The sequence below is a fragment of the Sebastes fasciatus genome, chromosome 13, assembly GCF_043250625.1.
Source record: "Sebastes fasciatus isolate fSebFas1 chromosome 13, fSebFas1.pri, whole genome shotgun sequence".
In the NCBI taxonomy this organism is placed as follows: Eukaryota; Metazoa; Chordata; class Actinopteri; order Perciformes; family Sebastidae; genus Sebastes; species Sebastes fasciatus.
The window spans coordinates 7012742-7115383 of record NC_133807.1 but is presented as its reverse complement, the minus strand read 5'-3'; the positions used below and the strand labels follow the sequence as shown (position 1 = coordinate 7115383).

The window sequence follows — 102642 nt, the reverse complement described above, 5'->3', positions numbered from 1 at the left end:
CTCACGTCTTATTAAGAGGAGTCAAGCTCCCTCTGGCTCTCCTGTAGCTCACACCATGATTTTCTTGACATCTCAGTAAGTCATTAACAATCCGACCAGATATAACTTATTCCTCCACACTCACTCTCTGTTTCCCTCACAACAACTGAACACACAATCGGCACAACTTCACATCTCTCCTTATTGCTGCATTAGTACACCGGACCACGATCAAAACGGTGACGATATGAAGGAGGATGGGGGATGGTGACGTTGATAATTAAGATGATGAAGGGCAGGTGCAGGTCGTGCGCTGGACCTTCACAGCTTAGGTGCAAACACAGCTGGTTGCTAGGTAACGGTGTCCACCAGGGGGTCCTTGTAAGGCCTGGAGCTGGGGTGAGACAAGGGGTCGACACAACTCTACCTTCAAACCCCACAGCACGCTAAAAATAGGCCATGCGTGTGTGTGTGTGTGTGTGTGTGTGTGTGTGTGTGTGTGTGTGTAGAAAGCATTGTGGAGAACAGACAAAAACAGAGATAGATGGAATAAGTGACAACGAGTGTACGGACAAGGATGGATGAGAAGATTTGGGTAACGTGATACAAGCCAATGGGTGAAGGAGGTCTGACGCATTAGCCGAGCGGTGCGTAAGGCTGCTGTAATACGAGCTTCTCTCCGCCCGTCTTCTCTGAGAAAGCTTCATCCCCTTCTGCCTTACTTACCTCATGCACACTCACACCCCATCTCCTTTTATAAAAATACCCAAGGACAATCCTCACTATTAATAGGAAGTGTTGTCAACTGGCTCTGGAGAAATGAGACCTTCTGTTCAGCTAACTATTTTTGCGGTCCTTTGTAGCCATGACCCCTTACACACAATTACATTCATTTTCCAGACAAAGACAAATATCTCTTTTCAATTAAATCATAAATGTGTCAAAACAAATCAAGAACTAACTTTAAAAAAGTTTTTCTTAGCCTACTTTTATGAACAAAAATGCAGATTTATTCTCACATTAAAATATTAAATCTACTCACACCTTTTATTTTCCTAGAAGTTTTTTTGTTTTCTCCGCTGGGTGCCCATCATAGGCTCCTATACTGTTCCAGAGCAGCAGTGATGGACTCAGTGTTATATTATTTACTTGGCTCCTCTTTCAGCACTGGGCTCTTTTGGTTCCAGCTCTGGAGCAGTAATCGAGCTCCGCACATACTGCGGGTGATTTATGGGCCCCGGGGTCACCGTCATGTAGCCCTGCCCTCGGCGATACCCCGACCGCCACAATCTGACCGCATCTACAGTAATCTGCATCCAGTGTTTTTGAGTCAATGCATTCACACTGTGACACAAGTGAGATCTTACTATGGTTGTTAGCTACATGCAAGTAGTGTGCTTAAAAAACTGAGGCTAAAGCTAACAGGTCCCAGGCAAAGAATTAGCATCCTCACCAGTTGAGGATCCGCGTTCAAGACATGGAAATAAAGAAACAGTGTTGTTCTTGTATTGCAGTATAAAGCCTAGTATGAAAAGTATGATAAAGAAATTATACAAACGTAACCCTGCTTAGCTACTTAGCATACATACTTGGACAAGCGAAACAGGTTAGCTTAGACATGCTAACAGTAGCAGCTTACATTAGAGCAGACAATAAAACAGTTTATTCAATTATATTCTCTCTCTTGTGTTTTTGGTTGTTGAGAGAATAAAAAAGTTACCAACCTCCAAACTTTTAATATACGGAGTATTTCTCTTACTACAGCCCCATAAACACAGTGGGGTCAATCCAAAGACAGACCTGCTGTGTCTAGTTTTAGTTGCTAAGCTATTATTCAACCCATTATCACTCCAAAGCATGTAATAGACCCGCCTGTCCACCAGAGGACAGAGTGTCAGTGTCACGTTTCGCCTCGCAGAGACGTGAATATTACACGCCAGGCAACAAAGCCACTGACTTAGGTTTAGGCAACAAAACCAATTAGTTAGGTTAAGGGAAAAGTCAGGGATGGTCTTAAAATAAGTACGTAAACTAAATAAAACATACGGAAACAAAGTAACGCCAGTACGGGAAACGTGACAAACGTCACATCTCGAACACATGCCCACCATAAGTGGTCTTTCTTACTTTATATACTACGTAACTAGCTCTGAAGTTAGACTTCCGTCCCTACACTTTGTCACGTGACAACCGTGACTACGAAACACTGCACCTTCGTGCTATGAGACGCTTTGCTGTGAGACTGGGCTGTATTATTGGAGAATCACTGTTCGAGGGAGGGGTTTAGTGAGCGGTCACTTTGATCTTCAATAGAGTGTTGCAGGAATGAGTCCTAAAACCCGGAAATTAGTAAGCTTTTTAGCACTTCTTTAAGGGGTTTTTAGTCAGATGCCTGAAATAAGGTCTGTGGTTAACACTAGGGATGCACCGATACCACTTTTTTTCAGAACGAGTACAAGTGCAAGTACTTACATTTGGGTACTCGCCGATACCGAGTACCGATACGAGTACCGATACGAGTACTTCTCTGGGCCAAAAGACCCTCATTAACAGCCAGCTGGAGGGTGTCGGCGACCCACACGGCAGGCTGGGGAGTCCCGCATTCAACGACATAAGATACATCAATAAATACCCCACCTGTGAATTTTTTATGTGTCTTAAAAAAGGCGGTTGCTAACAAGGGGCTAAATGAGACTACTAAACGCAATCACAGCAAACACTAGTCCGCCTTTGACTTAGTGGTGGTGATGTGAAGTCATGTGACCGTGGTGTACTTTGTTTATAGCCAAAAATCATTTGTGGAGATTATCTTGCTGAACAAAACGTGTAATTATCATAAACGTTTGTTTGCCACAGAGTTTATTTTCTGCAATAATCCAAACCCCCAATGGAAAAATCCCATTGGCTTTTTAAGGAGGGAACCAGGGCGATGCTAACTTCCAAGCTGGCCTACAAAAATATGTCATCCCTGCACAGCTCAAAACATCATTACACCTGTGTGTGTGTGTGTGTGTGTGTGTGTGTGTGTGTGTTCTTTGGCTTGTGTAATTGTTATTGGAAAAAATTATACCTCTTTATCAATAATTACTCGACTTCTCGACAGGGACGATTAACGTATCCTCCTATTGATGATTACCGTTATGGTGTGTGTGAGAGAGTGTGTGTGTGTATACTCCAGGAATAGGGTGGTTTGGGACAGCACTTACAGCTTAGCACCATTCCAGCTAAACACCTGTCACACACACACACATTTGCTTGTGCACTCGTGCTTGGATGCCCGCACACACGCACATACACACTTGTCTGTAACATACCATACACTCTGTCTGTCTGTCTCACACTCACACTTGAACATACTGTGACATGCTCAGAAATGTTGACACTTGTGTCTGCAAGGTCACATTTCTATATTCTCTCACACGGCTGCTTGTTTTCCTGATTACAGCCTGCATCCACCGCCAGCAGCTTCTGTTCTAACATTTTGAGGGGTTGTGTGTGCCACGTTTTGTCAAACGAGACATCGGTTGATGAAAGCCACCAATCAAATGCAATTGAACCTGCAGCTGGAGCATCTCTCAGACCTCCTCATCGTCTGTTTCCATTCTATAAACTGCCAAACAAAGACTCTGTCACAGCTGGTCAATAAAAACAGACTCCCTCTCTCAACTTCTTCATAGTGGACTCCCTCCATCTTGATCAACACTCATCCATCATCCTGTCACCGCCGCCGTTTCTCCGACCCATGTGCACCCAGTCATTCCCAGCCTGCCCGCGCTCCGGCCCGTATATGGCGGGGCCATCCGGCAGGGGAGCCACAGGGGTTAAATATACTCTGACGCTCCGAGAATGCCAAACTCCTCCAGCTAACCTGCCAGAGAGAGATGCACCGCGGAGCAGAGGGGGGTCGAACACACACAGTGGGCACATGTGCTGATTGTCTCATTAGCATAAGCATTTTTTGCAACGATTCCTATTTAAACAAAGTTCCATCTATGAGGTGCATTCAGGAACGCTAAAACTCTTCATCCATTGCGGCAGGACAACACTCAGACATATGAACACACAGTATGAAATAACAGAGATACTTTGATTTGAAACGTAATAAACCGATCAGATAAATCCAAGTAAAAGCTAATATATACACCAATCACACAGTAAAGCTGCCTTCACATGATAAGAGGTTTGCTCTTCCCCCACTGCATGGTAAGGCACAGACACTTGCAGAAGTAGCAGGTAAAATATTGTCTCCCCAAAAAGAGCTCAAGGAACGCCATTCACTGTTTCTAGGCAACAACAACAGTTGTAGCTGTTCTCATTGGTTACGCTTTGAAAGGTCAGCGACAACCAAGGTCAAAGTTGAAATAATTTGTACTTTGAGCGCACTGCTTGTATGCTCATGATTTGGAGCGGTGCGTCACGCCAAGGGTAGTGCCTCCACCTAGTCGGGTGGCACAGCTCTCCCCAGAGGAAAACAATGGCACAGCCAGCGCAGAGCGATTTTACCGTTGATCATGCGTAGATGGCTTAAGAGGTGCAGATGCGATATAAAATTTGAGACAAATTAAAAAAATGGGTTCCCTATTTCTTACTTATTTTTTTCTTTTTGCAACATAAGGTCAAAGTGATATTTTGAAGCTCTCTCCATACTGCCAGGAAAAACATTTGGTGAATAATGCTGATACCTTTATTTTATAATTTGAAGGTCTAAAAGTTGTAAAGTTAAAACATATTAAGTCTAAAAATAGTGGATACAGGAATTTTAGTTGCAGTATGTAAATTTGCTAAACCTTCAAATTGTCAGAAAAAGGAAATGACCTCAATGTCCAATTAAAATAAGACTCTGTAAGTGTGAACAGCATCTTTATATATATATATATTTATTTATTTTTAAAAAAGGTGCCAGTACCTTAATTCAGCAGTTGCTTGACATGATCATCACGTGTCTTGGATCTATTTATATTTATACATATATCTTGGTAATATATCCCTCTTCAAATGTATATATGTATGCATTTCATTACATACATAAGGCCTACATATGACGTACATTTCCACAGTTTGTACATAAATGTATATTTGATTAATAAAAACAGTTTATGTAGCCATTCATACCAATCAAATTGTACACAAATCTAATATTGCATATATGCTACAATAAAACCAACTTAAATATCATATCTATCTGTTGGCCTACAGATTAAATTGGATAATGAGAAGGAAAAACAAAGGCATTTTCAGTGTTGTTTTCTGAGCATTAAGCTATGCGTTTACACAGTGACGCGATTACGCAGGTGTTTAGGGGTGCGCACCTAGACCAGGAGGTGGCGGTACGCAATACAAAGTATAATCAGAAGTGCTGGTACTCAGTACACAGAGTACTGCCTCATATCAGGCACTGGGACTGAAGAAGTTAAAGACAATTTAAGTAATGACAGCATTAATGCCCGTTATGAAACACAAACCTGATAAATAATTAATCTTTAATCTAATTTAAATTGGTTATAATTTGAAATTGCAGCCAGACAAGTTTCCACACTTCCACAGGTTATAAATCAAAGAGATTTAAATGTGTAATACAAGCAGTGCTCTAGCTGCTACCGATGCTTTATTGATGTCATAAGTCTTGTAAGAGTCTGGACAGGCCTCTGTAAACACAACATGTTGGCTCTGCTTCACTGCACAGACCAAACAGATGTTCTGAGAAGGAAGTGGCTCTTTATCAGTTTCTACTGTCTCCTTGGACCAGAGAGGAGAAAGAGGGGGGGGGCTCCATCAGCCTGAGATGTGGTGACATAACAGAGCAACTCGAGAGTCTGGAGTGTGTCCTCACTTTATGTTCTCAGGGACACACTTACTTAAGAGGAGCGCCAGGCTTTGGTTTACTGGCAGAGACACTTTTCGGGGCACGTGGCAGCAAAGTGATGAAGTGGGTGCAGAAGAGGGCAAGAATCATGAGCTGGTGAAACGGAGAACAGATTTCAGCAAAGAGATTGTTGGGATGGCAGCAGATGGGAGTACGTTCACACTAGAACTGTCATGATATCAGATTTTCACTACACAATTACTGTGGCCAAAAGAATTCATGATAATGATATTATCGTCATATCTATAGAAAATTTGAAAAAAACAAATAATAATGCTATCAGTGAAATTCATCTTGAACTTCATTTATTGTGAGGTTTGTCTCTTTACTGGCAAATGATAAATATTGAGCCAGAGAGAGAGTCTGTAACCATAACTGTACAAAAGCGTGATTTAAGAGGCGCTGGATTGTTTACATGATATTATCATATCTGTATTATTAACTTGATGTCAATATTTTATTAAATATCATGGTTATCGTCAATACTGGTAGGTTATATCATGACACCCCTAAGTCACAAATATGAATTGAGATAAAAAGAGCAGTTTCACATTTTCAATTCAGGTTTGCAATGAGAAAAAGAGTGTGAGTAACTTGAACACACACTATACACTCAGATAACTCCAGCACTATTGTTTTGCCCCAAACAATAATTTTCATACTAATTAAATCACCTTTTATTTTAGAAATAATATCAGCATTAGTGAATAATGCAAATGGAGGATATATAATGGGTGAAATCATGACTGCTGTACCACACTGACTACATTTACATGCAAATAAAAACAGATTACTGCTGCATAATTGCTGCAAAATTAATCAAATATTAATCGCAATCCCGATTTTGGCTTTGCACAATTAAATGAACATGATCGACTGCGATATTGACGTTTAAAATGCTCCGCATAGAAAACTCTGCTGCATAAATCAAGCACTTCCTAGACTAACAGCTAGAGATGCACCGTCAGTCAGCAGCCGATTGAAGCCGGCCCGTTTTCAACAGATTCATATATCTGTTTTTTTGCCGGTCACACACATGTGCAGCCTCCACATGATGGTTTTACGTTGGCACACTGCGGCACAGTCAGTAACGTCTCACACACGCACACACAGTGTGAGTGAAGATGACATAGAGCTGCAAATTTGTCATAACTGTAAGTCCAAAATAAGCCGTGGAGGAACAACCTTAAAACATTTAGAACAACTAACTTAATCAGAAACTTATCATTTTGTAATTCATTCCCATGATGCTGCTCAGAGTTATCACAGTGACCGGCTCGTCTGCCGACAGCACGAAGCTAAAGGGCTGTAGAGAGGTAAAGGTGTTTATATGCGTTGCATTAGTCTTATTAATCTAAAACTCCGGCATGTTTTCAGTAACATAGACTGTATACAAGAAGTGGACGTAGTCACCGTGACCTCACCCATTGGTTTGTGAACTGCTGTTTTGAAGCCTCAAGTTCGGGTTTTTGGCTGTCGCCATCTTGGCTTTTTGCAACCAGAAGTGACACGAGAGGGTGGAGCTAAGTACAACCGAACTCTGAATAAGACCTTTTAGGCGACTAAAATGTTTCAATTAACTTTCATGAACTGAAAACACACTGTGAAAGGGTTAAAGATGTAAGACGAAAACACGGACAACTCTCAGACCGAACAACGCCGTGGTAGCGACCTGTCAATCACAAGTTAGCCACGCCCTAAAGCATCCCCTGCTTTCAGGTCCATTTGACTCTAAATGGGACCATAATTTACTAAATGAACATCATGCTGTATTGAAGAAGACTTGAAACTAGAGATTGAGACCATAAACTCATGTCTACAATGTTTACTGAGGTAATAAATCAAGTGAGAAGTAGGCTCATTTTCTCATAGACTTCTATACAATCAGACTTCTTTCTGCAACCAGAGGAGTCCCCCCCTGCTGGCTATTAGAAAGAATGCAGGTTTAAGGCACTTCAGCATTGGCTTCACTTTTCAGACCCGCAGGTTTCCCACTGGTCAGTAATCACTTTTCAACATGCTTCACACTTCACGCTTTGTTTGATACCACTAAGGAGAGTGGTATCAATCTTCTCATCTAACTCTCTCTAGACATATTTTCCAAAATCTCAAACTATTCCTTATTCCTAATTAATTGTGTTGATCTTAATCCTTTAAAAAGGAAACTGTTTTCTGTTCACACGGTGAAACAGGAGAATAATGTGGTTACTGCCGTGCATGTAAACGCTCTGCTCACTCATCCCCACCTTGATGTAACCTTCAAACCTCAGCGTAGCGTCTAGGGGGGTCCTCGCCTGCAGGGTGTCACATTCTCAAACCTCCCTGAAAGAACACCGAAATTCTGTCATTGTGTCATAACAGCCTGCCCACATGCCCACGGCACTATTTATACCAGAGGAGCACAACTGCTGCTCTAGGTACAGTTACAGTGGGGCACTTCAAACCCCAGCTGCCCTGCCTCAGCTAATAATACAATGCAGTACCGACACACACACACACACACACAAACCCAGCACTGCTTGCTCTGCTGCTACTTTTGGCCCTCATCATCCCGCTTCCTGTATCCATCACAGTGATGAGCAGCCACAGGCAGGCAGTCCTGACGTGCCCGCCTCCCACACCGAGCCGCCTGCCAACAAGCTCTCACACACACGCTGGTTACATCACGACTGAGCCTGTCCCTGTCCCCGTCCCAGCTCCAAATCATTATGCACATAATCATTTCAGGGGGGAAGGACAATGTGGAAGTCCTCTGTCAAAACTAAACAAACAAACAAACAAACAAACCCGGCAAGAAGAAAATTAAGTGACGATCATGAAGCTGAAGCTTTTGCACTTTTTATGACCCCACCACAGGTCCTCCAGCCTCCCAAGAAACAATTTTGAAAACATAATTTGACTTGAAATAATAACACACCATGTGTACGTGACTACATACTAATTATGTGCCTCCAAAAACCAACTGCCAATGATTTAGGTGTATCCTCTTAAAAAGGAGGGGAAAACTTATGCAAACAAGTATTTTATATTTGTAATTAATTTAGAGCACTTTATAGCAATCCGTTTTCATTTTGACATTAAATGGTCTTTTGGCATTTTTTCCCTGTTGAAAGTATTTTTTTTTGCCACATTAAATCAACTTTGTAATAGGGCTCTGTATTATTGGCAAGAATCTGGCGATAAGATACGTATCATGATAGAAGGGTAACGATTCAATATATTGCGATATATTGCGATACTGTAAGCAAGGAGATATATTGCAATTTTTTCAAATGTAATTTCAGGAAAACTGTCATAGTATAGAGAACAAACCAGAAATACACCATTTTAGAATAGGCAAAAATAACACATTTATACTGCCTGCAAAAAACTGCATGTTTTTCACCCCAAAACTGCATGTGATTATCATAAAGTGGGCATGTCTGTAAAGGGGAGACTTGTGGGTACCCATAGAACCCATTTCATTCACATATCTTGAGGTCAGAGGTCAAGGGACCCCTGTGATTATCACCATGCCAGTTTTTCCTCACCAAAATTTTGCGTGACTTAAGAGCGTTATTTAACTTCCTTTACAACAAGCTAGTATGACATGTTGATAACAGTGGATTCCTTAGGTTTTTCTAGTCTAGTCTGATGCCAGTATCTTCACTCTAGCTTTAAAACTGAGTACGCTACTACCTCCGAAAGATCGAATAGCGGCCGGGCCCAACAGATTTTTAAGAGGTTAATTGGAGAATCAACACAGTATCGCACAACATTATATGGCGATACTCCTGTGTATAGATATTTTCCTACACCCCTACTTTGTAATACAATAAAAACATGAAAACTTCCAAGGTGGGGGGCGGCGGGGGGGGGGGGGGGGGGGGGGGGTTGAATACTTTTTATAGGAACCATAATGTTTTTGTGTACTTTATTGTTTCATGTCTGCATTGAGCAGGTACATGTGTACAAGAGATTAGTAAATTAACAGAATAATACTGCACTTTGACTGCAACTTGCATTAACAGAGTCAATACGTATATTGTATACGACTAGGTAGGTGGATGCTGATTCAAAGAGCAGCATTACAAATTTAAAGAGACCAAAAAATACTGAAAGGAGCATTTCATTTCTTATTGTGATTATGGCATGTATTTGTTGTAGAAGCTTAAAATTTGACACCTATGGCCATGACAGATACACTAAAGACCAAAGAAAACAAATGTACTTAACAAATTGCAAACAGACTGAACAGACTACAGAGAGCACTGAGGGGTCGACAGCAGAGGACGTCCTGTTTTAGGACGTCTGTGTCCTCTCTCTCATGTCTCATGATATCCCAGGACCTAAATATCCTTAAGTCAACAATCACAACAGGAAACATGACAAAATGTCAACGTGCTGTGAGCGATGGCACCTTGAAAACACCAACTTACAGGTAGAACTACCCGCTTAAGCCAAGCAAAGATAATTCTTTTAATAATGACAGGATAATGTCAGTCCAATAAAACACCTGGATAAGTACATTAATGTTAAGGTTAGGGAATTCAAAATATTTTTATTTATATCTTTGCGTCCTTTTGAATTAAAGTCTCATTACAAACAGCTCAAATTACTTGACGTGCATGATACACCCCTTTCCAAGTAATGATCCCAAACTGGTGTTTCAAGAATTGCCTTTTCACCGTGCAAGAGCGCTGATACACGTGTGTGTGTGTGTGTGTGTGTGTGTGTGTGTGTGTGTGTGTGTGCGTGTGTGTGCGTGTGTGTGTGTGTGTGTGTGTGTGCCTCTGCATGGATGGCTCAGCATTAACACTGCTGTGTTTTATTAGCATTAGAGCACAGTGCTTAGCATGAGCCGCAGTAACCTGATCCCAAAGGGAGATTGAGCTAAATGTCAGTGAGCCACCTTGAGCTTTGCACTGCCGCAGCCGGCCCACAACAGCACCACCACGGGTCAGAGAGGAAACACACAGCGGAGACGCTTGAACAGACGCTTGCCCGGAAGGAGACAGATGCAAATGTTGGGGCAAGATAGAGGAAAGAAACAACAGAGAGAAAGAGGAGCTGAACCTGCAGAGAGTGAAGAGGAGGAATGTGAAAAGACTAGTGATGAAGAATGATACTGGTGCAATGACTGGTCACTTTCACAACGTTCCATTGTTGTTTTATGGTGTTCAGAGTTCACTAATATACAATACTGACTGGTGTTAAAACAAAGATAAACTAGAGACCATCTTGGGATGAGAGACAGAGAGATTGGTGTAAGAGCACCAGTAGAAAATAGTTGAGCTTCTGGCGACGGCGCACCAGGATAAAGAAAAAAAAAGACACAAATCCTGAGTGTCAGTGCACCAGTAGAAAACAGCATAGTCACTCTTACAAAATGTGCAAAATCACACCCACACACAATGAGCGACTGGCGACGGCGCACCAGCATAAAGAAAATAAAGAGACAAATCTTTAGTCTCAGCGCATCAGTAGAAAACAGCTTGTTCACTCTTACAAAATACGCAAAATCGTACCCACACACAATGAGCTTGAACTTACTTTATTTGTAGATGAAGTCCATGTCCTTCTTAGATGTGTTCCTCAGTTTCAGTCTCTCCTTTTCAATGGAAATATGAGCCAAGGACAAAAGCCTGTTTTGTTCCATCTTGTTACGTTTTTAACACTGGAAAGGTCCTCTCCACAGATGTGGTGGGAAAAGGCTCAGAAGTTCTGTGGCCACAGGTGGAGTCTCCTGCAGATCATCGTCTGTCAAAAAAGTAAAAAAGTAAGTGGCTGTACTGACATCACTCCTTGGACTATTTGTGAACAGTATAATCCCACCAATTCAGACTTTAATCTAATCAGATCAAATAATTTTGCCAATCTGGACAGGCTCCTCTCAAGGCTGGGCAATGTGGAGAAAATCAAATATAACGATATACACCGATCAGCCATACTGTAACATTAGGTCAGCATGGGCACCCTGACCGGTCTGAGTCTACGCAGCCCCATACGCAACAAACTGCAATGTGTGTTCTGACACCTTTCTATCGGAACCAGCATTAACTTTTTCAGCAATTAGAGCTCCAGTAGTTCTTCTATTGGATCAGACAACACGGGCCAGCCTTCGCTCCCCACGTGCATCAATGAACCTCGGGTCTGACCCTGTCGCCGGTTCACCGGTTTTCCTTCCTTGGACCACTTTTGGTAGGTCTTGACCACTGCAGACCGGGAACATCCCACAAGAGCTGCAGTTCTGGAGATGCTCTGACCCAGTCGTCTAGCCATCACTATTTGGCCTTTGTCAAAGTCGCTCACGTCCTTACGCTCGCCCATTTTTTCTGCTTCCAACACAAAGTTCAAAGTTCAAAATGTTCACTTGCTGACTAATATATTCCACCCACTGCCAAGATGTCATTGTAACGAGATAATCAATGTTATTCACTTCACCTCTCAGTAGTCTTAATGTCATGGCTGATCGCTGTATTTGACCAAATACCTCAATATCGATATTGCAACAATATTGTAGAGTTGACTATTGGTGTTTATTTTTTCTTTTAAATGTGTTTATTGGCTTTCAGTTTTGACATTTTGTGTTTTACAAACAAAAGAGTACAAAAGGACAAAAATTGGCAAAAGATTAAAAACCCACACAATGAGAAATAAATAGAATTAAATTAAATTTAAAAAAGGGGGGGTTCAAGTTGCTTAAGAATTCAACATGAAATTTCATTGATGCGGTGTATCCAAAAATAATGACAATGACTGTAGGTTTGCAAATTACATATGAGCATAGCTTAGATTCAGCAGAGTCCAGGAAGGGATGCTACATTTTCTCAAATTTGTTGGCAGAGCCACGAAGCATAAACCTGAGTTTCTCTAGTTTTATGTGCTGTATGACATCTCTCAACCATAGGATGCAACTGGGAGGTTGTGGTATTTTCCAGTTTAGGAGAACCAGCGTGTGCGCTAAGAATAATACAAAGGTCACAATCTTATGATTAGCTCCTCTAAGAGGACTATCCTCTGACTATTGGTGCTTTTACAAAATATTTACACAAAGGAATTTTTGATAAATAATCATCAGTAATGTGGATATAATGACTAAGTGGGTAAAAGCAAATAATAGAACAGCTAGAATAGTCTGGTAAGTTCAGAAAATTACATCACTTTGCTGTAATGCAGCATTTAAATCCAGGAAAAGACAACTGTAATGCCATACTACGATATCCAAAATGTAAGAAAATATCTAGTCTCATATTGCGATATTGATATATTGTTATACTGCCCAGCCCTATTTGTGATCATCAAATTAGCTGACATCTTGGCAATCCTGATATCTTGCAGTCAGCTAAGCCAAGGAAATCAAGTACACAAGGTGTCTCTGACATGCAAAGAGCATAGGCCGAAGTTAGGACTGCACAAGTAATCGAATATTAATCGCAATCACGATTTTGGCTTCCCACAATTAAATGAAGATGATCGACTGGGATATTAACGTTTAAAATGCGTGTTCCACTCATAGACAACTCAGCTGCACATCAAACAAGCACTAAGGGGAGACAGTCAGCTGCAGCTGGGCTCTCAGTGCCTGTCGGAGGGCTCTTTCAGGGTCACTATAGTCCGCGCTGCAGTAAGTTACTGATCTCCGTTTCAGCAGCACTTTATGAAATGGACTATTTTGTGCTTAGTTTTAACATTGTAAAACTGAAATTTACATCCAGGAACAATGCAATAGTGTCCCCTCTTTTGTTTTCTTCTGTCCTATGTCTCTTCAGTCTCCGTCTTTCACGGTCTCTACCATTGTATCTCTGTAACTGACCTAAGCCAACCATTCTCGTGACGTCATAAGCTAGAGTACTGCAACATTGCGGCTCTCTTGCCATGAAAGATGAAACTGATCTTCTTTTTTCTTTTAAGGGACTGTTTGTAACTTCTTACACGTATAAATCATTCCGGGTCGGTGTCCCATGCGCGCTTGTATGTGGCTACGCTGTTCAGACTCAGACTCCAACACAAACTACACGGAAGCACAAAAACAAAAGTTATATCTAGTGAAGCCCGTCTTGCAAAACAGTGTTGGCCGCGGTCGGAGGACGCGGGGGAGACCGTAGCTTCGGTCTCCAGGACCGGAGTCTCTGATGTACTCTGCTCTTCTGCTCCTCTGCCTGCTTGCCTTCACTCACACACCGCGCTCGTTCTTGCTCTTTCGCTGCACTCTCACTTGAAAGCGTGCACACTACACTCTGCAGAAGAGTTAGTAGCTCTGAGAATATCTAGTGAATGTACAGTGGACGTTTGTGCAGAAATAAATGCTGCAGCTCCTCCAGACCAACAGAGGTTTTCCATGTCTTGTGAAGTGACGGGGCTCCGCAGCGAGAAACGTTATCGTCTCCGACCAAAACTCCGGTGTCTCCCCTGTTCCCTTCGGCCGCGGTCTGGAGGCTGAGGCAGGAAAAGCCAACACTAGGATCAGCATTGATTCATGGAGAAACCTTCGTCTGGTCAGCTAACATTACTGCCAAGCAGGTGAAATATACGTAGAGTGATATTGTGGTTTTAGCTGAGGCGTCGCCTCACTGTTTCGAGCGATGCACAAGCGCAAGCCCGACGCTGACTTCACAGCCACAGGTGTCGCTGTTAACAAGCATTTCTGATTCCTACAAACAGTCCCTTTAAATGCTGACATTTGTCATGTTTGTTATATAATTGTTCATTAGAGTGGAAATCCCTTTAGTAAAGCAGCGTAACTCATTTACACTTGAAAGCGACCACCAGTAAAGTGTCTGCCTAAAAAGTGCCATGCAAAAGTCAAATAGAACTGTGTCTATTCTATTGTCATATTCTACCAAAATGGCCTTTGTTGAACAATAAAATATTACAAATATAATAAGCGTTTTCAGTCCAAAATGGTGGCAGCGGCTGTTGTCAAAAACACCAGAGTTTCGTCTCTTTGCTTCTCTACTCTTTGGTTAGCGGTAGGTTTTGGTAGGGGAAACAGTACTCTACACAACATCTGCAAACACAGTAAAGGAGCCTAAATGTGTGGATAACTTGTCATCTTTTTCATAACATATGCAACAGCTCAACATCATTTCCATGACTGGCAGGGCTAACTACTGAAAGGCTAGCTCTGGCTTGGCAAGCTAACAACAGACCATATGGATGTTTACCTCTGCTTTGTGACCGCTGATGTGGATCCTCCGCCTCTTGAACTTCCTGGAGGAAAGGTAGGCCTGTTATTAAGAGTGGTAGAATACAGTAGCATATTATAGCCTACTATTCTGACTAGTTTTACTGGAGTAATCCTGGGACAGATTATAAATAATGAACATTTTGAACAAAAAATATAATTCTTAAAATTATGAATATGACGAAATGATCAATAAATAGGGCTACAGCTATCATGTAATCTCAACATTTCTTTTTAGCTTTGGTGAGGCACTGCCAACCCTGACCCCACATCACTGTGTTCCTCCTACAGGACCACATTTTGCCATGATGGCACACATACAGAGTCAAAAGGTGGAAAGAATACCAGCGTCGCTGTCCTGGCTGGTATTCAGGCTGAGACCATAATCAGAGCTAAAAGAGAGTCTTACATCCTGCAGGTGGACAGAAACACCACTCCAAGTGAATGAAAATGTTGCTCCGTAAGTACATATCAATTGAACAGGCGATAATATCTCAATGTTTTATTCACAGATTGTTTCTGCTGCCTCCAATGGCTAAGAAGAAGTATTCAGGTCTTTAACTTAAGTAAAAGTACCAAATCAACAATGTAAAAACACTCAGTTAGTAAGTAAAAGTCCTGCATTCAAAAGCCTTAAGTACAAGTACAGAATGATTATCAGAAACAATGACTTTAAGTATCCAAAGTGAAAGTGTTGTTTCTGCATACAAATGCCCCCTTATTCAAATGATTATATATGACATTATTAGATTGTTAATACTAATGTAGCTTAACATTTAAGTAGTGTTTTACTGGTGGAGTGTCAAATAGTTTAGTCCAGTGGTTTCTAACCTGGGGGTCAGGCCCCTCCAAAGGGTTTCAATATAAATCTGAGGGGTCATGAGATGATTAACGGGAAAGGAAAGAGGGAAAAAAAACAATGCATTTTATACTATAAGTTTATCATATGTTGTTTTTTTTATATAAATTCTTCATTTGTAAAGCAACTAGTAACTACAGTAACACAAACACTCAAGTGAAGTACCTCAAACTTACTTGAGTAAATGCACTTTCTAAGTTTTTTTAGAAAAATATAAATGCATTGAGGAATATTGCGTCAACACATAAATAAGACTAGTTTAATTAAGTTTGCTTCAGCAAAAGTGATAGTGCCCTTTCAAAACCTTTCATTTCTTAACATTTCTTTTATTCACTTGTTGAGTCGACGGTCCACGTGTCCACAAACATGTGCACACACCTACACCAAATAGTATCCTGTCTCATCAGTGTCCCCTACCTCTCATTCAGAAAGCCGCTGTGTTGCCCCTGACCATGCATGTTCTCTAATGCACATCTTATTTCCAGCTTGCCGGGCGGTAGACCCCTCTGCAGTTGTTGCCCTCTCCCACCTCCCCCCTGCCTATTCTTTACCACAGGGCCATCCCTGCCCACCTATTTGTGACGTTCTCAGCCAATGAGGGGCGAGTTCATGGTGAGCAAGCACCAATGAGGCCACTTTTTCATCTGTATAAAACTTTTCAGGACAGTTTGCCGGGTTGCACTTTCTGTCAGTCCAGGGCTCCGAGAGGAGAGCACCAGCCCAGAGCGAGCGAGAGAGAGAGAGAGAGGGTAGAGAGAGAGCAAGTGTGAACGCAGGGGGGTTGCCAGCTTTTAATCCCAATCCCACACTTCAGGAAAGTGGTGGGTGAACATTTTGAGCTTCACTACTTTTAACTTTCAGTGTCAGGCCGCTCAGACTTGATGTGAATGTTTCTGTGTTTTCTATCCCCTTTTGTTCCCGAAGCCGCTCCGTTTCAGCGAGGATGGAGAACTCGCACATGAAAGAGTCGCCGGACGTTATGTCCTACTTTGGCGTCAATGAAGAAACCGGCCTCTCGCCTGAGCAGTTCAAGAAGAACTTGGAGAAGTATGGCTACAACGGTGAGGGAGAGAGAGAGAGATGGATGTCTGGAGGAAACAGTTGGATGGAGCATTGGAGGGTGTGATGAAAGAGTAGTAATGAGTGAAGTGATGGATGGAGGAACACACATGTATCATTGGATTTAGCTCGGAAGAGAGAGTGGAAGAACACAGTGTACCTGAAAGGTCTAGGAAGATAAAATGGCACAAACACTGAAGGGGAGAAGAAAGAGAAGGAGGAGACGTAGTGGGATGACTGATAGATGAACTGGTGCTGTGTGTTTTTGATGATGGTGTGATTACGGGGAAACAAAGGGGGGGTTGATGTTTGTGCAGCAGGTGCATCAGAGTTTCAGGTTTCTGACAATCGCTACTGGCTTTAGTTTTGATTGAAGATTCTTTATCTATTAGTGCATTAGAGCGTGACAGCTCATTTAACTCAAGGTCAACTTAACCACTTTTTTCCAACTGCGTCTCATACAGTAGCCTCCCTCAGTGGGATGGAGTCTATCCGCTGAGGAAGGCCGTGAAATGCAGCCGAACGCCCTTGAAAGGGTGCATAAATTGACCTTGAGTTGAGATGTTTTTCGTTAAACTGTGCAAAATTAGTCTCCATCCTGGCATTTGAGAAAACACCTGCATCCTATAGGACATTTAAACTCGTCATAGCAGGAGACACACAGTTAATTAATATCATTAACGACCTCTCTGTTGCATTTAAGTGTCTCTGGAACTTGTGGTGCCTTCAAATGAAACTTGTGAGCTCATGTTTACAACACGGGAAGTCGTGTACACAATATTTTTGGCATTCAAATGGTTAAGTCGTGAGAACACCGCTGCTAAGCAACAACAATATTAACGTTATTGTCGGCGTCTAGAAGCCACAGAGGCTAACAATTTAGCAAGCTAGAAAGTGTGTAACATAATGCAAGAAATGCAAAGGCATAGTGTCAGAGGAAAAAGATGAGGCCGTTGCGAATATCAACATTTTCCTCAGACATATTATAATATTGCGAAGAAAAACAATATACAACAACAATATATTAACTTATTATGTGCCGAAAAAATAACTTCCAAGGCCTCCGCCATTTCTGACAACGTCAACAAACATGTCACAACTCGTGAACTCAGAGCTTTCAGAAACTTTCCACTCACAAGGTCGTGAATACCACAAGAGTTCATATGGACTCTTCTCGTCAACACGGTGAACACGACCCCATTTGAAGGCACCATTAGACACCTGAAGTAAATGGAACATCGTTAATGTTATTAATTACACCTGTGTTATCATGTCTGCAGTTGAAAAGGCCTATTTATAACAAAAACAAGACTAGACGAGACTACTTTTACCGTCTTATTGTTGCATTAAATCATACTCAGCAGGTTGCAGTGACTGTATTTGTTGTGGAGGATCTCAGCTGACAAATGGAGGTTGACAGAGTAACGGCAAACTAGAATAACAGAGTAATTAAGGTCACTGTGAAGGTCAATTAGTAAAGTCACTCTAATTGTGTCATAAACTGTCGGAGGGACAAAGAGGCCTGAACAAACCAGCTGCTACTTAGCATTAATTAATCATTTATATTAGCCCTATCAATAGTTTATTATAAATGTCGGGGGTGGAATAGATTATAGTTTCTGTCATCATTCCTAAATATGTCAAAACGGTTTTGTCCTCAGCGACATTTCCCGCCTCAAACATTAAAAAACAATGCAGTATATATGGCGTGCAGCTATGTCTATAGAATGGTGTCTCATTAATATTGTTTTGTCTCTCTTCGCCCACAGAGCTGCCAGCGGAGGAGGGTGAGTCCACTTCAAAGCTTCAAACACCTGCTTTTCAATTATTCATGTTTGAATGACACGTCAGAGTGCATCTTTTAACTTTGTGCCACCCGGACGCACCTGTTCCTCTCACTTCCTGTGTTGACAAGTCACACAGTCGTTCATCTAACTAACACCTGTCATTGATCCACCAGTGTTCCGCTGGCTCAGAGATAGTTATTAGTGTGACCTAAACTACTAATAATATGTCGATCCAAGGCCATTCAGTTTAGTTTGGCTTGGGAGGTGTTGCATATTGTTGTGATTTTAAACCCAAACTATTAGAATCAGTTTATAATCCATTATAATTGCTGTTATAATGCATTATAATGTGATTATAAGTTACTCTAAGTGATCACTGTTTGCTTTAAGGAAAAAATATGATTAAATCTATGCAATAACAACACAAAGCTCAATTTTCACTTTACTTAAAGCAAACAATGATCACTTCCAGTAATTTATAATCAGATTATAATGCATTATAACAGCAATTATAATGGATTATAACAGTAATTATAATGCATTATAAAAAGATTATAATGTATAACAAGTATGGGAATTATAATGCTCTATGATCCTTGCAAAAATTCTAAAGTATTATGATACTTGACCTAATAAGTCATTATAAAATGCTTTATAATGTGTTAAGATTATTGTTATAAAGCATTATACTGTGCTATAAGCAGATTTTAATAGAAAGTGTTACCAAAAATGTCTTTATATGAGGTTGCTGAAACAAAATGAATCATCATTTCAAATCAAATATATCATATCACCAAATATTTATCCATCACAGTCAATGCTGCTCCTACTTAACCCTTGTTGGTGGAACTGTCTTGCATGCAAAAGCTAAGTTATTGAGATTATATTGACATTCCATAACATTCATACAAATATATAACATATACAGCAAGGACATACAATACTGACCACACACTTGAATACTGTATGTGACTTAATGTTAACGTGTTTTTTAACAGGAAAGACAATCTGGGAGTTGGTGATGGAACAGTTTGAGGACCTGTTGGTCAGAATCTTACTGCTGGCCGCCTGCATCTCTTTTGTGAGTTTGCTCACGTTTCCTTTTACATGATACAGTGCATTTGTGTTTACATGATGGTATACAGTACGTACATGCAGGGAGCCTGAAAAGATATGTTTGTTCCAATTTGGATAAAAGTGCTACACATTAGATTATTTTACTTACATTTGGTGCCTAAAGAGTCCCAGTAACTGAGTCCAAACGATAGATGGAACAAATGTCTTTCATGAGTATGAGTATAAGTATGAGTAAGAGTATGAGTATAGTATAAGTGTTTGGCAAAAAGAAAAAATAGAGTATATTTTCTTAAACCTCTCAAGTTAAAGTTCAGACATGTTGCTGATCAGTTTGTAACAGTTGTTTCTTTCATAGAATTATGTTATTTCTATACTGTATCTCAGTATTTCCCCCTTAAACTGTTGCCTAATTTTCCAACCTGCCACAAAATGTGATATATGTATTAGATTATATTATTATATAGAAGATTATTGGTATGAAATTGAAGCCTGAGAACCCCCAAATTTTTTTACCATTTGATATTTCAGCACAATTTACACCCATCAAATCTCTGCATTAGCACGTTGAAGCTGACCAATCAGAAGGTGGTATCAATCATTAAAGCACTCTCATGACCTTGCTCCCACCCGTCCATAACAAGTTCCCCCAATCAAATGGTTCAGGTTGAGGTTATATTAAAGTTAATGATTGGCTTAGTCTGAAATTAGGGGACTATACCGATCCTGCCAGAGCTGCTTGAGAGGCGACAAAGTCACATATTAGCTGCTCAAAGTCGAGGCCTTGCATCTAAACGTGGCTTGATGATGACGGAGCCCCTCACGAACAGAACTGAAAGTAGACGGAATAAAAGGGAAAAAGATTGGCGATTACAAAAGTGCACATTCAGGCCGAATAAAGAACCCGAAGGTGATGTGAGAAGTGCTGCATCTTCTCTGACCCCTCGCCTGTTTGCTTTGTGATTACACACACGCTCACACACTTGGGCCAGCGTGTACATCGCTGAGTTATTAAATTACATTTGGCCCCATGTCCTCACTCTCATTTACACAAGGAATCCCTCTCTCTCCCTCCTCCCCTCTCCAAAACACTTTTGTGGAAGAGAGTATGCTGGACACATTGTCTTAATCCTCCATCTCTGCCCTCTGGCCTCCCCGCACAGCTGTCACTATGGCCTTAGAAGGACTGACGGCTGTGTGTGTGTGTGTGTGTGTGTGTGTGTGTGTGTGAGAGTGTGTGAAACAGAGAGAGGAAGATAAAGAGAAAGAGAGAGTGTGTGTGTGTGCGCAAATGCATATCAGGAGCTTTATTTTAAGAAAGTCTCAAGCCAGGATGAGAAACTGTATCCTTAGACAAAGGTCAGGGATGGAAGGAACGAGGGATGGCTCGCAGCAGCAGGAGAGAGTGAGAGGCAGAGAGGAGGTGAGGGAGGGGGGGAGAGATTCTAGGATTGGGTTGCACAATGGCATTGTTTGTTACAATGACAGACGAGAGCAATAGTTACAGAGTCGTATACGGTTTCTAAAAGAGAGAACACTAAATGCTGCAAGTACACAGTCATCCTATTCATACACACAGGAATGTCGTGCCGCTGCCGCAGCGTGCTGACAGCCTCTGACGCTCAGCCCGGAGATCGATTGTGTCTTTTGAAGAGAGGCAGGGTGAAGACAGACAGGAGAGAGCGTGAGCAGTAGAGGCTATTTTTGGGAAAAGGGTGAGAAAAGATGAGAGATGAAAAGCAGGCGAATAAAAAAAACACAGCAGATTACTGTATGATGAGGAGGAGGAGCAATAAGTTGAGTGCTATGAGAGAAGGATGGGGTTAGCTCTGTGCTCCGCTGGCCTGCAGCTAATCTGTGTCAATGTCAACACGCAGGCTTTCCGAAACAGACTCCCACTCCGGCTCACCAGGGTGCGCAACACGTGTTAGGCTATAGGGTTGGAAAAGAGTCACATGTAGAGGGAAGACACATAGGATGACACAAGAGAGACATTTGATCCAGTGATGGTTAATAACTGTCATAAATAGCTACCCGCTGTGACTTTATTATGTTGAATGCTGACCAGAGGTAAAAGATAATACTGTCACCCTGAGCAACAGGTGCACAAGAATCTTAACAGTAAACAGTAAAGACACTCGTCCAACCAAGCAGAGTATCAGGAACAGTAAGAATGTATTACTTTAACTCATAATGAAAGAGTTTGTATCGTTATACTGCTTAACCTCCTCAACCCTAACAGATCCACTAGTTGACCCGTCATTTAAAGGGGACATATCATGCTCATTTTCAGGTTTATACTTTTATTCTGGATTTCTACTAGAACATGTTTACATGCTTTAATGTTCACATAATTTATTATCTGAATATACCTATATTCACCCTCTGTCTGAGCACCCGATTAAACTGTTATCAGGCCATTAAATAGGCGTTATCGGTCACCATAAGCACCATAGATGTGGGTCAGAAGGGGCTTACTACGTTGTAAAAGTGAAAGCGAAAGTTAAAAGCAATACGTTCTTACACTCTCTAAACACTTACTGTAGTGAAGTTCAGCGAAAAAGTGTTTTATGTTTCATCCATCTTCCCCGATCTCCACCTTATATGGAGTTTCATGCTGTCTATACTACAGCGCCTGACTTCTGCTTCTGCTCCTGTCATAATTACTCAAGTCGCTAGAGGTCGCTGTCATGTTCGTTCATACCTTTTTTCAGTGATCTTCCATGTGAATAGATGATAAAACCGAATAATGGCTGTAGTAGGCCCCTATTTACCCACATCTATGGTGCTTATAGCCACTGATAACACCTATTTATGATTTCAACACTTCATCATTTAGCTTGAAGAAGTGTTGGGACATGTAGGTGTATATTTGATGTGGTCCCAGTGTGTGTAAAAAGTTATTCTTTAATGACCTTTTATAAAGTGACATTGCCAATAGAGCAACAGAAGTTTAACCACCAAAAATGTTGATAATTGATTCATCATTTCAGTCACTTACTAAGTAAAAATGCTAAACATTTGCTGCCATGTGCATCTCAAATGTGAAGTTTTGCTGCTTTTGTATGATTGTAAATTTCATATTTTTGGATTTTGGACCGTTGGTTGAACACAACAAGCTATTTAAAGACATCATCTTAAACTCTGAGAACATGTGATGGGAATTTTGTCACTATTTTCTGTAATTGATTGATCATAAAGAAATATTTGACAGCTTAACTGATCATGAATTGTTGGTTGGAGGAGTAACAAAGGTAAAAATTTGAATTTAAGGGATAAAGTCTGAGACGAGAAGTGTCTCTCTGTCATCACACATCACGGAAACGCTGTTAAGTCATAAAGTAAAATACATTTTGTACTTTCTCTCTCCATCTCTCAGGTGCTAGCTTTGTTCGAGGAAGGTGAGGAGACTGTCACTGCCTTTGTCGAGCCCTTAGTCATCCTCCTCATCCTCATTGCAAATGCTATCGTTGGAGTGTGGCAGGTCAGCGAACACACACACACACACACACACACACACACACACACACACACACACACACACACACACACACACATGCAGAGGAACAATCACAAGGACACATACCTGCCCCTGAACGCTCAAACGTCTTTTACACACACCTAAATAGACTCTTATACTTAGCAACAGTCACACACAATAAATCACACATGACGGACGGCCTGTTCAGGTCGCAGCCCGTGTCCTTTACAGCGAGCACACGAGAGCTCCGAGTCTGAGGGCGTCCAGAATGAGAGGCATGACGTCAGCCGAAGGTGAAAAGGCCAAAGGTTAAGCCAAAGGGGGGGCGAGTGGAAGGGAGGAGGGGGGAGATGGCGGACAGGGACCCTTGAAGGCTCAAACTGACGTCTGCTTTGTTACAATCCACAGTAAAAATACAGAGGGACGATCGGGTTACCAACAGGCCTTAGGGAGTGTGTTTGTGTGTGTGCATGGTGGGGGGGGGGGGTTCACATGAATCCTGCGGCAGTCATTTGGAAACTATGCACAAGGATTCACACATGGCGGGTACGGGGGAGAGCGGAGAGAGGGAGGGCGGTTGGCATAAATTGGGCTTTACACTTTGAGGCGGTGGAGGGCAGCCTTGGAAGAAACCACAGACTGAATCGAATGTCAACCTGTTGTTCAGCAGACAGACACCTCACACTGCAAACACACGTGGTGGTCGTGACTCAAGAGTTGTTAAATGTCAAACAATTACAACTTTTTACGCCTCCAGGCATTACTTTTTCGGGAATCTGTCCCCCATTCTTGCGAACACGATATCTCAGGAACAACTGGAGGGAATTTCTTCAAATTTGGCACTCAAAGATGAACTGATTAGATTTTGGTGTGTCAAATATCAAAAGGTCATTGTGACCTTACGTCCGTCCCATTCTCGTGATATCTCTTGAAGGCCTTGAGCAAATTTCTTCAAATTTGGCACAAACGTCCACTTGGACTCGAGGATGAACTGATCAGATTTTGGTGGTCAAAGGTCACTGTGACCTCACCAACCAACTGTTTTTGACATAACTCAAGAATTCATTGGCTGATTCTGACAATTTTACACAAATGTCTAACAGGATAAAATGATGAAGTGACGACATTTTGGACAGACATGGATGTAAACTGCAACTTGACTGGTTGGCATACAACAGCGAGGCGGTGATTCTAGTTTAACTATAATTTAGCATCACAAGTGATGAATATCTCTTGATGTATTACTGTACTCCTGTTCTTTGAGCTGTATATACAGATTGAATTTATTTCTATTTCGTTTCTATACTACTTGAATTGTTAATTGTTTTGACATGTTTATGAGCCGATTGGATGGCTAGCCACACCTGGCATAATAGACAATAATATATGGTTGTGGTTTTAAACATTTTTAAACATGTTGAATTGGCAAACATCCAACTGGGATCAAGATGTATTCAAGTCAATGTGTGGTTTGGAGTTACTCTGTTCATGAAAGGCCCTGAAAGTCTCAGTCAGCTTCTTACAATGACCAATGGGGTCCGATCTAAACATAACATGTTCTGCTCGTGGTTATTTCACTTGGGAGGTTTCTGTATTTAATTGCTTTTCTCGCTGGTGTCCAATAGGCTGGGCTCAGTGGGGAAAAGGTGATGTCACATATTTCCATGCACCAATCCGGATTTAGCAACATTTGATCTAATCAAGATTCAAAATCTAATCATACATTTATTTGTTGAGTTGTTTCCTCATGTTTGGAGCTGCAAAAATGAATGATGTTGATTAGTCCCTTAGTGATTAGTCACCTCTGAAATGTATCGCTAACTATTTTATTAAATCGATTTGAGTCATTTTCTTTTCCCCCTAACTTTAATGTTGATTGTTGCCTCTTAAGGCATTAATATTTAATGTTAAAGAGAAATATTAAGGACCAAGAAATAATTTAAAACCAAGTTTTCAAGGGCTTTTAATAGATAAAGTAGTCAAATAAAAGCCTCAATGATATCTCTCTCTCTCTTTCTCTCGCTCTCTCTGTCTGTCTGCACGCAAAACCAAGAAATTTGTTTACAGTATTTTCCTTCAAATGTTATGCAGACTGTAGCAGATGCTATCACTTTTTAATATGACCTTAAAGAGAGCCGACAAAATGACAGGAAAACCTAAAATCCAATACAATCAAATGCAACAATATGACAAAAACGACCTCACACATTACCAACTCGACTCATTTTTAACAGTTAAGTCAACACCGTGGATAGTCTTGACACAAATGCATTGCTGGAAAGGTGTTACAGGTATATTGCATGGGGTTATATTATTTGGAACCACCATGAGAGGCAGATAGAGTAAATACATTTGACTTGTACAATCAAATACAGAGTTTTTCAGGTGTGTGACTCCTTAACTTATATTTCATATTTACTTATAGGGGCACAATACTAGTGTATGGAGTTTGACACTGTACAAGAAGGATTGACAAACCGGCGGAGTTTGGCATGAAATGACCGTATATTTATGTTTTGTTTCAGGAGCGCAATGCAGAGAGTGCCATTGAGGCTCTGAAGGAGTACGAGCCTGAGATGGGGAAAGTTTACCGGTCGGACAGGAAGAGCGTGCAGAGGATCAAGGCCAGGCAGATTGTTCCTGGTGATGTGGTGGAGGTTTCCGGTAAGATTCCCAATACTGGAGGGCTTTTCTTTTCACAGCTTTACCTGCTGCGTGGACTCAAAGTCCATAAGAACCAACGTAATTTGGCAGCAGCAGCAGTGATCTTCAGGGTCACGGGAAATCCTGTAAGTTCAGTGTTCAGTGTTCTGTAGTCACACAGGGTTAATGGTCAAGACCAACTTCCTGAAACTAACCCCTCAGAATAGGACTTGTTGGATTTTTCGAATGGATAATTTTTTAAAATGTAGTGTACCCTTGCTAATTATACCCCCGCGACAACGTGTCGGGGGTATATAGCGCTCCGCGTGTCCTTCCGTCTGTCCGTCCGTTTGCGTGTCACACCTTCGTGTCTGCAGCAGAACTCGAAAAACTATTTGACTTAGGAACTTCAAATTTGGTATGATGGTTGACAGTGTGTTCCAGTTGTGCCTTTTGGGGGTTAGAAGTTGAGCTAAAAACAACCTACATTGTGCTCAATAGACTAATTCCATTGGTTCCAAAAGGGCAAAAACCTTTGGCCCTACTTTAGTAGGGGTCAAGCAGTGAGCCATGCTCACTTTTGCCTTGTTTCTCAAGATCACCCACCCTGCCTTTAAACAAATTAATGATAAAGTCTTCAGCACTGAAAAAAAACAAAAGATTGCTTCGGCTTATATGTGAAAATCCAAAAGTTGTATAGTGGATATTAACTACTAAGAATATACTGTAATAGTATTCAGAACACACTTTAACTATGTAGCACGTACTGATAATTAAGCCAAAGCTCATCTCCGTGGCTTATTGAGGACTTCTCGACCTTGGATCTTGGACAGCAAGTGTTTCAGTCCAGAATACAGTAATAATGTTCAACTCCAAACTTGAGACGGAAACATTTCAAACAGATGACTTTTGTACTAAAAACTCCTGATTTCACCTAAAGAAGGAATGAAGCTTCTCTGCTCATGCGCTATACTCCAAAGGAGTCACATGTGTGTGTGTGTGTGTGTGTGTGTGTGTGTGTGTGTGTGTGTGTGTGTGTGTGTGTGTGTGTGTGTGTGTGTGAGTACATGTCTTCTGATGTCCTTGAGAATGAACATGGGCCCTTTTAAGGCAGTCACAGAAAAAAGGGGGTGGAGGGGAACTCAAGGAACTTGCTGCGGGAAGAAAAAAAAAACAAGCTTGAGTATAAATACACTTAATATCGACGGCCGGACTCGCTCCTCTGTCTCTCCCCTCTCCCTCTGTTTGCTGTACACCTGTTCTTTTCATTTCATGATCTCCCCAAGGTCTCCCTCTCCCTCTGTCTCTGAATGTGGTATCACTTTTCAACAACAACACCATCCATCCAGAGTGCTATCCAGTCAATCAACCCTTTCCCCCCCTCCTCCCTCCACCCTGCAGTCGGACTGATATGAAGCTGTTTGGACTGTAATCCTGCAACAAAAGCTGCTAAACAATCATTTACAGTAAAATAGTCTGATGAACTTTGTTTTTGCATTTCTCTGTACTGTTTGTGTGTTTGTGTGGACATTAGTTGGTGACAAAGTGCCAGCTGACATCAGGCTCGTCTCCATCAAATCTACAACCCTGCGCGTGGACCAGTCCATTCTCACTGGTAGGTGTTACGGGACAGACAGACAGACAGACAGACATGATGTCTTTCTGATGTCTGCTGCCTCACCTAACCACCCTCCACCCAAAATGTGTGTCTCCTAATAGGTGAGTCTGTCAGTGTGATCAAACACACTGACGCCGTCCCAGACCCCCGAGCCGTCAACCAGGACAAGAAGAACATGCTGTTCTCTGTGAGTCAGTTTCTCTGAGTCCTGCTCTCTTTCCTCATCGCTTGACCCTTCCCTTTCCACCTTTATGTTACATGCTAAATAAAGTTCCCGCCGTATTGTTTGTTTCGTAATGCAATTTTCACTTTTTCTAAATGATGACCCCCCTGCCCAATATAAGTACACCCATACATGCTCCACTTGAGCATTATGGAGAACAGTAACCAGCTAGCAGCTCTGTGAGGCTAACATGGCTGTAGCCAAAACACCACTATGCTTTAAGCTAAAAGCTAAGGTCAACATGCTAACATTCTCACAATGACAATGCTACAATGCTGATGTTTAGCAGTTATACCAAAGAACATATATTGCTAAGAAGTGAAAGTCAATTATACATTCCATTGCAACGCCAGCGCCCGGCAGCAGAGCTACGCCTCCGCCATTTTGGACTGTAATCGAGTCGACTACCATAATGACGCCAGTAAAACTTCCGCTTACAAAGTGCCGTACAAAAGTAAAACAAACTACTATTATAACTATTTACTTACTTACTTACTTATTTATTTAGAAACTTTTCTGACCGGCTGCTTCCAAGAGGAGAATAAAGTGAGCGATGGACATAAATGGAAGTTAGAAAAATCCAGCACACAGAGAGAGCAAACTCAATCTTTTTCACATCAAGGACCTACAAAATCGATGTACAATAGACCACAGACCATGGCTCGTTCATCTTTAAATTCTGTTTATGTCATGCTACTAGCACTACTAGCTACTGGCCGATAGCCGGTTGTTTGGGAACAGAGATGTTAATACATCCACCACGGTACAGGCTTACAGCGTACAGCCCATGGGTGGATTAGAAGATATGAAAGTGATGAATTACAGCCAATATATCCATTATACAGCTAGCAGGAAGCTGGCAGAACTCGATATGTCATATGAGCGTGCAGGATGGTGCAGTCCCGTGGGTCTGATGCACGTTCATTATGCCGAGGAAAATAACTCTGGATTCAAATCAAACTTTCGACCTGATGATGGTGCTGGAGGAAAAGACAGAGGATTACCAAATTTATTACAATTCATCTTAGAGGGGACGTGAATTTCTGAACCATATTTCATGGATTCACCTAATATTTGTGGAGACATTTCACTACAAAACACAAATGTCAACCTCATAGTGGCGCTAAATGAAAAGTCAGGCGATCACCAACTCCAGTAGGATTCATCCTCTGGGGAACACGAATTTGTGTAAAAAAAAAACTGTCATGGCAATCCATCCAATAGTTGCGGAGATATTTCAGTCTCTTTGGTCCAGATTGACCAGCTGACTTTCTAATGGTTTTCTTTGCTTCTGTTCAGGGCACCAACATCGCTTCTGGAAAAGCCACTGGTATTGCTATTGCAACCGGTGTCTCCACTGAGATCGGTAAGATTCGTGACCAGATGGCTGCCACTGAGCAGGAGAGGACCCCTCTGCAGCAGAAACTGGACGAGTTTGGAGAGCAGCTCTCCAAGGTGTGAGAGGCAGATAGATGAATCTGAAACTGTGTCACCACAGTGACGGCTTTTATCTATTTATACATTTGTTTATATAAAACAAAGCTACAACCAATGTCTCACACATCCCTCTGTCCTCCAGGTCATATCCCTCATCTGTGTGGCTGTGTGGATGATCAACATTGGCCATTTCAATGACCCCGTCCACGGAGGCTCCTGGATCCGCGGTGCTGTCTACTATTTCAAGATTGCTGTGGCTCTGGCTGTGGCTGCCATCCCTGAAGGTAAACCCCTGGGATTAACTTCCACTTTGTTGTCCAAGAAGATTATCGTGTCTTAGATTCATCTTGTGTAGCCCATCTAATATGACGCTCTATTAAAGATCAAATAAGGGCCACTGGCTTATGATTGATACAATATTATACAGTACCACGCAGCTTATTAAGGGGGAACTCCATCAATTTTGCTTATCTTAGTCTGCTTACAGGTCTTGGGGAGTACTACTGATACAGCAATAGTATCACAATATTTTGCGTGGCAATATTGTATCGATACACGGACGTCAAGTATCGATCTTTCATTATATAAACTATTAACCTCTTAACACTTCGACGGCCCGCCGGAGGGCCCGGCCGCTACCCTGTCTTGCAGGCTCAGTTTTCCAAAGTTAGGCTAAATTTTGGCGAGGAAAAACTGGCATGGCCATTTTCAAAGGGGTCCCTTGACCTCTGACCTCAAGATGAAAACTGTATCTTATTAGTTAGATTATAATCGCAATAAGATCGTATCGTGACTTAAGTATCGAGATAATATCATATCATGTGGCCTCTGGTGATTCCCACCCCTACTACTGCATATGTAAAAGCATACAGTATGTAAAAATATTTTTAAAAAAGTTGCATTAAAGCCTTTTGTGGCTCCAGAGGGAGCAGCGCAAAATCTGGTTAAATTGCCTCAAGTTATGTCACTTGAGTCAGCGTTGGTTGGGTCTGAAGACTACATGTTTGAAAATGAAAAAAAAATCTGGAGGTGTGGAGTTAGAAAGAAGTACTAGCCGCTACTAGCACAACACACCCGAATCTCCGACTGAACTGCATTGTGGGTAATGTAGGCACCAGGTCTTGACAAGGAAGAAGAATACATGGAATAAATAAGACAATATCTTTGTTTCTGCTGCATGGATTTTGATCTTTTTTTCCGACAATGTTGTAGTAGCACAATCAGCGGAGTATTCTTGGACACCTTCACTCTTTTTTGGGGGGGGGTTTGGTGGCAGGTGAAGGCAGGCAGAACAGCCCAGACATCTTTTCTCTTCTGGATTTCCTTCCAAAGCTTCCACAGTGCTCTCAGGACAGCTGGGAGATGTACTTCCATGTGTCCTGGTCTGGCCTGGGATCTCTGCCCACCCAGTCTGCCTTTTCTGATAAACTCATAAAGGAACTTCAGCAGGTGGCTGAAGCAGCTTATCTGGCTCCTATTAACTTGGAGAAACAGCTGTTTGTCACAGACAGGAAGCCAAATAATCTTTTTTTCCTTGAACTGATTCTTGTGGTCACTACCAACCTCCAACAATAGATGACAGTTGGAATAGTTACTCAGCTCTAACTGGTTTACCCACAGGGATCAGGACCCTAAAAACCGTCAAACTCCAACACTTGGAACAGAAACTTTTTCGCTGCCTGATTAAATATTGTGGGACAGAAACAGTCTGAGATCTGGAGGTGCTCACATTCCTCCCTGTCACACCATCACAGTCAGCTGCAAACTGTACCAATGGTCATCACACAGACCACAGTCTGATGATGCCAAAAGGACAACATCATCTGCAAACACAGATGCCACGATAATGTCACTAAACTGGACTCTCTCCAGACCTTCTCCACAACGTTGTCAGAGTTTCTTTCGCCAAGAATCAGCGGCAGCAGCCCCCTCCCACAGGAATACCTTAGTTTGGGTGTGCTCCAGCTGATGTGTGAAGGGCTGTCTAGGGACGACCACTGTTGTCAGCCTGCCCAGTGGCAGGGGTTTGAACAGACATGTCAGATCATTTTCACCTGGTTCTTTGTAGGGCTGCCCCCTCTTAGTCGACTAATCTGTTGTTTTGGTTTTATTTGACTAAGATTTCTTTAGTCGATTAGTCGTTTTTTATGCTTTTTCATGCTGATTTGACTTATTTCCAAGAAACTTATGAGCAAATCTCGGGTTAACACAGGATTTAAAGTGGTGCTTTTGTGTGATTCTCTGCTGAGAAACTCGGTTTTACAGATTGTGTAAGAGTGTCTGTCGACTAAGGCCCTGACACAAGAAGCCGACAGTCGGCCGCTGGACAGTTTTGGGCCGTCGGTGAGCGTCTGTCGCCCTAGTTTTTGTGGTGTGTCCCGCACCGTTGGCTCTAGCCGGCCCGTGTTGGAGGTTTTTCGGCCGATTCAGCATGTTACTGGTGGAGCTCATCAGTGAGAGAAATCACTCTGACTGGCTGTTCAGCTTCAGCGAATCAGTGACCAAGAAGAGATACAGAAGTAAGGAAAGCAAGCCAACAAGTAAAGTCAAGAGGACGCACACAGGAGGCTCTTCTAGTCTTTCATCTTCATCTCATCTGATCATTCCAACAGACGGATATTTTCACAACCACATGGCCATCTGGAATGAAGCTAAGTGGTGAGTGAGAGTGGTGTGAAAATGGTCGGCAAACGCAGCTTCGTTTCATGTACGTATCATAACAACAGCTTGTATATCCTCCGTCCTCGGTCTTCCAGTTTCCCTTTTTGAATAATGAATACTGACTACCGCTACCTGCTGGTGTAGAGAGTTATTTCCTCTCACGTACGTGCTAACTGGCCATCAACTTTAGTCTTTGCGGTGTGTTCAAATGCAACTTGTCGGCCAAGACAAAGGCGACGTGAGGCGACGTGAGGCGACGTGAGGCGACGCAACAGTCGGCCTTCATCGCCGCTAGTTCTTTGATGTTGGCTTGGTGTGTCTGGGCCTTTCTTTGGTCGAGGACAGCCCTAGTTCTTTGGCTCGAGAAGTTCCTCTTAATGTTTTGTCCACCTTCCAGCAATGACTGTTAGTTTATTTCCTTGCCCAACCTCTGTGCTTTGTCCATCGCAGGTCTGCCCGCCGTCATCACCACCTGCCTGGCTCTGGGAACACGCCGCATGGCCAAGAAGAACGCCATCGTCAGAAGCCTGCCCTCTGTGGAGACCCTGGGCTGCACCTCAGTCATCTGCTCCGACAAGACCGGCACCCTCACCACCAACCAGATGTGTGTAACTAAGGTAGGTTCACACTCACAGATTTGAGGTCACACAAATATACTTAACATGAATTTTCAATGCAGAAAGGTGACTGAAAATGAGAGCATATTTAATGCAGATGTATTTTATTTTGTCATCTTTCCTTGCAGATGTTCATCATTGATAGAGTCGATGGTGACAACGTTTCCCTCGGTCAGTTTGACATCTCAGGCTCAAAGTACACCCCCGAGGGCGAAGTGTAAGTGTCAAAAGAGTCAAAATGCACAACACATTTTTGACTAAATATTTATTTTTTATTCTAAATATATTTGTCTTTTTCTACTAGTACAAAGAATGGCTCGCTTATGAAGTGCAGCCAGTATGACGGACTGGTTGAGCTGGCTACCATCTGCGCTCTGTGCAACGACTCTTCTCTGGACTACAACGAGGTCTGCAGAGCATTCAGGAGAATCTTGTGTGCATGACATTGATGCTTAAATGTGACACGCTGCCAACGTCAAATGTACGTTTGTCCTTTCTTATTTCTCCACCATGCAGTCCAAGGGTATTTATGAGAAAGTGGGTGAGGCCACTGAAACAGCGCTGTCCTGTTTGGTGGAGAAGATGAACGTGTTCAACACCGAAGTGCGTGGCCTGTCCAAGGTGGAGAGGGCAAACGCTTGCTGTTCTGTAAGTCCACAAAAGATTCCATACAGTATATAGCGTGTTATCCAGTGGGCAACCTCTGGGTCTGAGAAGTGAAGCCAATGCTGAAGTGCCTTAAACTTGCATTCTTTCTAATCACCAGCAGGGGGCCACTCCTCTGGTTGCTAAAAGAAGTCTGATTGTATAGAAGTCTATGAGAAAATGAGCCTACTTCTCATTTATTACCTCAGTAAACATTGTAAACATGAGTTTATGGTCTCAATCGCTAGTTTCAAGTCTTCTTCAATACAGCATGATGTTCATTTAGTAAATTATGCTCCCATTTAGAGTCAAATAGACCATAAAGCAGGGTATGCTTTAGGGCGTGGCTACTTTGTGATTGACAGGTCGCTAACACGGCATTCTCCGGTCTAAGTGTTGTCCGTGTTTTCGTCTTACAACTTTAACCCTTTCACAGTGTGTTTTCAGATCATGAAAGTTAATTACAACCTTTTTGGTCGCCTAAAAATGTTTCATTAAGCGTTCGATTGTACTTAACTCCACCCTCTCGTGTCACTTCTGGTTGCAAAAAAAAAATGTCGACGGCCAAAATGCTAAACTCAAGGCTTTGAAGCGGGAGTCCACAAACCAATGGGTGACATCACGTTGACTACATCCACTTCTTATATACAATCTATGGTGTTATCCTGTATACAAAGACATTTTAGTGTAACACAGTGGACAGGTCCATTTATGTCCTGATGAAAGTTACCTAAGCTTTTACGGTCGCTAAAGCCCAGAGAATTATCACAAGTTCGCTATATCAACTTAGAAGGTGATAATATGTCAATATCCACTGCCCCCTAGTGGTAAACAAATCAGTTATTGCAGGTTCAATCAGTGGAAAAAATATCACAAACATACCCAGTGGCTTAATAGATGTGCTAGGCTCAACCTTGATTTTTGATCCTTTTTCCTCCGGCTCACCTTCTTTTCTTTAATTTTCCAACAGGTGATCAAGCAGCTGATGAAGAAGGAGTTCACCCTGGAGTTCTCCAGAGACAGGAAGTCCATGTCAGTTTACTGCTCTCCTGCCAAGTCCGCCAAAGCCCCTGTGGGAAACAAGATGTTTGTCAAAGTGAGCGTGTGACACAAGACATACTACACACAAGACACATACTACTGATTATTCACACAAAAGTATGTTGAACGGTAGTACACCTGTTGAGTATGTAGGGCGTAGTATGGGGATATCGGACGGAGACATTTTCTTATAAAAGCCTCAAAACAGAAATTATGACATCATAATAAAACAGAAATGGGAGTTCAAGTCAATCAAGTCATATAGATTATACATACCATATGTTGATAATGATGTTGTACGTCAACAGGGTGCTCCAGAAGGCGTCATTGACCGCTGCTCGTACGTTCGTGTGGGCACCTCCCGCGTTCCTCTGACTGGCCCGGTCAAAGACCACCTCCTGTCAGTCATCAAGGAGTGGGGCACCGGGCGTGACACCCTCCGCTGTCTGGCGCTGGCCACCTGCGACACACCTATGAGGAAGGAGGAGATGAACCTGGAGGACTCCACCAAGTTCGCAGACTATGAGGTGGGTGCAGAAAGGAAAGATATTACAGATATGATATTTTACAAACTTACAGTGGAATGTTGCAGTAGTTTACTTTCTTGCTCCAAAGGACACTAAACCCTTTTGCTTTCCTCTTTTCTCCAGACTGACTTGACCTTCGTGGGCTGCGTGGGCATGCTCGACCCTCCCCGTAAGGAAGTCATGGGCTCCATCGAGCTGTGCCGGGCTGCTGGCATCCGTGTCATCATGATCACTGGTCAGTACGCGTATCATACTCAGTAATCTCATCGTATAAGAAAACAAGCAACAGAAACGATAGAACCTTCATTTTCTGTCCTCCCAGGTGACAACAAAGGTACAGCTGTGGCCATCTGCCGTCGTATCGGCATCTTCACCGAGGATGAGGACGTCACTAACAAAGCCTTCACCGGTCGTGAGTTTGACGACCTCGCTCTGTACGATCAGAAGATCGCCGTTCGAAAGGCTTGCTGCTTCGCCAGAGTGGAACCGTCCCACAAGTCCAAGATCGTTGAGTTCCTGCAAGGCTTTGATGAGATTACGGCCATGGTGAGGAGAAGAAAAGAGCGTATACATATTACGTTGTTGTGTTTCTTGATACAAATACAATAACTTATCTCCCTCTACTCTTCGTCAAGACCGGTGACGGAGTGAACGATGCCCCCGCCTTGAAGAAGGCGGAGATTGGCATCGCCATGGGCTCTGGCACTGCCGTTGCCAAGTCTGCCTCTGAGATGGTCCTGGCTGACGACAACTTCTCCTCCATCGTGTCCGCCGTCGAGGAGGGTAGAGCCATTTACAACAACATGAAGCAGTTCATCCGCTACCTCATCTCCTCCAACGTAGGCGAGGTCGTCTGGTGAGTACACACTGGAGGTGAGGCATGAGAACTATTACAAGAGAGGCCAGAAAACTAATAAAATCCTTTGCTCTACCTCCTCTCTCCTACACTCAGTATCTTCCTGACCGCCGCCCTGGGTCTGCCCGAGGCTCTGATCCCCGTCCAGCTGCTCTGGGTCAACCTGGTGACTGACGGTCTGCCCGCCACGGCACTGGGCTTCAACCCCCCTGACCTGGACATCATGGGCAAAAGACCCCGCTCCCCCAAAGAGCCCCTCATCTCTGGCTGGCTCTTCTTCAGATACATGGCCATCGGAGGTACAACACATCATGTCCTCACTCGCTCTCTCTTACGGTCTCATCCAATGAAGCATTTTGATTTGATTATTGCTGACACAGCAGATAAATCCCTCGTCCCCTGGTGAATGTATTGTTTCAATTTCCTTTATTTTGTCTAAAATGGCCATTTAAGGTCATTTAAAAGAAGACTTTCACAGCTTTGTGAGAATTTTCATCTAAATGATGTTGTTGCTATGGTAAACATCTGTCCTCTGGGTATCATGAACCAAATTAACATTGATTTCTTAAACACAATCATCAAAAACTCTCCGGCAGCCGTTATATGAGTACCATCCACATATTCGTTCAATATTTTAGATTTAAACTTAAATAGTTTCTGTCTGTGGATGAAAGCCTCCAGACGTCTTTATTTATTAAACGGTAACATCTCCTCCAGGTTATGTTGGTGCTGCAACAGTCGCAGCTGCTGCCTGGTGGTTCCTGTACTGTGATGAAGGCCCAGGGGTTACCTTCTACCAGCTGGTGAGTATTTAACACTCTATTATTTGTGTACTTGTCCTACAAATGATGCATCTGTGGTGCCTGATCATACAATGGACTCCTGAGAAGGATCTCAGCTTCTCAGAGGCCGTGCCAGACTTTAGTAAGATTTTATGTCTCTCTATCTTCTCTGTCAGTCTCACTTCATGCAGTGCAGCGAGGACAACGAGGACTTTGATGGGATCCACTGCGAGGTGTTTGAGGCCGCTCCCCCGATGACCATGGCTCTGTCCGTGTTGGTCACCATCGAGATGTGCAACGCTCTGAACAGGTCTGACTACACTGTGATCTCAGACTTCCAGCTAAGCACTTACCTCGACACAGTTATTGAACAACAACAGACAATATTCTGCCTAGTGGTGTAAGTAGCTACATTAAAGGAACAGTGTGTAGCATTTAGGGGGATCTATTGTGCAAAAATGGAATATAATATTAATAAATATGTTTTCATTAGTGTATAATCACCTGAAAAAAGGAATCGCTGTGTTTTCGTTAGCTTAGAATGAGACGTTTATATCGACATAGGGAGTGGGTCCTCTTCATGGAGCCGTCCGCCATGTTTCTACAGTTGCGCCGAACGGTCAAACCAAACACTGGCTCTAGAGAGAGCCTTTCACGTTTTTGCGACAGCCACCGTAGTTCTCGGAGATGTCGCCAAATCCTACATGCTGCACCTTTAACTCAAGTACTGGACCTAAGAACAAATTTAAAGTATTCCACTTCAGTTCAGTAGCGCCAATTTTCTGTAGAATGAGTACTTTTACTTTTGATACTTTCAGTAAAATCAGCTCATACTACTCTTGTAACTTTTATTTAAGTAGTGGGTTTAAATGCAAAACTTTCACTTCTAATGGAATACTTTAAAATTGCTGAATTGGTACTTCTACTTAAAGGGACAGTGTGTAGGATTTGGCGATATCTAGCGGTGTGGTTGCAGATTGCAACCAACTGAGTACCCCTCCGCTCACTCCTCCCTTTCCAAGACTGAAGTAACGTGAACCGGCGAGTGCAAAAACGTTTGCCTCGCTCAGAGGCCATCTTTACCATAATACCACTACTTTAGGAGCAACGGAAGTCAGACGGCTGCTGGCGGTACCACAGTTTTACACTCTGTAGCTCACATTACCACAGTTTCACAAGCGCGTCGGAGAACTACGTTGGCCTTCAGGTAACGTAAAAACATGATAGGCTCTCTCTAGAGCCAGTGTTTGGTTTGAGCAACATGGCGGACTCTGTGAAGAGGACCCGTTCCCTATGTAGATATGAAGGGCTCATTCTAAGCTAACGAAAACACAATTCTTAGTTTCAGGTGATTACACACTAGTGAAAACATAGCTTTGAATATTATATTCCATTTCTGCTCATAGATTCCGCCAAAATGTTACACACTGTTCCTTTAAGTACTTCTTCCACCACTGAGTAAACTACTTCAAATGTGCTCCCCATCGGACAGTAAAATGCTTCTTCCACCTTAACACAGCTGTAATAGTAATCCAATAATACAACATATATTAACATTACTCTCATGGGGGGCATTTTTCTCTATTGAGTATGATATTGCAACTATGATTAAGACAGCAACACAATATGTTGAGGTCATCCTCCTTCAATATTCACCGTATCAATGCATCAGAGTTCACATGCTTATTCTTCACATCCTCGACACACAGACACTCTTTCACATGCTCTCACACATTTTCAGTCTGCATTAACGTACCCCTCCGCCTCCCCCATCCAACCCCACCTTCCTCCTCCTCCTCCTCCCTCCCCCCCAGCTTGTCTGAGAACCAGTCCCTGGTGCGCATGCCCCCCTGGAGCAACGGCTGGCTGGTGGGCGCCATGAGCCTCTCCATGTCCCTTCACTTCATGATCATCTACGTCGACCCCCTGCCCGTGAGTCTGGCCTCCTGCACTACAGCCCTCTTCTTCTTCTTCTTCTTCTTCTTCTTCTCCAAAACAAACATCCATCTCCCTCTACTCCTCCCTCACACACACTGCCTCTCCAACCTCCATGTTGTCATTGCTTAAACACACCGCTCAGCTGCCCAGATTACTAACAGAGGTGGCATTTAAGGTGGCATACAATGAAACCAGCTGCTCAGCTTTGTGGGGCGAAGGTGAAGAAGCAATCACATACAAGACATTTATACTGATTCTTCTTCTTTTTCTTTTTTTTTTATTCACAGACATATATATGCATTCATAGATAATATGCAGCTTGTTTCTTACTGGAAGTTGTGCATGTAGTTTGGCAGCTTTAACGCAGCGTCGCTCTCGTCCACAGATGATCTTCAAGCTCACTCACTTGAACGTGGAGCAGTGGCTGATGGTGCTGAAGCTCTCCTTCCCAGTCATCCTCATCGACGAGGTTCTTAAGTTTGTGGCTCGCACATATCTGGAGGGTAAGCTAAACACGTGACCTCTCTACAACACGTTTATTTTATTTGGTATCTGTACGATGTTTATAGTAGACAGACTGTATTAAATTCACATACTGTACAAAAAACAGATGTGATTATGTGTTTACAGGTGAGGTTTCTAATCTCTGCACCGTGTATACACATTTTGAAGGGGATTTGGATATGACTTATGGTGGTCATATTATTATTATGTGCAAGGTTTAAATAGTTTTGAAATTTCCAATTAGTTTATATTTTATTGTAGTAGTTTTTTACTTTTTGATTTAATTTTAGTTTTAGTTAGTTTTCAGAGTATAATTTAATTTAGTTTGTCAGAAAGGTTTACTTTTTGTTAGGGCCAGCTATAATGTCACGAAGTATGTAGCTATACAGTATATACTTACAAAATACATGGTTGGAGAACTGTGTAGGAATGGCCATAATGTTTAATGTTTAATGTTTAATGTCTGCGCTACTTTAGTGTCCGATGTGACCCAATTGCAGCACAGCGCCGTCTCCTTGAAGGTCAAGTCCGTTCAGTTTCTCTGGTTCAATATTCACGAGAGCTGATGTAAATTCATACGGTCTCCTTTTTTCGGTAGTGATAAATTATAGATAAAAAACTAAAACTGATGTATTATTATTTTTTTAACAAGGCAATATCGTCTCAGTTTAGTTTTTTACTTAAATTATATAGTTTTTATTAAGTTTCAGTTTACTAACAATATTTTTAACAGCTTATTTTCATTTTAGTTTCAGTTTTAGTTTACTATAATAACCCTGGTATGCAGCCTCAACACATTTTGGGTAAAACTGGAATAAATGATAAACAGGATCCCAGACCTACTTTTAAAATATGTGTTTACATTTTAAGAACACCTGACTTCATCCTCCTCCTTTAACATTTCAACTATGAACTATGAATGTCTAATTTTTATTGATTTGTAAGGAATATATGATTCATTAATGGAATGTTATGACATAATTTACCTCCCAATTAAATGTATTTTAATGTATTTGTTATTTTAACCTCTTTTCTTATTCCTGACACACAATCTCCCAGCTTCTTTCCTCTAATCTCTGTTTACTCTGATGACATTCACCTAACGTTCCTCTCCTTGGATGCTCTTTGTCACCATTTCCTCTCTGACAATCCAGTCTAAACCTATCCCCCCCTCCTCCACACCCCTGTAACAACACAAGGTATTCCCCTGACTCACACTAAAGGTTTAAGAACTCTGCATCGTGCACATATTGTATGTTTTGTTGATCTTTTTCTCTGCCTTGCAAATCTCTCTGGACTAATGCTTTTGGATCCCGTGCATCTGTCATGAGCTGCCTGTAGAAATCTGATAAATGGTCTCAGCATCATCGACATTTGCTGACAGTAGCTTGTAGATCACATGAAAGTAGAAATAGTAACATTAGCACACTTTGACTGCATTTAATGCGATCAAACTAATATTGTGCATTTTGCTAATAAGGTCAAAATGTAGCTTAGTTAATTTTGGATTATTTCTCAAAACCGTGTATGCTCAGTTGCTCTTGTTATTGTGAAAAAGTAGCTTTCTAATAATATAATCTAATATTTGACTTTGCTCATATACAAATTTTGTTTATTTTCTGATGATCTGATGTGACACTGTTAAACGATGGGGAACTTTTCTATTAAGTTTAACACGGAATTTATATTTAGATTATTTATCTTTATTTTATTTATATCATACTATATTTTAGCTAATGTGCAGTCTTTTCCCCACGATGTGACACTGGTGATAGGCTCAAATACGGACAAAAAAATACTATATAAAGATATGATTTTTTTGGAAATGTGCTAGTTAGAGAATACATCCATGCTGAGAACAGGTGGATAGATACGTTAATGTATGTATTGGATGCAAACAAAATGTAAAAAAGACAATTTGCTGTCTTACGGGTGTTGCATCAGACTATTGTAGTCAAGACATGAGTGGTGCAGGGATATAGAAGTATTAGAAGTAGAAGTATAGAAGTATTTTTGTAGGCTAACCAGAAATATATAATGGGATTTTTCCATTGGGTTTTGGATTATTGCAGAAAATCAGCTCTGTGGCGAACAAAAATGTATGATACTTAGACGTCTCATTTAGCCGCTTGTTAGCAACCACATTTTTTAAGACACATAAAAGCTTCAAAATTTCCGAGTGGGATATTTACTGATGTATTTTATATCGAAGAACAAAATGTTAAAAATCTCTTCAGCTTGTGTTAACCACAGACCTTCGGTACGTTTCAATACCCATACTACCATACTATTTTAGTATGCCAGAAAAAGATTTAGTATGTCCCAATACATAGTATGTCGGATGCAGTATGCCAAAAGTACCAGGATGTCCTTCTACATCCGGTCGCATTTTGCAGTATGCAAGCAAGCATGCTTTTCTGGATATTCTGAACCCCAATCCTCAAATTTCAAGATGCAATATTACAAAGAAGTAGTATGTCCCAATTGTATGCATAGTGCATGCAACAGTGCATACTTTGTAAGGGCAGCTGCAGTATGTACTAAAAGTAAAAAGAAAAACTGTGCGATTTATAACATAGCCATCATTTCAGGCATCTGACTGAAAACCCATCTTTGTAGAAACTAAACAAATGAAATATTGCCTGTTAATTAGTGAGTTTTAGAGGTGCTGGAAGGTGGATTTTGTTACTTTTGACAGGCTAGCTGTTTGTTTGTGCTAAGCTGAGTTTGCTGGATGCAAAACAATGGACTCTTCACTCAATGCATTTAACTGATCAACCTCAGCACACCGCCTTTACCTCGCAACTGACAAGCTTGTGTTTTCCTCTGCAGGGAAAGTCTAGAGGAAAAGTGCGTCAGAGAGCGTCTGAAGCAGAGGCAGAGAGAGAGAAAGCTGAGACACAGGATGGAGAGGAAAGGGCTGAGCGCTCTCACTGCCAACAGTCACTTGACGTGATCAAAACATCTAGTGACATGAATACAAAAGAAAACACATAAGCCATCTGAAAAATACACCAAAAGAAAGCTGCAAAATATTTGTTTCTGTGTATGTACTGAAGTTAATATATAGGTGAGAGTTATTAAAACTATTCTGCGTTGATTCTATTCTTAAAGAATAAAGATATGTATTAAAGAAAATGTGAGACTTGGATATCAGTGTTGTTTTTCAGTTTGTTTTTGTGTATAATGCTGATAATATATATGTTTAGCACTATTTCCTGACATTAATCAGGTTCTGTTATGCAACAGGAATAATAATGTGGTCAATAGTGACTGAAAACCAAAATCATCCACAGGCTGTGTTGCATCAACATATAAACAAACACATTTATGAATGCAGTTTGGTTTCTGACAGTTGTTGCACACGTGAGATGGCTATAGCTATTATTACAATTAAGTAACTATAAAAAATGATGTATAATTTCATACTAATACTTATTGAAAAAATTTTATTATCTGTAGGAGTTAACTCTTTACATTATTCAGGGGTTTTCAACCTTTTATGGCCTGTGGTAAAGTTGGTAGAGCTGAGATTGCAGTGGCTGTATTTTATATTAAAATTGAAAGATCATGCATGTATTTCCAAATAGATTAAATGGAAATGATCAAATTATACAGTATATTAAATCCTATTTTATTAAATGATATAGTGTAGAGAAATATATTATTATGCATATCAGTCTTATAAATTTCCTGTGACCCCTTTTGCATATCAAGCAACTCTGCATGGAGTTCTGAGCCCAGCGTTGAGAAACTATCATAGTATTGGATTATGAACTCAAAGATTACAGAAAAGATTGTGACAGCATATCTTTACTTTTCAATATGTATTAACACAGAACAAACTGACAAGATGTTACACATTCATATTTCTTCATACATTTTCACCAAGCTTCTGTTGGGGCTTTTATTTTGAAAAAAACAAGCCTCCCCCTGAGCTTCCTGTTAAAATACAGTTACTCTATGGGGCATTTATTTTGAAATAAAAGCCTCATCCCGAGCTTGCTGTTAAGATACAGTTACTCTATGGGACATTTATTTTGAAATAAAAGCCTCATCCCGAGCTTGCTGTTAAGATACAGTTACTCTATGGGACATTTATTTTGAAAAACAAGCCTCATTCTGAGCTTGCTGTTAATATACAGTTACTCTACAGGGCATTTATTTTGAAAAACAAGCCTCATTCTGAGCTTTGTTAAATACAGTTACTCTATGGGGCATTTATTTTGAAAAACAAGCCTCATCCCGAGCTTGCTGTTAAGATACAGTTACTCTACAGGGCATTTATTTTGAAAAACAAGCCTCATCCCGAGCTTGCTGTTAAGATACAGTTACTCTACAGGGCATTTATTTTGAAAAACAAGCCTCATTCTGAGCTTTGTTAAATACAGTTACTCTATGGGGCATTTATTTTGAAAAACAAGCCTCATCCCGAGCTTGCTGTTAAGATACAGTTACTCTACAGGGCATTTATTTTGAAAAACAAGCCTCATTCTGAGCTTTGTTAAATACAGTTACTCTATGGGGCATTTATTTTGAAAAACAAACCTCATTCTGAGCTTTGTTAAATACAGTAACTGTATTTCACAGTTATATATTAGCTTGAAGTCTAAAAGCGAATACGGTCGTAGTAAGAACAGGAATAGTTAACAATGCTAAGCTAGCATAAAAATAAACATTAATGTATATAATAAAAATCACCTCTGAAATGCAGTTAATTTAGGAGAGTTTCTACTTTGTATCACCATTCTTCATTATTGCACTGTGATCCGTTACATTTAGAGGTCCTCCTTCACAAAGAAGATGCAAAAAAAATGTTTGCATATGAGAATGATTGCGTAGTTTAGCACATCGATGATACTGATACAGCGAAGAATCAAGTGTTGGAATGTTGAGTGTTTTGCTGGAGTCATGTCAGTTCAATACATTTACATGTGTATTAGTACAGGAATAAACATGTTACTGAATGTAAGAAAAAGGGAATGTGAATTTTTTTTTTAGTGTCCTAAAAGCATTCATGGTTCATCAAAATATCACTTTGGTCGTAAGCAACGGTTTCAGTCACCGACACCGAATCATCTCTTTAGGTCTCTTTAGGAATATCCATCCAATACAGTGCTAGCAGCACCAGCTGCGATAATCCCAGTGGTCACGACAGTATTTCATGTGGTTAGTTGGTCCTTACTGATCCCTGTTGAGATGTTTTATCTTCTGTGCTCTTTGGTTCCTATGTGACTATAACTCACGAGGCGTCTGCAGGCGAGGAACCACCTTCACTGACTCCCTCCTCCAGGATCTCCCGGACTTGTTCAAGACTCTCAGCCTGCCGAATTAACTCCAGCTTCACCTGAAGGGGAGAGAGGGGTCGGTAAAATGTCAATTTCTCATTGACATATATATGCAACTGTATGAGTTTCTGCAAGTGCAAGAATAGGTTTTACCAACTTTCTTTTTTTTTTTTAACCATCACTCCTCCCCTCGAGCTAACTTCAACCACTGTGCGTAGCTTCTTACCTGCAGCGACTGGGAGAGCTGGACAAAGTCCATCTGGACAGTCTGGCTGGTGTCGACCTGGGAGCGCAGACTGATCACTTGGCTACGCAGCTCCAGCCACTGTTGTTGCAGGGCCGCCTGACAGCCACAGAGAACAAAACATGAAGTGTCGGATTTGAAAATGTATTACTTTGGCAACTCCTAGTGGTGGTATCAACGAAAGTCACTGTAGCAAACAACAATGCATGGCACTATTTGTGCTATTCACAATGTAAACTTAAAGAGGACCTATTGTGCTTTTTTCCCCTTTCCTTTAGTGTGTTTTATAGATTTTTTTAAAAGGTCTGCAAAGTTACAAAGCCCAAAGTCCACGCCAAAGGGAGTTACTCTCCCCCACAGAAACACTGCTCCTGAACTGCCTGAAACACCTCGCTTGAAGTCCCGCCTTTTCTTCTGTAACGTGGTGATGTCACCAAGTAACACACACAGGATGGGCTCAAACAGAGCGTTTCAGACAGAGGGTGAAAAGAGGTGCTGCAGCACAGCCGGTATGAGAAAAATAAAATGTTTTTTGAAGATTAAAGCATGTAAACATGTTCTAGTAAAAACACAAACTACAAAAATGCACCTGAAAATGAGCATAATGGGTCCTCTTTAAGAATTCCAGAAATGTTTGGTCTCATGTCAGTATTATGAATATATGGCCCACCACTGTTAATCAGGATTAGCATATGTGAGAATGAGAGCAGCCCACTACCGACAGGATTCATCCCCAGTACAAATAAACAACCCTACAGACTTCACTGAGGCACACAGACAGCAGTTAACTGTGCAAGCCATCAGCAGTAACACTGAGTTTATCAAGTTGGATTTACTTTATCAGTACTGAGGGCCTTGTTGGTGCTCTGCACGTGAGACAGCGCCACCCGCAGGGCTTCCAGTTCAGTGCGGCAGGCCAGCAGTTCAGCCTGCATCTGGTCCTTCTGAGCCTGGATCCTCTCCGTCTCCGTCTTCAGACTGGACAGCTGCACTGCACACACAGACAAGACTCATACTGTAACTATTAAGGTGAGACTCCCAAGGGTAAAAAACATTTTGCTTTCAATATGTATTCTTTCAGACTGGTGGAAAGAAAACATCCAACATACACATTTATGTGTTATTTTACTACTTTGTCTAATTGCGTCTGCAGATTTCTCCTAAATTCACCCAAAGATAGCATTAGATAAAGCCTCATTTACAGATTCAAACATAACATTTCACAAAACTTGTAATAGAAAAAAAATTAATAATAATGTAAGTAATCAACTGGGGAGGTTTCATGGTGATATCTGTTAGTTAAAATTGTTTATACTAATCACCTTTAGTGTCTTCAAAATGTATGGAATTTATAATACAGTACATATCTTTAAATGCTGTTTTCTCAAAATGAGTTTTTTCTCAGACTCTGAGCCAGAAATCTCCACTTCAGTAGCACTTACACACACCAAACTTTCCAGTTTCATTCCTATATCTATATTCTGAAGGTTTCTACAGAAGGGTTTAACCATATATCATTCATAACCTGATTTATATAACATTTTATCACTAAAAACATGATACAAATTGATTATTTATGGCTGCTGGCAGTATTTTCTGATTTATGAAGTGAAAGAGAGATAACCAAAATCCCCTCTGTAAAAACCTTTCACTCTTATATGCACTAGTGGATTGTAACTAAGTACATTTACTCAAGTACTGTACTTCAATACAATTTTGAGGAACTTGTACTTTAACTGAGTATTTCCATTTTATGCTACTTTATACTTCTACTTCACTACATTTCAGAGGCAAATATTTTACTCTGTACCTCACTACATTTTTATAACAGCTTTAGTTACTAGTTACTTTGCAGATTCAGATTAATACCCAACAATATATCAACTCTATATATTTGTATTACTGTTAGAGTAATGAAAATTAGCTCCACCTTTACCAGCTGCAACATTAAAGTGATGTACACATCAATGCAACACTGATTATAATCCAGTGATATAATATAAGTGATGTGATATGGTTCTGAATTGAGCCACTGTGCAAAATGAGTACTTTTACTTGCTGATACTTTTGTACTTTTACTTGAGTAAGACAAGAATTTTGAACATGGCTTTATCCAAAGTTCAGATTTCTGTTCTGGAAATTCATGCAATTTAATAAGACAATGCCTCATTTGTCTATTTAAACATACATTTCCATTTTCATGGTGATATCTATTAGTTACCCTTTTGACCCTATTCACCTGTAGTGTTCAGGTGTTCCAGCTTAATACAAGTTGACTAATTTTCTTAGTTTGACCATCAGTTCTATCGGTTATGATAACACTGCACTCACCAAGTGAACAAGTGAAATAAATCTGAATGAAATGTAACCCTACACCAATCACAAGACCTACTAATTGGTTTACCAGACTAATATAAACGCACGAGTTGTTCACTCACCTTCTAAAACTTCTGATGACAGTAGCAGTAGCCAGTGGGAGCAGACAGGAAGGGAGAATAAAACACGGTTCAGTGTCGAGACAGTCAGTTATGCAAACGTGCCCTAAATAATAATAATAATAATATAAAGCACAGACCGTTCTCCTCTGTCCGGGTGTCCAGCTGCTCCCTCAGGTTGACAATCTCGATGCGAAGACGCTCCTCACAGTGCGCCCCCTGCAGGTTAGAGGTCAGAGGTCAGCGCACACACACAGAGACACAATATGCAGGTGACACACATACAGTAACTGCCTGCTATATGAGGCTGTACCATTACCATTCATAAGAGTTGTCAAAGCACAAACACTATCTGTACTGCAAGACTCTTCAAATTAAAGGAACCAAAGAAACATTTTAAACTACCAACAGATGTCAAAATACTTCCAGAGCTGGGGCATTGACAACTTGGTTACAAGACTGAACCTCCACACTTGAAAATCAGAAATGAAGAAAAGCAGAGACTAACTGAAGGGAAGTCACAAGTTTCGCACAGGTTTCTGTTCCCTTTACAAAACTATGTGAAACTACAGATCATATTATTCTCATTAAACTGGATGTGAATAATGTCAAATACATTATTTTACTAATTGTGCTACGATCCATGGTTATAGGAGTTTTTAGAAAATGGATTTTAAGTGAGTTTTCTAAGGCTGTCCTCAACCAGAGAAATTCTTCTTCGACCAAAGGCCCTGGAACACCAAGCCGACGGACAGCCGTCGGACGGTTTGGGGCCGTCGGTGAGAGTCTGTCTGCCTTGTTTTTGCGGCCGATTCAGCATGTTGAATCGGCGGTGGCGACCGGCGGTGAGAGAAATTCCTCTGATTGGCTGTTCCGCTTAAGCGGTGTGTTCAAGTGCAACTTTTTGGCCAAGACAAAGGCGACGTGAGACGACTTAACGGGCGGCCTACGTCGCCGGTAGTTCTTTGGTGTCGGCTTGGTGTGTCCCCATCTTAACACTCGTACGATTTTGTCGACTAATAAATTAGTCACTTAAATCGACAGATCTGTAAAACTGAGTTTCTCCACAAAGAATCACACAAAAGCACCACTTTAAATCTTGAGTTTCTTAGAAATAAATCACTCAGCATGAAAAAAGCATAAAAAAACGACTAATCGAATAAAGAAATCTTAGTCGACTGAGACCAAAATCGACTAAAGGGGGCAGGCTTAGAGCACAGATACTGTAAATGAAAACCTAGGGCAGCAGTGGTACCTGCAGTGTTGCTGGGAATGATGAGTCTGGTTCCTCGTCCTCAACCTCCTCTCCTTTCAGTCTGGACAGCTCACAGCACACCTTCCTCTGGGAAAACGATAACTCTGCCTGGACACACAAATGCAGATTTGAACATCTACACCTACTGAATAATGTGTTAATAAACCTTACCTTACCTTATGGGTAATTATACAGCTAGGAATCAAGTGACTACTGTTGGTTCAATCACTGTGTGATGGATGAGTGAGCCATCGTGCACCTGGGTTACGCATTTATGGCAAAAACACAACTTAAGAGCCGTCTCTTCATTTCTGTTCTTTGCGTCATTTTTGATCAGGATGGTTAAATGTCTCATCATAATCTTCATCGTTATCATCATCACTCACCAGCCGACTCTGGACGGCATTCTGTGATTGGCTAAAAGATTTCTGCAAATCCTGGAGGAGGGCCTCTGAAGTGTGGACCTGACATTGGAGCATTGACACCTGAACACACACACAAACAAACACATTAACATGTGTATAAGTCTGCACAAATCATATCCACTCTGTGTGTGTGTGTGTGTGTGTGTGTGTGTGTGTGTGTGTGTGTGTGTGTGTGTGTGTAACTGGCTCACTCTACACACACACTGCTGTATAGAGAGGTGAAGTCCCACCCCTTCCGGTGGACCCCATGGGACGTTTTTTTCAGAAAAAAATATGAATGGAAGTCAACGGCGACAGATTGATTGCGTTTGAATTGCACCATGAATCACAATTGTCAATTTAAAAGATAATTTTGCGAGTCAAGAAATTCTCAGTATGTCCTAGTATCATTTAGTTTTGTGTGAAACCGCTCAGTGTCTCGCAGTGTATACGTCACCAACACTAGCTAGCTAGCTAACTTAGCTATGACCACGCACAGATGACACGTTATCTTACCTGATGTGTTTTATCCAGCGACTCCTGGTCTTTTTAAAGCAAAACGAGCGAGACCCGTTGCTGGTCTGAGTACATCCCAGTACCAAACACACAGGCATCGTAACTTCTGAGAGAGAGACGTCACTTGCGCGACTTTTGAGTGTGTCGTCTTTCTAATTTCATATTTTCCCAGTCTGATACTTCAACAGTTTTACAACAAACTGAGACTTTCTTGACTTGCAAAATTATGTTTTAAATTGACAAACATCATATGTGTGATTCATGGCGCAATTCAAACGGAATCCAAAAAATATCTGTCTCTCACCGTTGACTACCGTTCATATTTTTTCCAAAATAAGGTCCCATGGTGTCCACCGGAAGGGGCGGGTGGGACTTCGCCTCTCTATAGCCACACTCAGAGTAGAGCTCCTCACCTGTTTGTGTGTATGGTTGGTCTGTGTGTCCAGTTCTCTCTCCAGGTCCTCCTTCTCAGCCTGCAGCCGACTCAGCTCCCCTCGCAGCTCTGATACCTGTCCAACACACGACAAAGACATTAGTCCCTGGAGAAGCTTTTGGTCAGACAGATAACGGACAGATTGGAGTGTAAGTATACTTTTATCTATTGCTAGACAACGGCATGAATGTTCTTTAAAACCTGACCTTTGACCTTAAATCTGTACCTGAGCATTGAGTGCATCCCAGTCGCCGTGCGTGACCAGCCGGTGTCCGGCCGGCGGCAGGTAGATGGCTTCGGGCACCAACGTTCCCGTGGAGACCAGAGAGTCGGTGTCTTCCTGAGCGTGGAGTTTTCTGGGCAGAGAGGGCGTGTCTAAGGAGAAGGACGACAACGAGGCCGAGTCGCAGTGCCGCAGCGAAAAATACGCTTCTGTCGAAAGCGGCGCACCTTCTCCCTCCGCCGCCGCCTCGAGCTCTGATAACTGATTTTGCCTCCTTTCCATCGACGCCGCGGCCTCTGCCTCCGTCAGGCTGTTGTTGATCGATGTCGGGGATTCATTACTGGAGACTTCTGCGTCCATCCTGCCTTTCCTTCCACTGATCTAACAGGTAGAGGGAAAACAAATGCTGGGATTAAGTCCAGAACATTTGGAAACTATTTGGGAGAAAAGACAGAGTTGAACACTGACCACGTTGTGTGAGCTGGCTCTCCTCCACTCCACAGGCTGAGACTGAAGGACAGATATCCTGGCCTCATACTGCTCTGCTGTCTCTGTCAACACAACACCATCATGAAGTAATGATTTAATCCTCCAAGTCAGATGAACAACATCCAGTTTAACTCAAAGGTTGAGCTCACAATACATGTAAGTGTTTGTGTGTCATCTCCTGACCTTTGACCTTATTGAATATCTCAACGGCATACCAACATTTTAGTCAGCTCATTCTGAGCTTTGTATCAAGTATTTAATTAATACTGTTGATTAAAAGTCAACTGGCCTTGATTAGAAACTACACAAACAGGAAACACAAATGAAAACCAAAAAAACTTAGAGTTTAGTTCCCTTAAAAATAAATAGTACACAATAGTTTTTTTATCATTAAAACATATCCAATGGAGATGCAAAATTATTTAAGCTCTGATTTCTTTCTTCTTACAAAAGGATCACACAAAACATACTTTATTAAATTAGACATTGTGCACACAAGGAATGTCACAAACACGCCGTACTTATCACATGAAGGCACAGACAAACACACACTGACCTCTGAGAGCCTCCTGCAGCGACTGGATCTCTTGATCACATTGTTTTTGCAGCTCTGCCAGTTCCTCCTGTTTGCTCAGCTCACAGATCGTCGCCACGCCCTGCCAGTGTTCGGCCTGAGCTCGGTACTCGGCTAGCTGGGCCTGCAGGCTCGCCTCTGCGGATTATAAACAGGTTGCTGTGTTTAACCTTTGCTGTATCAGACCTGCAAATACCTCACTGTAAGATAAGAAGAAAGCTCACCTGATGCAAACTTTGCAGGACGCAGCTCTAAATTCTTTGCATCGTTTAGTTTTGTAAAACTACAAAGTCTGTTTATATCGTCTTTGTTAGGTGTGCTAATAGTAGGTTGACAGAGCTGTCTGAAAGATGCATACAAATCCTTTAAATATATACATGTCAGACAGTCATGTAATAATGATGGGTGTGTGTATTTTGATGAGCAGGGAGGAAACCATGAATGACCCACCTGACAACAGTCTTTGTTGTCTGAGTGTATGACAGGGAACAATAAGGGGAATAAACCCCATCTATGAATTATTCAAATGAGTAAATTGGTAAATAAACTAAAGGCAAAATCCCACAGACTAAAAAATTTTAATAATTACAACCACTTTTTTTCTTAAAATATGTTTTGTCTCTTCTTCTGACCTCAGTAGAACACAACATGTAGAAAAGTAGTGTTAAACCCCGTGTTTGCCACAAACTAGACTCACACATTTTATGAAGGTGAGAAAATACTGAAATGACCATAAAGCATTGTCATGTCACCAAATAAGAAAACAATTCACGTTAATATCTACACACATTTCTTTTGTCATACAGTTTGACTTCCTAATGTACTACTTCATGCTTAGGTATGGCGTCAGTGTGGTTGCCAACCTTTTAACTTCAGGGACCCCTTTCCTATCATTGAATAAACTAGCGACCTTTGACTAAGTGACATATTTTATATTATATTCAATGCATAACAATAACAGTACAGAACAACTGATAAACTGTAACCCAAATAGTGAACGCAATAACTGCAGGAAGTTTGTGTAAAACGACGAGTTGGATGAATTTTGAGCAGATTATTTGAATATTGAGATGAGATTTCCTGTTATTTTTAGGAACTTTTGAATACAATTCTGTCTGTATTATGAACTTCTTTGAATTTTTGACAATTATACATACTTAATAGGCTTCTTTTTTTGACAAAGTCAGTGTTTGGTCATCGTTCTTTTAGCGCTTTGGTTGTTTGGACTGCGTATTTTTCTAATACAGGACGAGACTGTTTAGCAGAGAAGGGAGGCTTTTTGTCTTCACCGTGCCCTTATTCTGTTTATATCTTAAATAATAATCAAAACTTTAAAAATAATTTAATTTAGTTTTCTTCACAGAAATTAATGAACTGCTGAGATATAGGCCAACTGTATGTTTAAAAAAAAAAAAATTGTCTTACACCTCTTAAAATCAAGAAGTCCTCACAACCCCCATGAAGCTTTGGTGACCCCTAATGGGAATCAGGACCCCCAGGTTGGCAACCAGTGAGTTAGACCAGATTAACGAACTGTTATAAAGTCCAATAACAGAAATCTAAATAGATGTATTAGGATCTGGGAGGGTCGAGCTGTGTGAACAGCAATATAATAAACAGTTATAGAGCTTATTGTATTTAATCATGTTTTACAGGTGGTGGTCTCTGAGATCCCAAACAGGAGTAATGTGTCTTCTTCTGTGTGGCATCAGTTCAAAATCAGGTTTAAAAGTTATTCTCTTAATATTAGTTCATGTCATGAAGTATCAAGATGATATGATGACATTCAGTATGTTTTCTGAGCTGTCAGGGACCTGGATCTCCAAACACAATATTAAGTTTTATCAGGCTAACTGTTGCTGTCATTATTATGTAAAGAGTTCATCACACACACATATTGTTGCTAACACAGCTGAGGATCTGTCTCCTGAAGTTGGACAACTTTACAGCAACACTTGTTGCTCCAGTTTAATCAAGTTGTTCAACATGTATCATGACAGGAGACCTACAGCTGCTCCTTAAGCCTCCTGCAACAGGATTTAAGTCTCAGAAAGCAGCATATCTAGACATGAATGTGTTGTAACTAACACCAACTCATGGCTGTGATAATAGTGAATACAAGCCGTGAAACAGAGCTCTCTCATTGAGTTATATTGAGCTTTTACAGGAGCTGTACAGCAGCAAGTGAAGCTAACTAAGTGTTAGCTAGCGAGCAGCTAGCAGCTAGCACCGTTCATTCCTATGGTGTTCAGCGATGCTAACAGGCTAACAGGCTAACAGACCAGAGCTGCTTCACATTCAACAGGTTTCACTCTCAGTAGAAGACCAGCAACAACAAGTCACCTCACAACCAGTGCCGTTACAAGTACAGCAGGGTAAAGCTGAACGTTGTTATTACCTGTGTCTTCAGTGTCGGAGCTCATCCTCTCGTCAGAGATGAAGAGAAACAGAAACAGGTCTATGAGGAGTCAGAGAGTCATGTTGTAGCAGCAGCAGAGCTCTGGTGATGTGGAAACGATCCGCTCAGTGTCAACTTCAGGAAACTCCTTTCCCCGGTCTGAGCGGGTCTCAGCCTGCGGAAATCACGTCAACCTCCTTCCTCTTCTCTGAGCCTTTCCCTGTTTGCTCGGACTGTTCCCTTACTGACTGGTTTTTGGTTAAATAGCAAGAGAAAGCAGCCACATGTGTGTGTTTGTTGTAACTGAACCACACCCTGGACATGAAGTGCCATCATGTCCACTGTTTGGTGACCACTGGAGGTCACTGAACCACATGTTGAACCACATTCTTGACTGTCTATTACAAAAAATTACACCAAATACTGTCATACTCATTAAAAAAAATTTGTATGATAATAATTATATTTATTATATAATATATGATATTTTTTATATATCACCTTTTGGAAGTTACCTGAAGTCTGGAAAATCATTCTTAAAAAAAAGTGAATGTATTGATAAGTAATGTAATAATAACAATGATAATAATAATAATAATAATAATAATAATAATAATAATAATAATAATAATAAATGACACCAAATACTGTAACATTATTTATTTGTTGAAGTAAGTCTTCATTAAAAAAAATTTGTATGATCATAATTGCATTTATTGTATAATATATGATATTTTTTTATATATCACCCTTTGGAAGTTACCTGAAGTCTGGAAAATCATTTTCAAAACAAAATGTGAATGTATTGATAAGTAATATAATGATAATAATAATAATAATAATAATAATAATAATAAATGACACCAAATACCGTAACTTTATTTATTTGTTGAAGTAAGTCTTCATTAAATTTTGATGTTTTTTTTACAAAAAAAATTTGTTGATAATAATAATAATTATATTTATTATATAGTATATGATATTTATTTCATCTCAGACAGACCACAAGATGGACAGAACAGAAGTGAACGACTCTGTTTAAGTAAGTAAGCAGCACATTAAAGGAACAGTTTGTCATTTTGGGAAATATATATTAGTTTGGGAGACACTAACAGCAGACCAAGAGAAGGATCCACATTCCTGACTTATTTCTGATGTCACAGGGCAGAACTCTTCCTGGAGCCCCTGAGAGTGGACGTCAACCGAACCACACAAAACCAGCAGCATCAAACAGCCAGTCTGATGTGAGGAAGCTCCTGCACCACAGCAGTCCACTCAACACACTGAACCGCCTTCAGCTCCACACTTTACACACTGGACTGATCTCATGTTCAATTCAGTCAAATAAAAACAAAAACTCAGACATGTAAAATGATCCTGTGTTCTGTCTCATACTGATGTTGGTTAACATGAATCTTCTTCAATAGTAAATCAGTTTAAGGTCACATTCATTGTCTAGTAGCTGAAACAACTTTGTCACCAAGAGCCTGTTTCAACAAGCTGCTATATGCAAGTATATATACTGTATATATTTATAACACATATAATTCCTCCTCCATCACACACACAATGGTGGAATAAGTATTCTGATCCTTTAAAAAAGTACTAATATGACACTGAAAATACTCAATTACAACAAGAAGTCCTGCATTCAAACCCTTACTTAAGCAAAGGTATCTAAGTATTTCAGCAAAATGTACTTAAAGTAAAAGTACTCATTCAGCAGTAAAATGTTCCCTGTCAGTGTTTTACTATTATATCTGATGTTTCTGGATTAATATTACTGCTGCACTAATGTGTATGTTGCATTCTACTGCTGTAGATGTTTAACTTCGTGCTAATCGTAACTCTTTTATACGTATACTGTTGGGTAGTTTAATTTACAGCAATGCATCATGGTCTATAAGATCAGAATATTTGTAGTATCGCTGTCAGAAACACACATCTCTAAAATTCTACTTTCCATGGTGTCAGAAAAAAAGCCTGTTTTCAGCTTTGTGACGATGCATTTTACAGCTGATCAAAGAGGCTTTTTAAAGATTTTATTTAGCTCAAGAAGTAGGAGGATTTTTTTCAACACATAAGAAACACTTCTGGAGATACGTAGAAACTGTAATCTGTGAAGTAACGAAAGCTGTCAGATAAATGTAGTGGAGTAAAAAGTGCAATATTTCCCTCTGGGATGAAGTGGACTAGAAGTATACATGTATAGTAGCATTGAAGGGAAATACTCAAGTAAAGTACCTTGGAATTGTACTTAAATATAGTACTTGAGTAAATGTACTTAGTTACATTCCACCACTGTACACACATGGACATACAATGAAGTCAGAGAAAAATGTTGGCTGGATGAAAAACTGAGAAAAACAAACTTCTAAAATGCAAAACTAGAGTTACCAACCTGAGAGTCAATGAATTTAGAAGAACAAAGAAATTATCAAATGCGCAGCTGGAAAGGTGAAATGCATCATTCTGAACATTTGTGTAATTTCTGAACTGCAGAACGTCATCTGAACAAAAGAGCTTCCAACAGTTTATTGAACACTGTTTTTTTTATTGAAGTCATTAGTAATTAAAACATGGTCACAATGTAGAACAAGAAAATAGAAAAAAGTTGATTTCATGTTTGATCGCTGGATATTTACGTCATTACAAGAATTGTGCGGATAATTGAATATTCTACATATTAGCCCAACATAGACATTCATGATGTGAGGTGGATTAATGCCAAAACTGTAACTTCATGATACCAAGCAGCTAGAGTACTGTATAAAAAGCTGGTGAAAGTCTTCAGAAACACTAACTCGTACAAAGAGACTCATGTAAACAAGTGCTAGACGCCGTTTAACCAAAATACTATTTCTTTCATAAAGGAATATTATAAATAGTTTGTTTAAATATCTTAAAGTGGTATAATAAGCCTGAATTCCTTTGACTGGAGCGGAGGCACAAAAAGCATGGACATTATAGAAATGCTCACAACAAATAAGTGATCAGTAACAAACCCTAGTTATCTGCAGGTAGTGTGGTTTTAAAGTGTTTACAGAGGTAACATCATCAAATAAGTAAACAGGTGTTACAGTATCCAAAGCACCATGTCTTGGATGGGTTTCTACGAGTGCACCGTGTGCTTATAATTTACATCCGCACACTTCAACGGGATCCGGCATCGAGTGGTCAGAGTGAAACCTCGGCAAAGCTTTCATTTCATTTGGTCCAGCGTCAGTGTGTGGGGACGCCGAGTCGTTGTGTACATCTCTGTCCTTCTCTACAAGTTCATGTCGTGATCACTGACGCTCTGGCGAAGGTATTCTTCATACAGCTTTTTCTAGAGGGAAAAAATAGACGGTTCAACACCCCCCTCTACTGCCTGGATCATTTCAGTCACACACTCACACACACACATGCAGTACCTTTTTTGACTTGACCACCTCCTGAACGTACTCCAGCTTCTCCTGCAGCTGCCTCTTCTGTTTGCCTGAAAGAGTTGGTTGAGTCCTGCAAAACGATTGAAGGGAATCTGATGAGATTTGTTGTTAACATACAAGATGAAGTTGAGAAAAATGTGACAGTTTCTTTTAATCCTTTGTCAAGAGCAGGGCTGCAAATCACATAAAGCTACTTAATAGATTGTCTTCTTGATTCTACAAAAAGGAAATAAAAGTGTCACAGCCGCAGTAAAATACTATAGACAAGAAAAACATAGAAAACATACAGTAAAAATGTAGTGTGTGTACAAAACTGTACTACAGGGCTGCAACGAACAATTATTTTGATCATTAATTAATCTGAAAACTATTTTTGTGATTAATCAAAAACACATTTGATCTATAAAATGTCAGGACAATGGTTCAAAATGCTTCATCATGACTTCCTGAAAACCAGGGTGATGTCATCAAATTGATTGTTTTGTGTGACTAACTCCAAAAATTAAGATTTATTATAACATAAAAAAGCAGCAAATCCTTACAATTGATAAAGAATTACGTAAAATTAATTAATTAATTATCAAAATGGTTGGCAATTTTTTTGTGTCCACTGGAGAAAGCAAATAAACTGAAATAAAATGTATTTAAAAAAAAGTAAAATCTCAGTGGGAAATTAAGACCAATTGTTTATTTGTTGTTAATATTTAGTTTTCAAAAATAAAATAGTATTGTATGATTGATTATTCTAGATGTTTGCTTTATTTAGATTTTTATAGTTTTTTCTTTTGCTAGTTATTTGTTTAGTTTAATTTTTTTCTTGTTTAGTATATTTAGTTTTTGCATAAATTTGTATTTTTGTTTTATTTGTGAGTTGGGTAAAACTGTAGGCACCCGCAGTTATATATGTAGGTAGGCAGGTATAGGACCAGCATGCACCTGGGTAGGCCTTTGTTTTTTTTTACCAGAGCAAGAGAGGCAGCGACAACCATGATTTCTCTGTTCTTCATTCGCTTGCTTGTTTCTTTTTGATATATAAATCATAAGAAACACAGAAACTTTGCGGGACAATGGACTCTTTTGCCTGCGTATGCCACATACCCATATTGTGTCAGTGTCACTTTGATTTAAGTTTGATTTAGATTTTTCTGACAAATGGCCAATACAGTTTACCTAAAATAAAAACTATTACAATGAATGAAAATGGGGAGTTTACAGTCAGTAACAGTGTAGCAGCAGATGACGGTGCTGAGATGTTGTTGTCCTACCTGAAGGAGAAGCGTGCGATGAGGAGCAGGAGGAAGGAGAGGACGACCATTCCTCCACAGCTGTAAAGCTGCTCCTCCACAGAGAGCGACTCAAATACTTTCACTACGGGAGTCTGTGGATCACAAGAGCAGCTACAATCACACTTGACTGAGCAACAACTACAACACAACAGGGAATGGTGCACTCGCTTGAACGCTTACCAGGTAGAGTGAGAGCGTCTCTGTGCCCTCGCGGCCCAGAGCCGCCTCCAGCAGCGGCTGTGACATAACGCCCAGCACCATTAAGACCATCAGAGCCATAGGGACGGTGAAGCCCAGCAGAGTCAGGCAGCAGCTCTTAAAGCGCGCCCGGCGGTTTGTAATGCTGGTCTGCCTGTGAGAGCAGAGGGTCGAGGTTATTCTCTGAACGCAACGGACTGATGCTGCTGTGTGTGTCCCATTAAGCTGAAATATCTGCACAGGACGACGCTGACAGTTGGGATGAAGAGGAGTCAATGAAACTAATTTGTCTAATCTTCACAGGTCTTTAGACCGCTCTGGAAATGCAGACCACGATGGGCTGAAGGTATGTTGTCAAAACAGACTCATAAGTATTCACAAACAAATGTAACATTACCGCCATTGTAACTGCATTACCGTCATCTACTGGAGAGCACTGGCTCTTCCCTACACCTGTGAATTTTGTGTGAGACACAACGGCGGTAAAACAGTCTCAAAAGGATACACAGGAATAATTTTTAAAATGCTAAATTGATGATTTGCAAATGAATATAAAGATTGTGAATGGTATTAAGCCATGCAGATGGGGATGTTTTAATAAAAATATGACAATGTATTTGTACAACTGTTGTGTTTATTAACAAATTATGATATACGAGTTGTAAATTGGAGGCACAGATTCAGACAGAGATTTACGGATACAAATCACGCTGCATTTGTTTGTGCATTGTGTTTTACGAGCTACATGGCATTTGTTTGTGAATACTTGTGAGACTGTTTTGACACCATAGAAGGAACCTTTTAGTTCCTTGAAAAATAGTCCCGGGACTAAAATTACCAGGAAACTTCTTGGTAGAAACGCGGTTTATATTTCATTCTGTAGCACAAAGTGTTTGTTGTGAGCTACCTGTCGTTAATGAGCGTATCAGCGATGGCCTCGCTGATGATCTCGCAGTCCTTCTCCAGGGAGTTGAGTGTATTCTGGACGGTTTGGTTGATGGTTTTTTCTACGGTGCGACACACCTCCTCAATCTGGTTGACACAGCGACTCGGCTGAGAACAGGAACAAAGACGACAAATTACAATGTGCACCCGTAAGCACGTTTATATTACAATCTTTATATGCAAAGAACAAGTTGAGGGAGCAGAAACATGAGCCTATAAAGTGTTCAATGAAAGTGCGACCCTTAACCTTATTTGGATTAGGAACGTAGATGGTGGGCATGTCAAAACCACATTTGTTGAGTCCCGGTCGCTTGCAGAGCTCCTGGACGATCTGCATCATCACTCTCTGAGACAGACAGGCACAAAAAGACACAGAAATAAGAGAGTAGTGAGTAGAGAGATCTCTTTTTGAGATTGTAGAGACAATATCTAGTAATTAAGTTAAAAAGGACTATAATTTATGGAAAGTGAATGACCATTTACTTGTGTGTTCTGTACTCACACATACTTTAAAACCTGCACTGGTAAAGACACTTGACAGCAGCTTTAAACTACCCACACACTTTAACATGAAGAGGACATGTTGTATTTTAGGTTATCATTCGTCCTGGAGGGGCCTCAGTCTGACAACATCAAAGCATGTTTTTAAATGATTATACATGTGGAAACTCCTTCTTTAACTTCTATAAAGTTGTTCATATTAGGTGAGTGGATCATGTATTTTTATTCAGCTGAATGAAGAACGGAGACGGTGCTTTTAAATGGAGCTGTTGCTGTGCGTACCTGTCTGTCCGACTCTCCCCCGGCCTCGTCAGCCTTGCTCAGGTAAAAATGCAGTCGGTCCCCGTGTTTCTCATTCAGGTTCTCCACGATGTTTAGGGTGCGCTTGCACAGTGCCTGACCCATGGGGTCAAAGAAGACCAGAATCAGGTCACAGAGATCACCTGAGAGTGACAGTGGGAAGGAGTGTTATTTACCACAACAGATTGTTACACAATGCCTATTGCTTCATATGCTCTTATTGTATTAAAAATGCATGGTAATGGAAGTATGAGTGAACATTTCTGAGTGATCTTCTTAAAATGTTCCTGGAGAATGTTGTAATATTTTAAGTGCTTCTTATTTAGATGCAGAATTTTGTATCATGTCACAGTTTCATCATACTTTGACAATAGGATTCCTCTGAAAGATGATTATAAAACTGTCAACAGCTTTGAGGCGATCAAAGTTAGCTCACAAAGGAAATACTGAGAGGAGTAGTTAACCTGGAAAAAGCTCACTAATGACAGAAATAACCACGGCCTGGTGCTTTATGAGGCCAGTATTTCACATTAACTGGAGACATCACAGATTCAACTAATGTTGCTCCTCTTATCTTGTATTATTTTTACAATACCATTTAAAATAACTCAGTGTCACAACACCAGCTGCCACAAAAGGCCTTAGGGGACCCTTGATAACTACAGTACATCAACAGACAAGGTCAGTTAGCGGCAACTCACCCAGCCACATGAGAACCTCGTCCACGTCAAAGGGATACTTCATATCGCCATCCACCAACCCTGGAGAATCCACGAATGTAACCAGGCTGAACCGTTTCTGTCGGGACGTGCAGATCTCTGTGCTCAAGTACTCCGAAACGCCTAGAAATCAATTCAAGAACATCAGAGTTCAGATCACATCGATGCTGATCACTTAACATTAAAACAAGACATCAGGCTGAAGCCACACATTAAAGAAGTTCCTCTATTTGGCTTCAACAAAACAGTTCAATAACTTGAATGCTTGTTTGAGCAACACGTCATAAACATCCCCGTGTATCTTCCACAAGACTAGTGACTGTGGTGCTCACGACTGTGTCAGTGTTTTCAAAAGGACAAGAAGTGTGAGGGTGCTGCCAAACTGATCGATCCGTGTTGTTGCTGCATCCTAAACAAACTACGTCCAAGTCATTGTCAAATGGACGAACCGCAAAACAGCAAATTTCTCCATCAAAATGCTGTGAATTAGGGAAAGTATCAGTGTGGCAGCAGCCAGAGGGGAGACAAAGTGCATCATTGTGGTGACTCTTTAGAGTAGAACAGAGAGGGATTGTGATTTGAGCCGAAATCTCACCTTTGAACTCTTGCAGAGGCTTGAAGTGTGGATATAGATGAAGGGTGGCGTTTCCCTAGAGAAATACAGAACCAGATCAGTTAGAGATAGTTTGTGAACCCGGTATCAGGATCTCCAGAAGAACTGATAACACTAGAGAGGAACTAATTCACGTTAATGTAACTAGTGCAGTGCCAGTTCAAACCATGCCTGTTTAGAATGGGATGAATTCTTGGCCTGTGGTATTGCGGTTTGCAGCTTTCTTGAGAACCGCTCATACAAACAACTTCACACTCTACACTGCGTTAACTCGGGTCCTGAGCAATACACCTGCCATGACATAGTTGCATCACACACCCAAAACGTGGCTACTCGCGGTCAGAAACACCAGTGAAATTCACTCTGGTTAGATTCTGCTTTGGCTATCTGCTCGTGTTGACTCCAGGGAAATGAAGAAGAGTTTGCATGATATATCCAGGATCCAGCAGCAAAAGTGAACTGCAGTAATGAGCCCCGATCTGCCCACTGTGGACGACATGCTTGTCTCAGTCTCTCGGTCGCTTGTTTATTCAAAGTTTATCAATATTGAACATGTCACATGTTCAAATGGTACCAAATTCGAAAAGGCACTCCCTTAGGTCCCCAGCAATACACTCGCCAAGTGTAAAGTAGATCGGATGAACGGTTCTCAAGATATGCGAATAACACACAGACAAACAGACACAGATTCCACGCTTTATAGTTAGATCAAGTCATTACCATGATGAATGACTTAAACGTCAATAAAACTGTCAATGCTGAGGAATACAATTTTGAATTCTTACTACTGCCTGGATTAAATACAAACCTATCTTACAATAAATGGCCCCTTATTGTTTTTGTACTGTTGCACTCACTGTGAGAGATTCTCTCTTGCGCCCACTTGTAACAAAGCTGAAGCCTTGGGTCTCTATCGCCACTCCAGTGCGCTGGATGTGCTCTTCAACATACCTGACAACAAAAAACAAACAAAGAATAACAAAAGGAACGAGTCACAAACAATTTAGTGATGCACTGTTGGAGAAATATTTGTTTCCAAGTCAGTTTTGTCCTTGGTCCAAACTAAATCAATTAATATTATTTTGCAAAATCAATAGACTATTGCATATTGGCTGACACAAGGATCACAGTAAAATCTTAGCTGCACTCATGCGTTATGGATTGCATTTAAACGTCTAATAAATTGCATACAAAACTGTGCCAAGGAGGGATGTAACAGGAAGCAACAGACACAAATTAAGCTGGACAGGCTTAGACTAGACTAGGTGTTCATGGCAGACCTGTATCTTTTCAACATGTGATTTTCTGTTTAGATTTCCTTGTGTTTCATTGTGTTGCATATCGCTTTGTTTGCTCAGCATTGAGTAGTTTGATCTTGGGTGGACAGACCTGCTCATTGTAAGGTATACGGGGACATACTTTTGTAAAACATATTTACCAGTTGATGAAGGAGCTTTTCCCAGCAGAGTGGTTGCCCATCAGCATCACAGTGATCTTTTTTCTGGGTGCCAGCAACTTCACACCGAGCGACTCGGCTACTGAGATCAACCCTGGACAAAAACATTATCTAAAAATCAAGGCTGTATCTATCAAGTAAAACTGGAGCCATCTTAGTGGGTCGTGTCTAGAAGGTACCCCCCCCCCCCCCCTCCCAAGTTAAGAAACTCTCGCGAGAGAGGGTTAGGCATCGACCTTGAATGGTTAAGATTGGGTTGTGGGGCAGCAAGTCTCGCGAGAGTTTTCTTCAACTTGGGGGTTACCTTCAAGACACGACCATCATTGAATGAATGAATGAATGAATGAATGAAAGACTTTATTTTGAACATAAAAATGAACAAAAACAGATACAAATAAGAACAAACAAAAAAAGAGTAATAGTGTCCGAAAAGGAGTAGGTAGAAGTAAAACTTATTTCCCTACCCCTTTCTCACTTCTCCTCTAATAACTCATATGTCATAGAATGATAATATAATATATAAACTATCTCAGATTTATTTACATTCCAAATTAATTATATGAACAGCATCCCAAGTTTATTTACAACCCAAACCAACCCTTATCACAACTCTTCCTCAACCAATTGTGCTGTGGTTGCACCTGTAGGACTCAGCAGGACTACTGCTTGAGTCAGCAGGAGCTGATGAAGAGCCACAAACATTTCAGTAGGAGTATTTTTGTATTAATAAAAGCATAGATGACATTTTTTTAAAAAAAGGATTGTACTTCATTTATTTTTGGGGAACCAGAGTTTCAGGCTGTCTCTTGTTAACTGAGACACAACTCAGTATACTTTGAGCCAGAATACATTGCTAACATTGACTAGGAAACGTTAGCTGACTCATCAATAATTAGCAGCTGAGCATGGCTAATAAAACATTAGCATTAAGAGCTAACGCAACGTCAGCTAAACCACAGTCTGTGGTTTACTGCAGCTAACGGTCAGTTAGCATCATGGACATGAGAACAACCCGTATCTTCAGTTAGCTAGCTAGCTAACCCCCGGCCAGTGAAACGCTTGCTATCTTCACTTCAGTGTGTTCAGTGCCGGTTAGAGTCAGCTTCAGTGCGGGTGCTAGAGTCAGTATCTCACCGCTGTCCGGCTCCATGTACAGCTGGTGACAGTCCCGCAGGATGCGCTCATCACAGGACACTCCGCCGGACAGAGAGTCTGCGTTAGCGGCACTTCGGCTCTTCACTTTCCCAGACATTGTAAAGACGGTGGTGATATCAAACTCCTGTAGAGACTTGTTGAAGTCAACGACTCTCTGAACGAGCTACGAACAAAAGCCGGTTCGCCTTGTTTGAATCGCCCCGGTCCGCTGAAGGTGGAGACGTAACGCTGCCTCGGCCACGTCGTCAGCTTAGAGCGGCTTTTTGACGCACAGGCTTGTGGGTAATGTAGTGAATTAATGTAGCGTCATACATGTACTTGAAACCTGAAACTGCCACTTAAACCTGCAGTAGGCAGAATATTTTTGGCATCATTGGGCAAAAAATCCATAATAACCTTTCAGCCTATTGTAATTCAAGTGTTCTGGGAGAAAACTAGACTTCTGCACCTCCTCATGGTTCTGTTTTCAGGCTTTAGAAAATCTAGCCCGTGACGGGAAACTTTGACCAATCACAGGTCATTTCATTGACAGAGCGTTTCTATTGGCTGTGCTCCAGTAACAATCCCTATCACAAAGTGGGAGATGGGATGAAAGGATGAAAATGTTCTTCAATTTGGAAAAAGGCAAACAAGTTAGACACTTGATATAAAGATTCCTTCCCTGTTCAAATGTCATACATAAATGTCAAGACTGTCTGCTGCACTAATGCAATTACGTCTGAAGTAAATTTATAGGCAGCCGTATAACTACTGGAAATTAAATCAATGTTACTGTTAGGCTGTGCTTACTACCGAGTCTGGCTTGGAAACAAAACAAATCATTGCTGACACCATGCATATGATATAATTTAAATATTTTCTCAACTTTAAAACACTCTTTTGCACTCCTTTGCCTGTCTTACTGAGTTGTCTACATGTGGAATATATAACTGCAGTAATAAGGCAGTATAGCTTGTGTGGTTCAAGGCCACTCAGGAAAACATTACACTGAATTTAGTAAATGATTACAGCGTGACCGCCCATTATACAGAAGTAGCCTAGAGAGAGTGTTTGGGCCTGCATCCAGCTGGTGAAAAGAGCCATCCCAGTGCACACACAGCACACAACTTAACAGTATAAGATCATTTACAATGAACAAATATTTGTCCAAATGAAATATACATTTTCCATAGTTTTTATTTGCCTATGAAAAGTTTTCCTTTTCATAATGGAAAAAGAAACACATCAGACATTGATGTAGATCTCTTAAGATCAAACAAAAAACAAATAATTGCATTTTTTATTGGTTGTAGCACTTCATAGTGAGTAAGGTTACTGCTCCTAATGCGACCACGTAGGCTGAGACACACAGACAGCTGATGTTACGTGTACTGTAAGACAACAAATACAGTTTCTATTATTAGAGCAGTTGGAGAATGACAAGAAAGGGGGGAGAGAGAGGGGATGACATGAAGTAAAGGTCCGCTGCCAGGGACTCCGCCTAAAATGGGGTGAATGCCCTACCGGGTGAGCTAGAGGTCGCCCCAAGAATTCATACTGATTAACACTTTCAAGTGAGTCAAATGAATGACGAAAAACACTTCAGACACTTTGGTGTCAGTTACTTTCAGTGGAAGTTTAGTAAGTAGACACCTCTGTGTTCATTTTCACATTATAGCATGTGCAGACAATCCAGTCAGCAAAGTCTTATGTTTAACATTGGTCATAAATAAAACTTATTAAAGGAACAGTGTGTAGCATTTTGGGGATCTATTAGCAGAAATGGAATATAATATAAATACTCTGTTTTCATTAGTGTATAATCATCTGAAACTAAGAATCGTTGTGTTTTCATTAGAATGAGCCGTTTAGATCTACATAGGGAGTGGGTCCTCTTCACCGAGTCCGCCATGTTTCTACAGTAGCCCAGAATGGACAAACCAAACACTGGCTCTAGAGAGAGCCTTTCCTATTTTTACATTACCTAAAGGCCACCGTAGTTCTCCGACACGTTTGTGAAACTGTGGTTATCATTCAAACTGGCAACCTGCCAGTCACAAAATCCTCCAACCGTTGCCTTCAAAAGCTCTGATTGATTTGATTTTTTTCTGCCTTATCTGATTTTGGCTTGTGGTACCACCAGCTGCCATCTGACTTTCGTTTCTCCTAAAGTAATGTTATTATGGTAAGGATGGCCTCTGAACGAGGCAAACGCAGTTACCATGGTTTTGCACTCTGCGGCTCACGGCACCGCAGTCTTGGAAAGGGAGAAGTGAGTGGAGGGGTACTCAGTTGGTTGCAATGTGCAACCACACCACTAGATCCTGCCATATCCTAGATACCGTACCTTTAATTTTTTTATTATTTGATTACTCATCCTACCATTTATGTATTTATTGTTTGTCTTGTAATAACCACAAGCCAAAATCATATTAGGCAGAAAAAATAAAATCAATCAGAACTTTTGAAGGCAAAGGTTAGAGGATTTTGTGACTGGCAGGTTGCCAATTTGAATAATACCACTGGGGATATCTGGATGGGAAATACTCTCTCTTCCTGCAACAACAAATTATATTGATGCTCCAACTGTAAATGCTTCAGTGGAGCTGGCTTTTAGTGAGGTTTGGACAGTAGAACCTCACCACACACAGCTGCTGGTATCATACCTTAATACAATTGAATATTATGTTATGCAGCTAAATGTTAGCAGTGGATGAGAGCAAATAACAAGGGCTTATAGGATTTGTGGCGCCTCCTAGAACTGTTGTGGACATACAGTTTAATACAGTAAGAGGTTCCTTCACAGCCACATTCATCTTCATTTCCCAAAAGTGCCTAGTTGGCACCCTCACTAGTTTTATAGCATAAAGAATATTCATCACATCTTATGAAATCTGTCAGTTCAGCCAGAAGACAAACAATGTTTTATTGCAAAGACTTGTTGTTGTCTGCCTTTTGGTGACAGATGCGTCCACGTGTTAAGTGTTTGTATGAATCCTAACAGAGATACGGGCCATTTAATGCGTAATTCTCAATCCCTGCCCCATGGCGAAGCACACCCCCAACAGTGAGATGACACATACTGATGTGAGTTTTTGTAAAAAGGCAGGCTGTTGAGTGTGAGATGGCCTTTGCTTCCACCGTCTGTTACCACTTGAAAACATGTTTGTCCTCTAGCTTCAGCCTGTCTGTGCTCAGCTTCAGTGCACTGCTGAGCTGGGCTGCAGAACATCTTCATCTCCTATTCATATCTAAAAGATCAAAGTTACACTTTTTCATTTTGATTATCACACTTAAATTAATGTAGTATGTGTTATGTTCAGCAGCTCATTGTGTTTGTTCTTACATGAGCACGCTGAGTTAATGTGATCCTTGTTAACATTGAATAAATTTGCATAATTAGTGCCAACAGAAATAATACACTGTGCCACTCAGCAGCGTCTTGCATTTTACAGTCTCGTGTTTATCTTCTTCCAAACGGCGAGCTTTAACCTGCTAGTTTCATTCATTTCATACATCCTGCTATATTAATCCAAAACCACAGTCACACATCATATAGTGGGCTTCACATAAGTGTCAAACTGATGAGATGCATATTAGGCTTTGACTATTACAACTGTGATTATTATGCTTGTATGTAAGGTTAGGTGTCATGCATCCTAAACAACAAGGCTCTTCATGTTTCCTTCATCGTCATGTCACAGTCCGTCGTCCTTGGTTACCAGTGAGCTTTCCTCTCTTTGGCAACCAGCTCCAGGAAATGGGAATGATTCGCATAGAGCGGGACGGACGAGTCAACATCTACCCACTGGACTTGTCCTGCGTCATCGCCAGCTTGCAGCGGCAGCCCGCTCACACTGTTGCCTACGGTAACAACAAACATAATGTCATTGCCCTACAAAAAGCATGTTTGTTCTGTTGTACCCAGGGAGAAAATGTATCAAGAGGTATAACAAGTTTTTTTTTAAAAATGGTTTGCAAATTGCTGGAGCTGTTGTAGCATAAATGAAATACTGGATTTTTAAAGTGCACAATTTTGAATAGTGACAATTAAAGGGTGGGTCCATTATTTATTTATTTTTTGAGGTTTTTATATTATTCTGTAGCTCCCCAGTGGAGTTCCTTATGTATTTAAATTTTTGTCAAAGTATGCATGTTTTAGTGTCAAAATGCTATTTTCCCAAGCCCTTCTAAAAACGTTTTCCCACATGACCTGATGTAGGTTTCTACATGATGACGCAGCTACATTTACAGTATATATGCCTCCTTATAGTCAGTGTATTAACGTACTTAGATGGCGGTCGGCATGCTCCCAGTTTGGAGAAGCAGATGGGAGTACTGGGACGGAAGCTAAACAATGTACTGCTGTGTACGCCGCGGTAGTTCAGATCAGAAAGTCACACAATAACACAAACAAACTACCTGATCGAGGCCGCGGTAGACCAGCAAATCCCCTGTTCTGAGAGGGAAAATTACTGTTTTTGTGAATGGAGTCTGGTGGCTTTGAAGACTGTTCAATAACGGCTTCAGTTCGGCAAAGTAAAGCGGTGAAAATATTCTAAATACAGCGTACATTTAAACTGATATTGATTTCTTTTAGGTGGCTAAAATACGTTTTCTGCTGCTCCCGTCCACAGCCGCTTTTCCTCACCGTCAGACAGCCCTTTCCAACGGGGAACTGAATCTATTATATTTCTCTCTTCAAAGCCTCCAGACTACATTCACAAAAACAGTCATTTTGCCCCGCAGAACGTTGAGTATACATACAACCCCACTTCAAAAAATCAAAACTAACCCTTTCAGTTATTTCCAAACTTAGCACAGCTAACTTCGACTCAGCTACCGCTAGCGTTCATATTATTCATAACCTTACTGATTAGCTTACTTTGGTAACCTACATCACTGCTTGTTGCAATGGCTGAGTGGACGTTTCCATTTGAAAAAAAATATATAGATATATATATATATATATTGATACCTGAGTCATCATGGAAGTTGACAGCGACTGTTTCCATCCAAGCATTGTCAGTGTTTCTAGGATCATCCACATAGCCTTTATAGACCTGAAGGAGAAAAAAAAGGTATTCTAGTTTTCCTCATTGCTGACTAAAACATGGCAGTAAACAAGTGAGCAGGTGTCAATTGCGGACCTGAAACCCTGGTGATTTGAAGAGCTTGGTGATGCGTTCACTGATTTTTGCTCTCTCTGTTGGCGGGATCGCCAACGAGTTCAACGCTTCCTCCGAGAACTCCCGCTGCAGCGTGAGAGAGACCTGCTCGCCTGCATCTACCATCCCCTACGAAACAAGCAAGCAAGTTACAGGACTGTGACATCTACACACCCGAAACCACTCAAACACCGTCCATGTCTCGGCTGTGAATTTATTTTTGATTGAAAAAAGAAATGTAAAAGCCACCAACCCCAGGAACGGCCCACTCCCCACAGTCTTTCCTCTTGATGGAAACAAACTGCAGGATAGGGCGCTTGGAGACAGAGTGAGAGATCTTTGTTCCTTTGGCATCTACTTTCCATCTGCCAGACAATGACAATACATCTGGCCATTAGGTATTTACACTAAGAAAACTGCAAAGTGCACAAAGTTCATTGTTCTTGTTCTTGTTCTTGTTGGCAACTGAGCATCTTTTCAATATGACAGAAAACTGTTCTGGTCCGTTGATATCATGTTTAGAATAACCTTAAATTGCCTGGTGGTAATCAGTTATTGACTGAGTTTTCCCTGTTTGAATCACACTTTATGGAACTAAATTGAGTAATGAACTATGGTTAGCAAGTATCTGTAGAATACTGATGCGTAAAGTAAAGAAAAGTTTACCTGGTGACAATGGGATCTGCTGCATGATTGGGTCCCCATCGTCCCAGCAAACCTCTACCAGTCACTCCTGTGCGTCCGTGAGGATTTCTACATGAGGAAAAAATTAATTTGCAAATGCATTTATAAGAAGATAAGAAAAATAATAACGATTTTACAAACACAAAACTCTTCAGTAAAGAGCACATAGGGCATTGTAGACCTTCCAATTAAAGACTTTACTTTTTAAAACAAGCGTACCTGTAGCACCTACCAACAACACAGGAGTTACCAACACCGAAGCAAAGCAATCTACTGCTGAGGACGGGACGACAGAAAAACATATTTAACCACCTAAAATAAAGGCTCACCTAAAAAAAAGGATATCTGTTTAAGTGTATGCTATATTTAAAATATTTTCCGAAGGCAAACTGAACTGAAAGTGAAATGTATCTATACTGTTTTTGTCATCTGAGCCTGCTGACTTTGGAGTGAGCATAGATAAGTTTCAGTCTGAATTCTGTCTAACAGCAAGGTAAAGCGGTGAAAATATTCTAAATATAGCGTACACTTCAACAGTTATCGATATTTTTTAGGTGGGCCTTTCTTTTAGGTGTCTAAAATACATTTTCCTGCTGTACCCATCCACAGCAGTACATTGCTTTGCTTTAATGCGGTGACTCCTGTTTCTCCAAACTGGGGGCGTGCCGACCATCATCTACTGTAATAATACACTCACTATGGATAAGTGCTTCATACAACCCCACTTCAAAACGCCCAAACTATTCCTTTAACATTTAATGAAATGACTCCCTATAATGTGAAAGGGTTGCTAATACTACCGAGAATCATCATCCCGACAGCAGCTCTGTGCAGCTGCTGCATTAAATATAAAAGTAACATTATGAAAGTGTTTGCTAACACATAACCACCAGAAATAGATATACAAAGTCGTGTTACTGCGACTTTCTGTTGGATTTGACTCTCCAACCGTCAAGGCTCGAAAATTACTCAATGTAGATGTGAACTTCCTGTTTTTTTTTTAGCAAAACCAAAAGAAAACTTTCTCTTGGTATTTGATAACTTACAGAGGCTTTCCCTTTTCCATTTTGTAGCTGCCATCAAAGCTTGTCCTGTCCACACCACCATCCACAGTGTTGAAATTTAGAGAGAAGGAGCTGCTAAACAAGCAAAACGTCAAAAAAAAAAGTCATCAAAACTGGCATGAATAAACTCCACAATTCATTCATTCATACACTAATGCCCACCACATTAAGTCCATCTAAATATACTTGATGAACTTTAAATTCAGTATGTGTTGCTCACCCAATATCAGGATCCGCCCAGACTGGCTTCTTTGTTACTGCAGGGTCGGTGTAGCTGACTGGACTATACTGTGGCCAGTTCTGACTCCAGCCCACCTTGTCATCGGGCACGACGAAGCGCTTGATTTTGGACCCTGGATACTGGGGGCACCTGGACTTGACATGAGGCGCTGCTGAGGGTGGCATTGTCCGGAGGTTACAGCAACTGGTACCGAAGGGTCTGATGGTTTGGCTGGTCCTGATGAAGTGAGATGATGAGCAGGAGATGGCCGGCCTGCAGGGGACGAAATATGAGACAATGGATATCCAGTAAGTAAAGTCTCAAGAGCTCTGCCTTCCCTGCTGCAGCGTAGTCCTGGACACCACCCCGCCCACATGCACTCTTTGACCGTCTGGCTCTTCAGCAAATTAATGTGGAAACACCTCCTCATCAAGTGATGAGAGCATAAATCTTCTGACATAAACTGTTAATTCACTAGGAAACCAAAACACTACAGCAGTGGTATCATATCATGACAACAGGATGAGAGCTACTATTATAGTGTATTACACATCTGTTGCCTAAAGTAATGATGGTTTAGTTTAGCTATTATTTGTTGAATTAGTTTGACATAACATTTTAAAAATGACATTAAATAGAAATAAAACTTGCACATAATGTGGTGCAGTTAATGTGATGCACATTGATATAAAAACAGTTAGCTAATGGTTCTCTACTGTAATATTGATTTATCTCATATCGCCTTACAGAGGTGAAGGACTTTGACAGAAATAGCTACTGCAGCACATGACTGTGTCTTCTTTCCATTACAGTATTAGCTGAAAGCAGAAACTAATGTAAAATACTCTCAGCTTGTAGTTAAATGTGTATAAGTAACGTTACCTGAGTCCCGGTGAGCACACGGTGTACGGGAGTCCGCAGAGAGTGAGCGCTAGACGTATCCGTCCGATCCAGTCCCGCCGCAGGAGGAAATGTACCATTCCTTGAGACAGATCGATCAATAGTCACAAATCAGGAACCACAACATGCCATGCAGCGCCCAGCAACCAGGAAGTGCTCCGCCCGACACGGTGACGTCAGCGAGGGGGCGTGGTTACGGCAGTCGCACTCGTTTCCATGGTGATAAGATTCAAGTATTTATGTCTCTAAATAAACAAATAAAAGAATTAAAAGAAATAAAGGTAAAAAAATATATATGGAATGAAACTGCTGCCCTATATTTTATATCTACTTAGGAAAGACTTAGAAAAAAACACATAATTTTTGTTGCACCTTTTTCTGTGCTTCTGCTTTATATTTAATTTAAAAACTAATAAATTCCTCTGTAAATGAAGGTAAATTATGAACAATCAGTGGTCAATTCAAAGTTGTGACTCTTTGTCAAGAAAAGCGATAATAGGATAAACAATATGGATTTGTTTATGTGATTTGACAATGTATACCATGTTTAACAGTTGTTATACAAACGTATTGAATTTGTTGAAACTTTAGACATATCATATGGCAACAAATGCCCATCTCATCAATATCTATTTCTGCTGCAATGCTAATTGTGACTTAGAATTGTGACTAATATATATATATATATATACACTATAATACACTCTAATAATAAATACATGTATATATATGTATATATATATATATGATAATACTGTGTACGTATTTTGGAGCCTTACATTTTAGACATGAAATGTCATATTATATTATATCATGTTATATTAATTTATGAGAAAACCCATAGAAATAGAATATATTATACTCATTTATGTATTTTATATATATATATATATATATGTATATATATTATAATGACTATAGTTATTGTCTAAAATATAAGGCTCCAAAATACATGTACAGTATTATAATTTACTGTGAACTTGTATCCTGTTGTTTATAATGTTAATGGTGATATACAGTGAAGTTCTTCTACATGTAAACATAAAGTACTCTAACATAACGTTAGTGGGTTGTATACAGGGGGTGTTAACCACAAAAACAATCGGTAACATGAGTATTTGATCATAAATTACATTATTCTTGTCACAACAGGCAGCATGCAACAGATCTCGGCACGCCCACTCGTGGCTGCTGCTGCATGTTTATTTTGCAGGGTGCGCTTGTTTCGCTGTAGCAGCGGAACCGAACAGGAAAGGCAAGTTTATTTATATAGCACATTTCATACACATAGGCAATTCAAAGTGCTTTATATATGTATATAAAAAGCAAGATAAAAGAGCACAAAGTGAATATGATAAAAACGAATAAAAGAATATAAAAGTTAAAAGAAAAAACAAATTAAAAGGATACTAAAAGGCCCTATAGCCAACTTGACGCGACTCCGCCCACACGAGTCACCCCTTGTGAGCACATCTAACACACCCTGTATTAACCGTAGTTTGGCACGCGCATTTACGCTCGGTGCCGGACACAAATCCGGGCTCGCGCACGAAAATCCATTTACACTCCGGTAGTAGAGCGACAGAGAGAGAGCGAGAGAGAGAGAGGGCCCTGATATCTGAGCATCGAGTCGCTTCACTCCGTCTATCAAACAATCCGCTCGGTTAAAGCCCCGCAGACTGACCGTGTTACACCGAGCAGAGAGCGGCGGTGGTCTCCACGGTAACACACTCTGACGTTAGAGAGGAAGAATGGCGGATTCATGCAGCACCGCAGCGGTCGGGGCCGCGGGCTCACACGGCGCTGCTGCTGCTGCCGGGGCCGGGGCGGCGGCGACGGGCTCCACGGTGGCGCAGGACGGAGCTCCTCCAGCTGTACCGGGGACCAAGGTCCCGTCCGAGTCCGTGAAGGGCCAGATTTTTGACGTGGGCCCCCGCTACACCAACCTGTCCTACATCGGAGAAGGGGCGTACGGGATGGTCTGGTGAGTCTCTGCTGGGCCACCGTAGTGTCTCTATATATAACGAGCTAGAAAACATAAGCTGTTTCTTAGCAACAACTGTTATCCTGCTAACCCTAGCTGTTGTATTCAACAGTTTAATGAGAGTCTGGTGTTGTTGTGTGTGTGTTAGAAACTGCTGCCCGACATTGTTGTACGTGGAGGCAGCTTCATGTTGTGGTTAGCGGGTTAGCTGACTAGCTACAGGCGTGGCTATGAGCTTTACAGGAAACTAGATTGGGAGTGATTGCGCAGGACGTTGTTTGCTATCCGAATGAGAAATCTTTTTTGCAGACTGCATTTGACCGCAGTTAGTTATCGCCATTTCACACGTCCGGCATCAGTCTCACATGAATCTCTTGTTCTGATTGCTAAACATTGAGCCCTGCAGTAAAAGCTGCTGCTGCTGCATTCGAGGATGCAGAGTGCCAGTTTATAGCGAGGCCTTTTCCTCGTGTTATCGCTGTGTGTGATCTCTACAGCCTTGTGTGGACATGTTAAGCAACCCCTTGTTGCACTTGACATCACTGCCTGCCAAGTCATCGCAGTCGAAGGCTGAACTGTGAACAGGATCAGATGTGACAGCACTCTGCGTGTCAGTGCAAAGTGGATGGTGGTGGTAGCATAAGAGCTGGGCCCCACACACACACACATCCATTTCACTGTCATTTATCTATCAGAAAGTGTGTCAGCAGCACAGTGTTATTTTGTCAGTGTCATCCCGGGGCATGTGATTCCACTGCTGCAGCATTTGGGTGTTTGTAAACATTGTCATCACCCACTGGTTGATACAGTGAAAGAAAACCCAATTATAGTTTATTAATCCTATGATTTACACCCAATTCAAAACTGTATGTTCATCTTATCCAGATGTTTCATTACAGATGTGACTTTTTAACCAATGTGTACATTCATTATCAGAGTATTTCAGCCATGGGAAGAAGGTGCACAGGCGTGTGAACTCGCCCAGTTAATGCAGTGTGTTGTGCAATAAGAAAACACTTTTACCAATAGGGAAGATGTGATGTAACTGGTTTTCCTGTTGAGGCTGTGTGTAAAAACCTAGCTTTTTTTCCTCACAAAGGGACAGTGAATTCAAGGGTCCCAGCTGCTCTCAGCCTCCATCTACTCTACACCTACACCACACCGACACTGCACCTACACTCACACACCTACAGCACTTCACAACATATCACAGCAAAAAAAAGACGTGTCACGTGTGCATCTTGGCTGTGGAGAAAGTCTGCAACGCCCTGTTAGCCCTCAGTATTAGCCCGGTTTCTGATAACGTCATTGTGTGTCAATTGTACAGTCAGTGTGTAATATGAGACCTGTTTTGTGCCTCTTTCCACATCCTCCCTATCCAGCTCTGCAATGGACAACGTGAATAGCTCGCGCGTAGCCATCAAGAAAATCAGCCCATTCGAGCACCAGACGTACTGCCAGCGCACACTGAGGGAAATCAAGATCCTGCTGCGTTTCCACCATGAGAATATCATCGGCATCAACGACATTCTCAGGGCACGGCAACTTGACAACATGAGGGATGTGTATCCTTTAATGCTTTACAGCAAGGGGCTCACTGCATTTGTTCCATCCTTAGATCTGGCAGTTAAAAGGGTTACTTTTTTTTTTTTTAAGTGTAGCACTCTAAAGGTGTTAAGTTAAACATCTGGTCACATTCAAAAACCTGTAACAAACCAGTGTACAGTGACTTTTGAAGAGTAACTTTATTGCAACAGGCTTTGCTTTTTCATTTTAAGTGTGTGGGAGAATGAGAAGTCTGCTGTGACTACGGCAAACAAACAAACAAACAAGGAGGAAATAATCCAGCTTTCAGTCACTATGCTATGCTTAGTGAAGAGCTTCAAGATCGGTTTGACCAACAGTTCAGAGGAACAGTTAATAAGGAGGAAACTATGTTGCTCGTTGCCTTTAGGGCTGGACAAGCTAAATTTTTGGCTACATATAAATAATAATAAAATTGTTTTGAGCTGCTGGGTGTTACTGATAATTCTTTTTAAATTACAGTTAGTACTTGGAGATTTGTTTAATAGCATTGTCTAATAAATGTTGGAACCTAAGTTAATGTAAAAAGACATTTAAAGTAAAAATAATGTTACCATATTCTGCAGTTAAAAATATAACACATACTCTGTGATGTCTAGGCACAAATGCTTAAATTAACTCTCCGAACATTTCAGTTTTACCCAGTCAAGCTGTTTATCTAACACCATCTAAAACTGATCATTTAAAGAGGACCTACTATGCTTATTTTCAGGTGTGTACTTGTATTTCGGGTTTCAGCTCTAACATGTTTACACACTTTAATCTTCAAAAAACATTTTATTTTTCTCATACCGGCTGTGCTGCAACACCTCTTTTCACGCCCTGTTTGAGGTTCAGCCAACCCCACCCCACCCCCCTTCCCAAAAACCCCAGTCTGCTCGGATTGGTCAGCTGTCCCTCTCAGTTGTCATTGGTTAACGGAACCAAACTCTTCAGACTCCGCTCTAACTAGCTTTGTTTGAGGGCGTGTGTCAAACTAGCTGCTAGGCAGGTTTTATAGAAAATGTGTTACTTGGTGACATCACCATGTTACGGAAGAAAAGGCGGGACTTAAAGCAAGGCGTTTCAGGCAGTTCAGGAGCAGTGTTTCTGTAGGGGAGAGTAACTCCCTTTGGCGTGGACTTTGGGCTTTGGAACTTGACAGACCTTTTACATGCACAAAAAACTATATAACGCATTTAAGGAAAAGGGGAAAAAGCACAAAAACATATCATAACCTCTTTGAGTATTTTGACTAGTTTTGATTTAACATGTCTGCTGTTGTCGTTTACCCACATTATCCATGTCAGTCCTTTCAGACAGCCTGAGCGACAGCAGTGACTTGCAGAGCAGCTAGCAGTGGACTGTAGGTACGGCCGGTCAGTGAGTTGCTGCTGCTGCTGCTCTGGCAGTTTCTCTGTGAAAAGCTGCTTTGTCCACTTAAAACAACCCAAAGGAAATGTGTGACGTCCTTGTATATTTTTGGGTCTGATTTTCTTGTTTGATCTCTTTAGTTGCTCCACTCTGTTGTATTGTGTTGTTGCTGACTTGTGATGAATCTAGATTGGGGAGATGTAACCAAATCCAGGGACGGCACCAACACCACTTTTACAAGGCAACATTTAGTCTGTTTTAATGGAACACCGGTGCGGTTCGTTTGGGTAGTTGTGAGCGCAGTAATTGTACTCTGGTGCGGTGTAAAAACAACCGGTCTGAGACCGCTGGCGAGAGGTGGTCTCGGACTGTTTCGAAGCGAACCGTGCGGTTCGATTGCAGTGAGAACATAATCTGACCCAATTTCAGGAAGTGAACCAAAACGTAGGGGATTACGGGCTGCCTGCACGGCATTAGGTTAGTGTCTTCTGCTCGCTTGTTGATTTACATGTTTACATTTTCCACCGCCAAATTTCTCACCAATAAGAGACTTCAACGAGTACATCTCCAGCCCTGCTCCGTTTTCTAATTGGCTCTAAACACAAAGTACAACTGAGGCTGATGGGAATGTCATTAGTTTTGCAGGTATTTGGTCAAAGTATTGGACGGATTGATGGCCTAATAGTGATGCTAGATGAAAGGGCAGGATCACCAAAGTTATCACTATTCATCCTCTGAGATCCATAAATGTCGGCACCATATTTTGTGCCAATCCGTCTAATAGTTATTGAGATATTTCAGCGCATTGACTGACATCGCCATTCCTAGTGCTACGTCACAAGCTTAGCTAAAAACATACGCTCTAATAGTATCGCAAAGCACATTTCTCACTTATTTGTGCAGACGTTTTTAGATTTCTAGGGCCCTTGTGACTGTGTGTGTCAGATGTGTTCATGATAGAATATCTCTCAACATATTTTAGCTGCTAGTTGCTGTGTCACAGTTGTTAGATGTTGTACATGTGGGTTTTGAGGAACAAAATTATTGCGCCTATTTGACCAACCTGACTCCAAAAGTCTCCCTACAGGATATAAGCAAATATAATATGAATTATGGTTCAACAAGTCTTGGTCTGATTTTATTCATAAACCTACGTTGCTGAATAATTTAGGACCCTAATGTTTCTCCCGGTGTCAGTGGATACAGTCAGCCCTGTCGTTCTCCTTGACCCGTGCGTCCTTCCAGCTACATTGTGCAGACTCTGATGGAGACGGACCTGTACAAGCTGCTGAAGAGCCAGAGGCTGAGCAACGACCACGTCTGCTATTTCCTCTACCAGATCCTGCGAGGCCTCAAGTACATCCACTCAGCCAACGTGTTGCACCGTGACCTCAAGCCCTCCAACCTGCTCATCAACACCACCTGCGACCTCAAGGTCAGCTCACACACAGACACACACACACACCATCATCACCGGTAACATCTAGGCTACTGTATCTATTTTGTCATTTTACCCTGTAGCAGATAAAAAGACACATTTTTGGTGTTCGGCGTGTTATTTTAGGTTATGGTGTATTTTACACATGCACCTACAGGAAACCTACATATGCATGTTTTGCACAGTATATCTAGTTATGTGAAAAACCTGCATTTATATGTTGAAACTTTAGTCTAGGTGTTAAACATTCCCTGCTGTTATTCAAAGTCAATACATGGTAACTGGTACACTTAACTTCATTTCTGGGTGACAAAGAGGATACTTATGTAATCTCACACGGTGAATTTAAGACAAATGCGTATTTTTAGTTCGCTACAAAATGTTTTACACAGGAACCATTATGTTTGTTTAAACATTGGTACCAGTTGCAAGTTCCAGCGCTCAACAAGATCACAAAAGAATTTCAGGAATGTTGGATATGGGCGATGGATTGACCCGAGCCCTTCCTTGTTCGCCACGGCCCTTCACTATGCAGGAAACGGTTGAATTCCAAAATATAAACACTGAATCAAATTTGGTATTTGCAGATACTTCCTATTAAGTGATTCACCGTCAGATTGTGACATCATAAACATTTCTCTGAAGGCATTTTCCTTTTCCTGGTTTTGGTCTTAAGTGTGTCTGTTTCTTATTTTAGCAGCCAAGTAGCCAAACGTGATATAATTCTGAGTGTATTAGTGAGGATCCAAACAATCTACCTTAATAACATTTATTGTCCAGTTAGGTGTCAGTTCCTTAGAATAAAAAGAGCAAAGGCGTCTCTCTAAACACATTTTCCATACTATCAATACAGCTGCAGGATGTTTAATGTGTAAGGGGCGTTGCCCCTGCAACCCTATAGTGTTGTTACTACTTTCTCCACAGTGAGAAATACTCATATTTCCAGACTCAATAACTTGTAACATGTAGTGAATCAATTTTGGATGAAAGATAAAGAATAATTTAAATCCCCTGCTTTTTTCTTTCTTTTTCTTTTTTTTATCATGCTAGTTATTGTTACCTTAAGAAAAATAGATTAATATGTACATATAATATCAAATAGTAACTGTAAATTGAAAAACAAAATATGAATGAACAAGGAGGAGAAAGATAATAATAATAAATAAATAAAATACATTTAAATTAAAAAAATCTAAACATTATAATACATTTACGAATGTACATACAATTATTAGTAGTATTAATAATATAATAAATAAATACAAATGAATGAATTAAATAAATTCACACACCAGATTCCCAACACCTACTCATATCCCTGTGGTCCCGCCCCCACATTAATTCACCCGCACAGGATGGATACAGAGTACATACTGTGTGTTTTAAGGCACATTTACAAATCAGTAAATAAAACAGAATATAAAAATGAATACATAACATCCACTGCTTTCTATATTTGAGAAAATGTACATATAGAACATTAAAATACTCGGTACGGGCGCCTGGCTAGCTCAGTCGGTAGAGCGGGCGCCCATGTATGGCCAAGGCTCAGTCCTGGCGGCGGTGGACCCGGGTTCGAATCCGGCCTGTGGACCTTTCCGCATGTCATCTCTCTCTCTCTCCCGCCCCCCCTTTCCAAGACTCTATCCACTGTCCTATCAATAAAACGCTTAAAAAATGCCCCCAAAATAATAATTAAAAAAAAATTAAAAAATAAACGGTACTGCTTTCTGCCCAGTCAAGTCATTTGGGTTGCCAAAAAATGCATTCTGGGAAATGTGGGAAACCGCAAATTGAAATCAAAGTGCACAGCATACAAGTTAAAAGAGAGGCTGTTTTAAGCACAAGCTACTATAAACACATTGATATGAGCCAACAGGGTTCTCTGAAGCTGTACAACACGGCAAAGAGCACAGAGTAGTACTTGTGAACTCTCAGCAGCCGACCATCAATCCCTGGATTAGTTGATCATGTGGGAGGAGTGAAGAACAAAAGCAGCACATGTTGCAGCTGCTTTCTGATACATTCCTCACCATCAAAATAAACCCTGATGATTACTGCAGCTATACGTTACATCTGTGACTCTGTACCACTGATTTAACATTGTACCACATACAGTATATTAAATGTGTATACCCATTTAATATGTGTAATGTAATACTAAAGTTGATTTCAAATAGTTGATCTACACAGCAAGTTTCAACACTTTGATGTGTGTATAATGCTAAGAGGACACCACAATCAGTGGAAAGGTACACAACACCAAGGCATTTGTGATGATAAATAATACAAATTATTAAATTAATAATAATAAATTAAATCAAAATAATAAATAAATACATTAAAATAAATGAATTGAGATAAGAAAATATAAATGAATAAATTTAAATCAAATTTAAATAATACATTATAATTATATAAGTAAATTAAAAGAGAAAAAATATATATAAATTTAAATCAAAATAAATAAATAAAAAAACATTTGACCATAAAGACATTGTTAAATTTTGATGTACACAGCTAACAAAGGTGAATACATTTTAAAAATGATCAAATTCCTCCCTTTCTCTGTGCATTGTGTATAGTATCACTCTACTTGAAAACTACCTGGCCCGTACATTTCCTGCAATTTGGCATTTTAATTAAACAGAAACATCATTTATATGATGTCAAAATGGGGCTTTGAAGTAAAGCAGGAGAACTAAAGTTTGACAGAAGCATAAAAATGTGAGCTGGTAGAGTAGTAACTGAAGTGACTCCTCTAGTTTAAAACATGTACAGCCTTACCCATTCTCTGGGGCTTGACTTGCATAAATAAGATGTTTCTGACCTCTGACCCTTTGTGTCATCCTCAGATCTGTGACTTTGGCCTGGCACGGATAGCCGACCCCGAGCACGACCACACAGGTTTCCTGACCGAGTATGTGGCTACACGTTGGTACAGGGCTCCAGAAATCATGCTCAACTCAAAGGTAAGTGTGTGTTCGCGTGAGTAACTGATTCTGTATTAGGCTGGATAGCCTCTTAGTTTGTTGACTTCTATATGTGCGTGTTTGTGTCTCAGGGCTACTCCAAGTCCATTGACATCTGGTCAGTGGGCTGCATCCTGGCTGAGATGTTGTCCAACAGGCCTATCTTCCCTGGGAAACACTACTTGGACCAGCTCAACCACATACTGGGTGAGTTTTCACTCTTCTGCCAAATGACAACACTATGAAGCTATTTGAAGCACCTAGTACGTTCATCAGCATGACCACCTGATTTTCTTTGTTTGCTTTAAATTACAACCAGTTCAAACAGCATGTACATAAAACCTTTTCAGTATTCTTCACTCAAGTATCTCTGCTTTTTGAAGTAGTTTCAAGTAACTAGAGTGAGATGTGATTGAGCTGATAATGGGGCGCGCAATACGTGTTTTGATGGTATTTAAGCAGGTTTTTCACCACACTAACAGCCACATCTGCACCATAGGCCGTCAGTTTTGTAGCCATTGGGGATGTCACGAGAACTGATACTTCAGTACCAAGTCAATGCCAAAATTCAGAAAATGTTTCGGTACTCGTTTTTCCGGGCTCAAGACTAACATTGTCCCGTCGTCCTGGGACAATAGAAAATTTCCCTCCGATAATGCTACATTGTGAAGAACAACAATCCATGTTGAAATCTGCAGTAGGAGAGCTAGTAAACGTTAGCTGTTGGCAACCGGTGGCCAGCACAGTCCTGCTTGGCTAAATAACAGAGTTAACAACTAACGTTAACAGAGATTACATTATGATGCGTTCAAGCTCTATTCAGTAAAAAGGGGCATTGGGTGAAGGTAAGTTCTAACATTATCATGACGTGTTCATATATCATTTTGTAAAATTTAGTTTTTGGTGAGAAACTTGAGGCGGATCATCAGGGATTAATAATAAATTGCTAAAACCAGTATGCAAACAATAATAAAGTCTATGTTGAAGTACATGGATGTATTGTTTTGTGTCTTAACGTGGTATCAAATTGATATCGAGAATTGTAGAATTTCACCGGTATTGGTATCGACTACTACATTACTAGTATCGTGACATCCCTAGTAGCCATATTGACACATGTCCCTCACTCTCCTCTGTGTGCAGGCGTCCTCGGCTCTCCGTCTCAAGATGATCTGAACTGCATTATCAACATGAAGGCGAGGAACTACCTGCAGTCCCTGCCTCATAAACCCAGGATCCCCTGGGAGACTCTCTACAAGGCGGACTCTAAAGGTATGGCCACGCACCGCATTACTCATTTGTAAGCCTGGAATGTAAATAAGACGTATATAAAGCAGCTCTGTACAGCTCATAGTTGGCAGCAGATGCCGCTGTGTAGTCCCTCTGACAGACATACTGGTGGCTGTGAAATGAACTAACAGCTCAGAGGACTGTGCTGCTTCTTTTATAACTGTTGAGATGAACCAGTGAGACGAGATGGAGCAACAAAGTGGATTTCTATCAGTGACCATCAAATGTACAAGTTATGGTCTCCTGTGACTGACACTGAAAAGTGACGTTCTACCTCATATAATCTTGAAGAATAATATTTATATAACAGGCTTTTAATGTGTGATGTCCTTTTGTCAGATGATCTGTGCAAAGCTGTTATAAGGGCTTTATTTGTTTGTTTACATTCACAATAAGCATGAAGGAACTAGTAAAGTTTAGAGAATTGCAAAATTGTCATAACATTAATATATGTAATGTTATATATGCTTAATGTACCTCTAACTTTACTTATTTTTCATTCACTGTATAGCTGGATATTTAAAAGAAAATCAGACATTTTAATATAAAAAAAAGCAGATAATTATGCAAATATTCTTAATGTCAAAATGTTTATTGGACTAACACTAAAACAAAGACATTAAAAGTATTTGCATAATTATCTACATTTTTTGTATATTAAAATGTATGATTTCTTTATTTTTTAATATCCAGCTATACAGTGAATACAGTTAAAGAAAGAAACTGAACTAACTGATGAATCTCACACAGCTCTGGACCTGCTGGGCCGCATGTTGACCTTTAACCCCGTGAAGCGCATCAGCGTCGAGGACGCGCTGGCTCATCCTTACCTGGAGCAGTACTACGATCCCACAGATGAGGTACGCACAGATGGAGCCGTCGTTTCAGGCCGATTTATTAATTTATTCCACTCTCTAAAGCAATCAGGGAAATGCCCAGTTGTAAGAGGTGCAAACGGACATAATAATGACGTAAAGCCCAGTGAAGGAATGTGAATTAAGCTTTTCTAAAGGCTAAAGATTCAAAGCCTTTTCGGTTTATCAATATTAAAACTGTACTGTACGCTACAGAGGAATTTGCATAAACATGGTGAAAAAAAACCATTGCCTCCAGTCAGCCAAGTTTTTGAGATTTGCGCAAAAGGTTGGAGGCAGAAGGGCTCATTCACTCAAACATGTTTGTCATTGTTTTTCAACCAGGAGCCAAGATTTAATTGTGAGCCAGTTTTTCTGCTTTGTGCTGGGAAGCCTCTTAGCCGTGTGTGGAATGCAATTAGTATTAAGTTTGCGCCCTGGTTCGGCTCAAGAGAGGTGAAAGAATGTAATCGTATCCCCGTTGTACGTCAGCGTGGACTGAATCACCGTACTGTAGCTGTAGAAATCAAAGCGGTGGTTTCCCTCACTGGTTTTTCCAGTTTTTAAACATAGCTGTTAAATCGCTTTGTGACAATTGCAGCTTCCATTGAAGTGCATTTAAAACTGTGTTTTCTGTTTTTATAATGATTATTGTGTCCTGATTTCAAACATTTTACTGCACTCTTCGGACTGCATAAACCTCTCCAGCTTTCCCCACTTGGCAGCAGAAGTCTTAAAGCCGAACTTTTATATAAGCCGCTGCTGCCTCTTATAAGTTTAATAACTGTGTGCAGCACGTTGCAACGACGCTAGAGACGAAACTTTTTTATTTTTAAAGCTAGATTAATTGAAGGAAAAGCCTTTAGTTTGTACAATGTGTGTGTTTGTGTTTGTGTTTGTGTGTAGCCGGTAGCAGAGGAGCCCTTCACTTTCTCCATGGAGCTGGACGACCTTCCCAAGGAAAAGCTGAAGGAACTGATCTACGAGGAAACTGCTCGTTTCCAGGAAACCTACCAGGGATCCTGAGACACACAGGTACGTGAAAAAAAGGCCAGTTACCTCGCACCCATACACACACACACGGTCACAGAAACACAAGGTATTGCCGGCATAGGTCGCAAAATGAGTACATGAAATATATATTTTAGAAGATATTCATACCCAGATATACCTCTGCTCCTTCGCATGATGATGCAGCTACAGATCAAGCTAGTTTTGTTGGTGTTCATCTGAATATTAACAGGCTAAATAATGCCTTTCTTGCCATTGCTTGGCCCGTTTCTGCATCATAATGTATTTTGGGAGATGATTGGTGGCGTATACAAGCACGAGTTGCAGTGCACTGCTAGAGCTCTGGATAGACTTTGTAGTGATTTGAGACCACTAGATGTCAGTGGAGCAAATGACATTCATGCATTGATTCAAACACACCCAAACCTCAACTGTTCAATGTCACACAGTTAAACGATAGGCTCCTGGAGTCAGGAGAAACAGGGAACTATGGTGTCTCTTTATTATACTCATGTGAAGGGCGATTAAGGTTGCACAGCAGGTTCATGAATAATGTTTTATTAGGAGCGGTTACTAGTCACAGGCGTTTTATTATGAAGACAGAGTGATATTATCCGGTAAACAGTCTTAATGTCCCAGCTGCTACCAGCATGCACAATATTCAACTATGTTTTATATCCAGTGAGGGAAAAGTGTGACTTTAAACACAAACACAAAACATGTCAAGGAGCAGCTACATGTGATCATAAATTCATGGCTCTCTGGACCGTCAGTCCAGTTGGTGTTTGTCAACAGGATGTCAGAAGCCTGTGAATGCATTTCCATGTAATTTAATGGGCAGATTAGATTTTTTTTTTGACATAACTATGAAACAAATTGACATTTTACATCAAATATAATGTAATGTTTGCAGGACCTTCTCAAAAACGTCAACATGGAAGTAAAAGGAAAATTTAGGACAAATTGGGGTCTTAAATTTGACCATTATTCCCGTCCGCCGTGATGACATTTTATTTTTGAGAAGAGGACCGCACTCACGACACAATGCAAAGGTGCAGGAAGTGTTTATTTAATCACATTGGTCACCATCTCACTCACCACGTTACAGCTATTTATTTGGAGGTTGAAACAAAGATGTAAGTTTAATTTAGTACCTTTTTTAAAGGGATAGTTTGGATTATTTGAAGTGGTGTTGTATGAGTACAACAGTAAATGACGGTCGGCACGCCCCCAGTTTGGAGAAGCAGACAGGAGTTACAGCACGGGAGCAAAGCAATGTGCTGCTGTGGACGGGGACGGCAGCGAAATTTATTTTAACCGCCTAAAAGAAAGGCTCACCTTAAAAAATCAATATCAGTTTAAGTGTACGCTATATTTAGAATATTTTCACAGATATATCTTGCCGTCAGACAGCCCTTTCTATTGGAGAACTGAAGCCGTTGTATCCATCTATGCTCTCGCCAAAGTCACCAGACTCTATTGGAAAAAAACTGTTATTTTACCTCGCAGAACACAGGAGTTGCTAGTTTACCACCGCCTTGATCGGTTAGTTTGTTTGTGTTATGGTGTGACTTTGGTGAATCTGAACTAACCAAAGCGTAGTGTACACTTAAACTGATATATATTTTTTTTTTAGGTGAGCCTTTCTTTTAGGTGCTAAAATATGTTTTGCTGCCGATCCCGTCCACAGCAGTACATTGATTTGCTTCCGTGCGGTAACTCCTGCCTGCTTCTCCAAACTGGGGGAGTGCCGACCATAATCTACTGTAGTAATACACCGACTATGGATAAATAATTCATACCAAAACACTCAAACTATCCCTTTAACTATCTCTTGTTCATGACCATTAGATTTAGCAAAGATACTTCATGGTACACATTTCTTTTGCAAGTCTTCAATGCAATATGTGACTGTAATGGACATTTTAGGTCGCTCATCTTAGTTCTGCTTAACGTACCAAATCGTGGGTGCGTGAGTCTGCACCTATAAGAAGTAATGGAAGTTAGACTGAGACTTAATATGCATTAATTCAAAGTGGGCCTAAGTGCATTTCTTTTTCTTTTCATTTTTTTTTAGCCCGAAAGAGTGGCAAAGCCACGCAGAGGCTCGGAACAAGAAGACCCCAAAACGACATGCTAAAACAAAAAGAAAAATGCATCTTCAAGAAACCAACAAAAAGAGAAAACAAGAAATGAACATTTAACTGCTTATCTTTCCATTTCTACTGCAAGAGAGCTAAGTTTATCTTTGATTTCTGTGGTTGGGTGGGGTGGTAGGGTCTGTCGTACTCATACTGTTTCAGTTTTGTCCATGTTGGACTCTTCCCTCCTCTCTCCTCACATTTTTGATTTCCCGTTAAAAGTCCCGCCTCATCCTGTCCCATCTCCAGTAACTCACTGTCCCCCCATCCTGTCCCCGATCGAACCCTGTTTCTCCTCTCCTGCACCTGTTGCTGATCTATCTGAGCTCTCTCTCTGTCGCTCCCTCTCATATAAACTACCGTATTAACCAACCACCATAACTCTCTTGTCTTGCTCCATGTAAATTTACAACCTGGAAAAAAAATCGAGGGCTAAAAGAACGGGGATGCTAATCGGGTGTATGTATATACAAAAAATATAAAAGCTTCTTTTTTTTCTTTTTAAGTGTGCTCGTCGCAGTTTTTGTTCGTACACCGTTGTTCGAGTGTTTTCGGATCAGTTCAGAGTCGTATCTATGTTTTTGGGGTTTATATTTGCATTTACACTTGATTTTGAGACAAACATTCAATGTTTTTACAGGCATGTTGGCAGGTTTCTAGATTTCTTTGTTGTCGCTCTTCTTTTCTTAAAAAACAAAAAAAAACAACTGTGTATGATGTTCATATGAATGCATGCATTCCTGAAATTAACCAAAGTGGCAGAGAGATGCAGGAAACTTGGCTTGGGGAGCGACTAAGGAATACCTATTGTAGTTTTTGAATCGTACCTTAAACACATCTTATTGACCTATAACTCGTACCAAGGGCAGACAAACTTAACTAGTTTGTGGAAAAGTTGGTTATATTCAGGAGGCGCTACATGATTGGAACAAGAATAGAAATTAAACAGCATAAAATATAGTTTCTATAATTGCGTGTTCATTCAGATGATAACCACGCCTCATTTTCCAGAACATGCACAGTCCCCTGTGCCACGTCTGATGATCAGGAACTACCTGACTTAAGTTTTCTTTTCCAAAATATCAGAATACTGACGTGAGACGCTGGTATAACGTTACTGTACTGTATCAACGACGTCCCTACAACAAACATCTAATAGCTGATTCAGTGTCAGTATTCTATTCCTATATTAAATTACATTTATTTTACAAATACAAAGCAGCTGAGTGGTGAAAATCACTGAAGCCTTCTGTCGTTCCTCAGCTCCTCAGGATCCTAAATTTCCCTGAATCCTCCATTTCCAGAGCAACGTCTGGGGACACGCACAGTTTTCTGGAAAATGGGGCCTGGTTGACGTCAGCCTTTCCATCTCACCGTGCTGTTTTATTGTACTGCGTACCTTATCTGATACCGTTTGACCCAGGACGACTGTATGGGGTCAAACGTGTACGCAGGCTGGGGCCTAACGCTGAATTCCCACCAGAATAACGGCAAAGCGCGTCCTGTGGCAAGCTGCCATGCGGCCGTTTGATCCTGCGGTGAAGTGCGGCCGTACAAAAGTTTAACTTTTAGCAGTGAAGGGCAACCAGAGAGTACCCGTAGCCAATCAGTAAACAGATCCTCTGACATGTTGGCCTAGAATTTCGTCCCGCCTGAAACATGAATACACTTCCCCGGCCGCAGAAAAATGTAATTATTGCGGGTGAGCTGCACTTCGCCGTTGCCTGGTGTGAATTCGGCGTAACTGAAATCTAAACAAATTCCTGTATTCAAAGTGGCCATACTTGAATGCGGTCTAGAGAAGGGCACTTTAGCTCTGGGCTCATTGATGTGTGTTGAATGTAAATGGCCTGAATTTCTGGAGTCTGTCACCGCAGCTTTAAGCGTTCGCCAGTTGTGAACTTTTTTTACAAAAGAACGGCGCCTCTTTTACGACTACTGAGAAAACTGTTCACGCAGCGTTCACGTCATATAGGATGGACGGATGGAAAGATGTCGAAGCTTTCAGAAAAAGCCGTAACTACGACTTTGACTAATAGTCAAACCCAGGAATGTCAGAGTGCTGTACAGTTATTCCTGCTCAGTGCACAGCCAAGCGACCATCCTCACTTCGTGGTTGTACAGTGTATAAACCCTCTGCCTGTTTTCTTTTTTGCGCTCCTGTTCCCTCGCCCCCTTCTTCGCCTGTGTGTGTGTGTGTTTTCCTGGATGTTTATTCTTCAATGTGGGTGATTTTAACGCTATTCTCAGATCATGTTTCTCTGAGTGTGTGTGTGTGTGTGTGTGTGTGCATGTGTATTAAGTTCATTGTTCCTGTCGGTGGCTGCTGCTCCCTCCTCTCTTTGTTCTGGATGTGACTGTACTAACGGCTGATTGGTGGAGCACCACCACCTCAGTCTGCACTAATTTCTGCCTGTTGCACTGGGACCAGTAGAGAAGCCCCCCTCCCCTCCTCCAAAATGGACCAACACATGCACTGGATCCTCTCTTTATCTATCTCTCTCTCAGGGCAGGCCTGTGACGCTAGTAGACTCGCCGGCCTCGCCCTCTCGCAGCAAAAATCATTGATTCGTTTTTTTTAACGGGCTCGCGTCTGTTTTTCTCAGAAGCCATAGCCATCACTCGGGGATCGGTGTGAGGCTTTTTGGTGCATGTGGTGATACTCATCCTTTTGTTCAACCTCCCCGACTCTCACCACGCTTTACTCAAAGGGCTGCCTCCCCCCTTCCTCCTCCTCCTCTTCCTCCCTGTTCTGTCTGCTTCTCCACAGTGGGATTGGTGAAGACCCTCTTAACTCATATCACTGACTTTGCTGCCACTTTCCCTCCTCCTCCAGAGAATCATTGCCCCAGTCACATGGATGGTCATACATGCAGGAAACTCGCATAACTCAATCAGCACGCCTGCACTTTGTCTTTCCAGCCACGCTCTTTCTCTCTTCTCTGAGGTTGTTTTTGTCTCGTTATCAGCTTTAAGTTTCGCTTGCTGCTGCTGTGTGTGTTAAAGCTCATGGACCGTCTGCAGTGATTTAAGTGTTTGTGTATCTGCTCATCAGTAACATAAAGCCAAGACTCTTTTTGTCCTGTGTGTGTGTGTGTTTTGGGCCCTCTCCCTGCAGTTACCTGTGCTTTTTACAGCTTTACTTTCTCCTTTTTGATCAACACAAAAGCAGATATTTTGTCTGTATTTCATATGTATATTTGGTCACCAGTCAACCAGGCCCTGCTTGCGTTTTTTTCTTCTCTCCAACCGACCTGCCACCAGACCAAACATCTCACTGGGTAACCATGGGAACGAACCAAGAGGACCACATTTTTTGCAAATCCTCCTGACACACTCACACACACACTTCCTCTCTCTTTCTGAGGAGTGCATCTGTGTGTTTGTGAAAAGTTGCACTTAAACACACCATATACATTCACACAGTATCGACGAGTCTAAAGGCCTGTCCGTCGCGAGGCCTGTTTCCGGATATTGTTGTTTTTAAATGGCTGTTCTTATTATTGCTATTGTTGTTATATTGGTGAGTTGTTGTATTTTCTTTTTTCTTTTTTTTTTTTTTTACATAAAAAGGGAGTTAAAGTTGTATCATTTTTTTTAATAATTGGGATGTTTTTATTTGTATTTTTTTCTTCCTTATTTCTCTTATGGGCGTGATTATTATTATTGGCAGTGTTTTCAATCTTTCTGAAACCTTTTTTTCTCTGATTTTTTCCCCTTTCAGATCTTATAAGGAATTATTTTAAAAGAAGATATACGTAGATTGTCAAAGAGATGCGAGTTATTGAGGGTTATAGTCTGTATATTCTATGGGTATTATGAATTAAACGATTAACAAAGAAACAGAATTATATACATATAATTAAATAAAATTTCCTGATACTGTTAAAGATGTTTGTGAATGCTTTTTTTTGTTTGTTTTGTGGTCTTTTTTTTTTTCCTTCTGTGGTATATTCAGCCCCTTTTACAATCTGTCATTGAACTCCAGAGGCAGGTTTCACAAAGGACGACTTTGACTATGGCTTAGATCTAATATAGTCCAACTTCAGGTATGACAAAACAACCACACAGTGTCACAAAACCACCACAAGGTGACACAAAACAACTAAAGAGAGAGGTCGTTTTGCTCCACAAACAAATGCAAAACAACGAGATGCAAAACGACAGACACGTGTCTAAATGTGAGTCTTGACATGTTTTTTGCCGCATTCAAAAGTTTCTAAACCCACTCCTCCAGCACCCAACTTAAAAAGTTGAACTTTTACAAAGAACTTTTACAGGGAAAGAAAATCAGCAAAGAGTGTAACAATAGAACAGATATCCAGTAAAGATCTCAGCACAGTGCAGATGTGTAGCACAGCTGTAGCTGTAGATGCTGTTGCTCCTTAAAGGGATAGTTCAGATGTTTTGGAGTGGGGTTGTATGAGGTACTTATCCATAGTCCGTGTATTACCTACAGTATGACGGTCGGCATGCCCCCAGTTTGGACAGGTATACAGTCTATGTTTCAAACAGGGAACTGAAGCCGTTATCTATGCTTTCACGAAAGCAACCAGACTCTATTGGAACACGGGGGTTGCTGGTCTACAGCTGCCTCGATCGGTTAGTTTGTTTGTGCTATTGGGTGACTTCGGTGAACACAAAGTAACTTAAATCATGCGAGGTAAAATAACAGTTTTTTTCAATGGAGTCTGGTGGCTTTGACAGCTTCCGTTCCCCATCGGAAATAGCTGTCTAACGGCAAGGTAAAGCGGAGAAAATATTCTAAACATAGCGTACACTTAAACTGATATTGATTTTTTTTTTGAGGTGTCAAAAATATGTTTTGCTGCCGGACCCGTCCACAGCAGTACATTGCTTTGCTTCTGTGCGGAAACTCCTGTCTGCTTCTCCAAACTGGGGGCGTACCGACCGTCATCTACTTTAGGTATCACACTGACTATGGATAAGTACCTCACTTCATACAACCCCACTTCAAAACACACAGACTATCCCTTTAATGTGGCTCAAATTAACACATCGGGCAGCTTGGTTTTACAAATGAAAACGACTGACGATGTCCTCACGTCCACCGTTACCGTTGTTCAGCAGGTGTCTCTGATTGTTACCATGGAAATGCTGTTCAGCAGGTGTTACCATGGAAACATGGCTCTTAGTTCTGAGCTGGGGTAGGCTGTCTAACTTTTTAGGCTTAAAATAAGTCTGTCTTTATTTTTGTGATACTGTATATGTTGCATCAGACTCATGTCAGAGCAGAACTAAAGACTGACCTCTAACACCACAGACCAGTCTGACATATGTCTGTGTAGTAAACTTTAAGCCTGAGAGTCGTGGGAATGGACATAATTATGTGGCGTCTCACCATGACAGCCAACTTGCTCTTCAAGCTGTGCAGCTTTCCCACCTTCCTATATAACATGTCTGAGCATGGCTTCCCCTTCCAACCATGACATTCCCACGTTCTTTGGCAATGATTGGAATGACGGCACCAACGTCTGCTTAAACCCCTATCTAATAAAACAGCAGGAAAACAGAAACGAAGGCAAACATGATCTGTCCGTCAAAATGAACAGGATTTGACTCATATATATATATATATACATATATATTCTGTGTCAAAAGGAGACGCCTGCAAAAGTGAGAAAATGCTGGAAAGTCACATTGCACTTTCACTGTGAACATTTCAGAGTGGGCCCGGCCTGTCGCACCATTGTTTGTCCAGCTTTACCATTGAACCTGAACAATACAGCCCTTCACTCTGCTGACTTTGTACTGTATGTATAGCGAGCATGATGCATGCCTCCACACATGTGTTTTCATATTTCTGGTTAGAGTTTAGTTTACATAACTCTGCGCACCACATCCCTTTTGTCAAATATACACACCTTTAATAGAAACCTGCTCCACTCCCAGTGAGGCCTTTTGTTTTGCACAAATTCAAATCAACTCATTAAATCTGGAGAGGTTAATAGATGCCATCAACTGCTTATTTATCATGTCATGATAAAGATCACCAATCTCTCACACCAAGCAGAATAAAACAAGTCCTATAGGTATGTATATGTGTTGGCAGAGGTGCCCATGTGTGACACACATAAAGCCACCAATAGCTGAACAAAAGCAGTGTAAAGAGAGTGAAATAGTGTTGCCACAGGCAGGGGAGCGTTCAGAGCGGAGAGGTGAGCTCTTGGTTAAGAGCTGGTGCTTCATTAACTCATTTTGACGGCTTCGAAGGTTTCAAGATTGAGCAAGAAGGAGACTTTCTTTGGTCCTACCAGTCTGTCCAGTTTTGTCTTATCTTCTAAGAAAGACAGAGAGCAGGTTGTTTCCAGTGAAGCTTTTGGATCTGTTCAAACAAAAGGGGTATTGTTGTAGACCTTAATTATCTTTTGCTGAAGGACACTCTGTTTTGTTTGATCTCTGTTTGCTGGAGGATTACCTCTATATGTGAGATCGTGCAGAGACTCAGTCAGGAGCTCAGTGGATGTATTTGCGGGGAAGAATGAGCAGTTTTCTGTACTTCCTCTTCCCGGTGCTGGGTGGATACACCCTCACCTCGGTGTACCTGCTGAAGAACCCCCACATTCTCCACAGGAAGAAACGCACGGCTTTTTACAGCACGCACATCTCACACAGAGGAGGTAAGAGGATGACAGTTAGGTGCAGTCCAAACAAACTGACTGGAAAGTGGCTAAGGAGATAGATGGAGGGATGTGTTTTTGTTTCTGCATTTTATAGGCTGATTTTATTCACCTGTTGCACCCTGTAGGTTAAATAATCTACACAAAAGCTCCCCTATAGTCTGTGTCTTTGCACAAATGTTTGATGAGGAGGTGAGGTTGAAAAATAATTCAATCAAAACTAACTTTACAATCAAATCTAATTTTATTTTAAGGCGTATTGTTCTCAATATTGTCATTAAGCAAACTGCAGCAAATAGCAAAGAAATTAAGATAAATCCACAAACTCTACACTAACTTCATCATGTGCTGCAACGATTTTTTTTTTTAACACTAGGCAACTCAGTTGTTTATTTATTTATTTTTAATTTAATTCATTATTTATTTTTAAGTTTATTTATTTTAAAAGATTTTATTTTAATTATTATTTATTTGTATGTTTATTCATTTATTTTTAATAATTATTTTTTATTATCATTTAATTTTTTTTATTTTTTTTATTTTTTTGTTTCGGTTGTCTTATCAGATGTTTTACTATTCACGGTGTCCTCCTCACCTACAGTATAGACAGCAATGCAATATTCTGAGAAAGGGGTTAGCTGCAAAGTGTGCTTTTATTCTGTATTTTTGGGGCTGGTGTACTTCTCTGCTAACTCCTCTGTTTGTCTCCAGGATGTGGAGAGAGGATAGAGGGCACCATGGAGGCGTTCACAAAGTGAGTACCAAACTCAAGAGTTGAGCTGCTGCTGCTCTCAGAAAACTGACTTTTCAGAAAGCCACCATCCAATTTACTCTGATTCCATCTTTTCTCTCTAATAAGGCAGAAACTGGGTGATTATCCAGCCTCATAAAATGTCTTACAGTATATACAATAAAAGAGGGATCAGGTCAGGGAATTTACATTTGGCATCTTTCCACTTACGAGCCTTGGATGCTGTCTAATAAACTGAGAGTGTAGGTTTAACAACATATTATATGGAAATTCATCTACAAAAATATACTTTTACTGCTAAAATGTGAATCCTAGTATTGCAGATATTCGGATCTGCTGTCTGTTTTATCTGTATATTGTTATCTGCCTAGGGACTAAGGATGGAAATTAGCATTCTTGCTAACTCCTGCATGTTAATGTTATACTGATGTTCATTAACATGCTCTGTCCCTATCAAATAAATCAATAAATCAAATGAAATCTCAAAGATGCTGGATGTCAGGGCTGCCTAAAGATGCATTCAATGATGTACCGTACAAAATGAGTGCTGTATTAATTGTTTATGATTGTTTTAGATATTTTAGTTTCCTGTACGTGTCGCATTTTAAGAGATGCATGTCTCAGAGTTAAGAGAGCTGGAAGAACAGACGTGAACAAAAGTTCTCTCACTTTAAAAGTAACAAATGTATTCTCATTGTTTCCCCTCCACCTGTACCTCTTATCTCCAGTGCGGTGGAGCAGGGCACCCAGATGCTGGAGATGGACTGTCACATGACGCGTGACGGACATGTGGTGGTGTCACATGACTTGAATCTGCTGAGGCAGACGGGCCTCAACGTCAACACCTCCGAGCTCGATCTAAAGGTGGGCGGACAGGATCCTACAGGTTAGGAGAAAGGTCAAAAGGTCATGCTGAGACAGAAGCTCCAGCCAAACAGGAACAGGAAGGGGTTCGTTGCACAAAACAAGAGGATGAGATTCTCATTCTAGGCTGAAACGTGTCAAATAAATATGTTTCAAGTTAGTCATCTGCTCTAGTTTAACTGCAATGTGCGAAATAGCTGCATGCAAAGCCAAATACTCACTTTAAACTTACCCACGATGCCTTGGAGTCACGTCAGCAGGATTTCTAAACCAGCGAGTTACTGCACGAGGTAAAAACTGGAACTGCATCTTTTACTTCAGTGTGTGTCATTAAAGCTGCTGCGAGCTACAGGCCCCTGAACTGATGTTATAAACACACGTCTGTCATGTGTTGAACTGATTAAAACACACAAAAACCTGTTACAGACCGCCATTAACCCAAGTCAACAATAATAACGGACGCAGAGGGTTGTGTGTGCTGAAGAGAGACACATTTAAATCATTTACATTCACAGTAATCTGCATAAAGGTTATGCTGTTTATGTATGTTCCTCTGATAAGAGTAAATGTTCACTTAAGTATTGGATTACCTTCAAGTGGATGTTTGACTTTGCATCCAGCAAGATGGATGTACATTTTTTCATGGTAATCACAAGCAATATCATAATAATATAACTTGTATGTCACCATACATCTGCTTACATCAACTCTTTCAGGATTTGCCTCTGTATAAAGAGAGACTGGAGGTGACATTTTATACAGGTGAGTTCCTCCCCTCATTCTCTAATTCTCAATCATTAACAAAAAGACATTCAGTGAAGAAGTAGGTCAGCAGGCGTGTGTGTGCTTGAAAGATTGTGTGTGTGAAACTTAGCTTTCGCCCCCTCCCTCTTCCTCCAGGTCGCTGCAGCAGCGGTGCAGACAGGAAGTTCGCCCTGCTGGAGGACGTGTTCAGGAAGTTCCCTGAGATGCCTGTCAGCGTTGAAATCAAAGAGAACAACAAGGCGCTGATAGGAAAGGTACATTACACCTAAACAACATACACCTACAATTTACCAGAGGGCCGGCTCTAGTCCTTTTGATGCCCTAGGTGAAATTCAGATTTGGAGGCCCCCCCAAATTTTTATTTGCATAAATAACTGTATTTATTATGATATAAATAAACAATTGATCCCTGATATTGTTGGCTTAATAGTGTTCAGTCAGTCACTTTTATTAACAAATAAGTGCGACCAGGCAGATGAAAAAGTGTGAGAAAGAGAGTTACAGGGGTGAAAAGTGTATTTCTTTTTTTATTAATTTATTTGTTCATTTGTTACGACAATGCAGAATATGGGGAAGGTGCTCACCGGCATTTAAAAAATATATATATTATTTTAGGTGGCGCCCCAGGTGACCGCTTATATGGCCTATATCTTAAGCAGGCCCTGCCAATGATATTAAACAGTCTCCAAAATATGACACAGTGTTCATGCTTTTACGATGCTTAGCAGCTATCCAGTCATCATCATCCCTGATGATGACATTTAAAGAGGACCTATCATACTCATTTTCAGGTGCATACTTTATTGTATTTGGGGTTTCTACTAGAACATGTTTACCTGCTTTAATGTTCAAAAAACACTTTACTTTTCTCATACCGGTTGTGCTGTAACACCTCTTTTCACCCTATGTCTGAAATGACCCCTCCCCCCTTTTTTTGTTGAAGAGCCCAGTCTGCTCTGATTGACAGGCCCACTCTGTTGTGATTGGTCAACCGAACCAAACTCTTGGACTCCGCTCCAGCTCCGCTCTAACTAGCTTTGTTTGAGGGCGTGTCAAACTAGCCGCTAGGCAGGTATTATGCACCTGTGTTACTTGGTGACATCACCACGTTATGGAGGAAAACACTAACTCCCTTAGGCGTGGACTTTGGGCTTTGTAACTTTGCAGACCTTTTACATGCACAATAAACGGTATAACACAAAAGAGAAAAAAAGCACAAAAGCTTAATAGGTCCTCTTTAAATTACAGCCATTGTTTGTCTTTACCTGCACTTTTGCCTATTTTCATGAGCAATGTGCCTACACCTTAGACTTCATGTTGCCTTAAAACTCCAACATATAAAAGTTGTCTCGTTTGAAGTCAGTACATCCTGCCAATGAGCTTTTTTTTTTTTACTTAAAAATGTAGGCTGATACACCTTCATATCTCATTATCCCTTCACCACTTTCACATCTTATCTCTGACCATGTCATGTCTGTGTTTAGGTGTCTGACTTGGTTAGAAGCTACAACAGGGAGGAGATCACCAACTGGGCCTCTGTTGACTCTGGGATCATGAAGGAGTGCCGCAGAACGGTACATACACCACTTGGGGGAGACAAAGCTACTTGTGCAGCATTTTACTATCAATATCACATGTTTGCCTCTTATAATATTGTGATTGCTTGATTTAAAGAGTCTCTGCATCAGTTTTGACACCCAGCCTGTCTCTCTGTTTCCTCGCAGAACGCCTCCATGCCGTACAGTTTCTCCATGAACCGAGGTGTGCTGCTTCTGCTTCTCTTCTACACCGGCCTGCTGCCCTTTGTGCCACTGGGAGAAAGTTTACTGCAGTTCTACCTGCCGCGCGTCATGAACAGGTGTGGCTGTAGGAGTGTGTGTCTCTGCATGTCGAGTCCATGTGTGTGTTCATGCTTGTGTTATTACACAGCAGCTTTCTCACTCTCAGCTTGTCAGACTTGTCTTTCTGTCTATGCCCTGTGTTTTGTATATATCTTACAGCTGCATGCCACATGTCAATCTGAGTTTGTTAGAGACTTTGTCTGCAGGCCATCCTATGCATTCATCTGTTTCTTCTTCTCTATTTTTTTTTAGATAAATGTGTCACTGTACATAAAGTATAAGCTAAATCTATTGTTTCTTTCTGTTTGTGCTGAAGGACGTTCAGTCCTAAGATAGACATCCTGAAGAAAACGTGGGTCGTCTCTTTGTTGGAAAAGTGAGTGAAGTTTCCGCTGCAGTCTTTCTCACAACTGACTTTGTTTTGGTGTAGAAATCTAAAATGGTCATGAGGGAGTCATTACCAAACATGTCAGAGTAAAAAAACTTAAAGCACTACTGAGAACATTGCACTCACAGTACACGGGGTGATGTTTTTATGCAGAATTACAACATTTAGGGCTACAATAATGCAGTTTGTGTAGCAGCAAATTATGTTTTACTGCTGTTTGTGTAAAAACGGAATTATTCACATATTCATTTGTGCTGTCATTGCAGAGTAACAATGAGGAAGAGTCTTTTTAAACACCTCGCAGCTCGTGGAATTCAGGTATGAAACCACATACGTAAACGCACAGTTTACTATGTTTAACCATATGTTTGAACCGTAAAAATATAAAGAGTGTAGATAAGAATAGGAAACACAATTAGTAGAAAAGTAATTAAAAATCCTCCACAAGAGTGTCTTTACAGTGATACCCAATTTATGTAATTCCAAGACTGTTTATGGTCCCCAGTATGCAGAAGTATTCAAACACACCATTTTAGAATAGTTGAAAATAACACATTTACACTGTAAAATTGAAGATTAAAGATTTAATCATGGTGGATCCATCAGAAAAGATGGTTTTAATCCATGTTACACTTCAGTATTTCAGTCGAGACGAACAGTAACAGCCACACAGCCAGTCTGAGTGATTCGGATGCATCACCTCTGTCCTGATGTGAGTAATCTCTGCTCTCTGGGATGAGGTCACCCCCATCCTCAGGCCACGAGAGGTCACTGAGTTTGAGCATGAAAACAATAGAAGTCACATGCCGTAGAGCCTTGTCAGCTGCTGAGGGCCTCAACGCATTTGAACGCTGAGGTAAAGACTAAGAAAAGCTCTTCCCCTCATCATCCACATAAAAACAGAGTGATGAGATTTCCTCCAGAAGAGCGCCACGTTCCAAAAACATGGGCTTGTGTCAATATTAGAAAGGGGAATCACGGGGAAACTCTTAATACCCACGAATTAGTAATATGTAATACATTACTAGACAATCGTCTGCGATACATCATGATATATGCGTAATATATAAGCCTAAAATATGTATATTTTTCTCTAATAACAAGGAATCAGTCATATATTAATGGACAATGTGTAAAATAAATGCATCAATCCACCGTATATGTTAGTATAGGCATATTTCGAACACTGAAGAATATCACAATGCTCAATTATTTCTTCGCAAATCAATTATTTGTTTACACTGCAGTCTGAACAAGTGCTCCTTGATGCTGTGAGGTCTCACTTTATGCTGATATCTGCTTTATTTTGACACATCTGAGACAACAGTCCAAATTTAGGACAACAGGGTTTGTGTTTTATTGATGGTCAAGTCACATACTGCAGCTCAAAACTGCAGAAAGGATGACAGAGAAACAGGACACTGTCTGATCGGCTTTACTCCCTGTTCGTTTGAGAAGGTGTTAAAACTTTTAGTATATTTTTTCAGCTGTTTGGTCTCCAGGACCCCGAACAGATCATCACGTTTGACTGATATATATCTGTAATTACAGGTGCATTTGTTCGTGTGCAATAAAGATGAAGACATAAAGGCTGCATTTGAAGTCGGGGCCACAGGCGTGATGAGTGACTACCCGGCTCTTCTGTCAAGCTACCTCTGCAGAAACAGAAGTCAGGATTGACCCCACACACACACACCCTGAACACATCATGACATCAATTAATAGCTCAGAAAAAGCAGCTTTCTGATGAATGAGGATTGTGTAAAGAGAAGAAAAGACAAATACAAGGAAATACAAGAAGTGTGAGACCCATTTCTTCCACCGTGACAAGATTAGTCAAGGAGTTGTTGGTCTATTAAACACCACGCAGTGTAAACAAAACTATTATTCAGCACTTTAAGCTCAATCCTTTATTTGCTGTTGATAGAATTATCTGTGGTCGGGTCATTTTCACGGCCTCCACCCACAGTCTGTCTGACACAGACCGGCGTTTAAAGGTTCTCTATTTGATATCCAGAGCATTAATATAGCATCAAACAACTACTTGCTATGTAAAGGTATAGAGGAGTAATGTCTACCTGAGCAGAGAATGAAGTCGCCCTCCCGCTGTGAGTGTTGTAATCAGAGCTTCTCTGTGCTTTGTTGACATCGCCGGGCCGGCCAAGGTGCTTGTAGTGCATGTGAGCGTGCCCCACTGGCTAGCTCACGGCCGTGCTCTGCTCTGCTCTGCGCTGCGCTCATACTTCATCCAGAGCGGAAGCTTAGCGACCACCCTCTGGTTCCCCACCAGTAGCTCTGTCAGCACTGTTGCCGTTGTTTTCCCATTTAGCACCGTTAGCTGCATGTTGAGAGCTGTGCAGAGGCAATATAAATGCTCTGAATTTCGAAATTTAGCACCTTTAAAGGTCCAGTGTGTAACATTTAAGGGGATCAATTAGCAGAAATAGAAAATAGTATTAATAAATATGCTTTCATTAGTGTATAACCACCTGGAAATAAGAATCGTTGTGTTTTCATTAGCTTAGAATGAGCGCTTCATATCTACATAGGGAGCGGGTCCTCTTCACGGAGTCCACCATGTTGCTCCACCATGTTTCTACAGTAGCCCAGAACAGACAAACCAAACTGTGGCTCTAGATTGAGACTTTTGCATTTTCACGTTACCTGAAGGCCACTGGAGTTCTCCAACATGTTTGTGAAACTGCAGTAACGAGAGCCGCAGAGTGCAAAACCGTGGTACCGTCAGCCACCGTCTGACTTCCATTGCTCCTAAAGTAGTGTTTTTATGGTAAGGATGGCCTCTGAGTGAGGCGAACGGCGTTACCACGGTTTTGCACTCAGCGGCTCACGTTACCGCAGTCTTGTAAAAGGAGGAGTGAGTAGAGGGTTACTCAGTTGGTTGCAATTTGCAACCATGACACTAGATGTCGCCAAATCCTACACACTGCACCTTTTTTCCCCCTTTATTAGCACACTAGGACATAGTACAAAAAGTTGACAAGACATAGGACAGACATATGTGTAACAAAATGATGTGAAAATAGACAATCATTATGTTTATGTTTATGCTAGTGGGAAAACTATAGGCATTGTGTATTAGGATGTGTTTCTGTGTGTGTGTGTGTGTGTGTGTGTGTGTGTGAAAGTGTGAAAGTGTGAAAGTGTGAAAGTGTGAAAATGTGTTGTGTATTCATATATGTGTAAGTGTGACCAGAGGAATGTGCAGGTATGTGTGTGGACTGAAGGAGTAGAGAGGTGAAAAAAACATTTGAAAAAAGAAGACAAAGTGGAGAAAAGGAAAATACATAAATATATATGTGCACATATACACTATAATATAATAAAAATGGAAACTTGGCTTAGTGGAGGGCCAGCATTGTCCACCACCCTTTTTCCTTTTCCTTGTATTTAGTTTTCTTATCTTTATCTTATCAGGCCTTGGGCCGCCTCCAGACCTTTAGGAGGGAGCTGGTACATTACCTAGCTTCTCACACTGGGCTAACTCCACACCCTCTGGGATGGAGTACAGTATGTGTTGGAGTTGGTTTACTAAGAAATAATAAAGGAAGTTTGGGTTTCTGTAGAGTTAAATTTGATCCACGTGTATTGTTATTCCAATAATATTTGGTGATGGTGGAGTGATGATAACGGTGGGTTGAACTGGAATCGTTGATAATAAATCATTTATTTTTAGAGTGTTGTCATTTTAACATAGCTTTTCTGCCCATAACCGATATTGGCATTATGTGTTGGAGATCATCATTTATTGTTTTAAGCAGTGGGGTAGACAAGTAGACATTGGGGACAGCCTGAGATGTGATGTGATCAGTTGCATTGTGGGATAGGTGGGCTGTAGTGGATTTGGTCGAGTTCATAGAATAATTAGAAATTTCTGTGATTCTCCATATAACCAAATTTCACAAATGTGGCAAATAGAAATTTATCTCATCAAAAGTGTTTTCTGCATCAAGGAACACTGTGGTGGTTTCTGTTTGCTGGAGAGATGGATCATGTATTAAACTGAACAGTCTGCATGTATTACTGGATGAGCAATTTAATAAAAAACATTTGATCTGAGTGGATTATTGAAGGAATCACCTTTCTAGTCTGTGACCCAAACATTTACTTAGGCTTCTTCTATTGTTGTCTCTGTGTTTGTGAGTGAAATGAGACGGTGGCTGGCTGGTGGAGTCGGGTCTTTGTTGGGTTTTAAAAGAAGGGAGATTTTGGTGGCATTCATGTTTGTTGGTAGTCCGGAGTTTTGTTTTATTTCCGTTGTCCGTTGGTGAAAAAGTGGTGCTAGGATGGTGCAGAAGTGTTTGTAGCTGGAGTGAATATTTAACCAGCTGGACCACGTCACCTGAGATCCCATTTCTCATGATAAGAGAACGTGACTTTGTTTTGACTGTGTCTGATGTTATTTTCTGACATCATTTGATTGATTTGAATAAGCTCTGGACTTTAGAATTAAATGATCTGGAATAATTCACTTATGCTTTTATATTCTTTTTTGTGGTATTAAGATGAAAAGAACACAAACGTGCTGGAAATGAAAAGAATAGGTACAGTTATTGGTACTACAGATATATCCATCTAGGAGAGCACAGTGTCATTAATAGTATCTAGGCTGTGTTGTGCATCTGTGTTTAATACTGGCACTCATCTACTATAAAGGCACATATAAACGGAGGGTTTACATGGGCAGTTAGCCTCACCTGTGTGTTTGCTTTCCCAGGCTACGGTCAAAGTCCGGCCACACCGCTGTGATAATAATCAACCAGTCTGTTGGTGAAACAAAGGCTGCATTTTTCTGACCTGCTTGGCCGTGCTTTGCAGTGTGACAAGTGAGTTAATGGAATATAAGTGGATCAGTGCAGACTGAGGTCTTTAGTACAGTAGATTCAAAGAGCAAAGTGACCCAGCTGAGAAATAAGGCTCTTATGATCTCAACCGGTCGAGGCAGATTGCCACCAACCCAGAGCCGGGTTCTACCCAAGGTTTCTACCCGTTAAAGGGGATCTCTTGTTGGGTCTCTAAATTATAGAGTACAGTCTAGACCGGCTCTATATGAAAAGCATCTTGAGATAACTTCTGTTATGATTAGATGCTATATAAAAATAAATTGAATAG

At 40.9% G+C, this 102642-nt stretch overlaps 6 protein-coding genes across 9 annotated transcripts; 3 read left to right on the top strand and 3 right to left on the bottom strand.

Moving 5' to 3' along the window:
- Nucleotides 1-16554: 16554 nt before the first annotated feature.
- On the top strand, nt 16555-41911 carry atp2a1 (ATPase sarcoplasmic/endoplasmic reticulum Ca2+ transporting 1). Of its 2 annotated transcripts, XM_074655198.1 has the most exons (26): nt 16555-16688; nt 16792-16928; nt 18696-18713; nt 19712-19794; nt 23167-23271; nt 25794-25932; nt 27446-27526; nt 27631-27716; nt 29052-29207; nt 29332-29473; nt 32301-32467; nt 32596-32684; nt 32772-32874; nt 32984-33115; nt 34083-34208; nt 34462-34680; nt 34804-34915; nt 35003-35226; nt 35316-35536; nt 35633-35835; nt 36254-36339; nt 36495-36628; nt 38133-38250; nt 38642-38759; nt 39915-39959; nt 41593-41911. In XM_074655198.1, the coding sequence occupies exons 2-25, from the start codon at nt 16811-16813 to the stop codon at nt 39917-39919; spliced, it is 2985 nt and encodes a 994-aa protein (XP_074511299.1). In that variant the 5' UTR covers nt 16555-16688; nt 16792-16810; the 3' UTR covers nt 39920-39959; nt 41593-41911. The 2 variants fall into 2 exon arrangements, with proteins under 2 accessions (XP_074511299.1, XP_074511298.1); XM_074655197.1 differs by lacking the exon at nt 39915-39959.
- Nucleotides 41912-42557: 646 nt separating this feature from the next.
- Nucleotides 42558-53059, bottom strand: rabep2 (rabaptin, RAB GTPase binding effector protein 2). The gene is made up of 12 exons (XM_074655210.1): nt 53020-53059; nt 50604-50759; nt 50027-50109; nt 49562-49939; nt 49316-49411; nt 48369-48467; nt 47983-48090; nt 46868-46946; nt 46731-46742; nt 45129-45283; nt 44275-44391; nt 42558-44107 (listed from the first exon to the last, which is right to left on the bottom strand). Exons 1-12 carry the CDS (start codon nt 53042-53044, stop codon nt 44003-44005), a joined length of 1413 nt encoding a protein of 470 aa, XP_074511311.1. The 5' UTR covers nt 53045-53059; the 3' UTR covers nt 42558-44002.
- A 2493-nt stretch (nt 53060-55552) lies between these two features.
- On the bottom strand, nt 55553-63858 carry LOC141780071 (uncharacterized). The gene is made up of 12 exons (XM_074655145.1): nt 63600-63858; nt 62448-62559; nt 61867-61960; nt 60992-61046; nt 60379-60519; nt 59660-59820; nt 59124-59222; nt 58839-58984; nt 57914-58085; nt 57713-57825; nt 56433-56517; nt 55553-56347 (listed from the first exon to the last, which is right to left on the bottom strand). The coding sequence occupies exons 1-12, from the start codon at nt 63715-63717 to the stop codon at nt 56288-56290; spliced, it is 1356 nt and encodes a 451-aa protein (XP_074511246.1). The 5' UTR covers nt 63718-63858; the 3' UTR covers nt 55553-56287.
- Nucleotides 63859-66482: 2624 nt separating this feature from the next.
- Nucleotides 66483-71817, bottom strand: nudt9 (nudix (nucleoside diphosphate linked moiety X)-type motif 9). 2 transcript variants are annotated; one of them, XM_074655195.1, is made up of 8 exons: nt 71618-71817; nt 70736-71008; nt 70498-70587; nt 69434-69520; nt 69021-69132; nt 68750-68896; nt 68578-68662; nt 66483-67463 (listed from the first exon to the last, which is right to left on the bottom strand). In XM_074655195.1, the coding sequence occupies exons 1-8, from the start codon at nt 71713-71715 to the stop codon at nt 67318-67320; spliced, it is 1038 nt and encodes a 345-aa protein (XP_074511296.1). In that variant the 5' UTR covers nt 71716-71817; the 3' UTR covers nt 66483-67317. The 2 variants fall into 2 exon arrangements, with proteins under 2 accessions (XP_074511296.1, XP_074511295.1); XM_074655194.1 differs by having other exon boundaries at nt 70498-70590; nt 71618-71816.
- A 1414-nt stretch (nt 71818-73231) lies between these two features.
- On the top strand, nt 73232-86767 carry mapk3 (mitogen-activated protein kinase 3). Its single transcript, XM_074655193.1, has 9 exons — nt 73232-73619; nt 75002-75184; nt 77802-77991; nt 80850-80966; nt 81059-81173; nt 82110-82238; nt 83007-83116; nt 84017-84145; nt 86199-86767. Exons 1-8 carry the CDS (start codon nt 73387-73389, stop codon nt 84134-84136), a joined length of 1197 nt encoding a protein of 398 aa, XP_074511294.1. The 5' UTR covers nt 73232-73386; the 3' UTR covers nt 84137-84145; nt 86199-86767.
- Nucleotides 86768-92512: 5745 nt separating this feature from the next.
- On the top strand, nt 92513-101589 carry gdpd3a (glycerophosphodiester phosphodiesterase domain containing 3a). Of its 2 annotated transcripts, XR_012596550.1 has the most exons (11): nt 92513-92903; nt 93615-93657; nt 94383-94518; nt 95235-95280; nt 95419-95537; nt 96768-96857; nt 97008-97141; nt 97441-97500; nt 97779-97830; nt 99064-100171; nt 100354-101589. XR_012596550.1 is itself a non-coding variant. In XM_074655196.1 (10 exons), exons 1-10 carry the CDS (start codon nt 92747-92749, stop codon nt 99190-99192), a joined length of 966 nt encoding a protein of 321 aa, XP_074511297.1. In that variant the 5' UTR covers nt 92513-92746; the 3' UTR covers nt 99193-101589. The 2 variants fall into 2 exon arrangements, 1 of the variants encoding a protein (XP_074511297.1); XM_074655196.1 differs by having other exon boundaries at nt 99064-101589.
- The last annotated feature ends 1053 nt before the right edge of the window (nt 101590-102642 follow it).

What these genes read in the sequence shown, in the direction of transcription:
- atp2a1 (XM_074655197.1), top strand. Translation starts at nt 16,811, where the DNA reads ATGGAGAACTCGCACATGAAAGAGTCGCCGGACGTTATGTCCTACTTT. An exon ending in TGATGTGGTGGAGGTTTCCG is followed by an intron (nt 25,933 to 27,445) that starts GTAAGATTCCCA and finishes TGTGGACATTAG; the next exon opens with TTGGTGACAAAGTGCCAGCT. An exon ending in TTGGAGAGCAGCTCTCCAAG is followed by an intron (nt 29,208 to 29,331) that starts GTGTGAGAGGCA and finishes TCTGTCCTCCAG; the next exon opens with GTCATATCCCTCATCTGTGT.
- rabep2 (XM_074655210.1), bottom strand. Translation starts at nt 53,044, where the DNA reads ATGAGCTCCGACACTGAAGACACAG. An exon ending in GCTGCAGGAGGCTCTCAGAG is followed by an intron (nt 50,110 to 50,603) that starts GTCAGTGTGTGT and finishes TTGTGTTGACAG; the next exon opens with AGACAGCAGAGCAGTATGAG. An exon ending in GGGATGCACTCAATGCTCAG is followed by an intron (nt 49,412 to 49,561) that starts GTACAGATTTAA and finishes TGTGTTGGACAG; the next exon opens with GTATCAGAGCTGCGAGGGGA.
- LOC141780071 (XM_074655145.1), bottom strand. Translation starts at nt 63,717, where the DNA reads ATGTCTGGGAAAGTGAAGAGCCGAAGTGCCGCTAACGCAGACTCTCTG. An exon ending in GCCTCTGCAAGAGTTCAAAG is followed by an intron (nt 60,520 to 60,991) that starts GTGAGATTTCGG and finishes ATTGATTTCTAG; the next exon opens with GCGTTTCGGAGTACTTGAGC. An exon ending in CGAGGTTCTCATGTGGCTGG is followed by an intron (nt 59,821 to 60,378) that starts GTGAGTTGCCGC and finishes TGTCACTCTCAG; the next exon opens with GTGATCTCTGTGACCTGATT.
- nudt9 (XM_074655194.1), bottom strand. Translation starts at nt 71,715, where the DNA reads ATGGTACATTTCCTCCTGCGGCGGGACTGGATCGGACGGATACGTCTA. An exon ending in ATGGAAAAGGGAAAGCCTCT is followed by an intron (nt 69,521 to 70,497) that starts GTAAGTTATCAA and finishes TTCCTCATGTAG; the next exon opens with AAATCCTCACGGACGCACAG. An exon ending in CAACTTCCATGATGACTCAG is followed by an intron (nt 67,464 to 68,577) that starts GTATCAATATAT and finishes TTGTTACCGTAG; the next exon opens with GCAACAGTGTGAGCGGGCTG.
- mapk3 (XM_074655193.1), top strand. Translation starts at nt 73,387, where the DNA reads ATGGCGGATTCATGCAGCACCGCAGCGGTCGGGGCCGCGGGCTCACAC. An exon ending in ACACCACCTGCGACCTCAAG is followed by an intron (nt 77,992 to 80,849) that starts GTCAGCTCACAC and finishes TGTCATCCTCAG; the next exon opens with ATCTGTGACTTTGGCCTGGC. An exon ending in CTACAAGGCGGACTCTAAAG is followed by an intron (nt 82,239 to 83,006) that starts GTATGGCCACGC and finishes AATCTCACACAG; the next exon opens with CTCTGGACCTGCTGGGCCGC.
- gdpd3a (XM_074655196.1), top strand. Translation starts at nt 92,747, where the DNA reads ATGTATTTGCGGGGAAGAATGAGCAGTTTTCTGTACTTCCTCTTCCCG. An exon ending in ACAAGGCGCTGATAGGAAAG is followed by an intron (nt 95,538 to 96,767) that starts GTACATTACACC and finishes GTCTGTGTTTAG; the next exon opens with GTGTCTGACTTGGTTAGAAG. An exon ending in TGAAGGAGTGCCGCAGAACG is followed by an intron (nt 96,858 to 97,007) that starts GTACATACACCA and finishes GTTTCCTCGCAG; the next exon opens with AACGCCTCCATGCCGTACAG.